We start from the raw sequence: 130,456 nt of genomic DNA, 5'->3' as shown, positions 1-130,456 counted from the left end.
CATTTTCATGTGGCCGGTTCGGGCACTGTTGGGAGGAAATGAAAGCCTCACTAGCTGGGGAGGCGGGTCCTTGGTAAAGGGCAGTACCTCCTAGGTTCCTGTAGATGCCTCACGTTTATAAAATGGCTCTACATTCCTTCCCCCTTTTGATCCTCCCTACGGCTTTACTTCTCAGCAGTGAAAATGGCTTTGGAGAGACTGTTGCTTGGCCACGGACACCCAGCTGAGTCTCCTATACTTTCCACCATGCCTGGGGAAATCAGAAATAAAAGACAGGAACAGGGGCGCTCTCTCTGTGGGCCTGACCCGACCAGCATCCAGCGCCATCTCTGGGTCTCCAGCCACATACAGAGGACAGACTGCAGTTCCAGTCCTCCCACCACACTTTCCAAACAGCTGGGCTTGGGGGATGGAAAAGCAGCAGTGGGGATTCTCATTTACTCAAGGAACTACCACACTAAAGCCTCAGGAGCTCCAAGAGAAGGAATGAGCTGGGAGGGGTTAAGAGTGCATCTCCTCGGCCCCCTTGTTGTGGGATAAACTGCACCTTCATAGTTGACATGGGCCTTCACTGATCAGGGTCTTAGAGGATCCTCATGCTATTTACTATAGGCTAGCCACTGTGCTATGCATTTTAAAGGCATTATCTCCATACACTAAAACTATGAGGTCACCCAGGCTCACAGGGATTAAAGCACTAAGTCCAGAATCACACTGCTAGAATATGGAATGACTCAAGGTTCCTGGTCTTTCCACTGTCACCCATCGGCTAACACACACCTGCCTAGCTGCCTAAGAACCAAGCACACTCGGGGTAATCTAAGATCATCCCCTTCAAATACACGTTTTGTTTGCACAGCCAAGTACAGCCAAGAGCAGATTTTCACACTGACCTAGAGCCTCCCTTTTCTTCACCCTAGAGAACCAATAGGAGCTACTTCTTCCAAAGTACCTCTGCCTTTCCTTTCTCATACTTGGATGAGTTCCCGATGTATGGTTGAATGTATGGATGAATGGTTCCTGATGTAAGAAATGCCTTTAAGGTGTTTGTAATAGAGTCGAGGAAGACAGTACGTACGCGTGCATAAATTAAAGCAATAAAGAGATGGTAACTTGCTAAATGGTAAATATCAGCAAAAGATACCGTTCAGTGGAGGCCACCAGCTTCCACTACACACATGACCCAGAAAAACCAGCCCAGTCATAGTAGCTCTGAGGCAATGACGCTCCTTACATCCCCTCCCCATCCCTAAAGCTGAGCTAGAGGGACTGGAAGCCAAGATTTGGTTTTGCGCCCCCCTCTATCGGTTCACATGAAGAAGCACCTTCCCACCACTGAGGTTTGGGGAAATCAGGTGCATAGAAAGAACGAGCTATGTTCGACTTCAAGACAGCTCTGGAGATCATCCCACTTAGTTCTTCCACTCGGACAGGTTCATGAGGTTGCCCCCAAAATCCCCACTTTCTGATGTTCACGTCTTGTGGGATCCCCTTCCCTTCAGTGTGGGTGGGACCTATGTCCTCCTTCTACCTAACAGACTGCAGTAAAGGGGATGGTGTATGTGTGATTATGTGTCCACGGTTATGTGCTTACACCACACACGATTGTAGTGTAATCCAGTTAGGGGAACCCCTACACAGCCAGGGTCCGTGGGCAGTATTCCTCGAGCTGAGGGGAGCCCGCAGCTGAAACTAACAAGAAACTGAAATCCTCAGTCCTACTTAGGGCTGCAAGGAAATGAATTCTACCAACAACCTGAGTGAGCTTGCACACGGATCTTTCCCCAGGCAGACCTCAGATGAGACTGCAACTCTAAATGACACCATGAACACAGCCCTAGGACACTTCCAGCAGAAAACCCAACTAAGCTGCTCCCGAGCTCCTGACCCATAGGAACTGTGAGATGGGAAATCTGTAATGTTTTAAGATGCTATTTGTGGGTCACCTGGGTGGCTCAGTTGGCTAAGTGTCTGCCTTCGTTCGGCTCAGGTCATGATCCCAGGGTCCTGGGGTCAAGCTCACATCAGGCTCTCTGCTCAGCAGGGAGCCTGCTTCTCCCACTCCCTCTGCCCCCTGCCTGCTGCTCACTCTCTCGTTCTTGCTCTGTCTCTCTCAAATAAATAAATACAATCTTAAAAAAATAATAATAAGATGCTATTTGTGGTAACATGTTACACAGCAATAGCTAACAGATACAACCACTATTACACAGTGAAGTCATCACTACTACTAACCCACTTATCCTCTCTTCTTCCTGTTTGTCTTATTATTGTTCATTGGTTTTACAGACATTCATAGAAGCAAACAGCACAGGGACACGATAACCTGAAAGGTTTTCATAGAAGGACCCTCCATTCCTTTTAAATCGGGAATCAACTTACCTGTCCAGCCTGCAACTTCTTTTCCTCAGCAGCCTCCTGATTTCCTCTTAAGGAATTACTAGGTGGAGCCCATTGGCTGTACCTGGGGGCCCCGCCCATATCTAGCAGGAGTGGGCGTGTCACCCAGCCTCAGCCAACCTCCCTGGGATTTGATGTTCCATTTCACCCTAGCGGGGTCCTCTCTCCTCCTGCCTTTCCGACTGCAATACTATATTGCTGGGGCTTCTGTGTCCCAGCTTCTGGAAAGGCCATGGCACCTGCTCCTGTTCAGGCCTGATTTTTAGCCATCCACTGATTCTGCAGGCCTTTGGTGTCCTTCCAATAAGTTTCCTTGGCTTAAAGTTGCCAAGCATTTCCACGCCTGGTAACTAAAGGGCTCTTGCCAAATCACAGATGGAACCCCAAAGCCAAGGCCTCCCAATTCCCAGAGCAGGCAGCTCCCTGTTCTCTGGACCTGGCCGAATCCGGCTGAGTAGTGAATAGGTAAGGTGCTTTTCTTACCAGCAAGGCAAGCAACTCACATGTTCAAGTGAAAGCAAAGTACCACTTAAAATAAGTGAAAGGGAACTAGTTGAAAGAAGAGATGCAAGGAACCCAGGAAACTGATACAATTTGATACAAAAAAAAAATTCTGTTAAACTTGGCTTTGAAACAACTTCCCTCAGCCCTGTTCTTTTCAGGCGATTAGTGTTCCTGCGGATAAAGGATAAAGAGATTTTCAGAACTTAAGCAGATAAGCTGTCTGAGCAATCCTATTAATTATATCGAGGGATGTGGGTGGACTGCAGATTCCCTACAGTGTGTATCATCGACTGGTAGTTTTCAAATCTTGTGGGCCTAAAATAAGAGATAAATTGGAAGGAAAAGGATCATCATTTTAGGTTAAAAAAAAAAAAACTATCCACTTTTTTTAAAGATTTTATTTATTTACTTGACAGAGGGAGAGCACAAGTAGGGAGAGTGGCAGGCAGGGAGAAAGGGAGAAGCAGGCTCCCCCTGAGCAGGGAGCCAGACATGGGGCTCTGATCCCAGGATCTTGGAAACATGACCTGAGCCAAAGGCAGCCGCTTTAAAACTGAGCCACCCAGGTGCCCTCAAAAAACTATCCGTTTTTAAATAAACTTTTAAATAAGTGATTTTACATCTCAATAGCCTATGAGTACACTCAGGTCAATTATTTGCTCAAACAGATCAGTAACCAAGTGAAGACCTGTCAAAACGGCCAACATTTTGTAGGAAAATACAGGTAGGGAGAATGTTATCAGTGTCCTCTGATAGTCAAGTAATTAACTGCATTTTTTAAAGGCTACAGGAGAATCTTCCATATTCCATGAGTTGGGCTCAGAGTCTGATTTGCCCTGTATAAACCGAATTCTATTTAAAAAGTATTTTTCCCAGTTTTTATCATTCGCCTAGCACTGTTACGCAAAACAGTGCCTATTGTCCTACTTTGGATAAGAAAAGATCCTCTGTGTGTGAATCTACTAGAAGTTTATCCTGAATGAAAACTTCTAGTTACTGTGGACTAAAATCTTTCTAAAATGATAACATCGCCCCCTAGATTCCTAAATAGAAGACTTGTAAATCAAATTATTCTTCATGTTTCAGAAACTCTTGAGCACTATTGTTTTGTTAAATTCAAAGTCAACCTGGGGCGCTTGGGTGGCTCAGTGGGTTAAGCCTCTGCCTTCAGCTCAGGTCATGATCTCGAGGTCCTGGGGTCTTGGGAAGGAGCCCCTAGTGGGGCTCTCTGCTCAGCGGGGACCCTGCTTCCCCCCTCTCTCTGCCTGCCTCTCTGCCTACTTGTGATCTCTGACTGTCAAATAAATAAATAAAATCTTTTTTAAAAAATTCAAAGTTAACCAACAATATAGACCAGCTATGATACAATAATCCCCTTGGGGCTATTTGACATGTAGGTCTATATGCTCCTAAAATAAATGGCTCCAGAGTATTATGCCTTTCAAGCTCTATTTTTATGGTTCTCTCTCTCCAACTTTGATATCAGCTTTCATTTGCCTCTTCCCTCTACCCTTATGATAAATCTCTTTTCTAACCCAAAGAAAACTGGAGGATTCCAGAGGAACTGAAGTCACCACACTTGCTTTTATAAACCATTCCAAGTTGATGGGTTTCTAACTACTTAAGGAAAGCTCTTCCTTTCTCCTGGAGGGGGAGGGCCATGAGCTTCATCTTGGGTGTCCCCCTTGCCAATCCATTGTCTTTCTTACTGTCCACATGAATCCAAACTTGTTGATACTGAGAATCTGGGACCATGATGGAATGCCAGGAATGTTGAATATAAATTCTACATTTTTATTCATTATCAAAATCCAGCCCTTAGACAATGAAGGCATTTCTGCATGAAGATATTCTTAAGAAATGGACATGTCCTAGATGTACTAAGGGAAAGAGCGGGACTCAAGAGTTAAAAGGAATCATTTTTATTGAGTATCTACCATTATACCTACTTCAGAATATTATCAGGTGCTCACTACTGGCCCCATTTTGCAAATGAGGAAGCTAACTGCAGAAAGCAGGAAGAACATGCCCCCAGTCACATCCTAAGGGTGCAGAGCCAGCAAGGACCTGCAGGTCCGTCTGGCAACCGTGCTGCACCGATTCCAGAACACCGCACTCCTGAGTGCCACCATACTAAAGCCACCACACACTTCCAGACTGTGGAAGATGGGCTGTTTCCAGACTATTCACCAGCAAGCAAGGACTGAACTTCAAGAGCATTACTCCTGAGGCGTCTCTATTTTTCAGCATCCACCTGTTATGCTTTACACTGTACTGAGTTACGTAAGCCAGAAGAACATTTCACAAAACCCCTTCATGTTATTACGGTTGTGCTTTTTGAGTTGGCCAACAGCGGAATGCTTGGTTCCTCGGACTGAGGGGTTGGTGACAGCTCTGATTCTCCAACTCACCCTCTCAAACCTTTACTTCCCCAGCTCCTCCTCCAACTGACCATGGTCCAGCTCCTACAAGACTTCCCTTACGTCATAACTCACCATGGTTCTGCTTCCCTGATTAAACCCTGACTCCACAGGGGCATTTTGGGGAAGAAATGGGATAGGTGATGTTCCAGAGGTGGCCAGGGGCTGTCAGCTTCCCAGTGCCCAGAGAATAGGAACCGGCCAGCAAGTTGATACTTTACAAGCTGTGGCCTTTTGGTTGCCAATATTTTCATGGCCGCAAACCTAGGAGCTAAACCATTTTTAGGTCATAGTGCCCTTTACAAATGCACTGCGTGGAACTCTGCCACTGCCCAGTACAGCTGACTGACTCAGCTCGGAGATGAGGCCAGGACATTCGCCTTCCAAGGACTCAACTGACAGCTCAGTCAGACAGAAAACTCATGGCCGAGGAGCCAAAGGCTCTGACACACCGCGCCCCCCTCCTCCCCCCCGCCAAACAAGACTTTTCACTTCTCAGGTCTGGTTTCATCTTTCACAGGTGTGAGCTCAAGGAAATAATTTCTGAGTTCTCTTAGAAATACATTTTCACGAAAAGCAAATTTAAACTCACCAGTGATTCCTGCCACATAAGAAGAAACTGCACTCGACTGAAAGAATTTTGTCAAATATATGGGAAGGAATTAATCCTAGGGAGGAAAGGAGGTGCCTAATGAAACCACTAATCCTCAGACTAGCGTATATCCTGGATTCTCCCTGGCTAACGGCAAATAAAGCAGACTTCGAATTCATTGCTGCTTTTATTCCAAGAAGTTGCCACAAAACTAGACTTACAGGTTGGGAGTCCATTTGGTCTGTTGGTTTTACTATCTTGACTTTGCCTTTTAGTTCTATTTATGTTTTTGTCTACACTGTGACATTATTTGAGATGTCCTGTATCATATAAGCTTCAGTTAAAAACTTGAGGGAAGCAAGCTGACTGGCAACTCACTTAAAAGCAGCTTCATGAATGGACTATTCTGAATATAGAACTTGGGCATCTCGGGGTTGGAAAGAAACCTGGAGATCATCTCATCAAGGGGTTCCCAAACTTCTAGCATGGACCCCCTAATCTGGTGCCAAGTGGCTATGTCAGAAACCTAGAAGCATTTTCTATAGATTCTTGGGTTCCCATCGTCAGAGATGAGTCTGGGGTAGGGCTCTGGAATCGTTGGGGTTTTTTAAGTTTCCCAGTTAATTCAAATAAATTGCTAGGTTTGAGAATAACAATCTAGAAGAATCTTCAACCAGATTTAGATTGTCATTACAGGACTTCTGGTAGGAATCAATATAGAGTAAGCCCATTACAAACTATCTCTCCCATTGATTATAAACAAAACCTCTGGACAGAATACAAAAGCAATTAGCTGAAGACTCCGAAAAGTAAAGAGTAGCAAATAAATTGAGAGGGGAAGTCAAAACTTGAAGAACAACTTGTATGGTAGTTGACTGAACTTGGTTTTTCTTTCCTTCTTTATTTCTTGGCTTTAGTCAGAGGGTGGGCTGAGCCCTGGAACTGAGCCACAGTATGACAGCAAAAAAATCTGAAAGCTACCCCCTTTTCTAGCCAGAGGATCAGGAAAAGGGATCCCTTAATCTGAAGATGGGGAGAAACCCTTTAATTTTTGGATTTTTATTCTTCTTTTTCCCCTCCCAGTCCAGTCCTAAAGTGGCACTGTCATGGTGATGGCAGCTGGGACATGGAGACCTAAAACCTTAAGACAACCATCCCTCAGTGCACAGGGATTGGAAAAAGGAGTCTCAAGGGTCCAGAGATTATGGGATTCCTATTACGTTCTTCTTTTTTCTCTTCATGGTGCCCTGGGGCACTCCAGGTGCTCAGAATTGTGTCCAAGGGCATGAGCTAAAATTCTGAGAGAAACACTGGCTTTCTAGCCAGAGGGCTAGGAAAAAGGACCCCTGGGAACCAAAGAGTGTCAGGGAAATTCCAAGGATGAGAAACTTGGAGAAGGAAATCCCTTAGGGGTGACTCTGACATAATAAGGTAGAAACTTTAGATCTTTTTTTTAAAAGATTTTATTTATCCATTTGACACAGCGAGATAGAAAGTGCACACAAGCAGGGGGAGCAGCAGAGGGAGAGGAAGAAGCAGACTCCCTGCTAAGCAGGGACCTTGACTTGATGCTTGATCCCAGGACCCCGGGATCAAAACCTGAGCCAAAGGCAGACACTTAACTAACTGACCACCCAAGCACCCCAGAAACTTTAGATCTCAAAAATATAGTTTCTGAAATAAAAAGAAATTCATTGAATGGACTCAATAGCACAAACAAGAAATGAACATTCTCCAGAGATTTTACTGAGATCAAGAATTGATAGAGAGTCCAGAAATAGACCCATGCAAATATAATCATTGGGTTTTGTTTTCTTTTGTTCATTTTGTAAAGGGACTTCAATGGAAAAGGAGCAGTCATTTCAGCAAATAGTGCTAACACAGTTGGACATCAATACCCACACAAAAGTAAACACCAACATACACCTCCACCTTACACAAAAATAAACTCAAGATGCATAGTATGCCTGAATGTAAAAAGTAAACCTATCAAACATTTTAAAGAAAAGAGGAGAAAAATCTTTGTTACTTTGAGCTAGGCAAAAAGTTCTTGGATACAACACTGAAAGCATGATTCATGAAAAACAAAATTTTTTTTTACTTTTATTTATTTAGATTTTTAAGTAATCTCTATGCCCAACATGGGGCTCAAACTCACAAACCCAAGATCAAGAGTCTCATGTTCCTCCAACTGAGTTAGCTAGGCACCGCAAAAGACAAAATTATTAAATAGTACTCTATCAAACTGAAAAATGTGTACCCTTAAACAGGTTTTAAAAATATTTCTAAAATGAAAAGACCAGCTGCAGGCTGGCAAAAGTATTTGCAAATTACACATCTAACAAAGCACTAGTATTCTAGATACATAAAGAATGCTCAAAAATCAACAATAAGAAACAACCCGGTTCTTTTTTTAGCTTTATTTCTTTTTAATTTTTATTTATGTTTTTTAGGTAATTTCTAACCCAACATGGGAGTTAAACTCATGACCCTGAGATCAAGAGTCACATGTTCCACTGACTGAGCCAGCAGGTACCCCAAAAAGATCTGATTTTTTTTAAAGTGAGCAAAAGATCGGAAAAGTTGGTTTATGATAGAAAATACATAAATGGCACACAAAAAGATTCTCAACATCACTGTTCATTGAAGAAATGCAAATTTAAACCACACTAAAATATCACTATAGGCTCAAATTTCAAAAACAAAAAATTGATCATGTTAAATGCTGGTGAGGGTGCAGAGCAACTGGAACTTTCATTCATTGCCGATGGGAATGCAAAATGATCCCACCACAGGATTCACTGGACTGGACTTTATTTATATTGTATTAAGTTACCGATATATATATATATATATATATTGACTGACACCAAAAAATTACCTTAGCACGAGTGCCAGACCTATATAGGTCAGAGGCCTGCTGCTTCTCCCAGAAGAGAGGGAACTTTTTGGTTGTCTGTGGCAATTCCTCTGTACAGATTGTAACTTTTTTTTTTTTTAATTTCTCCCCTCCCCTGTCACTTTAATATATGTTCATGGTAATTTGTAAGATATTTCTTTTCCTTATTTTGGTTGCGAAGACCCTTCTGAACACATTCCTGTATAAAGTATTTTGCACTATTTAAAGAACCCCATATGGATGAAGTCAGGTTGTGCAATATAAATGGAGAGTCACAATGTTCATCATTGTACCTGTAATGTAACTAATAATTTTAAATGTACTATTTTAAATATGTAAAATAAATTTTCACCATGAGCATGTTAAAAAAAAAAAAACTGAAACTGAATTGTTTGGAAAACAAATTGATAGTTCCTTGTAAAGTTAAATACGGACTTATCTTATGATTCACAGAGCAACTGGAACTCTCATTCATTGCCGATGGGAATGCAAAATGATCCACATGCTTTGGAAAACAAATTGATAGTTCCTTATAAAGTTAAATACGGACTTATCTTATGATTCACGCATTCCACTCTGAAGTATTTACTTCAAAAAATGAAGAGTTACGTTCACACAAAAACCTTTATATTAATATTTGTGGCATATTTATTCCTATTTACTCAAAACTAGAAACAGCCCAATTATTCTTGGCATTTATCTTTCATGGTGTTCTCTGAGCTTCCTAGATCTGTGGTTCGGTGTCTGACATTAATTTGGGAATTCTGCCATAATTCTTTCAAATATTTCTTCTGTTCCTTTCTCTCTTCTCTAGGTATTCTCATTATGTATATGTTACAGCTTTTATAGTTGTTCCGCAGTTCTTGGGTATACTGTTCCACTTTTTTCAGTGATTATTCTCTTTGCTTTTCGGTTTTGGAAATTTCTACTGACATAGCCTCATGCTTACTGATTATTTCCTCACTGTGTCCAGTCCACTAATGAACCCACTAAAGGTATTCTTTATTTCTCTACAGTATATTTGATTTCCAGCATTTCTTCTTTCTTTCTTAGAATTTCCATCTCTCAGAGGGAACCCTCTTACACTGTTGGTGGGAATGCAAACTAGTGCAGCCACTCGAAAAACAGTATGGAGGTTCCTCAAAAAGCTGAACATAGGGCATCTGGGTGTCTCAGTTGGTTAAGTGACTGCCTTCAGCTCAGTAATGATCCCGGAGTCCCGATATCAAGTCCCACATCCCCACACTGGGTTCCCTGCTCAGTGGGGAGTCTGCTTCTCCCTCTGACCCTCTTCCATCTCACACTCTCTCTCATTCATTCTCTTTCTCTCAAATAAATAAATAAAAACTTTTTAAAAAGTTGAACGTAGGGGTGCCTGAGTGGCTCAGTGGGTTAAAGCCTCTGCCTTCGGCTCAGGTCATGATTCCAGGATCCTGGGATTGAGCCTCATATGGGGCTCTCTGCTCAGCAGGGAGCCTGTTTCCCCCTCTCTCTGTCTCTGCCTGCCTCTCTGCCTACTTGTGATCTCTGTCTGTCAAATAAATAAATAAAATCTTTTAAAAAATTAAAAAAAAAAAGTTGAACATAGAGCTACCCTACCACCCTACCACTCAGCAATTACACTACTGTAATACCTAAAATTGGGTATTTACCCCAAAGATACAAATGTAGTGATCCGAAGGGGCACCTGCACCCCAGTGTTTATAGCAGCGATGTCCACAATAGCCAAACTCTGGAAAGAGCCCAGATGTCCATTGATAGATGAATGCATAAAAAAGATGTGCATCAGCAGAGGAAACAGTCAACAAAACCAAAAGACAACCGACAGAATGGGAGAGGATATTTGCAAATGACATATCAGATAAAGGGCTAGTATCCAAAATATATAAAGAACTTATCAAACTCAGCACCCAAAGAACAAATAATCCAATCAAGAAATGAGCAGAAGACATGAACAGACATTTCTGCAAAGAAGAACAGACATCCAGATGGCCAACAGACACAAGAAAAAATGCTCAACATCACTCGGCATCAGGGAAATACAAATCAAAACCACAATGTGATACCACCTCACACCAGTCAGAATGGCTCAAATTAACAACTCAGGAAATGACAGATGTTGGAGAGGATGCAGAGAAAGGGGAACCCTCCTACACTGTTGGTGGGAATGCAAGCTGGTGCAGCTACTCCGGAAAACAGCATGGAGGTTCCTCAAAAAGTTAAAAATGGAGCTATCCTATGACTCAGCAATCACACTACTGGGTATTTACCCTAAAGATACAAATGTAGTGATCCGAAGGGGCACATGAACCCAAATGTTTATAGCAGCAATGTCCAAAATAGCCAAACTATGAAAAGAACCTAGATGTCCATCAACAGATGAATGGATAAAGAAGAGGTGGTATATATACACAATGGAATACTATGCAGCCATCAAAAGAAATGAAATCTTGCCATTTGCAATGACATGGATGGAACTAGAGGGTATTATGCTGAGCGAAATAAGTCAATCAGAGAAAGACAATTATCATATGATCTCCCTGATATGAGGAATTTGAGAGGCAGAGGGAGTGTTTGGGGGGTAGGGAAGGAAAAAATGAAACAAGATGGGATCAGGAGGGAGACAAACCATAAGAGACTCTTAATCTCATGAAACAAACTGAGAGTTGCTGGGGAGAGGGTGGTTGGGTTATGGACATTGGGGAGGGTATGTGAAATGGTGAGTGCTGTGAAATGTGTAAGTCTGACCATTCACAGACCTGTACTCCTGGGGCAAATAATACATTATATGTTAATAAAAATAATTAATAAATAATTTAAAAAAGATGTGGCATATATATGATGGAAAACTACTCAGCCATCAAAAAAACAGAATGTTGTCATTTGCAATGGATGTGGATGGAACTAGAAGGTATTATGTGAAGCAAAATAAGTCAATCAAAGAAAGACAATTATATGATTTCACTCAGACATGGAACTTAAAAAACAAACAGAGGAGTGTAGGGGAAGGGAGGAAAAAATAAAACAAGATGAAATCAGAGAAACAAACCATAAGAGACTCTTTTTTTTTTTAAAGATCTTATTTATTTGACAGACAGATCACAAGTAGGCAGAGAGAGAGAGAGGGGAGGAAGCAGGCTTCCTGCTGAGCAGAGAGCCTGATGCAGGGCTCGATCCCAGGACCCTGAGATCATAACCTGAGCCGAAGGCAGAGGCTTTAACCCACTGAGCCACCCAGGTGCCTCCCATAAGAGACTCTTAATCACAGGAAACAAACTGAGGGCTACTGGAGGGGAGGGGGATGGGGTAACTGAGTGATGGATATTAAAGAGGGCACAGGACATAATGAGGATTGAATGTTACATAAGACTGACAAATCGGGGTGCCTGGGTGGCTCAGTGGGTTAAGCCTCTGCCTTTGGCTCAGGTCATGTTCTCAGGGTCCTGGGATCGAGTCCCCGCATCGGGCTCTCTGCTCAGCAGTGAGCCTGCTTCCCCCACTCTCTCTGCCTGCCTCTCTGCCTGCTCATGATATCTCTCTCTCTGTCAAATAAATAAATAAAATATTTTTTTAAAAAAGACTGATGAATCACTGAACTCTACTCTGAAACTAATAATACTCAATATGTTAATTAATTGGATTTAAATTTTAAAATAAGAATAAAAAGAATTTCCATCTCTCTGCTTACATTACCATGCATATTTTTTTTTCTTGCCTATACTTTACTTTTTCCATGAAAGCTCTTAGTATATTTACCATAGTTATTTTAAATTCCTGGACAGAGAACTCCAACTCCCTTGCCATATTTGACTCTTCAAACTCTCCTTTTTGCCTACTGATAGGTCTTCTAATTTTTTTTTGAAAGCTGGACATGATATACTGGGTAAAGGAAACCCAGTACTGGTTTACATGGATGTTTCTATTCTAGTAAATTGTGATTCTCCATATCCAACTGACTGCCTCTCCAATTTGGGGGACAGCAGTTTGTTCTGTGACCTTGAGTCTCTAGTGGATCTAAGAAAAGTTGCTGATTTTAGTTTGTTAAGCTTTTTACTTGCTGTTAGAATGAAGTGATGACTTCCAATTCCTTATGTGCTGTACTAGAAACCAGAGGTCCCTCAAATATTCTTCAACTAGTGATTGGATGGACACTATGGTAGATCTATACAATGGAATATTATTCAGCAGTAAAAAAGAAAAAAACATGGATGAGTCAACAACATAGATGAATCTCAAGTACACGCTGCAAACAAAGATACTCGACTCAAAAAGCTGGATACTGTGTAATTCTGTTTACACGACATACTCAAATAGGGCAAAACTATAGAGATAGAGAACAGTTAGGTGGTTGCCAGTGGTTAAGGATGGAGGTGGATTTGCCTAAAGGGGAAGTACAAAAGAATTGGGTGGGGGGATGGTGGAGTTCTTCTGTATCTTCACTGTGGTAGTGGTTATGGGAGTCTATGTATTTCTCAAAATCCACAAGCTATTCAATAAAAAGCATATACATTTTAAAGAACTTTTAAAAATTACCATCACAACACTCCATCTGAGCTGTGATGGTAATTTTAAAATCTACTTGAAGATTTCCTGTGCTGGGGAATTTACTCTTTTCAGAGACCACTGATGCTATTATCACAGAGCCTCCCAATCACTGTGCTGTGAAAGGCTAAGATATTAAATATCTCAGTCCTCAGGCATGCCAGAGTCTTTGGACTACTCTTATCCACAGTGGGCTGTAGAATTCTTCCATTTTCTATTATTGCCATGAAGTGAAAAAGGAAGCACTATGTTGTTAGACAACTCAGATTTTCTTATATGTTGAAACAGTATCAGTCTATCTGCAAGGTGTACCCTCATTAGTCCCAGTTTTTCCCTTTCTTGGAACAAATTTATTCCTTCCTTATATATAGGACAGGTTTTCAGGTATTTGAAGATTTGCTATCCATTGTCACATTCCCACCATCATCAACTCTTCTCTGAGTTAAATGTGTCTGGTTCTTTGAGCTGTTCCTCACATGGCATGTTTTTAAGATTCTCTATTGTCCCTGAAACATGATCTTTATGTTCAGTATTTCTTCTCAGTCTCCAGAATGGAAAATGATATTTAATTTTCAACTATCATAGGATCTACAAAGAAAACATTTTTATTGAAAACGGTCCCAAGATTTCTGCCTTCACACATCCAACAGAGAATGTATAATGCAATCTTTCTTTGAAGACTGAAAATATCACAAATATCTATTGATAACTTGATAGATATCAAGTTCTATGGTCCCACTGAATGGCCTCTATACCCTCTGAGAGTTCTTGGAGCACTTTCAAATTCTAGTGTTTGGGGACAACCCGGTAGAAGGAATTTGTAGACTTAAAATATCACCAAACGAGTCAACAATAACTACAACACAACCACGAGTACCATATCTCAGCATCTATAAAAGGATCCACATCTATAAAAAGATCTACAGTTGTCACCCTCTTGGCCCCCTCCAGCAATATGTCATTCTGTGACTAGAGATCCTTATTGCCCTGACCACATTCTCTCAAATACTCATGAGGCCAAGTCCACCCATCCTCCAGGAAATAGGAGGCATTTCTTAGGTTCCAGCAAATCTGAGGAAGTTGTTCCTCATTTACAAGGCATTTCACCCTCTCCTTTCAGGTGACAGACATTGCTACAACAGTATGTATAGTCAGTGAGAAATATATTCTATTTCCTGTGGGTTTATCACACATTAGTTGAAATCTTTTGGTCGATGACCTCAGATGTGACAAAAACTGGTTTAGGAAATTGGGTTGAAGTCAGCCAATCCCAAGACTTCCCCTCAATGGATATTTGAAACACATATGGCAAGTTATATCTCAAATTTGACCACAGATGATTTTTCTAAATTCTGTTTCTATTCATTCCTAAGTCAAGGAAATAGAAGTAAAACAAAGCCTACTTCTATAGGCTAGAAAGAAATTTCTGGTTGAGTGGTATTTCTGCTAAAACAGTTTAAAAGTAGAATTTTGTTTAAGTGTGTCTGTGAAGAATGAGAATAACAGCTCTGTGAAAGATACTGATGAGAGAATGAGAAGACAAACCAGAGACGGGGAGAAAATATTTGAAAAAGACATCTGATAAAGGACTGTTTATTATCCAAAATATACAAAGAAATCATCAAATAATAGGAAAATGAGTCTTTCAATTAATATTGTTAGATGTTCAAAAGAAATGAGCTATCAAGCTATGAAAAGAAATGGAGGAAACCTGACTGCATCTTACTAAGTGAAAGAAGCTAATCATGAAAGGCTACAAACTGTAAGATTCTAATGATATGACTTTCCAGAAAAAGCAAAACTATGAAGACAATAAGGTGGTGCCTGTGTGGTTCAGTCAGTTAAGCATCCAACTTTGACTCAGTGCATCTTGGGGTTCTGGGATCAAGGCAAGCGTTGGGCTCACCCTGCTCCATGGGAAGTCTGCTTTTCCCTCTGTTCCTACCCCTACTCATGTTCTCTCTCTCTCTCTCAAATAAATGAATAAAATCTTTAAAAAAAAATAACACAACTACGAAGACAATAAAAAGATCAGTGGTTTCCAGAGGTTAGGGGACAAGGGGGGATGAACAGACAGAGCACAGAGAATTTTTAGTACATTGACCCTATTTTGTATGACCCTTCGATGGTGGATACAGGTCATTATACATCTGTCAAAGTTCAGAGAATGTAAAACACCAACAGTGAACCCTAATGTAAACTATGGAATCCGGATGATAACGATGTGTCAGTGTAGGTTTGATTGCAACAAAGGTACCCCTCTGGTGCAGGACACTGATACTAGGTGGGGGGGGTTGTGCACCTGTAGGGGCAGGGAACTCTCTCCACCTTCTGCTCATTTCGCTGTAAACCTAAAATTGATTTTGAAAAAATAAAGCTTATTTTAAAAAATGGGTAGAACAGCATTTCAGAAAATAGGGGGCCTTTCAGGTGATGCCAAAGGAAATTGTCACATCCTCTAGCAGGAGTCAGTGACATAGCCAGACTGACCATCCTGAAGACTTCCACTCCTCTCTGTACCTGTGACATATTAAGAAATGCCTTCCCTAAAAACCTGAGTTTAAAACTCAACATCCAAGTACCTTCTCCTCCCTTTGCAAACCATCTTCATGTATGACTTGACCACTTTATTCCCTCCCTCATCTTTATGAACCCAAGATTAGATCAACTCATCTTTCTGAGGTCTTTTAGCCTGATGTATGGTCTTTCAAATTTAAAGAGGCAAAACACTGATGCTTTAGCAGTAAGGAGTTTTTTATTTGTTGTTTTTGCTTTGATTTTTTAAAAATTTTTTTAAACATTTATTTATTTATTTGAGAGAGAGTGTGTCAGTGGGGGGAGGGACAGAGGGAGAGGATCTTTAAGCCAGCACCCTGATGAGTGTGGAGACTGAGATCATGACCTGACTTGAAATCAAGAGTTGGATGCTCGACCGAATGAGGCACCCAGGTGCCCCAAGTTTGAATTATTTCTAATATCCAATTTTCATGTAATGGGGCCATAGTCAAGGAAGAGTGTTTTTATGACAATATAGAATACCTCCTCTTATTGCTAAGGGACCATCACACTCAAAGGGAAATAAAGACTTGGTTTTCCTAGCTAGAAAATAAGCATAATCAAATTTTAGAATTAGAAGACATCTTGAAAGTCATCTTGTTCAGCATGAACATTTTACAGATAAAGAAATCATAAAAGGGTACTGACCTGTCAAAGGGCACACAGCAGTTAATAGCAGAGCTGAGACTAGAAAGACACCCATATCTATCCTTTCCACCCCGTTGCTATTTCCACTTTAGGCACGGCATGAACGTTTTGGGGCAGTCAATAAAAAGCTTCCAACTATTCTAAAAATGCCTCCAATCCTTATTTTTAAATTTTAGATGGAGTGGACATAAGGGGAAATAAGTAATTTATTCTTGCTGAATTTGTGCTTTCTCTTTTGCTGCTTGTTCAGATCTGATAGAAATTTAGCCCTCGTGAGATCTCTCAAAACCACTCAGTTATATAAATAAATTCAACCCAAAATTTTCAAATGCCTACTGGGTGCCAAGACCAAGGACACAAAAATAAATAAGACACTCTCTGTCGCCTTAAGGAGTACACCAGCTAATGAGCGAAAAGGACACGTGAACAACCAGCCAAAGTTTCTTGTAATGAGAAGCGTGAAGCGTTTGGGGGGCCCGGCACAGAAGGGGGCATGTCCCTCCTGTAAAAAGGTGGGTGTGGAGGCCTGCACTCAAGAGACAGCATCTGACCTGCTTACAAAAGGATAAGGAAGATCCCCCCAGAGGGGGCAGGTTAAGGAGGCGGAGGACATTCCAGGCAGAGGACAGAACATGAGCAAAGCAGAGAGGCATGAAAGTGCTGGCTATTTTTAAAGAACAGTGATTAGATTGGAGAGGCTGGAAGATAGGATAAAAGAAAGTGGGGTGGTGGGAGAAAAAGGTGGAAAGTTAATTGGGGCAAGATGAAGAAACTTGAATGCCATGTCAAAATTGTTCAACCTGATCTCATAGTGACGGGATGCTAAGGGCAGTCTTCAGGCTCAAGTTGCCATCATCAGATGCAGTAGCAGTGTGAGAGATGGAAAAGAGGAGGAGAAGTCTGCGTGGTTGGAGGCTCCTGAAAAAGTCTAGGCAGGACCTCTGAACTTGGGCAATAAGAGGGGCAGGGATAAAAAGAAGGGCTGGATTCAAAGGCATCGTTTCAATATCTATTGTTGACGCAGGTGAACAGTCATCGACTCTGCTCAACCCGTGGAAGTCATCTACTGACAAGACCATCCCACCACTTCTGAGCCTCTGTGAGATGATCCTCAAATCTGTCAATTTGCAGGAGCTTGTACTGCTTCCGGCTTTGTACTGGCAGAATAACAAATGTAGGAACAGCAGCTACCAACCCCGAGGGACCACTGAGACAAAGCCTGACTGATCTCTCAGAGCAGGGGGAAGCGGAGGAGCTGGGACTTGGGCTCTGGAAGTCCTCAGACCTGTGGCAGTTCTCAGACCTACAGGGTCGTCTCTTCCAACAACACACAGCCAACCAGATTAGTTAAAATTTCCCTCAGAGCACGGGCTCTAGATTAGAGAACATGGTTTAGGTCCTGACTGCCATATACCATCCATGTGACCTAACCCCTCAAGCTGGGTTCTTCATCTGGGAAGCAGGATGATAATACCTATGTTCTCCCACTGCTCACAAGAGAGACAGAAACAGAGAGAGAGAGAGAGGAAAGAGATCACTCCCAAGAGAATCAAACATATGGTAGCGCTTTTAAGCTGAAAAGCATTATGTGGGGAACAGTTACTACTATAATCAGCAAGTGATAAATGACTATAAAAACAAGAAGACCAATAAAAAAAAATCTGGGTGATACAAGTAAATCAAATATTTGTTTCACTACATCTCACTTCATTTCAGTGAAGATGATAATATATTTTTTTTCCTCTCTTGGGAAAAAAAAGACACCATTTTGACACGCTCAAGTGTTGCTTTGTGCATTTCTTTGCCTTTCATGGATGGGACACATGGCCAGGAGCAGCTTTTGAATGGTAGTTTAAAATTAATTCTCTTTGAAATAAGAACCAATGACAAATGTCAGACCACTGGTGCATAGAAATAGTGAAAAGCCCTAGTTACTCCAAGAATGTGGATGACATTGAATACATTATGGTCCAATTATGTTTCTTTTCAGAGTAGTTTGGATGAAGCAGATGAAAGTGGAGACTCCCAGGCCTATAATTTCTTCCACAGTATATTCTCTCTTTGTGTGGCATGGTTCAGAGCAGGGGCTCCCGAAGTGGAAGGCAGGCCTGGGAACATGCAAAATAATACTGGAATATGAGAAAAAGAATCAGGGCTTTTATTACATTAATTATTATCTTTTTTTAGTGTGTATTCTGAGATATGTTTCATAAGTACACATTATTACAGTAATGTATTTAATAATTTATAAATACACACATGTGTACACATATGCGTATTTATTTATGAGTGTGTGTATATGCACGTGTGTGTTGCTCAAACTTGTTTACTGAGGGGCCGAGAGCAAACAGATTTGGGAATCACTATTGTAGAAGGGTTTTGGAGTTAGATCTGGGTTTAAATTTCCCTGTTACCTTAGTGATCTGTATTTCCCCATGACTTACCAGCTTTTAGTTATTCTAGAGCAAAGAAGAGCAGGAAGCAGTAGATTCTAGTCCTGACATTGCCATTGACTCATTGTTGACCCAACTGTGCAGCTTTGGAGGAGTCACTGAGCTTTCATGAGCTGCATTTACTTCATTCCTCACTCAGACAATAGGTATAATAATACCTTCTTTACAAAGCTTTTTTAATTTAATTTTATTTATTTATTTGACAGAGAGAGAGATCACAAGTAGGCAGAGAGGCAGGCAGAGAGAGAGAGGAAGGGAAGCAGCCTCCCTGCTGAGCAGAGAGCCCGATGCGGGGACTCGATTCCAGGACCCTGAGATCATGACCTGAGCTAAAGGCAGAGGTTTTAACCCACTGAGCCACCCAGGCACCCCTCTTTACAAAGTTGTTGAGAGGATTAAATAGAATAATGTTTATTCTGATTTGGGGTATAAAGGTAGTGGTTTAAGGCATGTGTTTAATATTGTCTCCATTGTCCCACCTCACTCTTGCCCGGTTGTCTTCATGTCCTAGGTTTCACAGAGGGTTACTCATCTATGGCTATTCTGGGGGAACAAGGGGGTGGGGACAGCAGGTCTTAGTCCTAATATTACTACTGAGTTAACATTCAGGTAGTATTGACCGAGCGCCCTGGTACCTGTCCAACACATGCTTCATATTATCTATTCTTCGCAGAATGCAAGAGAAATGTGCTTCATTTTTCAGATGAAGAAACTGCAGAGCACTGCTATCCAGTCAAACTTCTACAATGATGGAAACATGTTATATCTGTACCACATATGGGTATTGAGCATTAGAAACATGGATACTGTGACTGAGGAACTCAACTGCTAATTTCATCTTAATTAATTTCAATTTAGGGGTACCTGCATGGCTCAGTCAGTTAAGTATCTACCTTTGGCTTAGGTCATGATCCCAGGGTCCTGGGATCGAGCCTCATGTCCAGCTTCCTGCTCGGCAGGAGTCTGTTTCTCCCTCTCACTTTCCCCTCCCCACCCACCCCACTCAAGCTCTCTTTCTCTCAAATGAATAAATTTTTTAAAATCTTTTTAAAAAATAAAAATAATTTCAATTTAAATAGCCCCATGTGACTATGGGCTACTATATTGTACAGTACAACTCTAGAGGTTGCTGAATTAGCATTGAAGCATAAGGATGAATTATGTCTCCAAATTCCTATGTTGAAGTCCTAACCTCCAGTACTTCAGACTATGACTATATTTGAAGGTAGAGCATTTAAAAATAAAATGAGATTGTATGAGTGTGCCCTTGTCAAATATGATTGGTGTCCTTATACGAAGAGGAGATTGGGACACAGACACACACGGGGGGAGACCATGGGTACATGTGGAGAAGATGACCATTTACAACCCAAAAGGAGAGATCTCAGAAGAAAGCAACCCCGCTGACACCTTGATCTTGGACTTCAAGCCTCCAGAACTGTGAAAAAATAAATTATCTGTTGTTGAAGCCAGTGTAGAGTATTTCTTAAAGCAGTTCTAGCAATCTAATACAAAGGGCTTTTAAATTAGGTGAGAATTTACTTAATTTACAACAGATTTCCTCAATGAATTAATCAAGAATGCATTCTATCACACATATACTCATAGAATTAAAAATGGAGGATACAAAAAAATGTGCAAGAAACAGTAGTTGAATGAAGAAAGCAGCAATATTTATAACTAGGTTTAAACAACTACTGATGCATAATGATCAAAACTAATTACAACCTGGAAGTAAAATCCCAAATGATTTACACACGGGATGTGGTAGGCAGATATGTAAACACAAGACCCATGTGAAGGGAGAGGGCAAGGTGGTGATAGTGAAAGTGTGATGAGGTTCTTATAAGTTTCTCATCTCATTGGAAAAAAGCAGAATAGAGCAGAAATAAAAGTAACATTATAGAAATAAAACATAAAAGAAGATTAAGGGGATAAGTCTATATATATATATATATTCTCCAAAAATCACAATAAATGTGAATGGGCTAAAATCTCCTTTTAAAAGATGACTCAAATTAGGTAAAACGAAAAATATTGTCAGTCATTAACTCTGGGGGATAAAAAGGAGGATTGTGGGAGGACACTTTTACATTTTACCTTAAATACATCCTTCTTGTTTAGTCTTTCACAATAAACATGCATTCCTGTGTTATTTATGTAACTAAAAATATTTTATTTAAGGGTCAGAAGCATTAGCCTCGATCCCAGATTTTCTGGCTCTGGAAATAATTTGACTATATATATTACATTTCACTTTGAACAGACAGATCCCTCCTTTGGCCCTTAATATCTGTATCTATAAAATGAAAGTGGTGGGCCACACTTGTGACTTTTAAATTTTGCCCAAACAAGTATTTTATGTGTATGTATGTATGTATGTATTACGTATTTTAGATTTTATTTTTAAATAATCTCTGCACCCAACATGGGGTTCAATCTCACAACCCCAATATCAAGAGTCTCATGCTCTACTGATTGAGCCAACCAGGCATCCACAAAGAAGCATTTTATTTATTTTTTTAAAGACTTATTTATTCACTTGAGAGAGAAAGACAGAGTGAGCAGGGGAAGGGGCAGAGGGAGAGGGAAACAAGCAAACTCTCCACAAAACAGGGAGCCCATCATGGGGCTCAATCCCAGGACCCCAACATTATGACCTGAGCTGAAATCAAGAGTCAGTTGCCCGACCAACTGAACCACCCAGGCGCCCCACCAAAGAAGTATTTTAGAAGCCACCTTAGGGGATTCAGGGAAAAGTTATGTGAGTGAGACTTTAAGACCACCTACTTATTTCAAGCAAAGAAGTTCTTTTATCTGCTTTATATATTGATGTTCCATTTAAGATTATCTCTAGAAAAAGTATTATTATTCTTAAAAACCTACAAATGTTTGTAAGCTGCTATCTTAGAAGACTTCTAAAATTCCTTCTAACTTTAACATTTTGGAGTACTTGCCCTTTCCCCATTTCTATGATGAATACTTCTACACATAAATGTAGATCAAGGACATCTCATATGGGGTTGTGCTGTGTCCATATTTACAAAATTACCCCAACCTTCCTTACGGGGAAATATTCAATCACACAACCAACTGCTTTGTGAGCATGTAACCGAAGGGCTAATATGGCTGATTTGGAGGGCTGGATTTCACACACCTCTTGGTTGGATACCACCTATACCTAACCTCAACATCCAGGTCAATGCTAGAGTATCAAGTACCTTTGCCTGAGAGGTGGATGGCCTGGATTTCAATCTGGACCCCGCCAACCTGCCTAGAACCTGGCCTGGGCAAGTTAGGTGCCTCAGTTTCCTCAGGGACAATATGAAGAATAAGTTTCTTAAATCCCGAACTTCTTGTCACCTATCAAATTCTATAATTCATATGTGTCCTTGATGCTTGATCAAGCCAAAAATATGAAAAAACCAAAATTATGTACACATCAGGCAAAGAGAAATTGGGCCTCCAAAGAAAACCTGGTTTCATAGAGGCTTATTTAAGTAGAAAAAGATGATGAATGCAGCAATTCAAAACCTTTGAGAGAAGACTTTTCTTCATAGGATGGCAGGCCGTGGAGGGCCAGGACCCTGATGATTAGCTGACCTTTTTCCTCCAAGCTTCTTTGGAGAGATTATCTAAGTATCTTTTCAGACACCCATCACTCTTATTTTTAGCCCTGAGTTCTCTTCACGAGTGTCGTGACCTGTGTCTCAGAGTTCCAGAGGCCTCCCAGATATGGTTCATGATTCATCTGCAGGTACCCTGCATTGATTTCCAGGAAGGTCAAGGGAGTAGGAGCCTGGAAAAATGATTTTCAATAGAAAATCCTTCTTTGCTGTTCCGACCACTTGATCAGAAATTTACATTCCACAAATTGATCCTTTAGTGCCATGGGCAGCTGGCAATTAAAACAGAACCCAAGCAATATTGTTCTCTAAGGGCTCACAGCTGGCGTGAGGGGGACAAAACTCAGGGCTTTGGTCACAGGCTATTTTCAGCCTCTGATAGCAGTTGTGTTACTCATGTCTCATTCACCCTCTCCCCTCGGCCTCCCTCCCACCCTTCCCTCCACAGACCAATGCTGGGGACGGCCTCCATGTATTTAAAGAGGACGAGAGCCCCCATACTCAGTTGAGCCGACAGAGACCACACAGGCAGGTACGTGGAGCAACACAGACACTTGGGCTGGAGGTAGGCTGGCTGGGTGACTGGGTGGGATTCAGAAGAGTCCTGTAGAGTTAAGGGTGTGTTTTGCGTCCCAGGTGCCAGTGTCCACGCTGGTTCTGTGTGAGGAGGGCTCAAGCTGTTCTGCTGTGGACCCACAGTTGTTTAACAGAACTTCTAAAAGGGGGATGAGTATTTGGGGGTTCAAGGGAACCTCACAGAGAAATGAGTAAGGGATAATGTTTCACCTAAAACTATTTCCATGTTGGAATGTTTCCCAGTGTCTTAATCAAAACACCATACCAGTCCTAGAACTACCACATAACGACTGGACGTGGATCTCTGGAAAACTTCCTGCCTTCAGGTCTCCTCTGTGAGGGTGATATTGTCCTAAACAGTTACAAAGTGTACAGTACCGCCGAAGCCAGCTTTCCAATGCTCAGACTACAAGAGATCGTGCTATTCAGAAGGTGTGGGCGAAGGACAGGTTTCTATCATTCACCATACCTGCCTTGCGCATGGGCAATGCTCAGTGAAATTTGCTGGTTTAAAATAGATTTTATATCCCAAGAATGTACAGCAACAGGCTTGCTTCTAATAACTTAAAATTAAATCAACCCCCCCAAAAAAGGTCCCCCAAAAGACATTGCTACACTGAAAAATCCATTAAAACTCTATTTCATGGGATGAGAATTCCCTGTGGAGGGGGAGGGGTGATTCCCAACGTTTCCTCCCAGTTTCAGTCAAGCATTTGAATGACAGGCATGAGTGTGACGGAGAATGAATGAGAAGTGGTTTTAAGCAATGGTCTGAGTGGAGATGCTGACCAAAGATCAGAGCCGCCACCTCTAATTTGTTCCCATCCCTGAGCTGGGCCAGTGACAACCCCAAGAAGGAGTTGGGTGACAGGTCTGAGGAACTCTGCTTTTCTGCAGTAATTCAACCCAACTGAATGAGCTTGTGGTGACCATCTTGTGTGTTGGGGCTGGGGTTGGGGGGCGGGCAGGCAGCACCAAGGCAGGGGAGGGTGGGGAAACAGGGAGAGCCTTTGTCCTTGGTTCACTTTTGGGACCAAATCTCAGTGCTGGGTACCTCCAAGTCATCACAAAGTATAGAAAACTGCTGCGTGACCCAGAAAATGTAAGGAATTCTTCTGACCTGGTTTTGGTTCCATTCTGATCAAGCTGGTCATTAAAATGAGCCCTACTATTGTCAGAGAGGGCAGTTTACCCCCAGGGCCTAGTGCTCCCTCTGCTCGGGCAGACAGGTGCTCGGCAGCCCAAGCACACAAGTCATCCATTAGAGACAGAGGAAAGAACCCAGGGGCCAGGGGAAGGAGACAGACAGAGATACAGAGACAGAGACGGGGAGAAAGAGAGGAAAGTGAACGTGATCACTCAGCGGGCAAATCACCATAATCCTCCTAAAAGAGGTAGAGACAGAATCTTGGAAGAACACAGACTCAGGAATCTTGGGAATCTGAAGAAGGAAATGGAAGAAAATAGCATCTGTTACTGAGATGGTTCAGAACCCAGTTCTGGACATCATTTAACTTCTCTTGAGTTTCTATGTTCTGCCCAGTCAGATTAAGCTAAGGCCATCTATCTGCGAGGGATTTGTTAGCATCCAAGGAGACGGACTACAGGAAGTACTTTGTAAAGTCACGTAAGACCGTGCAAATACGCGGGCCTTTTGAGAAAAGGCCCCGGGGCCAAGGCCGGTGGGCTGTAGGAGGATTTCCTACTAAGTGCAAGTGTAATGAAGAAAGCCCAGAGGTCAGGGTGGATAACAAAGTGCCCGGGAGTTAGGAAATGATTAATTTGCTTTATAAGAGGAAGGACACAGACAGGGAATATACTACACAGGAAACACAACTCCTGTGGCAGACAGACTTCCCGGTAGAAGCACGCTGCTCAGATGTCTGGGTGTACGGTAGCCAGGGCCGGGCTTCGCGGCCAGAGAGAAGTGTGACAGCCTTGAACGTGAAAAGCTAGTTATTTGCCGCAGTGGAGAAAAGCAGGAGAGGAGGCAGGGAGGGTCACAAGGGCCACGCGCAGGAGCCTTTTCTGAGCCTCAGCATGGACCTCGTGGTGGAAAAGGATTGAGCTGATATGATTTGTGGGCTGTTTACTGCCCTGTGCAGGCATGGAACGCTATTTCACTGTCACAGAAAGTCCCATGAGAAGTCATTTTTCAGAGGAAGAAACGAAAGCTCAAGGTAGCAAAGTAATTAACTCGGGGTCACGTGGCCAGGAAATGGCAGAGCCAGGATCTAAACCAGGGCACACTGTGCTCTTTATAAACACGTGTAAGGGCCAACATAGAGCAAAGTGAGTTTCTGAAAGTCAAATTCGGCCACACGTCAGAGGTGATTTCAGAAAAGGTGCAATGTAACCCGCGTGTCGCAGCTATGGTTCGTCGCGGGCAGGTGTGTCTTCCCAGAGTTCTAAGGGACAAGAACCAACACTCGGGCTTACTTCTGTGCTGGGAATAAGCAACATCGGCTTCCCAGGCTTGGCGAAAGGGCGGCTAGAGAGGGGACTTCATTCATCTGCTCAAACCATAGGACGAAGCCAGTGAGTGACCTTGAGTATCCCACACGGGGAAGCTGAAGGGCATGGTCTCTCAGGGCCATGAGGACTCTGCCCGGGCTGGCTGCATCCCTTCCATGTCCCCATCGCCAGCGAGGTCAGCTGGTGTTAGGCACCAGGGCTGCCAAATCGAGGAAGCAGCTGTCCTGGGGCACAGGCTTAGGACTTTGCCTGGCATGCCGTGTCTGGCACCGGGCACCCGGATCCCCACCCCCCGAGGGAGCTCTCTCCCCCCCCCCCCCCGGCGGGCTGCATGTGCGCCTCGGGGCAGCACGCTCTAAAGGCTAAGAAACAGAGTGGGTTCACAGTCTGAGCCACAGGGGCCACGGAGAAGCAAGGAAAGATTTGCGTGTTTTAAGAAAATGGATTTAAAAGCTGGATATAAAATAATAATAGTAAGAATAACAATAGTAATAAGGAAAGCAACAAAATGATTAGACACCTGGCATGTATTATGCATTTGTATATGTAGTACCTTAGCTATTAGAATGATCCTCTCTAACCTGGAAACCTCTGAAGACAAGCCTTCTCGTCTGTCCTTACACGCATGAGGACAGGACAGTGGGCTCACAGATTTGGAGCATTTTGTCCAAGGTCCGGCAGACAGCTTTTTTTGAGCCCTGGTCGGGTTCTTTGCAAAGCCCGTGCCGTTCCACTATGCCATCTCATCTACCTGAATTAAGACAGTAGAGAAGAGGCAGTGATTGAGAGGGGACTGTCACTGGGCAGCATTTCTGCAAGGTGAGGCTCTAGTCGCTGTTCAGATCCCTACACCTGTCTCAGGGCCTGAAGGAGCCTTGAAGGGGCTTCACAACACTGTAGTCACGTGGGCAGCTATGCCCAGCTGGGCTAAAGTCAACAGTGAAAGGGAACTCTCCAGCCTCAAAGGAGTTCTCTCCGTGTCTGAATGGCAATGACTCTTAGAGAGGCTTTTATTTTACTGAATTAAATTCAGGTTCCCTGATACTCCCACCTAGGAGTACTCTCTGGCCCATGCAGTGACAATGGGGTCAATCAGATCCCAGTTCCCATCAGCTGGGAGGTTTGGTTCATGGAGGTGCTGACCCTATGCCCTCTCCAGTGTGTTGGAAGCAGAGACATGGGATATAGAACGAGCTTCATTCGGGTCTGAATTGCAGCCCTGCCGCTTGCTGGCTGTGTGATCTCAGATAAGTCACTCAAGTTCTCTGAGTCTCAGTTTTCTCCTCTGCAAAATGGAGATGACAAAATTTGCTCTGTGGGGCTGTTGTATTAAAGATAGTACATACAAAGCAACCAACAAGGAGGAAACAATAAAGAGTAGCTAATTTTTGTTTGTTTCCTTTTTTTAAGATTTTATTTATTCACTTGAGTGAGAGAGACAGAGGTAGAGAGAGCACAAGCAGGGGGAGAGGTAGAAGTAGGGGAGAAGCAGGCTCCCCACTGACCTGGGAGCCCAATGTGGGGCTCGATCCCAGGACCTGAAGATCATGACCCGAGCTGAAAGCAGACACTTAACCATCTGAGACACCAAGACGCCCCACTAATGTTAATATAAGAACACAGCTTTGGAGTCAGAGACCTAAATTCCTATCTCGCCATGTGACCATGGGCAACATAATCTCCCTAAGACTCCATTTCCCCAAAAGTTACAAAAGGCAACTTTTGTAATAGTGTCTACCTTGAAGACAGAGTGAGCTAATCCACAGTGCCTGGCCGAAGGGACACCACACACTTCAGCTTCAATAGTAATAGTATTAGATTGATAATTATTGCTTACATTCCAGATATACGCTTCCATGATACAAAATCTTGGCTTGAGCCAGTGTAGACAATTTAACTCCCTATGCAGAATCAAGCTTCTAAAAGGGTGACCACATGAACCCACGCTGAGCCAGAAATGGCATTGTCACTAATAGTTTCTGCTCGTAGTCATGGCCTAAGGTTCCCTTCCCTCCAACATTCTTTAGCAGACCCCTACAAAGAAGAAACAGAGTCACTCGGTGCCCATTTTGTCTCCCCCACCCACTTCTACTCTAAGGATCACTTTTCAGATCCACAGCTGATAACAGACGAACGGTGAGCGCTAGAGTAGGAAGACGGTGCCAAGACGCATAGCGCGGTTACTCGTTTAAAAGTTCAAATTGAGATGTGACGGTTCAGAGTTACTGCAAATCTAATTAGCTCACACATTTTATTTTTGATGATTTTATTTATTTATTTGAGAGAGAGAGCGCACATGAGAGGGGAGAGGGTCAGAGGGAGAAGCAGACTCCCTGCTGAGCAGGAAGCCCAATGCCAGACTCGATCCCTGGACTCTGGGAGCATGACCTGAGCTGAAGGCAGTCGCTTAACCAACTGAACCACCCAGGTGCCCTAGCTCACACATTTTAGAATACTAGGTGGTTTACAGAGGGATTTGAGGTACTTGAACTCTTTCAATTCTCCCAGCAATAGTGGAACAGATGAGACTCTCATGCCCATTTTAGAGAAAGGTTCCTGAAGTTCAGAGAGCTTTGCTGGTTTCCCCAGATCACACAGCTCTGAGGAGGTGGGATGGAGCTAGAACTCCAGCCTCCTGCATCTGATCCAGTGCTTTTCCCAGGGCACACTGTGGCATATCCCTGGTATAACAGTTCCCACAGTATTATTCGTGAAGAAACTGACACAGGTCTCACCGGGATCTGGGTAGCTAAAAGTCTGGAGCTCACCCTCTTCCTACCCAATGTAGCAAAACTTGCAATCTATCTTATCTTCAGGAACCCCAGACTGTTCCCCATTTCAATCCTGACCCTCGACTTCTTCTGTGACAGCACAGCCATCTCCGGGACTGGCCCTGGGGAGTAATGCCAGGTGATATGATGGAGATTGTGACCCAGGTGGCAGATGGGGCTGAGTGACAGGCAAGCCTATATTTAGCATCCTACCTTCAATGACCCTCGCCTGTGCCAGGCAACGCTGATAAACAAATGACCCATCCCTTGGTATCTTGCCAGTATAAACTCACATTCTGGGCCTGGTTAGCAGAGTGTTGAGACACAGGAATTCCAAAGCAATGTGGGAGGCTGAAAAGGTTACGTTTATGAGCCAGGACTTAAATGTGCTTTCAAATCACAGTGATTTAATTAGCAGATTGGTGCTATTTGAATAACCTGACGTAAAGGGGGTAATGATGCCTTGCCTCTGACTAGCTCAATACTGCTTTCAGTTCCATCATATTTCACCCAAGTTCAAGGTCACAAGGTCAAGACTAGGACCCATGTCTTCCGAGGTGCTTTACAACACCCTCTGCCTTTTGGCCTTTGAGCACTGGAAGAAGAAATCAGAGATGTCTTCTGTGCTTAATCTTCGTAGCTACATTTCCAACTTTAAAAATGGAACTCAGCACCTGTTTAGTAAAATGCTTACAGATTTCTATTCTGGGTTTCAAGTCCTAATACATGTATGTCAGATATTTTATGATCACTTAAAAAAATAACCTGTGCTAGGATCCATTACCTTCTTAAGAAGGTATTATCTGTAATCTTATCCTCACTTTGAAAAGTATTATGTGTGGGCAATTACTGAATGCGCCAGCCCACATCCTCCCAAGGGCTGTCTCTGGCTACCATGAACTTGCAGGACATGCCAATGAGATTTCCACCAAAGATTTGAGATAAGAAATGTGACCTAGGCTTGTTTTCATTGAAATTTTCCATCTCATTAATTTCACAAGTGTCACACTGTCTCATTCCCGGATATGTATTACATTTCTCTTCTATTTTATATTATGTTACAATCCAGGATCAAAATGAACATGAACAAAAAGCTGTGTGATTCTACTCTGTTCCAAAGAATGTATCATCTTTAATCAGAGAAGGGTGAATCTTAGTAAAAGAAATTAGCTAAGAAAGTACTCCCAAATGTTTATTTCTTTTGCCTTACCTGGTTTGTAAATAAGGGGGTTGGTCAACCCTTGAAGATCTATACCAACCATAGAGATCTAAATTTTTTTTTAAGATTTTATCTATTTATTTTACAGATCAGAAGTAGGCAGAGAGGCAGGCCAAGAGAGAGAGTGAGGGAAGCAGGCTCCCAGCTGAGCAGAGAGCCCGATGCAGGGCTCGATCCCAGGACCCTGAGATCATGACCTGAGCTGAAGGCAGAAGCTTTAACCCACTGAGCCACCCAAGCGCCCGAGACCTAAAATTTTTAATGGAGTAAAAAATAAGCAATTTGGGCTCTTTTAGAAGATATTAAGATATGCCTTTCTGTGTGCTCTTTTCTCTACCTGAAAGGTCCTTCCTCCTTTTCTCTATCTGGTAAACTTGTTCACCATACAAAAGGTCACATGGACTCCTCCAACAACTCATGTCCTTCATCCCCAGTCTAAACGTGGGTAGCCATATTCTCCTTTGAGTTTGCATGGTGCTCTCATAAGGTTCTTCTTTGGTATGGGGTATTCTGGTTCCTGCTTCTTCCTCTAGAATGTGGTCTTCTCATTCTAGGTGACACAAATTATTTATTTTTATACGTTTTCTTCCCCTTGATCCATCACCAAGTTCCTAGTATAGTGCCTGACACATGATAGGTAGATAGTAAATATGTGGTAAACAAAGGCATGTAGACTTGATCCCAAGACTTTCATTTCAAAATCCATTGTTCTTTTCTCCAAAAACCTGAACTACAGAAATAGATGCACTAAATGTTTCCTTTAAAAAAAAGGTATAAAGTGTATTTTCTAAAATTTTACTGAATAAAAAGAAGGGCCTGCTCCTATGAGAGGAAGGGTAGGATGTTCCTGGCTAACCTCATGCTGTTCTTTGTAGATGGGAAAGCTCTTTACAGGGACATTTAGGTAGAGATGTTCCCTTTGGTTCTGATATCAGGTTTAGTGGCCTGTTTGCTATTTACCTTCTGTTTCTTAGCAAAATCTGTCTTTGTTGTGAGGCTGGAAGGCACAATCTGGACCGTTGACCCAGGAGGGCTTAGCGTTAATCGCCAACTATTATAAGAAGGTGACTGGCTTCCCAGAAGGGAAAGAGAAGGTCAGAAGCAGCCACTTGGAAGGGCCTGATAGTGCTTGGTGTCAATGACAAGATGACATACCAGGCTTCTTAGAAACCAAAGGATCTCAGAGAAAATTCAGCCCCCCGGAGCTGGCAGGATTTCAGAAATTTCACTGACTATGGATGGCTGATTTTAGTTCTGCTCTGGGAAAACTAACAACTGGATGCATACTTATGCATAGATGCAGAAAGAAAGGGAAAGTTGTTTTTTGATGCCCTTGTCTGGTATCTCTCACTCAAATGCTATGGGGAGGAGACAATGAGGACCTGGGACTGTGACTAGCAGCCGCTCCTTGCAGCAGAATGTCCTGGAAGGGTGTGGGAGGACACGTGGCATTATCACTCAGCTCCTGGGACCACACCTGGCACCGTGAGCTCTGCCAAGTCCCTTCATTTGGTGCTATATACACACAAGGGAAAGAATGACTCTCTTCATAACACAGGTGGGGAGACAGACATAAGAGAAGCCATGCAGTTCATCTCACTGCCACGGCCACCGGCGGGAGCTCTGAGAGCAGAAGGCAGGTGTTCAGACTACTCAGCTAGTGTAGTGCTTACTGCTTGAGTCTAAGGGATAGGAGGAATAAATCTGAATGGGAGAGCTTATCTGTCATAGATTTTTATCAGCAAGATTAGCTAAGGCTTTGCTCCCCAAATGGTGGTCCCCTACAGTAGCATTAGCACTGCCTGGAGACGGTTAGGAATGCAGAATTCCCTGCCTCACCCACATCTACCAAACCAGTATCTGCAGAGTAGCAAGATCTGATGCGATCTGAGAAGCACTGAGCTAGGTAAAAAGATACGCCACTTTCATAGATTATCCCCACTTCCGCTGGAATGTTTAAAATTTCAGATACAAAAATTATATTCAGGGGGCGCCTGGGTGGCTCAGTGGGTTGAGCCGCTGCCTTCGGCTCAGGTCATGATCTCAGAGTCCTGGGATCGAGCCCCTCATCGGGCTCTCTGCTCGGCAGGGAGCCTGCTTCCTCTTCTCTCTCTGCCTGCCTCTCTGCCTACTTGTGATCTCTCTGTCAAATAAATAAATAAAATCTTTAAAAAAAATAAAATAAAATAAAATAATTATATTCAGTATTTGTTTATAATTTTATATATGCAAAATTAGCTCATCTATTCCTTCCAAGAACCTTGAGAGGTATCTAGGGGCAGGTGCTACTGAAATTTAACAGAAGAGGAAACTGAGTCCTAAAGTAGTAAAGTGACTGGCTCAGAAGCATCTGAGTGTCCGAGCTCATTCAGAGACGCACACACAGTAAGTATTTGCTCAACGCATGAATGCATGCGTGCACGAACCACCAAACACACTGGGGCTGGATCTGGTCTTTAGACCACAGTACCACCAGGCACTGGTGCACTCCTGAGGTTACCAACAATCAGGGTATATTTCCTTTATATCCTGTTAGACTTGACCTTGGTCAGAAGGTCTTCAAGATGCCAAACTGGGGCGGAGGAGCAAAGTGCGGCGCCTGCGAAAAGACAGTCTACCACGCAGAAGAAATCCAGTGCAATGGAAGGAGTTTCCACAAGACCTGCTTCCACTGCAGTGAGTCGGGTGAACAGCATGAGGGCCCCATAGCATCCAGAGGGCATTTCAAAGTTCACATTTAGCCACGGATACTGTGCATCAGTGGTCCTCAGGCTCTGGTCCGAGGACCAACAGCAGCAGCATCACCTGGGAACTTAATAGAAATATCACTTTGGGAGCATCTGGGTGGCTCAGTCAGTTAAGTGTCTGACTCTTGATCTCAGGGTCATGAGTTCGAGCCCCACATCGGGCATGGGTTTGGAGATTTACTTTTAAAAAATAGAAATATCACTTTGGGGCCCCACCTAAATGGATGGTATTCTCCTGAGCACCCTCTTGCCAACTGCTTGCCCAGCTCGGAGGCCATTTCCCTGCTGTGCAAAGTCAGAACAAGCTAGCCTGCTGCTGCCACTGCGCTGAGAACCTTGACCCAGGAGCAACATTTACAAAGTGTGACTTGGCAGAGAGAGGAAGCCGTTGCTTATCTGGAGCCAGGATGGATCTGGCTCTCGGTTGTTCCCACTGGCCAGTGTTCTGAAGCCGGCTGTGACTGGTCTTTCCAAAAGAGAGAACCTGTGTCAGGCGAGGGGCAATGCAGCCGATTCTATAACAGTCCAGAAGGGAAGAGTTTGGGGCCTGGGCACCAGTAGGCTGACAAAGGGAATCTTTACCATCATCTGAGAAGGGAATCTTTACCATCATCAGCTGGACACAGATGCACAAATGCCAAAACTGGGGGGGAATACAAATCCCAGGGTCCATCTGGAAGTCTGGCCCAGACTGACCCATGACTTTGGACAAATCACTTCTCATCTCTAAACACCCGCAGCAGAGCCTGGAGTAGAACCTGTACCTTCAGACCGTCAGTCCATTCAACATGACTTCATTCTAGAGTTTTCAATGGCTAGTTCAGTTCTAGGAGAACAGTCTTTTTTGGCCACCTACCTTCTTTGCTTTGCTCCTGTAGGTCTGGCTTAAGGGTTAGGTTTGCTGGACATTTGGCAGACCCCCCCACACACACACACATGGCTCCCCACACGACCTCCACGATCTAGCCCAGTGGCCATAAAGCATCGCATTGTCCCAAACTGTTTCACACAGAACTTTAAGGATTGGAGGCACTTTGTCCTTAAGCTGCCAGAAATAGTAATGTTTAACCTGCTGCAGGAGTTCCCATGATCTGTTATCTTCCGTGGCAAACCAAGTTCTCACTGAAGAACGGGGGATACACAGCTCTGAGTGTCTGGGTTGGTGGATTCTAGCAATTGGGTTTGGGTTCTAGCAATGGGTAATTTTTTTGAGGTGGGGAGGGGCAGAGGGAGAGGGAAAGCATAAATATTAAGCAGGCTCCATGTCCAGCATGGCAGACCCTGACACAGGGCTCAATCCCACAACCCCGAGATCATGACCTGAGCGGAAATCAAGAGTCCAAAGCTTAACTGACTGAACCACCCTGCCCAGCGCCCCAATGAGTAATTATTTTTAAGTCATCATACACACCCATCAGATTCAACATTATTATTCCAGCTACCCAGAAGTCATTGCTCAAGAGTGCCTTCTATGACCTTCTGGCTTTTGTCCAAAAACACCTAGTGCTCTTTAAGAAGAAGCGGCTTGAGGAGTAATGGAAAGACCCCTGGAATTAGAGTACAAATGACTAGGGCTTGAGTCTGGGCTGTGCCATGTAAGACGTCCGTGACCTTGAGCAAGTAATTTCACCATCGTGAGCCTCATTTTCCCCGTCTATAAAACGGAGACGACAGCACCCACCATATATATGTTGTCACAAGATGAAAACTGGTTCCCGATCAGGCCTCTGTTCTCCTCTGATCCACTTTACTAAATGAGAACAGGACATGGTAGGGAAGCTTTCCATGGTCAGGGGTGTCTTGTCTTCCTCAAGTGGTAGGAAGATGCCCTGTTCAACAGAGCGGTGATGGAAGGGATGTGAGCATTTGCTGGTACAGCCCTTCTAACGCTTTGATATTGTCCTTCGAACTCACGGATGGGATGAGGATCCGAGCAGCACACATTTCTGTGGGAGTAGACAGAAGGATCCTAGAGAGGAGCATGCTTTTCTCTTTTACCACCCCACGACGTGCCTGTCTACAGGCCAACCTGTAGTTGTCATGAGTAGGATTCCGAAAAGCAGAGCCTACCTTAGGCTTGTCCTCTGGCCGGTGTTCTCCAAACTTCTAGACAACCTTAATCCTTCTTACCAGTGTTGTCCAAAAGAAATATCATGCAAACTACACATATACATTTAATGTTTCTAGTAGGTATATTTTTAGAAAGGTATAAAGAAGTGACATTAATTTTAAAACATTTTATTTAACCCAGTATATCCAAAAATTATAATTTCTACATGTAATCAACAGATACATCATTCATGGGGTATTTTATATTCTTCTTTGTTTGTAATTAGTGATAGAAATAGGTGTGTATCTTGCACTGACCGCCCGTCACGTACACAGCAGCGAGCAGCTGCGGAGGCACCTGGGTGCAGAAGCTAGTCAGGCCCCAGGGGGCGTGGCTATAGGAAGGACGCAGGCATGATGGGGTATACACAGTCCTGGAGGGATGGACTGGAGCAGGAGTCAGAGGCCCTGAGGCCAGTCACGGCTTTGCTACTTACATGCTGAGAATCGTGGACGAGTCACTGACCATGATTCCCATGGGCCTGCGTGCATTCATCCACTCACTCACTCATTCATTCAACAAACGTTCACAGCAGACTAACTCTGGGCCGGCCCCATGCTATGTTCTGAGGATATTAAAGTAAAAGTGCTTTCCTCAAGGAACTCAGAGTCTAGAACATCAATGAATACTGGAGATGCTTTTCTGGAGACTTGCAACTGACAGTAACAAGAAGGGTAGAGATAGGCAATATATATGTTTAAATGTAAGGCATTTTTCTCCAAAAATTATTCCTCATTCCTCATAAGAAGGGTTTACCTTGTCTTCAAAGCCTTATGAAGTATCTCATGCTGTAGGATAGTCTCTCGATTTTTTGTTTTATAGGGAATTTTTAACACATACAACGTTGACATAATTGTTCAATGAATTTCCATAGACTCGTTTCTCCATCCATACAACCACCAGCCCCTCATCCACAACTTCGTGCTTCCCCACTCTCATATTCAGTTACTATGTTTTTAAATAAAATACAGTTTGGGGAAGGCGTAGTACCCTGCAACAACTTCATTCAAAGCTGGACAGCCTTTGAAGGTCACTTAAAAACTTAAAAAGGCTTAAAAACAAAAAAGGAAGTAAGTAAATGAATGCACATGTTAATTCATTCTTGGGGCTACGTCCTCACTATTACAAGCAGTGAGTATGACCATAAACAACCTTTAAGGATCACTGTTATAAAGCAATGCAGCGACTTACTAAGTTACAAAAATCCTACATTCTTTAGAAGGTTTTATTTATTTATTGAGAGGGAGAGAGTGCGCCAGTGGGGCTAGCGGCAGAGGGAGAGAGGGAATCACAAGTAGACTCCACGGCAAGCACCAAGCCTGATGCAGGGCTCGATCCCACAACCCTGAGATCATGACCTGAGCCAAAATCAAGAGTCAGACGCTTAACTGACTGAGCCACCCAGGTGCCCTCTACATGTTCTTTTAAAACTGTTCAAATGTGATGCTGATAGGGCTGATAGGAAGTTCTGGTTGAGATACAAATTCCAGGTAACAGCCTCCCACTCAAGTACAGAGTTGTCCCTGAAAGACTCAGACAGAAGCAGGGAGCTGGAGAGCTGAGTCTGCTGCCTCAAAAAGACACCAGTGATGGGCAGACCCTGATGGTGAAGGTGCAGAGAAAGAATTTGGATACACTCATTTCCTGAATTTGTGGGAGGTTTGAAAAAGGAAACTCTCCAAATCAACCTATTATTGATCAATATTATTAAATATTAGGAGGTTTTAACACTTTCATTGATATCCTTGAAAGTTTATTTTATTTTTAAAGATTTTATTTATTTATTTGACGGACAGAGATCATAAGTAGGCAGAGAGGCAGGCGGGGGTGGGGGAGGGAAGCAGGCTCCCTGCTGAGCAGAGAGCCCTATGCGGGGCTCAATCCCAGGACCCTGAGATCATGACCTGAGCCGAAGGCAGAGGCTTAACCCACTGAGCCACCCAAGTGCCCCTCTTTTTCTTTTAAATTTTAATTCAATTAGCCAACATATAGTATATCATTAGTTTTAGATGGAAAGAGTTTATTTTTTCAAATTGGCAAAAGAAAAAAGCAAACCAAAAAACTTCTCTATATATTTTCTTTTTGGAAAATGGAGGCTTGTCTTATATCCTTTCTATTATGGGGGATACTTTATATTGGGTAATATATAGTGACCCAGGGCTAAGCCAATATAAGCTGAAGGTCTACCCCTTCACCACCTCCTGCTTCCAGAACTGGATGAAAAGTAGCCTCAGTGGTAGCTTCTCCTTGCATAACAAAGGCCATGGTAAGTAGAGAAACTGCTCGACCCTGATTCTGATATAATTAAGGGAGAATAAACTCATTCCCAGTCTCAGCGCCTTATCCCCTACCCACCCCCGCACACATGCAGACACACACTTTCCTGGTGTCATCTGGGCTGAGACACTCAGGGATTCAACTTGTTGGGATTCAGGGACAATATTCTCAGCTGGTCCAAGACCACACAGCCCGTTCCAATCCTGGCCTCCCCCTCTGTCTAGCTGGTCTCCATTGAGCACATTCTGTCCCTTCTCTGCTTCCCAGTTTCCTCACCTGGGAAATCAGGGGTGCCGTGGGGTCCACAGCTCAGAATGCTCTGGGTCAGGAATCAGAGCTGTGCTCTTGGCCAGAGGGCCCCTCTCGCTGGGCCTCTTGGCCCTGAGCATGGCATCAGGGCTTCGGGAAAGGCAGGGAGGAACCATGGCCCCAGCCCCCTGACTCTCCCTTTCCCGGCAGTGGCCTGCAGGAAGGCTCTCGACAGCACCACGGTTGCAGCTCACGAGTCTGAGATCTACTGTAAGGTCTGCTATGGGCGCAGGTACGGCCCCAAGGGGATCGGGTACGGACAAGGCGCTGGCTGCCTCAGCACGGACACAGGCGAACATCTGGGCCTCCAGTTCCAACAGTGAGTTATTGCCCTGCTTCTCCCAGCCTAGTAGAGCCCCAGCTACCGGGACAGTTCATTCTGTTCCCATAGCAACATTTTCTGGAAGTGGGAGAATGGACTCGATTGTTGACTTGCCAACAATAGGAATACTCAGTCTGACCAAGTTTTAACAATGTGTCATCTCTCCTAAGACTCTCTTCAAATTATCTGCCTTTCTAAAGAGCAATTACTTTTACACCATGGCTCTTGGTTTGCATGTCAAGAGAAACCCAGAAAGTACAGCTTTTCCATTGTTTGACCTTTGCCAAAACTGCATGGAGTCTCGCTTCTTCCTCTTTGAGTGATTCGGTGTAAATCACATACATATAGCCGGGAAGCAGTGGCCATTCGCTGTGTGCTTGTTACTGAAAGATTTCTTCCCTCGGGCTGTAAGATGATTAACGTCCACATCACAGGGAGGGTGGGTCTGCAGGGAGGGCAGTGGGCCCCCCTAGCTGCCCACTGACCACACAGTGCTGACGTTCCCCCGGCATGATCAAGGGAAGCCGGGCTATCACCCTGTACAAGCTCCATCTACCAGGTTGGCCTACGATCTTGATGATGACGCTGCCTTCCAGCCTGGAGCCGAGTACAGACCGACAGACACTTGCCTACAGTGCTGTCTGGCCAGCTGGTGTCCAGGCTCAGCTCCACAGTGGGACTAGACAGAAAGGGCCACCCGAGACAGTGGCCCATGGAGGGCCTCCCCCAGAGAGCAGAGTTAGATCATCTAAACTGTTATCTGGCCCCTTCCAAAGAGGTTAGGCCATGATAGAGACTGGGAAAATAGCGCAGGGATGTATGACCAGTCATTTGGATTTTTCTCATCACTCAGTCCCAACTGAACACTGTTTAGTGAAGACAGGTACCTACTGCGTTCTTGGCCACACGTTGCTTGAAGCCTACTCTTCTCTGTTAGGGCTTCCTTGTGATGCTACACCAAGAGGGACAAGAGTCCACAGACCTGGGTTTCATCCCAGCACCACCAGTCATGAGCTGCCTGACCTTGGGCTGGTACCCCTGGAACCCTTGCTCTCCCGCAACCAGCCCTGCCTGTCTTAGAGGTTATAATGAGAAGCAAGTGGTAAATTTACAAGGAAACACCAATAGAGATGGAAATGAGGTGGGGTTTTCTGTGCTTCTTAGATGTTGCTCACACTGGGAAAGGTCACCTTTTGAGGCAGGATGACAACCTGAACCGTGACAAGGACGCATCAGTGTATTGGGCTGCGGTTTGCTTCCGATCAACCGTCAAGATCCCATCTTGCTCTGTAGTATCTTCACAGCTCACTCCATAAAGCAGACCAGCAGGCTTTGAGATGGTATAGAAAAATCTAAACATTGGCAGCAATGCTAACATGACAACAACACCACAAGCTAATGCACGTGAAACCCTTGCTAAAGGCTTTACGAGAGAAAGGAAAGATTTAAGCCAATGAGATCGAGGTTTGTTAGCCCTTACTACCTCCCAGGAGACACTCAGACTTCTAGGTGCTTCCATTATGTCCCCTCATTAACCCCTCCCAACAACCCTATGAGGAAGGCACCATGATTAGTCCCCTTTTCCAGAGAAGGAGTCTGAAGCACAGAGAAGTTAAGTAACTCTCACAAGGTCACACAGCTAAGTCCCCTTTGCCAACATGGTCTATAGGTTTCATTCATTTTTCTGTTCCCACCAGGTCCCCAAAGCCTGCACGCTCGGCCACCACCAGCAACCCTTCCAAGTTCACCGCAAAGTTTGGAGAGTCGGAGAAGTGTCCCCGATGCGGAAAGTCAGTCTATGCTGCTGAGAAGGTGATGGGAGGTGGCAAGGTAAGGACTGCCATGTGAGCCAAATGGGACTTGCTCATCTGCACAGGAGGAATGAGAGAGGAGAGTAGGAACTGTGCGCAGGTGGGAGCCAGGCCCTTTATCCTCCTTTGCTCCCAGGAGCCATGTTAGGAGCCACCCATCTGCACTCACTTTCCTGGGCTATGGCCGCCACTCGGCAGAACCCTTGGAAACTAGAACTGGTGCAATCTGATGCAACAAGTTTCAGTCCACTAGGCGGAAGGCACCTCGCTAGAAGGTTGGAGATACAAAGGTGCATGAGCCCCTTATCCTTCTGTGTCCAAAATCCTTCCAGAAAGGTGTCAGCCCTGTGAGCCCATCATCACTGTGTAACTCAGTCACCACAGATGGATAGAACAGACCCCTCATGGCAGTAAGAAGCATCTTTGTTCACAAGGGTCTTGGCAATTCGGGGAGTCACCCCATGTCTGAGACATTACCACACACTTGCCCTACAAGCTCTGGTTTCAGGGTATTCACCGAAGGGCTTAGGCCTGATGGAGGAAAACAAAAACCCATTTATACTGAAGTGGAGAGGGGTGGATGGAAACAAGGGCCCTGGAGAGTGTCTGATCTCAAATATGAGGGCAGTCTCTACCCTAAGAGTGGCTCCTTGAAGATGTATGAGAACCCAAGGCTGTGCCTGGGGGACAGGCAGGCGTGCAGAAGGAAGCCATCTTGTGAAGATCCAAGCCCTGCGACTCTCTTCCATGAGAAACACACAGAGTTCAAGCAAAGCTGAATTCCTGGTTAATTGCCTTCTTTCTTCACTTCTTTTCTTCTTTAACTTTATATTCAGTGTAAATGAACGTATTCAGTGCCTCCAAGTTCCTTTCTCTGTACTTTATACCTTGATCTTCTAGAAGGAGGAAGCCCTTTTCTATTTAGTGTGTTCTGAAGGAATACACACGGTGATCACTTTGATAAATTTATTTGTAGGGGTTCTGAGAATTGCTGGCCGAATCCATTTTCTCTGAGCCCCTTGAAAAATTATTCTGGGGTCAATGAGATGTGTGAGAGGTTAAGATAGTGGCACTCCGGGACGCCTGGGTGGCTCAGTTGGTTAAGCAGCTGCCTTCGGCTCAGGTCATGATCCCGGCGTCCTGGGATCGAGTCCCACATCGGGCTCCTTGCTCATCAGGGAGCCTGCTTCTCCCTCTGCCTCTGCCTGCCATTCTGTCTGCCTGTGCTTGCTCTCTCTCCCTCTCTCTCTCTGACAAATAAATAAATAAAATTAAAAAAAAAAAAAAAGATAGTGGCACTCCTTTATATGCTGCTGGTGAGCTCTCACACGGAAACAGAACGTGCTGCCCCCCACACTAACGTCGCTCTCCCGCTCTTCTGCGCCCCTCAGCCTTGGCACAAGACCTGTTTTCGCTGCGCCATCTGTGGGAAGAGTCTAGAGTCCACGAACGTCACTGACAAAGATGGGGAACTTTACTGCAAAGGTGAGTGGTTCCAGGGACTCTCATGAGATGTTTTCCCAAGGAGGATTCTCAGAGGATAAGTTGTGTCCAGCCCAGAGGCCTGTGTTTGCCAGGAGGCATGGTTGCTCAGCCTGGGCAGTTTGGACTCTCAGGATGGGGAGCAAAATCACCAGAGGGAAAGAATTCCACACCCCCCGACACAGCTCTGGCCCTCTCCATTGGAGCATGTGGTGGGGAGAACAGATGCTTACAGATGCTCAGTGGTTCAAAACAGCCTGCGGGGAGAGGGGACATGGAGAAACAAGGTCCTGACTCTGGTCCTGGAAGAGGCCACAGGCCTCAATAAACAGCATCACATTCCCTTCTGAAAATCAAACACCCTCTACCTACCTGAGCGGTGGTTACGGGTGACTGGGGGAGAATGAACTCTCTTTAGTTCATTAGACTAAATAACAGTTCATTAGTTTAGAGAGTCTGACCTCTCTTTAGTTCATCAAGACATACTATATCCTTCCCGCCCTCCCACTCTTGCTCTCTATCTCCTTCCTTCCTGGCGTTTCTCTTTCTAATGTTGCGTATCACTTAGTGATCGCAGGGACAGAACTGAGGAACAGGTTTTTCTTCCTGTCCTCCCTGCTCTACCCCCAGATGCCTCCAAAGGTCCCTTTGTCATGCGGAGAGGAGGAGAGGTTAGCTCTCTTCTGATGCTAAGAAAAGGGAGGGACGCATTAGGGGCAAGGCGCTGTCCCCTCAGCCCCAGAGCCGCAGTTTCTCAGTGGGGCTCCCCCACCCTTGCACAGAATAATGGTGTCCCTCGGTCTCCAAGTGCGTGTGGTGGAATGGAGTGAGAGGAGCGATGGGAAGGGGCAGAGGGAGGCCATTCCTAATCAAGACAGCAGGATGCCAAAGCTTTGCTCGTGGGGAGATGGAATTCGAAGGAACGCACAATCCCACAGGAGGTGCCTTCTCCCGACAGTGGAGGGCACAGAGGGTCCTTAGCATTCGCAGGCCAAAACCCCTAAAGTGGTGCTGCTGACCGAGTGACACGTAGACAACCGTGATGCCAAGGGAACAAAGCCCCAGTGCCATACGGTGTGGCAGCACACGGAGGCAAGTGAGCAGCTTGGGCGTTAGGGGAAGCTTCTTGGAAGACAAGCCTCCTCTGGTCTTGGAGAGTGAATGTGCGCTTTGGTGGGGGACATTCCAGGAATGGGGAGCAGTGCGTGCACCGGCACCCAAGCCAGGGCACTGCAGTTCATTCCAGGGACCCTGGGTCGTTCCGTGTGCCTGGGTGTCGGGAAGGAGGCAGAGGCAGGAGGGGACCAGGTTGGCAGGCCAGCAGGGGCCATTTTACGTTCACTCAAATGAGAAAATGCCTGAGAACGCTGAGTCCTAAGTGCCCAGAAGTATCAACAATCAGCAGATTGAAAGTCCGTGTAGTTCAACGTACTCCCAAGTTAAGTTGGGAATCCGTGTGTCACAAGGATGCCTCTCAGAGCTGGAAGGGCTGTGTCAGACCCCAGGAAGCGCGATGATGGTCTAACCAAATCTCTCTCTCTCCCTTTTACCCAACCCCCCTTCTCGTTCACAGTTTGCTATGCCAAAAATTTTGGCCCTACGGGTATTGGGTTTGGAGGCCTCACACAACAAGTGGAGAAGAAAGAGTGAAAAGTGTGTGTATTTCCACCAGTCTTTCGCACTTGCCAAGTCCTCCTGCCAGACGGGAAGCCTTGACCCCATCATCCCCTTGTTGGGGGCCGGGCAGTATTTCTCTTCAGAAGTGATCATAGTCTTGACCCAAAGTTAGAAAACACTTTTGGAAGAAGAGTATTTACAGTTTAACCCGTAACAAATGCGTTACTATTTCTGACGCCTGGGGTGGGAGAGGCAATAAATGCTTTGGCAGTACCTTGTGTCTCTCTCGATCTTTTCTCTAGAATAGAGGGAGATTTTCAGGAAAAAAGAGAGGGGTTTCCAAAAACTCACTGTAAGGATGTCATGAATCTTGGTGTCACCTGGGGACGGTGTGAGCAGGAGGAACAAGAGGCAAAGGAGAGCGGGCTTTCCAGAATTTGCCCGCGGAGCTGCTTCCTCGCTGCTGGCAGAGAAAGAAACGGGGTTCCAGAGGAAGCAGACAACATGAGACCAAATTCCGGAAGGAACATCAAAACCAAAACTGCTGAAGCGTCAGTCCTTTTGTCCTACGATGGGCTTCGCAATCTTCACACATTTCATGAAAACCCGGAAATGGCAACAAAATGTGGAGTTTGCTTCTGTGTTATAAACAACGGGAGGATGATTTTCTTTTATTCTGGGACAATTCCCTAGGGTTTAGCAATTTTCTCTAAACCTCTCCTACGTCAAATTGCCGGCCTCACCCATGAAATGCAGCCAATTAATGTCTCTGCCTCCTCAGCAAGTTCTCAGCAGCCCAGGCGTGCATATTTTCTTGGGGCTCTGCTTTTAACAACAACTGCATCTCGCCCGCCCCTGGGAGAATTCTGATTTCAGGGAGGAAATGAAAGCAAGTGAGTGTCTAGACGAAACCATGGGTTCATCTCTGCTCCAAGGCTCAAGAAGGCTTTCTTTTAAAAGGAGCACTTACTTTGGGGCTAATGACACACGTTATCATATAGACAAAGCCCCTCACTGACTTTGTTACCTACTAGTTTTTTGATGCTTAAAATGCAATTACATTTTATCATGTTCTCTATTGGATTGGTATGGATAGAATGGCAGGGGTTGTGTCCCATTCTACCTTCAAAGAGATAAGGTAGAAGTACGCTTTATTTGTCCAGAGACCCCAAGCTGGGGTAATTTGGCCATGGAGTTCTAGTAAAATGAGCCGAGGGTGGAAATACCGTACATTTTACATTCTCTGGAGAAGGCAGGGTACGGCGATTATTTTTAACTTGTAAGCTTTTGGCCAGAGTTGTCTGGGATCCCATCAATGTCAATCGAACAATTAATAACATCAGTGATAAATAAGTCAATCAAGTCCCCTTTAACCTGCATGGATTTTAAATGCAATATAGTCCCTTGGCCTTCACTAGGAAGTTCCCTACCCTAGAGACTTCCAGGCTTGCAGAGGGGTAGGATACACACACGAAATGATCACTGGATTGTGCAGTGTTCTCCTCTGCCACCACATCTCACATTTCCCAGCTCCACCATCCATCCACCTGCGAGACTGAGCCCAAAACTCAAGTCATCCTTAGCTTTGCCCTCTCCCTCACCCTCCCTTGCCTCACTCCCCAAGCCTCCTTGATTCTGAGTCCAAATGTCTCTAGAATGCATCCCTTCCATTCCTACCCTTTGGAATACGTAGCAGTCAGCTAGGGCTTCCATTACGAAGGACCAGGGACTGGGCGACTCAAACAGCAGAAATCACATTTGTGCGCTTGCAGTGGCTACACGTCGGAGATTAAGGAGTCAGCAGAGTTGGTTTCTTCTGAGGACCTCTCCCCTCATCTATGGCCACTCTTCCTGTGTCGTCACATGGCCTTCCCTCCGTGCATGTCTGTGTCCTAATTTCCTCTTCTTATAAGGACACCAGTCTTACTGCAACAGGGACCTTGAAAGGCCTCATCTTAACTTAATTACCTCTGTTGAGACCCTATCTTCAAATACAATCACATTCTGAGGTTCTGGGAGTTTGGACTCCAACATATAGATGTGGGGCCAAGCAGAGGGACAGAATTTGGCCCATATGCCATACGTCATATAAGGACTTTTACAAAGTCCATAAAGGACTTTGGACCTACCCTTCAACTTTAGGTTTAGACCTTCCAGACGAGCTCCAGCTCCAGCCAAAGACTTGACGCTTTCCAAATAGGCCAAGTATCTTCACGCCATCATGCTTCTGCTAATGCTGCTCTTTTTGCCTGAAACGTCTGGAAGATGGAGACCCCTCCATCTTTACCACCTCACCCAACTTCTCAGCCTGGCGAGCTCCTATAATCAAGTCAAGGGCCAAATGCCATCTCCTCTGCAAAAGCTTTCCTGAACTTCCCGAGCAGAATTAATCTACCTCTGTGTTTCCACAGCCAGCATGTAAGTGACACAGCACTGCTCTCTGCACATTGCAATTTTGAACTCCCATCTGCTCCTTTGTTAGAATGTGATGTGTATGTATTCATAGTGCTCTAGAACAGTAGGCACTTTGTAAACATTTGTTGAGGGAGGGGAGCAGGAGAGCCTGTAGGCTGGACTGCAAGCAAATTCTGCTAGAATGTGAAAGAAGAGATTATTATATGTGGAGTGAAGGAATTTGGAAATGGAAAAACAACAACAACAACAAAAAAGCAAAACAAAGAAAGCAGCTTATTGTGTGTTAGCCATCTTTGTGCTTCTGCTCAACTTCCTGGGCAATGTCCTACTTTTTCCAGGCTTGCCTGTCATTGGCTGGGATGTGGGACTGAGACTGGCCAATGGAGGCCGGGCCCCCAAGACCTCTAGGACAGTCTCCGTTCTCTTTCCACATCTGTGGATGCAGAAGGCCCATGGGGCACTGAGGCTCTAGGAAATGGTGGAAGCACTAACCGGGCGGGAGCGTGGGTTCCCACAGACAAGAGTGTCTGCAAACAGCTAACCAGGCCATAACAAGAGGGGGAAATTAGCCTCACATTGTGTTAAGCCAGTGAGATGTGAGGGGCGGTTACGACAGCGTGAACTCCCCACAGCTGTACTACCGAACGGTCCACGTCCAAGATGTCCCACTTCTCACTGCCCAGTGTCCAGCCCATCTGCTAAGTCACAGGAAGCATTCTCAGGAGTGTGCCTAACAGTTGTGCAAGGGATTAAATGCAGTCTCTGATGTGACTACACAGACATTTAGGGAAAGGAATGAGGTTCTGGCCTCACACTGTTAAGAGTCTCACTCCCCTGGCCCTGACAAACCAAACAAGCCCAAACCTGGCCACTTCGCCCCCAAGCTACTGCCTTCTCCCGGCTCATCTCAAGGCCATCACCGTTAAGACTCCATTCCATCTTACTGCCTGAGCATCAGGCATCCAAGTGCCCTCCCTGCTGCCCGCCCCACTCCCAGCCACCACGGCTCTCCCGAGCCGGCCGATAACCTCCTAGCCGCAGATCCCGTATCTCTTCAGCTGTCCTCTCCTCAGCTCCTGACAAGTGACTCCTTCCTCTTTGAACTCATCCTGAATTCTACACTGTCCTCCCCTCCAACCCCCTCCCTGGTCCCTCCTCCTCATCTCCAGCTCCCTAAATCCACGTTCCATAAGACTGTGTTCCTGCTCCCTCCTCCCTCACATTTTCTTTGCGTGGGTTGTCGTCTTTGGTCTCTTTCTAGGATTGATTTTCCCATTTCAGGTGGACAACTCCCCATTTCATTTGCATCTCGTTTTTCTATTTTTTTCCTGTGACAACCTCATCTGTCTATGTTCATGACTCCCATGCATGCCATGATCTCTTTACAGCTGCCTTCCAGACTTTTCTACCGCACAGCCTGTGATACCTCAAACTTAGTAACACCCCAACCACCAAACTCATCACCTGGTCTCTCCACAGTTTTCTTTACTCCTCAGAAGAGCACTGCCACCTTCTCATTCACTGGGTCCAAAGTCATCGTTGACTCTCCCTTCTCTCCCTCCACATTCAATCAACAATTCGGGCCTTCATTACTTCTTGCCTAAGACATTGTTAAAAGCTTATCTCTAGGGGTGCCTGGGTGGCTCGGTGGGATAAAGCCTCTGCCTTCAGCTCAGGTCATGATCTCAGGGTCCTGGGATCGAGCCCTGCATCGGGCTCTCTGCTTGGCAGGGAGCCTGCTTCCTCTTCTCTCTCTGCCTGCCTCTCTGCCTACTTGTGACCTCTCTGTCAGATAAATATAATCTTTAAAAAAAAAAAAAAAAAAAGCTTATCTCTAACATTCTCTGTCAGGTTCCAGTCAGAAAAACAAAAACTACACTAGGCTTTCTGGTTTTGTTTTGTTACTGTTTTTTAACAGAGAGAAAATAACAGAGGGAATTGACTAAGTAGGTGCTAATACTTTTCAAAAAGTAAAGAGGAGCACACTGATTTAGCACAGAAATGGGACCTGCAGGAAGCAGCCACGATGCCTGGGGCTGGGAAGAGATGGGAGCACCCTAATTCAGATGCCTCCGGGGGTGGGGAGTCAGACCTCCCAGCAGAGAGCCCTGTCTGTTCTTGCTGAGGCTTCTAAGGGAGGAAGAGGGAGGTGGCTTCAATGTGGGAGAAAAGCTAGACCCTGATTCCAACTGTCACCATCAGGGTGAAAGGCCACTTCACAACCACAACACTGAGAGGACGCACTGGCAAGAAGAATGGAGTTAAGTCTCTTCTCCCCTCCTCCTTCTCTACTGGCAGAACTTAATGGAAACTCAGCTGACAAGGAAAACTATAGTTTTGAGAATCCTAGTCCCCAGACACAGGGTATGGAAGAGTGAATATGGCACATTTCCTTACCTCTAGTCAATTTTCCAAAGATTTCTGAATGAATAGCATTTCTTGAGCATTTTTATGGGCCAAAGCACTTTCTATATTATTACATATTTAATCCTCATCACAACGTTTGGAGGTATCTACTATACCACATCATACAAATGAGGAAACTGGAGCATTATAGAGGTAAGTCATTTGTTTAGAGGTAAAATGCACATATAACTGGCAATTCCAGGACTCAAACCCAGGATGTCTAGTTATTAAACATCAACTCTCAAACTTTTTTTTTTTTTCCAAACTTTCCCACCAACATGAACCTGAGGAAAACACCACAATGGAATGGTGGGGACAAGAGTCCCTACATAAATGATTCTCAAACTGTATCATATATAAGAATCACTTGGGGAGATAAACCGTAAGAGACTCTTAATCTCAGGAAACAAACTGAGGGCTGCTGGAGGGGAAGGGGGTGGGAGGGATGGGGTGGCTGGGGGATGGACATTGAGGAGGGTACGTGCTATGGTGAGTGCTGTGAATTGCTGTGAATAAAAATATAAATGAATCACGGACCTATACCCCTAAAACAAATAATACATTGTATGTTTAAAAAAAAATCACTTGGGGAACCTGATAAAAACTGAGATTCCAAGACTCACTTGAGGAATCTGAATTTTATTTTATATTTTTAAGGATTTTATTTATTTGCCAGAGAGAGCGAGCGAGAGCGAGAGAGCAAGCGCACAAGCAGGGAGAATGGCAGGCAAAGGGATGGCTGAGCAAGGAGCTGGTTGTGGGACTCTATCCCAGGGTCCTGGAATCATGACCTGAGCCGAAGGCAGACGCTTAACCCACTGAGCCACCCAGGCGGTCCAGGAATTTGAATTTTAAACAAGTGATCCCCAGACACCACCCCCATCACTATCGCAGGCCTGTTATTCTGATGTAAATCGTCTATGGACCCCAATTTGAGAGTAATTACTTGGCAGGGGTTGGTGAGACCAGACAAGATGATATAAAAAGACTTTTTATTGACAAGTGAGTAAAGAAATAGCTCCTTATTGCTCACTTAAATACAGCTCATTAGCTTAACATTCAGGGCCCCCGGAGATCTAGTCCAAATCAACGAGTCCAATTTACTGACCAAACTCCCCACTTTAAACATCCTGGAGACCCAGCCTGTCATGGTTCTAACCATACTTTAAACTCTCCCATTGTCTTCACTATGTGAGAAGGCCTTTCACTTCCAACTCTGTATTTCCCAATTAAATATCACTGAAAGACCCTTTCTAATGCCATATCATCCATAAACACTTGACCACATCTACTGAGACTCTCTCCAACCTCTAAACTCTAACAATATTTTATTTGTACCCCTCTTATGGCTTTTCATATTTTCCACATTATAATATAGTCTCATTTATCTTAGCTTTCCCTCGAGACTGCAAACTCTGTGATTAGTATGCCCAATTACATGTTTTATGGTCAGAAAGACCTATCATGGTACGCAATATATATATCTATGGAATAATTTAAATTAATGAAATGTGTTTCATTATATTATATATCATTTATATTATATATCAATTATTATTATATATTATATATCAATTATATATATCAATTATATTATTATATATCAATTATATATATCAATTATAAAGGCTGGAATATAGTAGTTTGGAAGGTGTGAGGCAGGGTATTTGAATTTTAAACAAGTGAGCCCCTGCCCCATCCCTATAATTCTGATTAAATGGTGTATGGACCACAATTTGAGAATACTTTTGTTTCTCAAATGGTTTTGAGAGTTTGAAAAGAGAGAGAAAGGGAAAGGGTATAGCTTGAGAAAGTCCTTCTCTCCCCTCAGCTAAGAATCAGCCTTCAAACAATTATGATCATACCATATCCTGCTTAAAAACCATTCATTCATTCAATGAATTTAAATGTTTATTGAACACATACAATGTGTCAGACAGTATTTGAGGTGACTGGTGCTCTAGAGTGGTGACCCCATTTAGTATCTAAGTGACCCTGGAGAACACATGAACTTCTTTAGGCTTGAGTTTCCTTATTTGCAAAGGCTCTATAGAGGAAAGAACAGATCCTTGAAAAACTGAAAGGTCAATGTGGTTAGAGTATAAAGCGTGGTCCAGAGTTAAGACTGGTAAACCAAGTAAGGCTGTATTATTCAAGGCCCTGGAGGTCATGATAAGAGCCTTTATCCCAAGAGTAACAGAACCTTAAGGAATGGTTTTCAGCAGGAAGGAGCCATGCCCAAGGGCATATATATACAAACCAAGAGTTAAAGTTGAATTCATTTCTCCTCCAGAATAAGGGAAATCAGCAATTACAATCACATCAGTCCAATATTTTGAGGATAGTAAGTAAAAGCAGTAATTAATCTTTAAGACTTCCTCTGTTCAATTTTCTAAGTTTTTTAAGATGGAAAACTAAATTAGATCTTGCTTACTGGTGTTAACAGTGAGTTCAACTCATTCCTGGAACTGTGAATCAGTTTCTTTATGTCCTATATACACCTTTTCTCATTTTAAGATTCTAAAAGTGTTAAGTGTCAGAAATGAAATCTCAACTACAAAAAAAAAAATTTATTAAGTGTGAAAGCATAACAGGTACAACTATTTAAATATTTTTTACATATTTATAGATAAAACAAACAAATAATTTATCAAAAATTACAAGTTTAAAGAATAGTACTATTTTGAAACAACCAATAAAGGATTTGAAAATACCACATTTTATCCATAATTACTGAATATTATCTCCAAAAAAATGTAACTTGTGTTTTCTTGTGAAAAATATAAGTTTTTTTAGATGTCTGCCAAGATTGCTCAGGAACAGTCCATCTTGCTAAATCTAAAAGTGTAATGCCTTTATTGAGAACTTCTGTTTTTACCAAATAGCTTTAAAAAAAACACCTGCATTTTCCTTTGGACTTAGGTGAACTCTGAATCTCCACTTCACTTGCAGACCACAGGGCATCAACATAAACACAAGTAAGTCAGAGTGAGAATCTGGGGTGGCTTTTCTTAAACGGAGCGAAGGACCTTCTCCTTCGCTGGGTGGAAGACCATGGTGTATTGTGACGTCCAGTCCACGGCACAGGGCTTCACCAAGCCAAAGCAGCCACACTGAAAGAAATCTGCGAGGTTCTGCGTGAACCCAAGGCTGCCAAGGAAGGAAGAGAACACATCTTACTACATTTCCTGTTTGAATTCATTCAGACCAGAAACATTCACTGAGAATTTAACAGATAAGGTGCTTTGAAGATCCTGAAGCAGGAATCCAGAGGTGAATCAGACAGTTCCCTGGCTTAGAAGACGTTAAAACTAAAGCCCACGTCCATTTCTGGACCTCAGTCCTGATTCTGAGATTCCCTGGCTTCTGCCCAGCAACTTGATTTCCTTCTGAGTCCCCCACTCACTGGAATGGTGGGGCCATCAATAAGTGTCCTGCTTTCCATTCCCATTGCCCTGATTCGCATTTTGATGATCTCAAAGGCCAGATAGGCCAAAAGAATATAGTCAACAAACTGGTTTTTTTCCTAAACTTTTTAAGTAAAATAGGGCCCTGTCTCGATTCCTTGCAATTATTCTTTTTTTTTTTTTTTAATAGTCCAGAGGTCTTTCGTCTTTTTTTAGACCTATCATACCAACAATTCAGAGGGAATGGGTTCCAGCAGCTCAGGCTCCTTTCCATCGGTCTTAGAAAGTGCAGCACTGGCTGAAGCAGGCTAGCCCTTCAGCTGAACCCAAGTACCTCTCTCCTTGACTTCCTTCTTCTGATCAGTTTCCTCCACATGCTTCAGGAAGCCATCTCAGCTCTTTGAGTGCCTCATGAGCTCAGTACGTACATTAGTTCTCTTGCCAAGAATCTGGCCCTTGTGTGTGTACACTAACAGCTGGGGGACGCCGTAGACTCCTGCAGTTCCGCCGCGGTCACGTTTGTTGGGCATAGCTTTCTGAACGGTGCTCACTGCCTTGATGTCTACAGTAACACTTTTTTTGTAGATTTGCATGTATGTGGCCAAAGGAACACCTCTCTTTTTTCTAAAAGGTCTAGAGAACATACAGTGGGTGTTTCTCCTCTTTCCCTTGGTGCTGGTCATTTTGGCAAACTGCTAGAAGATGGTGGTTCCAGCCAAAGGGAAGGAGCTCCTTCCCAATTAATCTTACCTATTGGACACTGTCTGGTCCTCCAAAAACCTTATCAAAACCCAACCCCCGGGCACCTGGGTGGCTCAGTTGGTTGAGCAACTGCCTTCGGCTCAGGTCATGATCCTGGAGTCCTAGGATCAAGTCCCGCATCGGGATGCCTGTTCCACGGGGAGTCTGCTTCTCCCTCTGACCTTCCTCCCCTTCTCAGGCTCTCTCTCAAGTGGATAAATAAAATGTTTAAAAAAAAAAAACCTAACCCCCGATACACATTAGAACTTATTTGTGCATGAGGATGACTGGGCCATTGCTGCTGCTGGGAGAGCCGTCAGGAACGTATCGTCACCACTCCGAGAGCAGCTCCAAAGCTAGTTAGTGAGTAAAAGTAACTTGGGCAGGTTTTTGGAAGCAAGACGCAAAGTAGCTCTAAGGCTTTCCCATTAGTTCCTCCAGCGTATGTTGCCATTACTCAGTAATTCCCACACATGACCCAGTTCTCTCAACTCAGGCCCTTCATTTGGGCTCTTTAGGGCTTGAAATCCCTGTCTGTCCTTCTCCATCAGGCCCCACCCCACGTCTTTCAAGGCTCAGATGAAAATTTTACCTCAGTCACAAAAGGCTTTCATCCTCTAGTGGAGTCAATATTTATTCCTCGGGTCAACTACTGGGAAAGGGACTTTACTATCATTGCCAGTCCAATCACCACAAGCTTGGCACCACCGGCCACCCTCCATCACCTTAGCCATCTCTTCCCAATTAAGTCAATTCCTCTCCCTCTAAACACAGATCATAGTCCCTCCCAGACTCTGATCTCCTTGTCTAACAGCCTAACAGTTTCATCTTGTACCACGAGTGTGCTTTAAAATAGACTGCTCATGAGATATGCAAGTGAGCATTAAATCCCCCGAGGGCTCAGGGTGACCTCCGCAGCACTCCCAGCCTCCAAGACCCCGATATATATGACAGGAAGATAAGCTTCAAAGCCTGATCGTTCATATCGTAGGATGACAGCCTTCCTACAAACACTCATTTTCAACTGAGGACAGGTTTTATACAACCGATGCTCTGGAGAAAACACACCCCAAACCTGAAGCAGCAGCTTCCGCCTGACACAGATGGGCTCATTAAACACAAGGCTAAAAGAATTACGGATGAGAGAAAGGCAGGTGGAAAATCTTGGCAAACCTCACAACCTAATGCTTTCTGCAGAGAGCCCTGCAGCTGGAGTTCTCAGCCACATGCTTCGTTATCTCACATTGACTTCAGGCCAGCAACACGCAATCTTATGACCATGTGGCTTGACTGGAGAGATTCCCCACCTTGGCAAAACTTCAAAGTCACTTAACTATTTGTGCTGAGTCCAACAGACCAAGTCCCAAATTCTTAGCACATGGGTGCTCATGACCTTACCACAAACCTCTTGTCACTAAGACTTCCAAGAAAGAAGAGGGTCAACTCCGCCAGACAGCAAGTTAAGGGAGAGCAGCTTGCCCGAGTGGTGGCAGGAGGCTGGCAAACCAATGACTAGACTAGCATCTTCCACAGGATGCAGTGGCCAAAATAGATCTGACTTACTTGTATGGGGTCCTCCTGAGGGATAATGTCTGTTTCATATGCCTGCTTTGCTTCAGCAGGCTGGTTCTCTCGTGGGAGGTCAGGCCCAGGAAAGCAATCTGCAAAAGAAGGTTGGAAGGTACATGAAAAATACCATTATGTTGAGGTTCTGTTGCTCTTAGTGCATCTCAGGACAGCAGTAAACATTCAGTACGCCCCTGAATACAGTATAACCTAGCCTTCTAACCAAGGATCACGGTGACGACAACAACTCAACAGCTCTAAAATGAGACTAAGTAAATCTAGTAGCCGAGTTTTTTTTTTTTTTAAGTTTGTTTATTTTTCGGTAATCTCTACACCCAATGTGGGGCTTGGACTCACCACCCCGAGGTTAAGAGACCCTCACTCTTCCGACTGAGCCAGCCAGGCACCCCTGAGCCTTTATTTTTTTGAGTGTCTGTTTTTATTAAGATTCAACAAAGCACAGTCATGAAGTAATTGCTTTGGTAATTCAAGCCATGGCCTACAAGCCTGTTTAGATTCTCAGCACATGCAGCATGTAGGTTTTAGTTGAATAAAACTAAATAAGGTCAAGATTACTACAATGATCTCACCTTGTGTATGCTTCTTAGCATCTCTTTGGAAAGGGCCAACTGAAAAAGTCAATCTGAAGTGAAGGACATTCAAATCCATAATTTGGGGAAGGGTAAGAGTTGAGGTAACTTAAAAACCCCCCAAATCATTAAAACCCTACTAGTCACTGAGGTACTCCATTTAATCCTCAAAATAACACAAATATCAAAGTTCTTATCTGTGAAACAGAGATTATCACACCATCCTCCCTCATCAGGTTGTTGAAGGATTTGACATAATATATTTAAAATACCCTGTTCAAGAAGCTGCCAGAGGTGGAGTAACTGGTCCAAGGTCACACCACTTAGAAAGTAGCAGAACTGAGACAGACACCTCAGTCAGTGTGAGAATAAAGTTCACGGTCCTTACCAGAGTCTGTGCTCTGTCTTACTATAGTCAAACCCGTGACTCACTAGAGCAGTCAGCAAATGAAAGGCTTCTAACAACTAAATGGTTTTATTAAGAAAACAACTTTACCATGAATTCCTCTATTTGAAAACTATCCAAAACTTTGAGTCCATTTTCTTGCCTTAGAAACTGTAAGAAACATTAACCTTTAAAAAGAAAAAGAAAAAAAAAAAAAAAAAAAAAAAACTGGGGACGCCTGGGTGGCTCAGTGGGCTAAGCCTCTGCCTTTGGCTCAGGTCATGATCTCAGGGTCCTGGGATTGAGCCTCACATCAGGTTCTCTACTCGGCGGAGAACCTGCTTCCCCCTTTCTCTCTCTCTGCCTGCCTCTCTGCCTACTTGGGATCTCTCTCTCTCTGTAAATAAATAAATAAAATCTTTTAAAAAAACAACTAATATTATAGTCTCACATATATCTGTAGTTGTCCTCAGAGTTCAGAAAAGAAGAAAGAGAATTAGAATTGAGGTCTCAAATCTTCGGTTCTACTTCTCGTTCCCCTCTCACCAGCCACGTGGCCAAAACAAGGCACTTAACCTCTCAGGGGCTTAGTTTTCTCATCTATAAAATGGAGAAACTGCTATGGTATAGTCTAGGACTCAACTCTTTTTTTTTGGAGATTTTATTTATTTGTCAGAGAGAGCACAAGCAGGAGGAACAACGGGCAGAGGGAGAAGCAGGCTCCCCGCTGAGCAAGGAACCCGATGCAGGACTCGATCCCAGGACCCTGGAATCATGACCTGAGCTGAAGGGAGACACTTAACCGACTGAGCCACCCAGGCATCCCTAGGACTCAACTCTTTGTCAGGAAAGAGACAGGAAGTGCTTTGGAATATGGAAAGCATATATAAATATTAGGTATTATAAGGTATTAACAATCAGTGATGCTAACATTCATTCCTCCTGCCTGAGTGTGTAGATACCAGAGAGGCAGGAGATGAAGATGAACATTCAGAAGCCTCAGTTCAGTATTACCAGCTTCATTCCCTTCCTTAGCATTTCTCCCCTTTGTCTGTCTTTCTTTCTTTCTCCTTATTACTGTAGAATTAGTTCCTTCCCTGTAAAAGTGGAATGCATTGTGCTTTTGATGAGTAATGCTCGAATTATCCGAGGTCTGACAGTAATTGGCTCAGACTGATCACGGCTGTCTGTTCCACGAGGGCAGGCCATAGCAACAACAAGAATTAGGTTATGCTCAGAGGGAAGGCAGGCAGCAGGAAAAGGACAGTGAATGTGGCTGAATGTGGCTACTGCCCTGGAGCATGAACTTTCTAATGGCTGTGACCTTCCCTGGAAGTGTAATTACCACATCCACTGGTTGGTGATGGATCTTGCATTTCTCCCCGCTTCTATCCACTTAAGCACTGAGTAATGAACAGGATAACAAACAGGGTTGGATAAAATGAGGGCAGAGAATCATCTCGCAAATGTTTCAAAGTATCTCACAATGCTGTTTATATTTTATGTTTTCACACACCTTACGATTTAACTGTATGATGAAAAAAGACTTTGAAGAGGCTGTCAGAAGACCTAGGTCTCCAGTTCTGATTTCGCTACTCACTGAGTGACCCTGAGCAAGTCAATTCACCTCTCTGTAACTCTATCCATAAAATAAAAAGGTCAGATTAGATCATTCCTAGGGACAAGCTAATAACTTACTATTCTAACCTTTACGCGATCCTATGAGAGTAGCACTATCAACTCCATTTTACACACAACGAAATTGAAATTCAAGAGTTAAATGACATGGAAAATTGACATTCCAGAGTCAAATGACATGCCTACAACCAGAGAGTAAGCAACAGGGGTGGAACTAAGACCCAAAAACCTTCTGATTTAAAATTCAAGTCTTTCGACCTTATTACAGGCTACTGGAAATTTTACTCAAATGCATTATAAAAAGAGAAATAAATACCTGAAAGAGTTGATTTAATAATAAAAATGTAGACCATGAGAAATGGAAAGCTGCTAGCATGAAGATATATAAAACCCAAGGGGAACAGGCCACAATCTGATTGAGGTAGGTCCATAGTCCATCTTCTCTGAATGTTGTGGCACAATGATTTGACCAATCTGTGAATTCACAAGAAATGGAACTCATTATTTAAAAAGGCAACAAACTAGTGATCGTTCTTCAAGAAGATAAAATCACTGCACTTTTATTCAGGGAGAAGAGAAAGTAAGACATGGTAACACAGACTAGAACCCAACTTTAAAAATTTATCTTCCAAATGCCAGCTTAACTAACAAAGATGATAAAGTAATACCTCACTGCTCATGAAGACTACGACAGCATTGCATTGGTGGTTGGCAGGAAAGGAATAAAAGTAAAAAAGGTCTGTAACACCACCACTAAAACCATCGTATATTCAGCATAAAATAAACTGGCTTGAAGTTAACTGTTCAAGGACTTGATAATGGAGAACAGCTCTGTTTAATAAATATCTGCTTAGAAAACTCATTGTTTAGGATACACAGCAAGAGATGAGTCTGTAAGGGTTCAGATCCACAGGCCATTGCTGTAGGCACAAGAAATCCCGTAAGCACCCAGATACCACTGGAACACGACCTAACAGCTTGCGGTTATTGGGGGTACAGAAGTACCATGGTGCACTGGCACCATGATTCATCCTGTAGGGGGAGAAAGTTCAGGTAAGGGAATCGTGAGAGACGCCCTAGGAAAAGGCAGAACTTCACCATGGCCCTCGTGACTCCATAACCCATGCAGCTAAGGGCAGCAGTAAGGAGAATGTGGGTAGGCAGCGGCAAGAACAAGGGAACAAGTCTGCAAGATTTTGTAAAGCCAATGACTTGTGTAGGCACCAGGACTGTGTATAAAGGGCAAATCATTTTTGAAACAAGAACTCTGCAAATTTGGGGTGCCTGGGTGGCTCAGTTGGTTAAGCAACTACCTTCAGCTCAGGTCATGATCCTGGAGTCTCAGGATCAAGTCCTGCATAAGGCTCCCAGCTCCATGGGGAGTCTGCTTCTCCTTCTGACCTTCTCCCCTTTCATGCTCTCATTGGCTCTCTCTCAAATTTAAAAAAAAAAAAAAAAAATCTTAAAAAAATAAATAAATAAAAGAACTCTGCAAATTTGCACCTTGAGGTTTCATAAATGCCTCCAACAATTTGATACGTAGTTTCAGACATTTTCCCAAAGCAGCACTTAAGAGCTCCTAGGACGGAAAGAAAATGAATCCCTAACTTTACTATTACCCGTCTTAAAAATTTTAATAATTTTTTATACACACACACACACACATATAAATATATAAAAATATTTTAATCTTAAAATCTATTTTTTCCCCCTTTTGAGTCTCATTTGGTTCCTAACCATCTTTCATGACTATATGTCAGAAGCATTCTAAGGGCAATCATCACAGAGTAACGATCAAGGCAACAAGTTAAGGCAAATTATGCTCTCTTTTCGAGCTGCTCAAAGATGCGATCCATGCACCTGATATGACAAAAAAAAAAGAATGTAATTCCCAACAGCAGGTAGAGGGAATAGCTGCTGCATGGAAAAGAATACCTACTTTCTTTGAGCTTATGGATTTCTACTGCTCTCTTCTGGGAATTTTTTGAATAATACAGCATGACCTCAAACTGAAATTTTTATAGGATTGACTTTAGAATTAATGTCAAAGATATGGCTACAAATGGGACATACATTATCTTATGCACTATAAAACTTTCATATGTAATACTAATACATTCTTATCAGGTGGTCATTGGTTAATGACAGGGGACTCCTACTGTTCTAGGCTAATCATTTTCATCTTTAGATAGCTCTGACAGTTATGTTCTTTCTAACAATGATCTAAAATCTTTCAGGGTGCCTGGTGGCTCAGTTGGTTGGGCGTCTGCCTTTGGCTCAGGTCATGATCCCAGGTGCTGGAAATGAGCCCCGAGTTGGGTTCCCTGCTTAGTGGGGAGTCTGCTTCTCCCTTCACCTCCTTTTCTCTCTCTCTCTCTCTCTCTCTCTCTCTCTGTGTCTCTCATGAATAAATAAATAAAATCTTTAACATAAAATAAAATAAATTAAAAAAAACATCTTTCTCCCTGTAACATGTAGGAGGCTGACACTTCTGAGTATCCACCCTGCAAGCAGACCTCACGGAAGATGAAATAGATGCAGCTATTTCTGCAGGGAACCCAAAGCAGCTGCCGTTGGCTCACACGAGGAGGACGCACGTCAAGGCCCTAGCAACAGGAATTTTCATGGAAAACCACGAGGGTGGGATGATAGTGAGGCCTCACTAGAAAAGTGAAGCACAAGTTCATTTTTTCCATCTGTGAAATAATGATAAATACTACAATGTCCTCATTTGGTGTAAAGAAATACTGTCTGAATACCAATGGGGTAAAAGTAACCAAATACGTTCAGCTAGCCTACATGGTTGCAAGCGAATATAAAATGTGACCGTTCCTAAGAAAATATAGAAATTGGATCAGAGCCAGGGAATAAAGACAAAGTAGAGGGAAGAACCAATGCATGTAATAAGAAAGCAACCTGGAAAGAACGAAAGTGATGGAAAATTACTTCTGTCCTTATCAATACAGTCTTATGCTTGACACAGACACCAAACAAAGGTGACTATTTTTAGTGAAGAGAGAAGCAGGAGAGACAAGAGTGGTGTAAAATCTGGCTCGTGTCCCTTAGGATCAAGTCCAAGGGACAAGTTGGTCCATGGGCCAGCTTAAAAAGGTTTTCCAGGGATATGTTTTATTGTTAGGCCTTAAAAGGGCAGTTCTTTCAATAGAACTGTCAAGACATCTTTCATTTCTTATACCACAGGACATAATTTAAGAGGTTTTTGGATTCCAATCTCAGGATTACTGATGGCCTTTGACAAGAAATGAGACCAGAGGGGCGCCTGGGTGGCTCAGTGGGTTAAGCCGCTGCCTTCGGCTCAGGTCATGATCCCAGGTCCTGGGTTCGAGCCCCACATTGGGCTTTCTGCTCAGCAGGGAGCCTGCTTCCTCCTCTCTCTCTGCCTGCCTCTCTGCCTACTTGTGATTTCTCTCTGTCAAATAAATAAATAAAATCTTTAAAAAAAAAAAAAAAAAAAAAAAAAAAAAAGAAATGAGACCAGAGATCACAACCTTCTGACTATTTGCTCCATTTGAGATGGTGACGGTCACATTGAGCTACAAAAGCATTTCCTACTGATCACAGACATCCAAGGTGTCAGAGGGGAAAGGAGCCAACAAGGTAACTTGAAGCCCTCTCCATGCCTATGCTGTTGCAAAAAAGACACCATTTCACATAGATATTAAGAATCTCGAAAAATGAAACCCCAAACAAACCAAAACTTGTAATACTGGATGTTTCGGGGGAAGGGGACTGGGAGGCTTAGGGACAGAGTAGGAAGATTTCTTTTTCAAGAACGAAACAAAATTTAAAGAAAACTGGAGTAGGGGAAAGGGGAAGGTAGGGAGGGGTGGTACTTGGGATGTTAAGGAAAAAAGAAAATAAAGTAGAAAAAACATTCCTAACATCTTCCTGCATCATTCCACATTTTAGCTCAGGAAATAAACTTGTGTTCTATTGGCAAAATCTAAGACCTGAGCATGAATATAACAGGAGGGTGGGTGGAAACAGATTCGTAGTGAGGCCAGATTCTACCAAAGCCTTCAAAATAAATAAATAATAAACAATTAAGACCAAAATAAACTACGAGAGCTATGGGTTTTCCCAGTTAGGTAACCTACTCTAAGGTTTGCGAAGCATAGCCATACAATTGAGAGTTAACCCAAATCCTTGCTTCAACTTAAACCCTGTTCTTCTTGGTTAATCACCTTGGAATAGCCGGATGTCACTCCCTACATGAGCTCCCTCCATGCGTGTTCACACTGCTACTGAGAAGTTATTTTCCCTTCTCAGGGATGCAGAATAAATGGTCTAAGGTTTTCTTCCAAGTCATGATTTCCAAACTTGCAACGACTATTAGCTGTCCCATTAGCTCTGTGACTTGACATTTACCAAATGGCACGGGCAGTCAGACTTTTGTTCCTTCTCTACTGTGGTCACTTCCGCCCACCCTTAACCTCTCCGCTGCCAACCTGTTCTTTTTCCTCTTGTATTTACTTCTCACTTCCCTAGCTTTGTTCCTGAGCAGCTAATTTTTCTTCACTTCACTAGGTGATCAATCTACACTTTGCCTTAAATGAATTTGTATTGTTGACCACTTCTCAAATCCATCAAGGTCCCTTTAAGAGAGGCCCAATCTCTTGCCAAGTGCTGACAACTAATCGCTCTGAGCATTTCTTGCAGCTTCCCAATGCTGAGTCTTGGAGGCGGCCGTTTCATTTTTATTAGGGGTATGGTTTATCGTCACCCAGTCAGAATGGGATATACAAGAATTTACCAAGAAAAATGCATGTGGGTATGAGTTCATGAGCTTGTTTTAAGAAAAACTTATACTTACAGATGAAAGATTCATATATAATCCAGTCACAAACAATGGAAAGAAAAAGTAAGAAGAATATGAAATAGCGATGGTTGCCAAAACCTACATCAAAAAGAAAAAACATAGTTAATACTTTCTTACAATGATTTTCCATATCAAAACTTTATTAGCCACTTTCTTGTCAAAAGCCTTCACCAAAGTAAAAAATAAATAAGCTTATGCTTTGCTTTTAAATACCATTAAAACAAAACCAAACAGCTCTGATATGTCATGCGCAACTGTCCATGTTAACTGAACTAATATTTATTCGTTGCTTACCTAAAAGACATCGTTTTCTGGACAGAACAAGATCTACTAAACACATGTAGCACTAGGAGGGCCTAAGACTGTGCCGGAGGAAGGGGAGACAGCAGGACTTTGGGCAGACATACCCTATTCCTTCCTTCCTTCCATGTGATGAGTTAAGAAGTGCAATTTCAGAACATCAGAGATCCACTTGATCGGAAGAATAGAGAAAATTAATCTGAAGAGCAGTACATAGATATGTTGCAGGAGACTAAACACAGGAGAAGAGGGGCAACCTGCAGCCTGAGAAAGGTCTACAGAAGTGAAGTAGGGGCAACAGGGCCAAGCAACCAAGCTCCACTCTCGTGTACGTTGCTCTCTTGATGCTGCAGTTGGGAGCACGTTGATGCTAATGACACTAAATTACTACCACGTCCCCATTTCTCTGAAGGAAGCACAGTCCAGGAGGAGGAATGCCCACTGCAATGGGGAGACCTAGGTTCACAGATCAGCAGCTGTGTGAATGTAGGCAAGTCATTTAACTTCTCTGATCTAGTGTCCTTGCTTTTAATATGGAGATAAGATTTCTTCTGTCTGCTTCATAGGCCTATGGCAACCAAACAAGAGGATGCCCATGAGATCACTATGTCAAATGCGTGTAATCAAAACATATGGGCTCATGACTGTGTTTTACCACTTCCATTCAAAGCTGCTGGCTATAATGCTAGCCATCCCATCTTTACAGTGGGATGGCATCTATGAAGCTTGGGGCCCTAAGAATTACCTCTTCACCTATTCTCTAGGAATACAAGAGAACATCAAAATGCACCAAAGAAACCTGGCTGTGAAGCAGCCTTTTGTTCAGGATTTTAAAAGGATTTCCTCTGCTGGAGATAAATGACCATAGTTCCTCTGCAGTTCCTCATAATAAACCCCTGGTTTTTACAGGGGTCAGGACAAGGAACAGTCCCCATCCTCTCTGGGTCTGGGTCCTACCTGAGCTTTGAAGGAGGCAAGTGGAGGAGTAAAGGAGAGACTCAAGTCACAAAACATGCTAAGAACCTGGTAATTTGGTATAGAAGACTGGTATTCCTAAAACAATCTCAAGCAAATAATTTACCTTTAGTATTTTTTCACCTCTAAAATGGATATAGTAATACCAACTTTGGGATGTGCCCTGATGATCGAATAGGATACTATATTCAAAAGTGCTTTATAAACTCTAAAATACTATACAAACCACATTAATTCTTATCAACACTGACAGTTTTCCAAGAGTGTTACACCATGAAAGGATTCTCCATAAGAGCCCCCAAATGGACCCTTTAGATGGCCTTCCACTTTTTTCTATGAATCACACACACATAGCTAAATATATGCTTAACTTCTTAGTGTTAACTAAAAAAATTCCATCTCTCACCTATGCACCGTCCAGTCCACAGACAATGTTGATCATATCGAGCGACACAGGAGTTACACACGTGGCAATGAAGTGACCTTAAAGGCTTCCTTACCTAAGTGGGCAATTAAGACAGGTCTAAGCAAAAATATCAGTGTCTTAAAGTGGTAACAAGTCACAAGCAAAATCTTACTCCTAAATCCTAAAGACACAGGCACAGATAATCCTAAGTAGACCATTAGTTCATGTTGAGGCTCTGGAATGCCTTATTAATATTTACTTCCAGATATCTATTTTGATTAGGCCATCACTAAAAGGGATTTGACTTCCAGAGCCTTTTCACACTGATGAAAGGGAAGTGAGGCAGCACCAGGAAGCAGAATGAGCACTGGATTAAGAAAAAGGAAAAAGGAAATGCAAGTTACATTTCTAGCTCTGCCAATAATTTGGGGGAAGTTACTTCCTCCCTCTAGGCCTTGATTCCTCAACTGCAAAATGAGAGGTTTCACTAAGTGGTTTCTAGGGTCATCGTGAGCCTGTGAGTTGAAGTTAGTTCTACTATATGCTTCGTGGTAGAAAAAAGCAATCCAAATATACTACAGATCATTCAGAGAGATTTAACCACAGGCAACTTGAAGAAACTATAAACATTCCCTCATACACTCAAGGCAGAAAACTATTCTAATAGTAATACAAAATTGGAACCTGGTAAAAATGCAGATGTACAAATATACCATGAAGATTTAATGAAGGTTTACATGAGAAATGTTACCAAGAATCTGCTTGCTTACTACAGGGGGGAAAGAAAAAAAGACTCACAAGACATGATGTACAAAACGTTCTGAAGTCCAGACAGCCAGTCTCTGCAAGGGTGATGATATTCTGAAAGGCATGAAATTTGACCTTATGATTACGTGTTACTAGGGAATGTATAATGCATGTTATAGACCATTCTCCCAGCTCTCTCTCCAAACTGAGGCAGCCAGAAAAGCAATCTGGAATACCTGCCACCAAATCATCGTATACCTGAAAATAATGTGACTTTTCAAGGCTGCATTTTCAAGCACAGCCAATAAATTAGAAAGCACAAAATTATACCTCCCCATCTCTCCGTGAATGGCAAGCATCCCCTACTTATAATCTGTTAGAGAAAAAGACATACACATATATACACTTATAAAAAAGAAACAAAACTCATCAGTAGACATCAGAACTGATGGTTATAAGCACCATGGCTTATCTTTCAGGAACACTGGATAGAGGTAACACAAACAACGATACTCTCCCCGACTCCTAAGCATTCACAAGCAAAGGAAGCCATGCAGGTCAACTGACAGCTTCACATCTGAGGAAGAGAAGGGCATCTCTTGTCAGTGAGGACTCCCCCCTTGCCCCTGCCTACTTACTCTCCATGTATTAAATTGGGAGAACTTAAGCTAAATGATCATTATCTATATGTTACTGTGAAGAAACCGAGATCAGGTTTGCTGACAGAAATTACATTTGAAAAAGTCTTGGTGGGTATGACTTTAAGAGAAAATAAAAATATTTTTTAAGATTTTTACATAAATAAACAAAAGCACGACCTGGAGAAATCTCAACTTTGTTGATTTATGTCACAGCTATTACTTGCCAGCACTAGAGATGCAGCCATGACGAACACCAACATTGCTATGAACTTCTTATTTAAAAAAAAAAATTAAAAAGGGAACATTGTAAAGAAAGCTCACCGTTTTCCTTTCTTCTTCAGAAGCTTTAGTAAAGCCTGGATCAGTTGCCCAAGTCTTGTAGAAAAAGTAGAGGAAGCCTATTATGCTGAGAAGGAAAGCAAAATAGAAAGGGGTGCCTGCTTGATGTGAAAGCCACGTTAAGGAATGTATCAACTTCCACTAAGAACGGTATGATTATGACATAAGCAAATTCCATCACTGGTGCCTGAAAATCTCTCTGCATTCTATCCTCACTTTCCGTTACATATACATATCCCTGCCCCCAGACCTGGCCCCATCCTCTGTTCTACAGGAATTTGCTCATAGTTGCTAGTAATTAATCCCTCCCGATTAGTTGACACTCATGAAATATTGATAGGAATAATTGTAATGTATGAGGAATATCCTGAGGACTGAAAAACATTTCAGATCCAAATAAGTTAATCTCTCATGGTGTAACTATAGCTCTCTTGTAAGTATCAAAAAGAATATTTATTGATCATTTAAACAAAATCAAAGAAACAAACCCCTTGATTCAGAGATTCCAACTAAAAATATTTCTTTATATATTAGATAAATGCTTGCAAAAATTTCCTAATTGAAAGTTTAACAATGAATCCCTGTGATGTATTAGGTTGTATTAATTTAGAAATACACAAAAAAATTGGCTCTCTGTGCAAGGTAATTACAAATCAAATGCTATTTTGGGAAAGGAACATATTATAGACACATTAAGATAAAAAGTATTTCAAGGATAAACATTACCCATTTTGAAATGATACAAATTCCTTGTATAAAAAGCAAAATTTTGCTCTAGGGAAAGATGAATGAAGGTGCACCAAGTAATTAGCCAATACACCAGTAGTAAACCATTTCTCCTTGCCCAATTTAAATCATCATCGACATGGTAACTGTATCTGCCTTCGAAGGTATTATCAAGCTTTTTAAAAAGATTTTATTTATTTCAAGGGAGAGAGAGAGAGAGAGTGAGTAAGCACTAGTTGGGGGTGGAGGGAGGAGGGCAGAGGGAGTGGGAGAAGCAGACTCCTGGGTGAGCAGGAAGCCTGACACAGGGCTCGATCCCAGAACCCTGAGATCATGACCTGAGCTGAAGGCAGACACTTAGCCAAATGAGCCACCCAGGCACCCCTCAAGCTGTCCTGTGCCAAACTTTGGAGTGGAAAAGATGGCCATAAAATAGACTCTAACCCTTGCTATTTAAAGTGTGGTCCATAGACCCATAGCAATGGCTTTCCCTGGGAGCTTGTTAGAGAGGCACTTGAGCTTCAGACCTCAGCCCAGATTTGCAGGATCAGACTCTGGATTTTAACTAGATCCTTAAGGGGTCCACATGCACAGAACAGTTCGAGAAGCACTGCTCCAACCCACAAAAACCGCAGCAACCACATCTGGTTGAGGTAGGCAGGAACAAACCTTGGTGGTTAAACGTATCCATTTGTCTACAGAAGTGCCTGGCTTTAAAAAAGAGATAGAATCTGGAAGAGTTGTGCGAAATGGAATTCCAAAAAATAAAGTTTACTTAGAATGAATTAACAGCATTGTTTCAGAGTACGTAAGTCAAGACCTTTAGTTACAGAAACACATCCTGCTTTCTTCCCACTGAACTTTGATCGGCACACATGACACATCCTCAAAAACACATTCAGCTGAAGCGTATGATTCCGCATATGGACCTGACTGAACTCTGGGCTCCTATTCTGAATAACTTTCAGAACAAATCGCAGGAGAATCACTGGAGCCTCTCTCTCCAAGTAAAATGAATGCATTCTATCCCCTCACATAAAAGCCAAATGTTCCTTGCTTCCATGCCCTTGCTTTGTGTGGTTCATTAACCTCAAATGCTCCCCACCGTCCCCAGCTACTTCCAGAAGCACACTTTGAGGATGTCCAAGCCCTAACTGCCTTCGAGACCTAACACACTCTCCTTCCCCTTGAAGGTCTTTCTTGATCGCCTACAGAGAAGAATTCTTGCCCTTCCCTGAATCTAAAGATGCCTGTTCTGTGGTACTCAGACCTTATACACACCTCAGCCTCGTCAGTTAGCCGGTGACTCTTTGCAGTTAAAAAGTCTTTCAATATGGAAATGAAATTTGCCTTTCTGTAACTTGGGACTGTTTTTCATTCCTTAGATCTTTTAGCTCTACACTACAGATCTACACTATAGCTGTCCTTCGATCTATACCCTACAGAAGCTTACTCCTCCTTTGTTCAATACAGTTTTATTCAATGTCCATTCCATACAATGCATTGGCTTCCAAGTGATAGACTTCCGAACACGTGACACCGGATGGCAGCACTCACACCTCCAGGATAAGCAGCAACCTTGTTCCTTGTTCAGCAACAGTCTCCTGGTCATGTTCTGCTTTACGCTCCTGTTTGTCCATTTCTCTCTCAAAAGAACAGAATTCAAAACAGAGCAGACACACTTCAGGGTTGTCCTGACCAGTGCTAGGGACAGTGCGACTGCTGTTGTCCTTTGCGGGGACACTCACGTCCTTGTACTATTTATTACTGGAGAATACAGCTGCTTCCTTGGCAGCTAGATCACTCCCTACATGGGGCTTTTAGTCAAAGCTCTTACTCTTTAACCTGATCTGAAGCTGCATCACTCCTTCCGCAACAAGCCAGAGGTATAGACATAACATTTTGTACGTCACCATTTCTGGTTCTTAATCTCACCTCCAAATGCATCAGTAAGGTCCTACTTTTTCCATTTGATCCTGCTTCATAAAAGCCATATACATTAATGCTGAACATATAAAAGGCACCAAAAGGAAGTGATCTTCTGAGGAACAAACCTAGAGCTTCCCTTAAAATTAATTTCAACATGCAGCCTTCCACACAGATTTTATTCATAAGAGTAATTAATAATGACGTAAGTATTATTTAGAAAATGCCGATTACGCAATGGGGTCAGCATTTTACAGACATCACAGTACAGTAATCCTTGCAGCCATCCTATGAACTTGGTACTCTTATCCTTCAGGAATTTTTTTAATGGCAAAACTGAGACTCAGAGAAATTAAATAACGTGCCCAATGGTACATGACGAGTCAGAAAAAGAACCAAACTCAAACTCATTCTGACTGATTCAGAAGACAGTACTCCTTCCACAGCGCCCCAGACACTTTCCCATAATAGACTGTGAGAGGGGACACTCCCTCACAATCCAGACTTGGCAATCTGAGACAAGATCAGTCTAACTAGTCAGGATGGGTCTTTACAAGGTAGCACAGTCAAGTCATACCCAGAGCAGTTTCAAACAGCATTTAACATTCAGCTCTCAAAACACTGATCTGACGGCGAAGTCTGCCACCTACTGACTGACACTCACCAGTAGCAGGTTCACAGGGGCATGTGGATCAAAGGGCTTTCGGCGGCACAGGCAAGGAAAATATCCCATCCTGTCCACTCTGACATCCTAAGAATCTGTCTAGCTTTGGAAATCAATTCTTCTGATTAATGGCATCGTCACAGATGGTGACTGCTTGTAAGGAAACTCACCTGAATACTAAGTTCTGTAGTTGAGACTCTCAAAACTACAGTGGAGCCACATTCTTATTGATATTACTTCAGCAAAGTTGAAATAATTCAATATAAACAGTATCTCACTTTTTCTGCCAAAAGCGAAATACTGTGAATTGCTCAAATTTTAAAAATTCATCAAGAAACACAAGTTTAAAACTGTGTTTACTCTACCACTACTTGGGCTGTTAAGCAAAAATGCCAGCCACCCCTTAGAATGATGTCAATTATCCTTGAATATACCAGCCTTGGGATTTCTCCAAGTGATTCTGGGTGTATACTGTGCTATTGTTTAATACGCTCATTACTTATAATGTATTTTTATATTACATAATATCATCCAAGCCTCCATTAAGCAGTGGTCATGAGGCTAGTGCTTACAAAGCTGCCCCCACATTAGTAATCATGAGACAAAGGCTATATGTAATAACCTCTTTGATAAAAGCCAAATGAACTCCACGGTATGCTGTACCACTCATTTACATTAAAGGAATCTGAAGAATATTAGAGATAAGGCTCAGAAACAAAAAGCATCATTGAAGTATAAACATACTATGATGAAAGGAAACGTATGCACACTGAGAACTCATCTGCCTCTCTCGTTTCACATTGATTCCCATGGAAAAAATATTCCTCAATTGAGTATATGCATCTCTCTCATGAACACCATTCTTTCTTTTCAAAGATGCCATTACCAGAAAGAGACAACACAGAAGCTGAGGGAGTATGTTTATAGGTACATTTCTATCTACCACATTCCTTCTTCCCCTACCCTATAAAGAAAGCAAGGTTATAATGGCTTCCTAGTCTCTGCAGGGGAAATAGGAACCTGGAAAGAGGTGGGAAGATAAAAATCAGACAAAAATACCTCCCTCCTACTGGGAGCTATAAATAGCTGTAAACCAGGAAGTATGCCCTATCCCCACTTCTACGTGACTAGGCTCAGTCAACCCCAAGAGCACAACACACCTCCCAAGCTGGCCTTGGCCTGAGCCCAGTTCCTCAACAGATAAACCTATTCCTTAGAGGAGTTCTTTTGGTTTGAAAACAGCTGCCATCCGTTAGCAGGCCATGAAAGAATTAAGTGCGCTGTGACCAGCATTTTTAAAAAGGAAATAGAACATCATAAAGTAACAAAATTTCAGAGTAAAGCACATATCGGGAGTATCAATTTTCTGTTTCACGTACATTTTGGGTGGCAATGTAAATGTATTTTTAGTGTGGATTGAGAATCACGGCTATAGACAGCAACACTGTGCTGACCACAGCTGAGGAGGACACGTTTCCCCAAATACCCCTCCCGTACAGGCCATCTTGATACCCAGAAGATTTATTAATCAACTGTCACTGCCAACCAAGTTAAAAGAACCATCTGACCTTGAAGAGAGTATCTCAAGGCAATACAACAAATGTTTATGGGTCCAAGTAAAATAATAATTCATTCTACTGTTTCTTTCCTGTGAGTAATGAATTCTAGACCCCTACCGGTTCCATGGTGTGCTCTAAGATTATTTCCAGAACTGAGAAGATTTTCAACACTAAACCTCGTCAACCAGAATAATTAAAATGACTACAAATAGGAGTTGCATTCCCTGGATCTCTCCTATTATCTAAATTTCTAACTAGCATTACTACTGTTGAAAGGCAAAATGAGATAAATATTTAAATTTCAGCTTTAAGGATATGAGGAAAGAATAAGATGAACCAAGTCACAAATATCCAAAAAATGGAACTTAGCAGGAAGACCGTTGGTAAGTATATGAAGCTCTTATACCCGACCAAGAACCTAAAAGAGAAAGGGAAATACACAGAATATTAGTGAAAACAAGTATGGTCCATATTAATTTTAGTTCTACGTCCCCTTAAATAACAGTAATAGTAACAATCCCCTCAAGTAACGGCAGCAGCAACGGCTTTCAGCACCCAGCGCTTCCAGTGTGAAGCTTCCCACCCAGTAACTGAGCATTTGCCGCCACCTCACCCCATTTTCCATGAGAAAAGTAAAGCAGAGATGCACGTTCCAGTTCTTGTAACTAACTTCTACAGTATTTCATTCCCCATAACTTTCTATTTGCAATGATTCTTCCGTTCTATTGTGACGTATCATACGTGTATTTCTTTTTGGCATCAAATGTTCCAAAATGCAAAAACTGTAAATACTTGGGCAATTCACCTTCATGTTTAACATGCTTCCTTCTGGAGGACAGGAGCATATTTTTAAAAACAAAACAGATGCACACAACCCTAAGCGGTTTCATCCCACAACCAGCCTGAGAGGCAGACAGGCCACGTAAAAAGATCTATAAAGGCTAAAAGTGGCACCAGTGGTCAGAACGCAAACCCTCCTGCTTGGGTAACAGGCAACGTGGAAGGCTACATATCACTTACTCAACTGTCGCTACTGGGGTTTCAAAAGAAAAAAAAAAAATCTGTCTTTTGTGTTAAATACTCAATATACTAAATCCGTGCATGAACAGAGTTTACCTGGATCTGTTTTACAATGTTATACCAGGAAAAAACAATGGTTGATGACAGGTAGGAAAAGGACTTTTTAAAAAGCGATCAAGATCATGAGCACCATCATGATAAAATATTTCAGAAAAACTGAAGATCCCAAACTTCAGGCACATAAAATGCTGCCAGAGTAGACCAAACAGAGCCCACGGATCCTCCGCAGCCTGACCTGAGCTTCCGCAGCGCAAATGTGTTTGATGTTTGACTGAATTAAGCAGTGCAGTGAACTACCTGATTTGTAAGTCTGCGACCATGACCTGCCTTCTTATAACAGGCACCACAGAGCAGCCTGGATTGATAAGCAACTGGCCCTGGAGCCGGAATCGTAGTAGAAGTTTGCAGCTGCCTAAGCTCCATGAAACTGGGTCTCTACAGAAGGGTAAGTCGGAAATAAAAGCAGGATGGATAAAGGTGCCATATGCATTTGTCTCCCATTTGACCTGTGTCCATATGCCAAGCCTAGCTTATGAAGCCCTCGACACACTGTCAGCAGAAACAAGAGTTTCATATGATTTTTGCACACTGTTAGTTTCTACCAGAACAGATGAAATCTCAAATGCTCCTATCCTAGGTGAGTAGATACTGCCAGGTCTGGCTTTCTCTCTGAAAAAGCCAAAGCGAAAACAAAAACCCCAAAGCAATGACTGAGATGCCTGGTGATTTGGCTTAAAATGTCTTTGGCAATGGAGTCAATCTAATTAGTGGAAAATGAATAAATATCTCTAAGTTACAAGTTTTCTGAATAACAGGCAATTTTAGGCATTCTGTTATTTTTCAGAAATGTAAGTTTTTACTTTGCATTTATATTCTAATTAATTCCCCACCAATTGTCCTGCTCTTGCATGACCAAGAGTAAGCTTCCTCTAATACTTTGTTTTTTCTTATGACTCAAGTGGCTCATGCTTATTCCGGAAAACGCTGGCAAGCAAAAAAGGGCATAGGAATACTGAACACCACACTCTGAAGAGAGCAACACTGTATTTCCTTTTAGATCCTTTTCTATGGATCATCATCATTACATTTTTCTTTCATTCACTAAGTGAAAATATTGAGCAGGAGAAACAAGTTTCCTATTTATAGGGGCCTTAACACTCCAGGAAACGGTGATGAAGTGCTATGAAGGAAATCAAACAGTGATGCAGAGGGTTAGTCAGGGACAGCCTAAGGAAGTGACCCTGCTCTACAACAATATGTACTGGAACACTTCAGACAAAGACAGAAGCAAGAGCCAAGGCCCAGGGCTGGGGGGGGAGGCTGGGCATGAGCTCAACAATGTGTTCTAGAAACAGAAAGAAGGTAGAAGAGCAAAGAAGGGAAGAGAGGAAAGAGATGAAATCAGAGGGGAGATTGAATCACATAATACCTCACAGGCAAGGAGTCTGGATTTTATTTTGAAGACACAGAAAAGGAACCAGAGGGCTTTAAGCAAGGAGAAAAGGCAGAAAATAATTTATTTGCCTTTTTAAAAGACCGCACTGATTGCTAAATGGGGATGAACTATAAAGGGATAAGAGCTGAAGTAAGACCAGATAGGGACGTCGGTGTGGGGTGCCGGTCGTGGAGATGGAGAGAACAAACTGGACAAAGGGCAGGAAGGACTTGGTGATGAGCTGGTGGGAAGGGAAGAATCGAAGATGAAAGTAATCCAAGGATGACACTCATTATTCACACAGGGAACCGGGTGCCATTTTACTGAAAAATGGAAGTGAGAAAAGACTGGGGTTATTGAGTGATGTGTGTCAGCCATGGTTCTAACCACTGTATATACATTAACTGTGAAGCAAGGATTGTCACAATTATTATCCACATTTTGTAGATGAACAAAGTGAGGCGTGGAGAGGTAAAGCAACTTAATCAATGTCAGAATGTTGTGTGGTAAAGCCTGACTTGAACCCAGGCAACCTGACTCTTAACCATGACTATATATAATAATGCATAATATTTTCCTAAAAACAGAACCATACCATAGCTACTATTTTAACTATAATTTAGCTACTAATTTCCTACTATTTAATTCGGTTGTTTCAACTATAAAGCATTAAGAGCAAAAACAATGAGCTTAAAATGAGTTTAGATTAAGGAAAAAACATTTCTGGAAAAATGGGCAAAAATGTTTCAGGATATAAAAACAGTTACAAAAATCTTCTCATTATTTACCCAAATCAACAATTCAAAAAGTGAGCTAGGACCTTTATTTTCCACCAACTGCCAATTCAATCAGATTATTGGGTTGACCAATTTGCTTTTAGCTAAATAATATACTATCGAAGCCCTTCCCTCCCACCACCCCTGAAGAATTTTCTGTGTGGTAAGTAACATTCATAGCTCAATAAAAACCTATGATTCTAGCTGATCAACAAGAGAAATAAGCAATCAAATGGAAATGCAATAACCAGCCTTGCAAAGACTAATATACACACCTTGGAAGCAAAGATGTCAGAAAAAACAATGTTAATAGAAGACATCCTTTTAAAAGCCAAGAATCTGAATTGAAGTCCAGTATGTATCCAACAGCCCACATGGTAATCACAGAAAGCATCAGCAGCAGGAAGAGCTATTAAGAGATTGAGAATTTTAGAACCTTATGGATTTTACATCCTAAGTTTCTAACAATGATTAGAAAAACAAAAGAACTACTTCCTAAATGTATAACAATTAATACAATAGCAGAATACAGAGTTTTTTCTTTGAAATTGCTGATTGATAAATATGAAGTCTGAGAAACCACAAATCTTGGAAACAATCTTTTAAAAGACTTAAATGTTATAAAATATTGCTTAAACATGTTTTCTTTCGCTTTCTTCCCCTCTAAGAAATGGTGGTCTTTTAGAAAAGTGTTAATGAGAGCTGACATTTTTAAAAATAATTTCTTTCTAACAGTAACTACAGGTCAGAAAGCATAAAGCAAAACAAAGGAACCACACAAAAATCAATACACCCAAGACTCAATGAGGAGAGTACAGGAGTTCCAGCCTGGACACCAGATGGTGCCATCCCCTAATAAAGAAGGTCAGAGGGAACAAGCCTGCAGAAAAGATGATAGTTTAGGGCATGTGGAATTTCAGATGCCTGTGGGCATCTAGGAGATACCCAAGAGGCAGATAGGAAAAGCAGGTCTATCACCCAGGAGAACATTTTGTACTCATCAGTATATAGGCTGGAAAGCCAGGAATGAACAACATCCCAAGGATGTACAAGGAAAGGGGCAGAATCTTGACCAACACAAACATTTAAGGGGGAAAAAGCTAAGTTTACAGAGGTAACCAAGAAAAGAGTGACTGGTGTGACCAGAAAGGCAGGATGAAAACCAAGAGAAAGGTCCCATGAAGCCAGAGAAGAGAGTTTTAAGAAAGGAGTAGTTCTCAGTTGTCAAGTGACATACGGAGGACAAAGACTGAAATAAATCCTCAGGATGCTAATCCTTCAGGTCTATTGGTTCAGTCTATGAACCCACAGTGCAGGTGACTGTCTGTGGCACCGAAGCCGGGCATCACACTGCTGCAATACGGTCCCCTAACTGCAATACATGTGACCTTTGTAACAGCAAAGGGAGAAACTATACTCTGCCCTATTTTCTTCAATTTTTACCTCTCTAAGTATTGTGGGGATGAACAGTTTCCAATGCTATCAAATCTTTAAAATCCTAAATCTAGGAGTTCCTGGGTGGCTCAGTCATTAAGTGTCTGCCTTCAGCTCACGTCATGATCCCAGGGTCCTGGGATTGAGCCCCGCGTCAGGCTCCCTGCTCAGCAGGAAGCCTGCTTCTCCCTCTCCCACTTCCCCTGCTTATGTTCCCTCTCTCACTGTCTGTCTCTCTCTGTCAAATAAATAAATAAAATCTTTCTTAATAAATAAATAAATAAATAAAAATAAAATCTTATATCAAATTTGCATGGCAACATAAAACTAGCAAGTTTAGATTTTTTAAAACGTAGTAAACTTAGAATCTACAGGCAACATAATCTCAGAATAAAAATATGAATTAAATACGGATCTCAAATTTTAACCCCAGACATTAACACTCATAGATGAGCCACAGTATTTATTCACTCAATAACTATTCCAGTGCATACTGTATGCTGGGCACTGTTCTAGGTACTTGGGACATATCACGACTTAAGGCCTTTCTCCCATGGAGCTTAAATTCAGCAGGAGATGACAAGAAAAATGTACTAAGTGATTTAACAGTACGTAAAAGCTGGATCACATAGAGCCTTATAAGTCACGGTAAGGACTTTGGCTTTTATTCCGGGACACAGAGGGAGGTATCACAGGATTCCGAGCAGAGGAATGACAGGACCTGCCCTACATTTCAAAAGATTCATCTGCCTGCTCCGTTGACAATGGACTGCAGGTGAGTGGGGCAAGGAGATGTGAGACAACTGCAATAATCCGAATGGAAGATAATGGTGGCTGGGCCAAAATCCACCGGTGGAACGGTGAGAAGGGTCAGACTCTGGAAATACACTGAGGACAGAATTAGCCAGTATGTTTTGCTACTGGACTAGATACATGGTGTGACAGAGAAAAGGCAAAAATGGCTGGGAGGCCGGAGTTGCCACCTACTAAGAAGGGAAAGGCTGTGGATGGAATACTTAGGGAGGAGTGGGGCAAAGATCAGGAGTTCAGTTTTGGATATGTTATGCTGGAGCTGCCTATCAGACACTGAACTGGGTCATTCAAGTAGGTAATTTGATAGAGGAGTCTGGAAAGATCTGAACTAGAGATAACTTTGGAAGCGGTCAACATATACATGGCATTTAAAGCCATGGAAGTGCACTGGGGGTGCCTGGGTGGCTCAGTTGGGGAGTCTGTTTCTCCCTCTTTTTCTGCCCCTTCTTCTCATTCATGCTCTTTTTCTCCCTCTCTCAAATAAATAAATAAAACCTTAAAAAAAAAAAAAGGAATAAAGCCATGGAAGTGTATGAAATCACCAAGGGAATGAATGGATTAAAAAAGAGGTCCAAGAACAAAATCCTGGGGCACCCTACCAATACCGGGTAGGAGAGAAGCAGAGGGGCTGGCAAAGGATACTGAGGAGTGACAGTTACTCTCGCCCTCCATACATCTGAATGCAAAATTGGTGCGGTATTTGTGATGACCCTCTGCATAGAAATCTGGTGCCCGTGAATTTAGAATCGATATGAGGGTATAATTACTAATCATTATTAGATAAGATGATGCCATCTGTCTTATTTGAAAACATTAAAAAAGTAGAATCAACTCAATATCTCATTTTAACAATTTGAATTATATTCACTAATATGACTTAGATTTTGGGGGCCATTCACAAGAACAAGCTGAACTTCCTAATTTTCTCTATCAATTAAGTTTAGAAGAACATCACTCAGAACTGCCAACTTACACCAAGAGTAAACTCGGGGCACATCTGTAGAAATTCCAGATGTTTTCATTTTGTGAGGAGCCATCATATGCTTGAAGTCTGCAACACTTATTTTTAAAGTCTAACTCCTCTGTGTTGAATGCTACTATTTCCTATTGAAAAAAACTTCAATAAAAATAAGTTCTATAAGAAAATTTTCTATAGGAGCGCCTGGGTGGCTCAGTGGGTTAAAGCCTCTGCTTTCAGTTCAGGTCATGATCTCAGGGTCCTGGGATCAAGCCCTGCATCGGGCTCTCTGCTCAGAGGGAGCCTGCTTCCCCCTCTGTCTCTGCCTGCCTCTCTGCCTACTTGTGACCTCTATCAAATAAATAAATAAAATCTTTAAAAAAAGAAAAAGAAAAAGAAAAATTTTCTCTCAACAAGGTAATTCTCCTTTTGTTTCTTTAAACATCAGTCTGTTCTCCATTCATTCATTAAATGTGGAAGTATGCTATGACATTCACAAGATAACACACAGCTTTAGAGCCATCTAGCTGAGGATCACCAGTAAACTGCTAACAAAATGCCAAATTTCCAACTCTGGGCCATGAGATGTGTGGGAAAGATGGGATTAGCAGATGTAATGTAGCACTAAGCTAATTTCCTGGTTTCGCCCTGGTTTCCTCCCTAATTTACCTTCAAAAACAAACACAAATGAACAAAACAGTCCTTTTTATGGCCCATAGAACAGAACCCATATGAAAATACCTCACATTTCTGCAGCCACCTCCAAAGTCTGAACTTCTTGTTGGCTCTCATTTTTGCCTCTGTTTTTAGCATGTGAATAATGAGGCGATTTTTATTCTGTAAAGCCATGTCAAGAGGTGTTTCACCCTTAATAAGAGAGAGAATATTCAGTCATATTTTCTACAGAGTATGGTTGCTAAACATTTGATAAGAAATCAGCAGAATCATAGACTCAAATGTATTCATTCTGAAAGTAGCCAACTACAGTTCGTCGTTATTTAATCCTGTGGTTAATTGAAAATATATGCATAGCTTATGTTTATGTTGATGTACTAATTTTCTAACTGAAGACATAATAAACTAAGGGAGATAAATACCTGGTCATACCTTAACATTTCGGATATCCAGGCTAGAACCAGCTTCCAAAAGTTTATCGACCGCATTAACATTTCCTGCTGCAACTGCCCAGTGGAGGGGAGTGTTCTGGTGTATTTTATCAACCACAGTGAGAGAAGGATTAAACTTTAAAAGAAATCCAGTTGGTTCTGGTCTGTCTCAAAATAAAATACCCAGGAGTTTTAGAGAGATGAATGATTTCCAGGGTAAATGCAAAATTATGAATCTTTTAAGCTAATATATAAATTCACCAATCAGTTAAGTATTCTGAAAACCAAGAAACTTCTTTCTGCAGAGTTCTATTCCAGGGGCTAATAGGAGAGATGCACCTTTCAAAAAGACATCCAGAAAGTGACAGTCTGCTACACAGATAATATAATTTCAACGTCAATACAATGAAATAACTTCTTTTGTTTTTAACCTTTTATTTTCATGTTGTTGTTCTCTTGGTTAACATTTTTTCTTAAATTGTGAATTTAACTTCGGCCAATGTTATGTTATTTACCTAATTAAAACTAAATGTACAACATTATATCTGAGGCAATAAACCAAAAGCTAACTTTCCATGTTCCCTTTAACCAATTATTAAATAAAACAGGTATAAATAATGTCCTAAAGTATTTATTTATCTTAGAAACCTATGGACTAGCAGGCAGCATTCAATATTTTTACCTTTACCATCAATATCTTCCCTTCTTTCATGACTACTCAAGAGATTCTTTTAATAAAGCAGTATTCTACTTACTTATTCTATCACCATCTTTAAACACTATTATCTGACTTTAGTGTTATCACCAGAAAAGAAGAAATGCTTTTTAATAAAACTCAGCCCCCAGCCCCCAGCACTCCATGAATAAAATGTAATGGCATCACAACTAACTCAGTTCCTAGGAGAGAGGTCCTAAGTAAAAGCAGAATCAGAAATTAAGTACAACACTGGAAACAAATTCATAAAGGTAAAATTGTAGCAAGTATTTGGACAGAAAGAATACCAGACGTTGACTATCTGGTGGTCATTAATCACATGTGTTTATATAATAGATAGAAAAACTGAAATATGTAAATACTTGATATAAACACATCAATACACTATATTCGTAGATCAGTTACAATTAATATTTTCAGAGCAGTCAACAATGTCAGAGAGCCTCAAAATGTATTGTTTTCTGAAAAGATTTTATCATCTAGATTTCAAATTATGAGAACATTTAAATTTGAAGCCATTTTTTAAAAAATGCAAACTCAAATATAAGTCATATTAGTAAGTTATGCTATGGAATCTCTACCTGTTCTATAAGGAAATTTTTTTTCTTATTAGTAGCTTTCAAACTATCGGGAAAAAGCTATCAGGAAAAAGAAAATTTATTTCAGTGGTGCCTAACCACAACTACATTAAAAGTTCCTAGAGTCACAGGGTGGAAAATCTTTCTTTCCTCTTCAGAAAGTATTATCATCTCAACATAGACTAAGATATTTAAAATTACATACAGAGAAATTAGAACCAAGAATCAAAAATGAGGCAATTCAATTAAATGTACTTACCCAAGTACTTTGTGAGCTGATAACATCAGAGGTGTCTGCCCATTTAAATCTGTCATATTCACACTCTGTCCAAAAGGAAGAGTCAATCAGACTTACTGTAAACGCAGTCAAAATTCTCTCTTCTCTTAATGGAAGTAGCTCTCTAATACATTCAACATTACAAGAAGGGTTTACAAGAAGGGTTGTGTTTACAAGAAGGGTTCAAATATCATTTGAACAAAAGAATGTTCTGCTTCAAATCCACAGGATAAAAATTCACCGTTTTCTACAAAATATTCTTAAAGGGAAAATGTGAATATATAGTTTAAAGTATATGATGTGAATGGAAGAGAGCTAAGGGGAGGGGGAGAACGCTAATAATCACCATCAAATATAAGAGACTCAGAGACCTTAGGAATCATCTAGGTTACAACTTAACTGACACAGTATTTCAAACCATCGTGTCTTATGTAACAGCACCCAGTCTTTATGTAAACATACTTCAAGGGATGGTGAAATGTCCATCTTTTCTGAGGCAACTCACCATATTTTTGGACTTACGTTTCAAAGAGCAAAGCATGAAAAATTATTTTCTATTTTCCAGGATATAGGGGGGAAAAAAGGAAACCCTATCTTCACGAGGATATGCTCCTTTTAATAAAATGGCCCAGGTTTGAGGCACACAATAATGATTCCATCCAAGTCAAAGAAAGAGTTTCAGTTACCAAAGAGTCTCTTGGGCCTTGGAGGAATACAACTCAGGAAAGAGCCAAAAGAGAGGCAGACAGGGCTCCTCCTCATAAGTCTTCCCAAAATGAGACCCAAGAGGTTATAATTATTCTACTTCAGTTGGCTAAGTCTGAGAGAAAGTGCTTATTTAAAAAGAACACAATCATTCCAAGAGCATTTGTGCAAACATGTTTCCACGCCTGTTATAGGCAAGTCTGCTGATACATAAACTACTTCACTACCAGAAAGCACATCCCAGACAAGAACAGTGAAACTCCCACCACCAATACCCTATAATTTAACCTGTGCCATAAATGGATACCTCTTAAGGCAAGTCATTTTTCATGGAATTACTTTAGAGAACAATAAGAAGCACACATTCAAATTGGTCTCCCATTTGGACTCAAATAATGAAAGCAAATGATGGGTTAATTTAGTGATCTGACTACCATTCCTACATTCAACCAGAAGAAAAATATTCAGGCTTTTGAAGTCATGTTTTTGAAAAACTCTGCAAATTACTGGGATCATAAGGAAAACTATTATAGGCTTACACGTTTCAAAAATATCTATTATATGTTACTGTGCTAAATGATCTGTCCTTTTTGCTCCAATGAAGCTAGAAAACCAGCACAGCTACACTTACTGAGGCTAATATTGACTATCCGGATATCTTTAACTTCTACTTTAAAAATGAGGACAGAGTATTACTAATCATCCTTCCAATCGCTTCAGCTTCACAACAGCTAGAGTATAAGATAGGTTTCAAAACATACCTGTCCTTTGGAGATGAGATATGCTATAATGGGCATGTGTTGAAATAATACTGCCAGGTGGATGCTGCTGAAGCCCTCCCCATCAATGAGAGTGGGGTCTGCTCCATACTGTAGTAGTAATATGACCATAGGCAAATGCCCTTGTCTGTAAAGAGAGGATAAAAATTATACCGTTTTCTGTAGCATGTAGAAAAACTTCAGGGAAAAACTGATATCACTAAGACATGAGAGATTTTGGTTCAATATAAACAGTATTTCCTAATAGACTTTTAAAACACTGGAGATTCTCTAGACATATTTCACTTTAAGGCTCCAAACTTAGAGCTATCTATAAAGTCTTCTTGAGTGCTGGTAATACACTTAATAACCTCCCAATCTACTATAAATCTTATGTTGCTACCACATATAAGTAATAACTTTACATGACTAATGCCCAAAATGAAAACTTTAAAACCACTTAAACTGCATTGTTGCTATTTTAAAAAAACAAGAAATAATCATGAGTCAGATACAATGAAGTACAACATTCACAGACAACAGGAATACTGTGATAATATTATTTATTCTTAGAAACTACATACTTTTACACTTGATTGTGGCTCATTTTCCATGTAAAGCACTGTATCTTGCTAGCTTAAAAGGGATGAGTTAACCTAGATTCTTCAAAATTCTTGAATATGGAAAAAAGATTTCACTCCTTTTCTTAAATGTACAATTATTCATTTTAGTTTTGGGTTCATGCCAACCCCACCAACCAGAGACTGGGATTAAAGTGACAGATGAAGAAATTATTAAGTATCAAGACATAGCGTCTGGGTGGCTCAGTCGTTAAGCATCTGACATCATGATCCATGGGTCCTGGGATCGAGCCCTGCATCGGGCTCCCTCCTCAGCAGGAAGCCTGCTTCTTCCTCTCCCACTCCCTCTGCTTGTGTTCTCTCTCTCACGGTCTCTCCGTCTCTCTCAAATAAATAAATAAAATCTTAAAAAAAAAAAAAGAAAGAAAGAAAGAAAGAAACCTCCCTTAAAAAAAAAAAAAGGTATCAAGATAGGCACATATCAACTACAGCTTCAAAAGCCAATATATAGCAGAGAAAAGAACTGACTGAAATGGGTATTAAGGAGGGTACTTGTTATGATGAGCCCGGGGTGTTGTATGTAAGTGATGAATCACTGAATTCTACACCTGAAACCATATTACACTGCATGTTAACTAACTGGAATTTAAATAAAAATTGGTGGGGGGGGAGAACTGAGTTTACAGTTCTCTGAACTATAGCTTTATCCACGTGATCAGATATAAAGATACTTATTTTGATTATAAGGAAATATAACACACATACTTGAGTTTAAGCATCACAGTAGAAACCTAAATTAAACACAAAAACACACTATCTCTGGAAACTCTTTGAAACTATAATTTTTTTTTTTTTAATGAAGAAAGGGAAAAAAGGGAAAGAAAGCCTTTCAAATGGTCTATAACAGCAGTTTCCAATATGGTAGTTACTAGCCACATGTGGCTATTTAAATTAGTTAAAATTAAATAAAATTAAAAATTCATTTCCCTACTTGCATTAGCCACACTGGCCAGCACAAAACAAAACACTTCCATTATCACAGAAAAGTCACTTTGATTCTGAATAGCACTTTCAGTATTCAAAAAAATCTTTACCTGATGGCCCAGTGAAGAGGAGTCGAATTTAAATCTCCACCCAACTGATCTACTACAGCACCTTTTGAAATATAAAACCTATTAAGAGCAGACATAAATGAAAATAAGACTTAAAACTAAAAATTCATGATGAGAAATAAAACATTAGTTTTTCCTTGTAATAAATACACGAAAACAGAAATTATAATAACCCTCTCTAGAAGCACTCAGACCTACATGAGATTCAAGGGATTCACATACAGCATCAAACAATCCCTGGTGAAATATTCTCAGCATTTCAATAATGATTCCTGCTGTCAGGAACATTCCATTAGAACTGACACACCAAATGCACGATAACTACTCACTACATACTCTAATTACCCAGAACTCTTAAAATGGTTTATATTCAAAACATTTAGGATCACACATTCTACTTAACTTGCAAGAAGAAAGGTGAAATTATGTCACTTTTAACAGTTTAGAATTAGAATTACTAGGTGGGACTGAATTCTAAAAATAAGTAGTAAAAAATTAATTCAAAATCCTTTCAGAAAAGTTAGACATTTTGAGTACTTGGCTTTCTATTTTGGGGTCACAGGTGTGATACAGTGTATCAAGTAAACCTAGAAGGTAAAGAGACTTATTTTCTTTTGTGGTTTACAGGAATTATAATATTTATAATTATTATCATTATATTTTATAATATTTATATTTTATTTTATATCCATATTGTATATAAAATATATAATATATAATTTTATATATTTTTCTACATATAATATTCTATAAATATTATATATTTTTCTATATATAATTTTATATATTTTTTCTATATATTTGATTTTATATATTTTATATTTATTATATTTTATAATATAGCAGCAGATAAAAATATACAGCAGATAAAAATAATTTTATTATATTTTATATAAAATATATATTTTATTCATATATTTTATATATTATTTTATATATTATATAATGTATAATATATTTATTATGATATTTTTATGATATAATTATAATATTTATAATTATTGTAATTATAATATTTAAAAGTTGTGCTTCATATATCATATTATCCAAATAGTATTCTAGTTTATTTCCACAGAAAAGGTATTTGCCTGTGAGTATAAAGTATGTTTATTTTAGTATATTTTAAATGTTAGTCCATTTTTATTTTCTTAAACGCCAGGGTTTTTAAATATTATATAATACAAAAATACACACACACATTCACATGCACACATATATTTTACATGCTAAAGTATAAAATAAAGAAACAAACCAAAAAACCCTGGGTAGGCAGCACCACTCTATGAAGGGGAAATACTTTATACAACTTAATACATGTCTACTTAAAAATGTATTCTGTATGTAGTTTAAAAACGGTTAAATCATTCCCCTACCGATCGACTCCTACTGGGATTATGGCAAAGTGCAATATGTTAATGTTTCTTCTAAACTAGATGAAACTTTCTGTTCTAGTCTGAGACAGTTTGTTATGCTTTTCCCTTTCAAAAAATGATGGAGGTGGGGCACCTGGATGGCTTGCTCAATTGAACACCCAACTCTTGGTTTGGGCAAAGGTCGTGATCTCAGGATCATGAGACTGAGACCCGCATCAGGCTCTGAGCTCAGCGTGGGGTCCGCTTGAGACTCTCTCTCCCTCTGTCCCTCCCTCTCCCTCTATAATAAATAAATCCTAACCAAAAAAAGAAAAAAATTTTTTTTGGGGGGTGCCTGGCTGGTTCAGTCAAGGGCACACAATCCCTGATCTTGGGGTTGTGAGTTCAAGCCCCACGCTGGGTCTAGAGCTGACTTAGAAAAGAAAAACAAACACAGAAAAATGTTAAATTTCACTGCCTGAACTTTATCTTTACAATGGGCCCCCTTGGCTTTATCTTCAATTTTTCTTTTAGGGTCCAGTGAGAGTCCTGGAATGGATGATCACTAAGGTTCTTTTCAACACTATGATAACCGATGTGTGGGGCACAAAGTTTCAGGATTTCATTCACAATAAAAGATGACAGATGGCACAACATTCATACTTGTACTTGAAGAAAAAGACAAATGAGGAGAGATCTAGAATAACAAATACACACTTAATTAACACACATATATCCCATCTTACCTTACAAGATCCAGCCTGTTGTTAATAGCAGCCCAATGAAGAAGTGACACATTTTCTTTGTCCAGTTGCCTGACATCATATCCTGCTTCTACCAATTCTTTACAACGTTCAAAAATCCCGTATCTCAAATTTTTTAAAAAAGCATAATTAATACCATTAAAATAATTTCAAATACCAAAACCTCTTCCTTTTACCATGTCTTTAACCTTTCAGTTGACACAGAAGTACAGTAATTAACAAAGACATACACAGAGGGCATACTGTTAAGCCAAACAACAAAAGTAAACCTTACTTACTAACTGACCAGATCAACCTACTTGGGAGTTGAACTTGATTTTCCTAATTAAACTTCAACATCCACATTTCCCCTCCCTTCAGTAAATTTCACATTATCCTGTACTATATGCTAGAAATGTATAGTGCTGATCCCTGACTACAATTCTCTCCCTTAATAAGGGAGAGAGACTAACAGCAAACTTGGAATGGGATAAATTTAACAATACAATGTAGATATGGTATAGTTACAGCAAAGAAAGGAAAGACTAGCCCTTCCTGGAGATGAAGCATGATATATGTGAACTGTTTCACAGGTTGAAGGAAGGCATCTGAGGCCAAGGAAACAGACTGGACAAAAATCAGAGATGAGAAATTCCATGATGTTCAGAGAAATATAAGCGAGTTAGCACAGCAGAAACATAAAGCATTAAAAAAAGGGAATGGTAAGAGACAAGGCTAGAAGAGGTATGCAGAGACTGCGTGGGCCTTCTAGGCCATGCTATGCAGTTTAGACTGCTTAGCTTAAAGGGAAGCCACTGAAGATTTTAAAGAGGAAAGCACACACACTTTGAGTTTTAAGAAGATCGCATTAGTGGTAGAATGGAAGCTAATTAGAAGAGAGTGACTCAGGGCGCCTGGGTGGCTCAGTCCTTAAGCATATGCCTTTGGGTCAGGTCATGATCCCAGGGTGCTGGGATTGAGCCCCACACTGGGCTCCCTGCTCAGCGGAAAGCCTGCTTCTCCCTCTCCCACTTCCGTGCTTGTGTTCCCTCTCTCACTGCCTCTCTCTCTCTCTCTCTCTCTCTCTAATAAATAAATAAATAATCTTTTAAAAAAGAAGAAGAAGGTGACTCTTGTACAGAAATACAGGTGAGAGCCAAAGAGAACCTAAACTAAGAGATGGAAAAGGAGGGATGGACTTGAGGAATATTTAAGACTGTTACTAAATTATCAGAATGAGAAATGTCTCTTCTTAATGTTATAGTAATTTTTAAAATCATTCATTAGCTTTATTTCTTTCTAATGGTAACTATTAAGTCTCCAACAGACCATTTAGCCTTTCTTTCAGACTTCTTTCCATTTAGAAGGACCCGAATGTTTCAATAGGCCCTCAAGGGTCAAAATCACATTTTAGATTAAATAATTTCTGCCTTACCAAAATGTGTAGGCTTATCAGTCTGTCTTTATGGCACTTTCTAAAAGACAGAGATACCTGTTTGACAATGCTAAGTGAAAAGAGGAGTTAAGAGAGTGAACTGTTGACAATGATACATTTATTCATATTCTCCAAGTTTTAAATGTCAACTTTAACATTTTACTGAAAAAGAAATACTTCCCTTATGTGAGAAATATAAGAGTACACACTAATGAGGATTTTAGTGATTTAGACAATGTACATATCCTAGTTCTCTTTGGTCCTTTCCAAATACTACCTAATTATATTCCCACAACCATTTAAGAAGGTCCAAGACCTGGAGGAAATTTCAGGAAAGATATAAAATGCGAGTTTTTACTGAGATTACCTGTGAATGTTGCCTAATTTCTTACATTCATCATAACAGAGCTTTACTGACAGCAGATAAACATTTAAATGCTTCTATGCTAATTAAAGAAATATTTACCTTAAGAACATTCTTACCGTCATATAAAAATAAGAATAGCAGAGGGGAGGAGTCAAGATGGCGGAGAAGTAGCAGGCTGAGACTACTTCGGGTAGCGGGAGATCAGCTAAATAGCTTATCTAAAGATTGCAAACACCTACAAATCCAACGGGAGATTGAAGAGAAGAACAGCAATTCTAGAAACAGAAAATCAACCACTATCTGAAAGGTAGGACTGGCGGAGAAGTGAATCCAAAGCCACAGGAAGATAGACCGCGGGGGGAGGGGCCGGCTCCCGGCGAGCAGCGGAGCAACGGAGCAAAATCAGGACTTTTAAAAGTCTGTTCCGCTGAGGGACATCGCTCCAGAGGCTTAACTGGGGTGAAGCCCAGGCGGGGTCAGCGCAGCCTCAGGTCCCGCAGGGTCGCAGAAGGATCAGGGGTGTCTGAGTGTTGCAGAGCTTACCGGTATTAGAACGGGGAAGCCGGCTACAGAGACAGAGCCAAGGAGTGACTCTCAGCTCGGGGTTGCCTTGAACCGGTCGCAGGCTCGGTCAGCTCGGAGCCCGGCCGGAGGCCAGGGTGACGGGAGTCATTGGGCGCTGTTCTCTGAGGGCGCACTGAGGAGTGGGGCCCCGGGCTCTCGGCTCCTCCGGGCCGGAGACCGGGAGGCCGCCATCTTCATTCCCGTCCTCCGGAACTCTACGGAGAGCGCTCAGGGAACAAAAGCTCCCGAAAGCAAACCCGAGCGGATTACTCAGCTACTCAGCACGGCCCCGGGTAAGGGCGGTGCAATTCCGCCTGGGGCAAAGACGCTTGAGAATCACTACAACAGGCCCCTCCCCCAGAAGATCAACGGGAAACCCAGCCAGGACCAAGTTCACCTACCCAGGAGTGCTGTTTCAATACCAAGGAGAGCGGCAGAATTCCAGAGGAGAAGAAAGCAAAGCACGGAACTCATGGCTTTCTCCCCATGATTTTTTAGCCTTGCAGTTAATTTAATTTTCTTTTTTCTTTTTCAATTTTTTTTTCTTTTTCTCTTCTTCTGCTAAATTTTTTTAACTTTTACCGTTTTCTTTTTTAACGTTTTTTTAAATAGTTTATCTAATATATATATATTTTTTCCTCTTTTTATATTTTTTCTTTATCAGCTTTCTTTTTTTAAATAGTTTCTTTTTTTTTTTTCTTTTTGAACCCCTTTTTATCCCCTTTATCCCCCCTCACGATTTGGGATCTCTTCTGATTTGGCTAAAGCATATTTTCCTGGGGTTGTTGCCACCCTTTTAGTATTTTACTTGCTCCTTCATAAACTCTTATCTGGACAAAATGACAAGGCGGAAAAATTCACAACAAAAAAAAGAACAAGAGGCAGTACCAAAGGCTAGGGACCTAATCAATACAGACATTGGTAATATGTCAGATATAGAGTTCAGAATGACGATTCTCAAGGTTCTAGCCGGGCTTGAAAAAGGCATGGAAGATATTAAAGCAACCCTCTCGGGAGATATAAAATCCCTTTCTGGAGAAATAAAAGAACTAAAATCGAACCAAGTTGAAATCAAAAAAGCTATTAATGAGGTGCAATCAAAAATGGAGGCTCTCACTGCTAGGATAAATGAGGCAGAAGAAAGAATTAGCGATATAGAAGACCAAATGACAGAGAATAAAGAAGCTGAGCAAAAGAGGGACAAACAGCTACTGGACCACGAGGGGAGAATTCGAGAGATAAGTGACACCATAAGACGAAACAACATTAGAATAATTGGGATTCCAGAAGAAGAGGAAACAGAGAGGGGAGCAGAAGGTATATTGGAGAGAATTATTGGAGAGAATTTCCCCAATATGGCAAAGGGAACAAGCATCAAAATTCAGGAGGTTCAGAGAACCCCCCTCAAAATCAATAAGAATAGGTCCACACCCCGTCACCTAATAGTAAAATTGACAAGTCTTAGTGACAAAGAAAAGATCCTGAAAGCAGCCCGGGAAAAGAAGTCTGTAACGTACAATGGTAAAAATATTAGATTGGCAGCAGACTTATCCACAGAGACCTGGCAGGCCAGAAAGAGCTGGCATGATATATTCAGAGTACTAAATGAGAAAAACATGCAGCCAAGAATACTATATCCAGCTAGGCTATCATTGAAAATAGAAGGAGAGATTAAAAGCTTCCCGGACAAACAAAAACTGAAAGAATTTGCAAATACCAAACCAGGTCTACAGGAAATATTGAAAGGGGTCCTCTAAGCAAAGAGAGACCCTCAAAGTAGTAGATCAGAAAGAAACAGAGACAATATACAATAACAGTCACCTTACAGGCAATACAATGGCACTAAATTCATATCTCTCAATACTTACCCTGAATGTTAATGGGCTAAATGCCCCAATCAAAAGACACAGGGTATCAGAATGGATAAAAAAACAAAACCCATCTATATGCTGCCTACAAGAAACTCATCTTAAACCCGAAGACACCTCCAGGTTTAAAGTGAGGGGGTGGAAAAGAATTTACCATGCTAATGGACATCAGAAGAAAGCAGGAGTGGCAATCCTTATATCAGATCAATTAGATTTTAAGCCAAAGACTATAATAAGAGATGAGGAAGGACACTATATCATACTCAAAGGAACTGTCCAACAAGAAGATCTAACAATTTTAAATATCTATGCCCCTAATGTGGGAGCAGCCAACTATATAAACCAATTAATAACAAAATCAAAGAAACACATCGACAAGAATACAATAATAATAGGGGATTTTAACACTCCCCTCACTGAAATGGACAGATCATCCAAGCAAAAGATCAACAAGGAAATTAAGGCCTTAAATGACACACTGGACCAGATGGACATCACAGATATATTCAGAACATTTCATCCCAAAGCAACAGAATACACATTCTTCTCTAGTGCACATGGAACATTCTCCAGAATAGATCACATTCTTGGTCCTAAATCAAGTCTCAACCGGTATCAAAAGATTGGAATCATTCCCTGCATATTTTCAGACCACAATGCTCTAAAGCTAGAACTCAATAACAAGAGGAAATTTGGAAAGAACCCAAATACATGGAGACTAAACAGCATCCTTCTAAAGAATGAATGGGTCAACGAGGAAATTAAAGAAGAATTGAAAAAATTTATGGAAACAAATGATAATGAAAACACAACGGTTCAGAATCTGTGGGACACAACAAAGGCAGTCCTGAGAGGAAAATATATAGCGGTACAAGCCTTTCTCAAGAAACAAGAAAGGTCTCAGGTACACAACCTAACCCTACACCTAAAGGAGCTGGAGAAAGAACAAGAAAGAAACCCTAAACCCAGCAGGAGAAGAGAAATCATAAAGATTAGAGCAGAAATCAATGAAATAGAAACCAAAAAAACAATAGAACAAATCAACGAAACTAGGAGTTGGTTCTTTGAAAGAATTAATAAGATTGATAAACCCCTGGCCAGACTTATCAAAAAGAAAAGAGAAAGGACCCAAATAAATAAAATCATGAATGAAAGAGGAGAGATCACAACGAACACCAAAGAAATACAGACAATTATAAGAACATACTATGAGCAACTCTATGCCAACAAATTTGACAATCTGGAAGAAATGGATGCATTCCTAGAGACATATAAACTACCACAACTGAACCAGGAAGAAATAGAAAGCCTGAACAGACCCATAACCAGTAAGGAGATTGAAACAGTCATCAAAAATCTCCAAACAAACAAAAGCCCAGGGCCAGATGGCTTCCCGGGGGAATTCTACCAAACATTTAAAGAAGAACTAATTCCTATTCTCCTGAAACTGTTCCAAAAAATAGAAATAGAAGGAAAACTTCCAAACTCATTTTATGAGGCCAGCATCACCTTGATCCCAAAACCAGACAAGGATCCCAACAAAAAAGAGAACTACAGACCCATATCCTTGATGAACACAGATGCAAAAATTCTCACCAAAATACTAGCCAATAGGATTCAACAGTACATTAAAAGGATTATTCACCACGACCAAGTGGGATTTATTCCAGGGCTTCAAGGTTGGTTCAACATCCGCAAATCAATCAATGTGATACAACACATTAATAAAAGAAAGAACAAGAACCATATGATACTCTCCATAGATGCTGAAAAAGCATTTGACAAAGTACAGCATCCCTTCCTGATCAAAACTCTTCAAAGTGTAGGGATAGAGGGCACATACCTCAATATTATCAAAGCCATCTATGAAAAACCCACCGCAAATATCATTCTCAATGGAGAAAAACTGAAAGCTTTTCCGCTAAGGTCAGGAACACGGCAGGGATGTCCGTTATCACCACTGCTATTCAACATAGTACTAGAAGTCCTAGCCTCAGCAATCAGACAACAAAAGGAAATTAAAGGCATCCAAATCGGCAAAGAAGAAGTCAAACTATCACTCTTTGCAGATGATATGATACTATATGTGGAAAACTCAAAAGACTCCACTCCAAAACTGCTAGAACTTATACAGGAATTCAGTAAAGTGTCAGGATATAAAATCAATGCACAGAAATCAGTTGCATTTCTCTACACCAACAACAAGACAGAAGAAAGAGAAATTAAGGAGTCCATCCCATTTACAATTGCACCCAAAACTATAAGATACCTAGGAATAAACCTAACCAAAGAGACTAAGAATCTATACTCAGAAAACTATAAAGTACTCATGAAAGTAATTGAGGAAGACACAAAGAAATGGAAAAATGTTCCATGCTCCTGGATTGGAAGAATAAATATTGTGAAAATGTCTATGCTACCTAAAGCAATCTACACATTTAATGCAATTCCTATCAAAGTACCATCCATTTTTTTCAAAGAAATGGAACAAATAATCCTAAAATTTATATGGAACCAGAAAAGACCTCGAATAGCCAAAGGAATATTGAAAAAGAAAGCCAAAGTTGGTGGCATCACAATTCCGGACTTCAAGCTCTATTACAAAGCTGTCATCATCAAGACAGCATGGTACTGGCACAAAAACAGACACATAGATCAATGGAACAGAATAGAGAGCCCAGAAATGGACCCTCAACTCTATGGTCAACTCATCTTCGACAAAGCAGGAAAGAATGTCCAATGGAAAAAAGACAGCCTCTTCAATAAATGGTGTTGGGAAAATGGGACAGCCACATGCAGAAAAATGAAATTGGATCATTTCCTTACACCACACACGAAAATAGACTCAAAATGGATGAAGGATCTCAATGTGAGAAAGGAATCCATCAAAATCCTCGAGGAGAACACAGGCAGCAACCTCTTCGACCTCAGCCGCAGCAACATCTTCCTAGGAACATCACCAAAGGCAAGGGAAGCAAGGGCAAAAATGAACTTTTGGGATTTTATCAAGATCAAAAGCTTTTGCACAGCAAAGGAAACAGTTAACAAAACCAAAAGACAACTGACAGAATGGGAGAAGATATTTGCAAATGACATATCCGATAAAGGGCTAGTGTCCAAAATCTATAAAGAACTTAGCAAACTCAACACCCAAAGAACAAATAATCCAATCAAGAAATGGGCAGAGGACATGAACAGACATTTCTGCAAAGAAGACATCCAGATGGCCAACAGACACATGAAAAAGTGCTCCATATCACTCGGTATCAGGGAAATACAAATCAAAACCACCATGAGATATCACCTCACACCAGTCAGAATGGCTAAAATTAACAAGTCAGGAAATGACAGATGCTGGCGAGGATGCGGAGAAAGGGGAACCCTCCTACACTCTTGGTGGGAATGCAAGCTGGTGCAACCACTCTGGAAAACAGCATGGAGGTTCCTCAAAATGTTGAAAATAGAACTACCCTATGACCCTGCAATTGCACTGCTGGGTATTTACCCTAAAGATACAAACGTAGGGATCCGAAGGGGCACGTGCACCCGAATGTTTATAGCAGCAATGTCTACAATAGCCAAACTATGGAAAGAACCTAGATGTCCATCTACAGACGAATGGATAAAGAAGATGTGGTATATATACACAATGGAATACTATGCAGCCATCAAAAGAAATGAAATCTTGCCATTTGCGACGACGTGGATGGAACTAGAGGGTATCATGCTTAGCGAAATAAGTCAATCGGAGAAAGACAACTATCATATGATCTCCCTGATATGAGGGAGAGGAGATGCAACATGGGGGGTCGAGGGGGTAGGAGAAGAGTAAATGAAACAAGATGGGATTGGGAGGGAGACAAACCATAAGTGACTCTTAATCTCACAAAACAAACTGAGGGTTGATGGGGGGAGGGGGTTGGGAGAGGGGGGTGGGGTTATGGATATTGGGGAGGGTATGTGCTATGGTGAGTGCTGTGAAATGTGTAAACCTGGCGATTCGCAGACCTGTACCCCTGGGGATAAAAATATATGTTTATAAAGCTGTAAAAAAAAAAAAAGAAAGAAAAAGAAAAAGAAAAAAGAAAGGATGAATACCCAAGTTTTGTAGCAACATGGACAGGACTGGAACAGATTATGCTGAGTGAAATAAGTCAAGCAGAGAGAGTCAATTATCATATGGTTTCACTTATTTGTGGAGCATAACAAATAGCATGGAGGACAAGGGGAGATGGAGAGGAGAAGGGAGTTGAGGGAAATTGGAAGGGGAGGTGAACCATGAGAGACTATGGACTCTGAAAAACGATCTGAGAATTTTGAAGGGGTGGGGGGTGGGAGGTTGGGGGCACCAGGTGGTGGGTATTGTAGAGGGCACGGATTGCATGGAGCACTGGGTGTGGTACAAAAATAATGAATACTGTTATGCTGAAAAAATAAAAAATTAATTAAAAAAAAATAAGAATAGCAAATAATATTCACCTAAAGGAGCAGTTCCAAGGGCCTCTAGAGTTCATATAAATTAGTAATCAGAATACTAAAATAATCATCAATTGTTTGTTTTTTTTTTTAAAGATTTTATTTATTTATTTGACAGAGAGAGATCACAAGTAGACAGAGAGGCAGGCAGAGAGAGAGAGGGAAGCAGGCTTCTTGCTGAGCAGAGAGCCCGATGCGGGACTCGATCCCAGGACCCTGAGATCATGACCTGAGCCGAAGGCAGCGGCTTAACCCACTGAGCCACCCAGGCGCCCCTCATCGATTGTTTTTAAACATAAATAACACATTAGTCTTTGTTAAGGCTTAACGGGCTAATTAATCACGAAACATCTTTGCTTTTAATAGAAATTATATCAAGTTAATGTGATAACATTAGTTCCTTAATGTTGATTGAAAGCTCTGATGGACAGATTTGTATTTGATTACAGTAGTCAATTAATGAAGCCTGACAGACAAAATATTTCAAAATATGTTCAATGGCAAGAGGCGGGTTGGCTGTTAATGAACAGTGAGATCCATGAGGGTAAAAATGTTAGAAATGAAAAAAAATGTTAGAAATGATTTAATGCAAATACCCACATATGGAAATCTTAAGGGGAAACTTTCAAAACATACTTTCCATTTTCAGTGCAAGCAAATAACCTGCTGTATGTTTCAGGTGGTCAGAAAACCTATTTTACTTTACTGACATTCTTCCAGTGCCTCTAATACAATAGGTGCATAGAAAGTACTCAATAAATAACTGTTTAAAATATCCATAAATGTGTGAGCTGATATTTCTCCCATCCCACTGACCTATTTAGGTTGTAGTACATTTTTAAACACTCAGATTTGTGTTTCAAATTTATACATTTAATATCATTTATAATCATTCATTCATTCAACAAAGATTTATCCAGCACCTGATACAAGACAAGAACTATGCAAAAGCACTGGGACAACAAGGATGAAAACGACATGCTTTTGCTAAGAAGCTACTCTTGACTTAATGGGAGAGACGGGTAATCAAGAGTGAATCAGGTGCACTGCATCAAATGCTCTGACGCTGGCAGGACAAACATGTTAATGTTGAAGTATGAAGTGAGGAAGGTATATACTGGGCTGCCATGAAATGCACAAACATTATTATGATTCAACAGAACACAGGACAAAAGGAAACACTGGGGAGACTTACTGGGTAGCTTTTACAATGTCACAGTTACTAGAGTCCTCTATAAGAGGAAGAGCTTCTCTCGCTTTAGCAAGTTCTTTGCTTTCAGATGCACAGATTCCATGTCGACCAAATCCTGGACGGTGGGGGCCATGGCTGTGATTCCTGCACTGAAGAATAAGAGTAATTTGACATAGCATAGTAGGAGAATTAATATCACATTCAATTACATAATGAAGCATCTGCTACTGTCAATAGTATCTATTTACGTTCTTAAATGAGAATTTCTTCCAGTCTTACAGGTATATCCTAGGAAAGATTTTCATCTTAATTCTATTCACTAAGATGAGATGCTCATTATGAGAAAATTCCAAATTATATATTTTGTCATAAAACAAATGTCATTTGCAAAGGCACAAATATACAAAGATAAGAATGAATTCAGACTTCTCACCCGTAAGTGCAGGCCAGAACACAAAACACAGTTTTTTTGGGTTCTTTTTTTTGGTTTTTTTTTTTGTTTTTTTTTTTTTTAAGATTTTATTTATTTGACAGAGAGAGAGAGAGATCACAAGTAGGCAGAGAGGCAGGCAGAGAGAGAGAGGGAAGCAGGCTCCCAGCTGAGCAGAGAGCCTGATGTGGGGCTCAATCCCAGGACCCTGAGATCATGACCTGAGCCGAAGGCAGAGGCTTTAACCCACTGAGCCACCCGGGCGCCCCACAAAACACAGTTTTAAAGAGCTGAGAGAACCGCAAACCTGAAACACCAGCAAAACTATTCTTCAAAAATGGGAGTGAAATACATACTTTTTGAGACAAACAAAAGGTGAGAAAGTTGCCAGCAAACTTATACAAAAAGAAATGATAAAAGATGTTCTTCAGGCTTAAATGAAAATAATACCATATGGCAATCTAAAACAATACAAAGGAACAGAGTACCAGACCACACGAGTAACTATGTATAATTATGTGGGTAAACATAACAGACATTTTCTCATTTTTTAATTTCTTGATAATTGTAGAAAAGTGGAAGTATACTTGCCAGTATACTTGTAAAAGATGCTGAAACAGTTACAAGAGATACTATAATAGTATTTACAGGTATGCAGTGATAAGGAGTATAATGGTAACCCAAGGGTAACCTCTAAATAAAAAGGTATAATAAGGGGCACCTGGGTGGCTCAGTGGGTTAAAGCCTCTGCCTTCGGCTCAGGTCATGATCATAGGGTCCTCGGATCGAGCCCTGCATTGGGCTCTCTGCTCAGGGGGAGCCTGCTTCCCCCTCTCTCGGCCTGCCTCTCTGAGTACTTGTGATCTCTGTCAAGTGAATAAATGAAATCTTAAAAAAAAAAAAAAAAGGTATAATAAGCCAAGAGCAGAGACAAAATAAAATATATTAAAGACACCCAATTAATATTTTTTTAAAAGGCAAGAAAAGGGGTTCCTGGGGGGGGCTCAGTCAGTTAAGCATCTGACTTCCGCTCAGGTCATGATCCCAGGGTCCTGGGATGGAGCCCAACATTGGGCTCCCTGCTCAGCGGAGAGTCTGTTTCTCCTCCCTCCTACCCCATTTGTGCTCTCTCAAATAAATAAATAAAATCTTTAAAATAAATAAAAAGGCAAGAAAAGTAGGAAAAAATGAACAAAGAACAGAGAAGAAAAAAGAAAAACATACAAGATGATATATTTTCACCTAACCACCATATTGAAACTCCACTGGGATACTGCTTTGTGGTCACACCCTCCCCCTACCTCAACTTCTGCCAATCACCGATACATTCTTCATCACTAGTTTCATCTTTTCCAGAATGTCATGTAATGGAATTCTAAAGCATATAATCTTCTAAGATTGGCTTCTTTCACTCAACATAATGCTTTCTGAGACTCAATCCAGTGGTTCTGTCTTATTAATAGTTCTTTCCCTGCTGTATAATATTCCATTACATGAATGTATCACAGTTTATCCATTCAAACAATCCAGGCAAGTTGTTTCCAGCTTTGGGCAATTTTAAGTAGAGCTGCCATAAACATTCATGTACAAAGCTTTTGTATGAACATACATTTTTGCTTCTGTAAGAGTGAGATTGCTTGGCCATCCGGTGATCTATGTTGAATTTACAAGAAATCGCCAAACTATTCTCCAGAGTGGCCGTACCAGTTTGCATTGCCACTAGCAATGTATGAGAGTTCCAACTGCTCTACATGCTCACTGGCACCTGGTATGGTCAGTGTAACAGATAGGTAGCAGTATAGCATCATGATCTTAATTTGCATATCCCTAATGGCTGAAGTTGAGTATCTTCTCATGTGTTTATTTGCCATCTGTATATCTTCTTTGGAGAATTGTCTTTTACCCATTTTTTAATTGGGCTGTTTGTTTTCTCACTGTTAAGTTTTGAGAGTTCTTAACATTCCAGACACAAGTCCTTTGTGTCTCGATTTGCAAATATTTTCTCCCAGCCTGTAGCTTATTTTCCCATTTCTTAGAAGTCTCTTTCATATGGCAAACATTTTAATTTTGATGAAGTCCAATTTATCAATTATTTTCTTTTATGTATCATGCTTTGGGTGTCACTTCTAAGAACAGCTATCTTGGCACCACAACTCCACTGTTCAAATAGGAAGTTCTCCTCCCCCGGAGTTTCAGGCACCTGTGCTGCCAGGAGACCTCCCTCTTGTTCCTTGAACTTGAACTAGAGGGTTTCTCCTGGAGCGCTCTCAGCTCTCACTAATCCTTACTTCCATGGTTCAAGTTTAGGCATGGCAGGGAACAGGGAAGGAGACCCAGTGGGGGGCGGGGGATGTAAATTAGCTCCTGGTTCAGTGGTTTTTTGAATTCTGGTCTTTCCTCCCCATCTACCTGTTACGATTTACTTCTCAGAATCCTTAAATAGCTGCTACTTACATTCTGCCTAGTGCCTTCAGCGGGACAGGCAAATGCTCACTCCATCTTACTGAGAACCAGAACCACAAATGCTCTTTTGAATAGTGAGTTCTGCTTTATCTGGTGAATTCAACCTCCCTACTTCACACTCTTATAAGCAAGCATACTCGCACACAGCTAAAAATAAACATATAGGTAGTTAGATTAAAACAGAAATAAGAACATTACTTTAGGATTCTTTTCATCATGTCACAGCAATTATAATTATATCCGATTGGAAGAAGACAAGCTGTTAAGGAACTACAGTCAGAATTACTACAGTCAGAATTACTACAGTTTAGTTATTCCCCCCACCTCTTGTGACAATTCAACTTTTCTTTTTATTAAATTCTTAAATTTCTACCTTGAGGATGAAGGACAACCTATTTTTTAATAAAGGTCTGGGTAGTCCTGAACTTAAATCAGGACACTGACATTAATGTGTCAGTAAACAGCAGATTAGTTAAAATTGACAGAGTGGTCAGTCTACCTTTCACATCAACATTATTTTTTTTTTTTAATTATAAACTGAATCACATTCATTTTAAAGATCTGGCAATATAAAACTGAACAAAGGATAAGCAAACCTGGACTATTTTCTTTCCAATCTTGTAGCAACAGAGATACTATTATTAGGAGTTTGGAGTATCCCTACCTCACTGTGTATATAGTTGACCCTTGAACAACAATTACACGGTTTGAATTACACGGGCCTGCGTACATACAGATGTTTGTTGATAAATCCAAGTATAGTACTGAAATGTATTTCCTCTTCCTTATGATTTTCTTAACATTTGCTTTTCTCTAGCTTACTTTTTGGTAAGAATACAGAACATAACACATATACAAAATATGTGTTAATCAACTGTTCTCGTTATCAGTAAGGCTTCTAGTCAAAAGCAGGCTATTAGTAGTTGAGTTTTTAGGGAGCAAAAGTAACATATGAATTTTTTAAGTGTGGGGGGGTCAGCGCCCCTAAACCTGGTGGTGTTGCAGAGATGTAGGCTGATTTCAGCCTTCACTTCTATAAAGAATGTTACAATGAAGAGCATTTGTTTTTCCAGCAATAAATTATTGTGTATATATGGCATACAAAGTGTTATGCTAGAGGCATGAAAACCATCAGTGTCTATCTTCCAGGAGTTTAAGTCTAATAGAATCTAATAGAGACAAACAGAGTAAAATGATAATGGAAGGCAACATGAGATTAAGTGGCAAAATTGGGTGGTAAAGACTAAGGGATAGGAGGTACCTCCTGTTCACATCATCACTTTTTGCCGAAATCCAAAGCAGAGTAAAACCTAAGAAATGATTATATAAACTCAAAGCCTGTTTTTGAAGTCAGTGGTCTCCAAAGCCAGGCAAGGCCACTCAAGGCCATATATGCAGTGATCCACTGGGCAATGGGAGAATATGGTAAAGCTTCTATTATAATGACTTTTATCTTTTTTTTAAAAAGAGCACATCACAAGTATTTACAAATCTGGTTCTTTAAGCTTTACTAATTTTAGCACTGCCAGCCTCTTTTGATTTGTACATCAAGCAAGTCATCCTTATGGTCTGTTTACAAGGTGACTTGGAAGTGGAGTAAAAGTTCCACCACCCAGAGGGCTTGACAGGGGTGAAGTGATGCGGGAAGAAATGGCACTGGACAGAAAGTGCACGGCTTCTAACACTGTCCCAGATGACTGCAGCCTGTTCGGGGGGTTGTGAAAGCAAGGGAAAGTTCCGTGTAGTGCAGAGAGTACCCTGGTCAGCTGTGTGGGGGGAGTCTAAGGTACATGCCATATACCTGTCCCAAACGACAACACAGTGGAGGAACTGTCCTTCACTCCCACCTGTGCTCCCCGTTCCTTAGAAGGTCAAAGGCGCAGAGGGTGTGGCAGGGGTGGAGGGGCAGACCTTCAGCATACTGCAGTATACATCAGGTTAAGTTAATTTTCAAGTAAAATCATCTAATTTTAACTAAGTTACCCCTCCCAAAATAAGCATGTGGCTTACAATGAAGGCCAGAAAGTTGGACAACAATAATAGCGTAAGTCCAAGCAAACAAGAAAAGGCAAAGCTGACACTTCTATGCATATCTTCAGTATCACCTGAAGTAACAACAAAGACAATCTAACATGATTTAACAAAAAGCCAGCCTCCCTCCAAAACAAAAAAATCAAAATTATCAAAGAGACTAATTTGAAACAGGTTTCATTTTTTTTTTAAAGATTTTATTTATTTATTTGACAGAAAGAGAGAGAGAGAGATCACAAGTAGGCAGAGAGCTCGGCAGAGAGAGGGGGGGAAACAGGCTCCCTGCTGAGAAGACAGCCGATGTGGGTGGGGCTTGATCCCAGGACCTTGAGATCATGACCTCAGCCGAAGGCAGAGTCTTAACCCACTAAGCCACCCAGGTACCCCGAAACAGGTTTCTATTTATTATCTTTAATTCAAAACCTTACCACGAGTATATACTGAGCTATCAATCAATGAATAGAATTCAGAAACATATTGTCAAATCTTACAATAACATGCCCCGGGACGATACAAATTCAGCAAGGAGCTCCTGCCCCAGCCCCCATGTACCTCGAACAGACGGAAGCAGGACTTGTAAAGTCCCAGCCGACCACACAACACAAAGTCAGCCCATCAGTGGAGCGATCAGAGTGATCAAGTACCAACATGTGAGGACAAACTGCAGTCAGTACCTGGGTGATTTGGACTGTGCGTCCGGAGCCAAGCTCCCGGCCAGCTTGGAGCGCAGCTTCATTTATCATTCCACTAATCTCACCATACATGATGCTTTACAAAAAGGGTGCAAGCTCAAAACTGTCACTGATTGGAACGCATGATCAAAACAGCTTAGAGACCACAGCTCCTTTGCTCTAGACATCACACTTCCCAAAATTTTACAAGAGCTACAGGTGAGGAAAGGAATGTCCTGCTTTCAGGGAGGTCAACTTTGGAGATAGTCACTTAAAGTTGTTTAAGGAAAACAACCATATATTCCTACTGCCAAGACTGAAGCAAAGTTTATGTCAAGATACTAAATCCTTTTTAGAAATTAAGTGTCCAGTTACCAAAAAAATTTTTTTATTTTTTATTTATTTTTTATTTATTTTATTTTATTTTATTTTATTTTATTTATTTTTTATTTATTTTTTTATTTTTTATTTTTTTTTTCTTAGTATTCTCTAGTTGTTTCATTTTTACCACATTGAAATGAGAACCCCTTGAGAATAAGGCCAAAGTCTCAGATTTCATGCGGGCTGAATGATGGTGGCTGATCATCTACCCTATTTTTGGCTTCGGTTTTTATATTTGTAAAATGGAAGGAGCAGGTCAATATGGCTACGAAGTTCCTTCCACGTTAATGCTGTAGGGGTCGAAGAGGAGCTGTTACAACAGTCATTATTAAAATGTGCACTGACAGAGCCTTCACATAAACAAACACCCTTTATGGTGGTGGAAGCTCAACTGCCACATGGCTGCCTGCAATGTTAAGGTAACAGAAGAGGGGGGGCGCCTGGGTGGCTCAGTGGGTTAAGCCTCTGACTTCAGCGCAGGTCATGATCTCAGGGTCCTGCGATGGAGCTCCATGTCAGGGTCCCCATTCAGCAGGTAGGGGAAGCAAAGTCTGCTTCCTGTCTCCCTCTTTTTCTGCCACTCCCCCCACACATCTTCTCTGTCTCTCAAGCGAATGGATTTTAAAAAAAAGGTAACAGAAGAGACTAAGCAAATTCTCAAATTCTCATGATACTAGCAAACTGATAAGAGTTTTCATTACACATTCATTCAGGGAAATGTAAAGAACACCTGCTGTATACCAATCACAATACAATCCCCAACTTACAATAATTCAACTTGGGGTTTTTCAATTTTATGATGGTGTGGAAAAAATATGCATTCAATAAAAACCGTACTTTGAATTTTGGTCTTTTCCAGGTCAAGTGATATGTTGTAGGACACTTGTGGTGCTAGGCAGCTGAACTGAGCTCCCACTCAGCCATGCACTCACAAGGGGTGAATAAGCAATACGCTTTCAAGCATTGTACACACAATACAACCATTCTATCGCTTTCAGTACTATATTCAATAAATTACATGAGATGCTCAACACTTTAGTAACAGGCTTTGTGTTAGATGGATTTGCCTAACTGTAGGCTCATGTAAGTGTTCTGAACACATTTAAATAGCTAGGCCAAGCTATGATGTTCAGTAGGTTGGGTGTATTAAATGTATTCTCAATTTATGATGGATTTATTGGATGTAACTCGCTTTATAACTCGATGAAGATCTGTACGAGGTAATTAGGGAATAAGATACAATTCCTGCTGCAATCCATCCATCCATCCATCCATCTGGTATTTACTGAATGCCCTCTATATGCCAGGCACTGCTCTTGACACAGGGATATGACAGTGAACAGAACAGGCAAGATTCAAAAAAAAGTAAAAAGGATACCAAGAAAGAAACATGTAGCTAGCTTAATACCCTCCTTCAAAGGGGAGTACAAGATACTATGAAAATTATGTAAGAGATATGTGGATACATCTGGGGTGATTTTTACAACAGAGTCCCTAAATTCTTTGATACTTCTCCATTAAGAGGAGAGGTTCTGTGTCCCTTCCTCTCAAATCTGAGCTCTGTGACTGCCTCACTAATAAAATCCCACCAAAGTGACGTTCCACCAGTTTGCAGGCCCAAGCCTGAGAAACTGGCAGCCTGAGATGTTCTGTCTCTTGAGATGCTCACCCTTGGAACCCAGCCACCATGCTGTGCAGAGGCCCAGGCCACATGTAGGTGTCCCTGCTAAAAGTCAACATCAACTACCAGATAGTTGAGTGAAGACATCACTAGATGATACCAAACCCAGATGTTAAGTACCCCAGTTTATGAGTCTTTCTAGCAAAGGCTCCAAACACAGTGGAACAGAAACAAACCATCCCTGCTATGCCCTGTCCAAATTCCTGACACAGTCCATGAACATGACAATGGCTGTTTTACACCTCTACATTTTGGGGTGGTTTTTACACAGCAATAGAAAACCAGAACAATTTAAGAAAAAAGAAAAGAAAAGAGAAGAAAACAAAACAAAACTGTAACAATTTTAAGATATAAGGGGTCATACAATACTTTTCACATGGAGATATCACGAATCATATGATTTTTCTAAACAGTAAATAAGTACCATTAAAGTTACAGTGGGCATTAACTAAAGAGAAACTCCAGATCTAGAAATCATATATTCAAACTCTGATAAGGGTCACTATCATGCCAGATTATCAAATAGAACAAAGAGACAATGGATAACCATTAAAATTTCTCATGACATTAACAGAAGTACCAGAGTTCAGTTTCCGAGTTCACTCACTGGACAATTGTTTGCAGAGTACCCACCAATGCTAGGCACTGTTCTAGATGCCAGGCACACAGCAGTCAACAAAACTGATAATTGCTGCCCTCATAGAACTTACGTTCAGTGGAAGGAAGGAGACAACAAACAAAACAAAGTATGTTAAATGGTATTAAATGCTGAGGAGAAATTTAAAAGAAAGGAGACTAGGGAATGTTGCTAGTAGGGGTAACGATGAGGACGGGTTGCGCACTGAGCTGACATTTACATCAAAACCTTCAAGTGGTGGGGAATTAAGCCACGTGGGTATTTGAGGAAAGAGCACTCTAGACAGAGTGAAGAGTAAGTACAAAGGTCCTGAGACGAATGTGGTTTGGCAAGCAAGAAAGTAGCTAAAAAATGAGGTGAGAGAAGAAACTCGTGGCCAGATGGCATAAGCAAATGCCCACAAAACCCAACAACACTGAAACTGGAATCAGGAGAACCAAATTCAACCACAGCAGGAATGTTTTTGTCTGTTTTATTCACTGATTTATCTCCAGCACCTGTAACAGGGCCTAAGACCTAGTAAAATGAATGAAGTCTTAGCTCCATCACTTAGCAGCTATTTGACTTTTAGCAAATGATGCCGACTTTTTGAGCCTCAGTTCTAATCTTTAAAACTAGAATAACAATCCCTCCCCACCTCACAGGGTCACAGTGATCAAGAATGGGGAAATATTTTGTAAACTGCAGAGCACCATATACAGATGAAGTCTTTACTACGGAAAAACAATTATTATCATTATGCTATTATTATTAAACAACAATTATTATGAACAATGACTACTCTACCTTGCCCCATTAATTTCAACTTCTGAATCATTCTCTTCCTCCATCTGTCATGAAATTGGGGCAGGGCTATCTTCCCTTCAGCACGAGGGAGTGGACTTCAAGTACTTGAAGGCTTTTGTAAATAAGTGGCAGTAATTAAGATATAAGAGTTTCTCCTATCAACTTTTCCTTGAGAGTCTCTGAGAAAAAAAAAAAAAAAAGAGACATAGTTTCCATGAGAAGATTCTACACCTTTTGTAAAATCCAGTCAGCTTGCAAAATTTTTTTTTCTGTCAAAGTGCAAGGATACCTAATATGAAAAGAACAACTTAAATTCTCCACATGTTTTATTCTTTCTCTTAAACCTACACCAGACTGTTGAGGACAGGAAGGCGGAGCATGAAAAACACTCTAAGGATTGGAAAGAGGTTTTTTTTTAAGAACCCAACTCCTCTAGTCATCTCAAACGGCTTGGCTCCCATTAGGGACAGAAAATCTAGTACCGAACTCACTCCAACTGAAGACAGCTTCAGTTTGCCCATCAGTAAAAAGGAGATCATATCATCTTCTTAAGGATGCTTCAATTCCAAAATAAAATAATGCATATAAAAGCATCTGGCGTAAGCTAAGCACTCACTACATGTTGGCAGAATCTGGATATTCTTCATTTATTCAACAAATATTAAGTGAACAGCTACAACATGCCTGTCAGCAGTCTACGAACTGGAAAGGGGGCATAAGGAAAAAGGACAAAAATCTTTTTCTCTTGGAACATCCTCCTGTTATCTGCTGTAACGTCCCCCACTGGCCCGTTCGGTCCTCTGGAACTACAACTGGCTTCTGGTAGTATCCCCTCCACAGAACAGCGTCCTTTGAGGTTCTGCCGAGAGCTGTCACGCACCTCTTTTCACCCACCTTTCCCCAGCCTAAACTAACAGCCTCAGTTCTTTGAAGGAGTACGCAAGGATGTGGGAACAAGAACCAGAATAGGGCTGGGTGGGGCCAAGGCAGGTGTCCAGGCAACTCCACCGAAGAAAGAAATCAAGAGAAGCGCACGGATTCCAGGCCAAGGTCAAGACAGGCTGGCCCAACTCAGGTGTGTCACCTGACACCTCTCCCAGGAACGGCCACACTCCCTTCCCAGGCCCCTCAGCGGTCCCCGCCAGGCACCGGGGTACCGGCCCCAGGGGGCGCCCTGGGCCACCGTGGAGGATGGCGGGCCCGTAGGGCATCCGCCCGTACGTCCTTGCCTTTTCTTTCCGGTCGTCTCGGAGAGAATTCCCAGCATCATTCTCGGTGTCTCCATGTTTCCTCCTCCCCAACCCAGGCCCCTCAGTCCCCGGAGGCCCCTCCTGGGAGCCGCCTCACACCTACGCCCTCCCTCTCTCTACGGCCGCCGCCGCCGCTCTCCCCCGCCCCAAGACTGTCAGCGCCCGGCCGCACTCACCTGCGAACCCAGCCCCGGCCCCTCCATCTCGCCACTGGCGGCCGCGACACGGCAAAGTGGCCGCAGCAACCCGCGAGCCCGCTCGCCTCGAGCCGCCTTTACACCCACTTCCTGCTTGAGGCTCCGCCTCCGCCGCGGCCCTGGTCGAACCCCGTGCTGCCAATCGCCCTCGGGAAAGCCAATCCCTGAGCTCCCTTAGGCTGAGGGCGGGACTTTTCTGCTGAAGCTAATGGAAAACCGCGAGTCGCAGGCCCCGCCCCTGGCCCAACCCCGTCCCCGCCGGGTGCTTCCAGCGCCAGGCCGAGATCGTGCTGGGCTCGCCGGGGTTGGCGACACAGGGCTAGGATCAGGCTGTTATTCCAAAGTCACCCCACCACCTACTGAGAGCAAATGCAGACTTGGCTACTAAATAGCTAGATAACCTTGTGAAAGTTTCTTATTTTACTTCATTTCCTCATCTGTGAATGGGGGAAAATAAGGGTACTTAACATGATTGTCAGGAGGATTAAATGAGAGAAAACGTGCAAAGCTTCTCACTGAATGTTTGACATACAGTAAGGCGTCAATAAATGTTAACTATTAAGGCATTTGCCACTCTCCACTTCTGTGATCTTGAGTGAGCCACTGCCACCATCTGGGCCTGTTTTCTTCATACAAAAGAGAAAATACTTGAGTTTCACAGCTCAGACTAGGGAAAGATTAAGCAAGAACCCCCACTTGCATTCTCCACATCCTTTTGTGGACTGAAGGCGCTGGCATCTAAACTGTTCAGCTTCCAGCCCTTGGGTAGTTCCAGCGGGACAGTGGGGCTCTCCTACCTCAGGCCCCGTAAAACACTGGAGTTTTCTAGCCCAGCACTTACTACAATCTTTGTAATTATTCCTTAATGTGTCTGTTGCCAAACCAAAGCGGATTAAGACCTCTAAAAGCTAAACTGCAAAGGAACGGAAAACATTATGACTCCCTTATTCTATAAAAATAGTGTTAATCATAAGTGTCTAGAAATCCAACAAAGTGCTGGGTTTTCCCAGAATAAATACCATGATACAATATAATTGTAAAAATGTTTTAAACTCTGTCATTATCATTATTATTATTATGTCCTTCCTATTGGGCACAGCAGTCCTGAGTCACCCCAAAAGCCCAACCTCTCTGAGGCCATAAACAAAACAGACAAAAACCTTATTCTCTTGGAACATCCTCCTGTTATCTTCACTAATGTGCCCCACTGGCCTGTTCCGTCCTCTGGAACTACATCCCTCTTTTGGTAGTATGTACTCCACAGAGTAGTGTCCTTTGGGATTTTGCAGAGAGCTATCACGTATCTCTCTTTCACCCACCTTTCCCCACCCTAAACTAGAGCCTCAGTTCTTTGAAGGAGTGAGAAGGATGAGGTAACAAGAGCCAAAACAGGGTTGGTTAGGGCAAAAGTGGGTGCCCAGACATCCATCTCTGAACTCTCAATGCCCAGCACAGCACTGGGACATGGACAGTGGTTAGTATAATTTTACTGAGTGAATGGACAGATGGATAGGTACGTCATCAACTTCTATGATACAAGGAAGGACAAAAAGAAGTGTAAGCAACTTCCCGTGAGAGTCAGAGCAGTGAGCAATTAATTTGGACAGGCCAGGATGAGACACTGGGCTAGGCTTACACAGGAGAAAGCCTTTGGGTATGGTCAACTTTGTTTAACTAATAAGAGCTGTGTTTATTGATCACTTACTATGTATTGGCACCCTGTAACAGTGTTTTTGCATTTATTATGTCTAATCCATGAAAGGAGTGTTAGTTTCCTCATCTCCCAGAAGAAAAAACTGAGCTTCCAACTGAGTATATAAACCGCAAGTCACACAGCCGGTAAGTGTTCGAGAGGGGACTCAAAACCAGGTCTCTTACTGAAAAGTACTTTCACTGAGGCAGTTTGGTTGTTTCACTTTCAAAGACTGAATTAGGAGATATTTTTTAAACTTGTGGGATGGTTGAAGTCTGCTATTTCAGTGCTTCTGCATCAATAACCTAGTACAGGAAGATTCTGGAACAAATAAATGCTAACACTGTACTCTTTAGTAAGGTTCCTGCTCCACTCTGCTCATTTGTTTGATGCCTGCACTGAACCACTTCAGACTGGGATCAGGATAGCCACCACTGATGGCTCTATGAGAGCCAACCCAACAAGGCCCACAGGGCCACCATCACCTCCCATCTTTGAAAACATCTTTAGTGTGGAGACGTACCACAGTAGAACATCATGATGGGTAGGAGCAGGGTATGGAGCAGCCTGCCTGAGTAGATATCTGCTCTTGGGCCAGGTGCTCAATCTTTTCATGCTTCAGTTTCCTCGTCTGTACAAGTGGGACAATAATCATACTTACTTGCCAGCAGTGTTGAGTGAATTAAATGAGCCAATGTATGTGAAGTACACAGAAGCGTGCCTGGTACATGTCTTCACAAGGTCTCCCCTCTCTATATATCTGTGTTCTAACCCTCTCTTCCCACAAGGACACTTGTCGTATAGATTAAGGCCAACCCACATGACTGCATTTTAATTTACTTGCCTCTTTAAAGACCTTACTTGCAAATGCTGTCACATTCTGAAGTACTGGATGTTAAGACTTCAACATATGAATGGGAAGGAAGACAACTATATGACCCTGGGCAAATCATTTTCTCTCTCCGTTGACACTTTGTTTATTTGTAAAATGGGGCTGGGATGCTGCAGGAAACACTAACCTCAATGGTCCCTCTCAGTTTTGCTCAGGTAATTTCCCCTGCTGAGACTAAGCTCTACCTCTCCAATCCCATAGCATTTTTGGGATCTCTTTTAGAGGACGCTATTTCCCTCATTCTGCAACTATATACTGAGTTCCTACTAGGTACCAAGCACCATCAACTATTGAGCAAGATCCCCCGCCCAAAAATTAGTCTCTGATTTCCTGGGGCTTAGTAGTTTAGTAGCAAGAGACAGACTTTAATCAAATGGGCTCACACATACTGACCTCTTAGATCAGCCTTGCAGTTATTGGGTGGATGTTCTTCCCTCTACTTGGCCATGGACTCCTGGCACATATCCATCTTTATGCCCCTCACCATGTTCTGCTCAAGGTCTGGCACACAGAGCCTAAAAAGAAGTGCTGTCCAAACAAATGAACAAATGAATGAATACAGCAAAGATCATGGTTTACACAAGGAAATCAAAGATGGTTCAGCTCCATAAATCACTGTAAGGAGTGCTGATTTCACAATGTTTAACAACTCTTGGCTTTGAAGAAAAATTCCACATTAGAGTTTGCTGTTCTCCACTGTCACACGATGGGTGGCAACTGACTTCATTCTGACTGAACTTTTGACTCTGGTCTCATTTCTGTCGTGGCCTTAGAAAGGAGAGGAGCATTTTTTTGGATCAGGGGCTTGGATTTGTAATTATTTCAAAGGCACTGTCATGATCCTTTGGAATGTCACAAAGCTCCACACATCTGTCAGCACACAGGTTTTCCCGGACACCAGTTAGAAAACCCAAGTGCTCACTGGTGTCGAGTCAGCAGGGCTGGGGTGGGGATGAGTGCTTCCTGTGAACATTCAGGCAACAAATGTTTATTGAGCTCCTACTGTGTGCCAGGTACAGGCTAAAACATATGGAGTGCGGTGGCGACAGCAGAGTCTCTGCTCTCCTGAAGGTCAAGTCTTTGGGCAAACACTGATAGAGATACATAATTATATATATATTTTTTTAAGAGGAAAAAGTAGAGACAAGAATAAGTGCTAACAAGGAAATATAACATAGGGACCTACATTAGCCTGGGGAGATAAAGAGTCCTTTTCATAAATTCATAAAACTAGGTCAAAAGGACTTTCCCAACTTCCTCTATTTATAGATGGGGAAACTGAGGCTTGGGGAGGGAAGTGACTTGCTCAGGACCATTCTACAAGTTAGTGGAGAAGATAGGGTTAGGGCAGCTCTTCTGGTCCTGCTCCCAAGGCTATCTCGCCAACTCTCAAAGAGCCTCAGTTTCTAACTGTAACCAACCGCACAGATTCTCGGGGCTGGGAGTTGCGGGAAGGACCAGGGATTACTTAGAAGCCTGGCTCTGTCTCTTGCCTTCTATGCATGAAAAGCTTCACGGTTAAAAAGTGAAAGCGACTTTTTCCCTTTATTTTGTATATAATTCGTCAAGATCTGGTAATGAGATCTTCTAAGTAACTGGGTTAGGACCATGGTGTACATCTTATATTTTACTTGCCAGATTAACCAGATGTGTGTGTGTGTGTGAGAGAGAGAGAGAAAGAGAGAGAGAGGGGAGGTAAAACAGGAAGTATTCCTACTATTTTTTGGTTGGTTGCTATTTTGAGGCTTAGTCACCTACTTACAGTCACATATTTAAATATCTATTCCTATGGAAATTTTTCTGGATGTTTCCAAACTGTGACAGCAACACTCAGGATTGGGTAATAAATCCACCTTGACTTTAATACAGGTAAGACTCGCTGCTCTACCTTCTCTAGCCATCTATCATAGCTCTGTATTTATAGATTTATATACCCACGCGCCCCCCCCCCCCTTAGTCTCTGTGCTCCTACAGGACACTTATATATGACTTCCTCGGGGAGGGTGGAGTCCTAGATCAGGTTCGGACTCCCCTTTGAATGCTCCCATAGCACCTATAGTTCTCCTAACAGAACTCAAGGAACATTAATTTTTTTTAAGATTTTATTTATTTATTTGACAGAAAGAAATCACACATAGGCAGAGAGCCAGGCAGAGAGAGGAGGAAGCAGGCTCCCTGCCAAGCAGAGAGCCGGATGCGGGACTCGATCCCAGGACCCTGAGATCATGACCTGAGCCTAAGGCAGAGGTTTAACCCACTGAGCCACCCAGACACCCCCCATAGGAATATTATTAAATTCATGTTTTGAACAGCTATCTTCTCTGCACACCATGAGTGGTTCTTTGAACATAGAACCTGGCCTTGATTCAGACACAGATGTGTTCCCAACGCATAGCACGGTACCTAGCCCATGGGAACTCAGCTTAATAATCAGTTGTTGAGTAACAAATAATCCTGTATTAATTCATTTTTATTTATATCCCTGGCATCTAGCACATTTCCCAACCCAGGCTATACGTTCAGAAAATGATGCCTTGAGTTGAAGAATCCCATCTATGGCTTTATACAGTTTGCAAAAACACTTTTGCTTTTACTTATATTGCAACTCATAACATCCCTGTGAAGTGAGCAGAGCGGGGATTAGCACTCCTCTTGATAGCCTGTGATCCAGGAAGCTTCCGAGGTTTCCCCAGGGTGTCAGCCTAGAGACTGTGGAAGAGCCCAGACTCAGGGCTTCGGGTGACGAGGGTAGGGCTGTCTCCTGTGTGACAAGGCTGTGACCTTGGCAATACAATCACTGACAAGAAATAAGTTTGGGGGGGGGCGCGCCTGGGTGGCTCAGTGGGTTAAAGCCTCTGCCTTCAGCTTGGGTCATGATCCCAGGGTCCCAGGATGGAGCCCTGAGTCAGGCTCTCTGCTCAGCAGGGAGCCTGCTTCCTCCTCTCTCTCTCTTTGCCTGATTCTCTGCCTACTTGTGATCTCTATCTGTCAAATAAATAAATAAAAATCTTTAAAAATAAAAAGAAATAAGTTCAGGGCCTAGGGACTATCTACTGGTTCAGAAACTTTCAAAACTTCATACAGGATTTTTTTCAAAAGTATTTCCAAACTTCCCACCTACCTGGAGGGATCAAGGTGGGACATGAGTTTAAGAGGTTTACTCTTTGTGTGCTCTTAGCAAGAGGCCTTACCTCTTTGAGCCTACATGCTCTCGTCTATGAAATGGCAATGGTAAAAGAACCTACTTCATAGAGTAGTTGTCTGGATTGAATGAAAGAATGTATGTCATGTACATACAAGAAGTGGTTTGTAAATGTGGGTCATTACTAGATACTCAAGACTACTGAGAAAAGCTGAGATCTTCGGGAAATTCAGCCTTAACACTGATTACAATGCAACTCTGAAATATTCATGACTTCATAGCAAATACAATGACCACAGTTCCCCTGGTCAAAATCCATTCCTTGTTTCGACAAGGACATTAGTTTGTGACATTTTAAAGGAGTAATCATTCTTCTTTTTCCACCATCACTCTGCCCTGCACACTAAACTATTTGCGGTAATGAGAGGAGCTGCATTCCCACCAGCTCTGCCTTCACTAGAAGACAAGAAACTGGTTAAATCTGCTGTTCACTGCTGCCCAGCGGGCTCCAATTAGAGCGACAGTGGTGTCCATGGTAACTGGCCAAGCTGGCTTGCTGTGGTCTAAGTTGTTCAAGAATATAGAAGGGACGAGAGGAGACCTAATTGGTTAACTATCATCTCAGTTTCTAAATGAAAGAATTCCACACTGTGCTTTGGAGAGATGCTGAATCTAGACAAAAATCTGAATTTCCCAAGCGGAAGGCACTGAGGTCATTCCCAACGCCACTCACTGAGTTCCCGATGAATCTGACCACTGGAAATATGGTTTATCAGCAAGGGCAGTAGGTGAGATGGCAGGAGAGGCAGAACATGAGATAAAATGATTACATGAAATTCTGCCATTCCCTTGAACCTTCTGTGGCTCCCTTTTTCCTGTGGCCAAGTCCATTGTAGAACTGGAGTTGAACAGTGAGGCACCCTCAAGAACCAAGGTCGCCATGGTCATTAGTTTCTCTCTCATCTCTGTGCCTCTGGACATCTGTCCTGCTCTATAGATAGGGGCCCTCTGTGTACTCTGTACTCACAACTCCTGCTTTCCCACAATTTCTGCTTATGTGGGACATTGACTCCAGCCCTGACTCTACAAGATCTTATAGGCCCGGCAAAAGCTACCTACTCGTCACTGACCAGGAAGCGTTCTCAAGGCTAGAATATACCCAGGGTGGGAAGGGGGTACAGATCAGAAAGGAGAATCAAGATGGGTGAGTTGAGTACAGGGCGCCAGAAGCCAGGGCTCCAGCTGTGATCAGAGCTGGGTCACAGACCCACAGAAATCCTGAAGCAAGAGCCAGGCCTTTCTCTAGCTTAGCTTTGCCCTCCATCAGCCATGCGCTTGAACAGCCCGTGAAGGAGATGTTGGGGCAGGGGGAGGAGCCAGGCCAGCAGTGAAGAGGGCTAGCTTTCAAGTGACCAATTATTGGCTGCATGTTCTCTGGTGAGACATCGAATCCCTATGGGTTTCCTCCCCTGCAAATGGAACTTTGGCCACAGCATGACTGAACAGCACTTGCAAGTATGTGTTGTGGAAACATATGCAGAACTTGTCCTATGCCATAGACAGGAAGGAAGGAAGGGAGTCCTGAGCTCCAAGACCAGGTTAGTTTGATTCCAGTCCCTTGGGACTGTGGACACTTACAGGTGATTCTCCTTGCAGTGAAGGACAAGCCAGACACCTGTCTCGGGAAGGGAGAAACAGTACCACATCATTATTTTAGTGCAGAGCTGGGTTAATGGAACCAGGAGCCAAGGGACACAGAAGGAAGTGTGTTGAGATGCCTCTCAGACAAGACACAGACCAGACACCTCTCACTCTTGTCAGCCCCCTGTCTCAACGTCTCAGCCCCATTGGGTCCTGTTCTCAGGCAATTCACGTAGAGTCTGAGATAGAGTATTAAAATCAGTAAAATTTTTGCAAACAAGCCTTCTAGCCTTAACTGGATAAGCCCAGACTACTTTTTAAATGATAAAATGAAACTAAAAAGTCTGGAGACGTCTCAGGCAGACTAAAATGCTTAAAGTTGCATGAAAATTTGCAAAAATCCCTATGGTGTGTCTATATTATCAATACATGGTTTCGTGGTTTTGTTTTGTTTTGTTTTGTTTTTTAAACAACGAGTTTGTCCTTTTTCCTTTTGAGTTACTTGGGGTTTTGTTGTTTTTTTTTTTTCATCAATTTACCATCTGGAGTCAACCCAGAATCTTGAGGGTAGCCTTGCAAGAATTGTGACTTCAGGAAATGGAGTGATCAGAAAGCAAGGAGTGGTTTCATGGTTGTAGGACTTTTAAAAACACTCCACCCAATCTGCTCCCTGAGTCAGGATTTTCTCACTCTTCCACATCTCTCAAAAGCTGCCCCATCACTGTCTCCTTGGATACCCACACTGCCTTCTACCATTTGGGTTATGCGGAGCAGAGCTTTATCTCACTCTAACTTACCTCGTGGGCACTGTTTCTGGCTCTTGGAACACAAAAATTCCAATAAACTCTCTCTTCTACCTCGTAGCCCATTGGATATTTGGGTGAATAATGCCACGCCAGTGTGTGTTGTCCTGCTGGTTAAATATCCCCAGCTCTTTCGCCATTCCTCCATGGGCATGAAGACAACATAGAGGAAATGTTGTTTTTGGAGGAGCCAGACTGTGGCTATGACAAGGTAACCACATACCTGGGCCAAGTCACACAATCTTTCCAGGACATCAATGCTATATTTTAAGGTCGTAAAGTAGAGTAAATGAGAGAATGTGTGTAAAACATCTGGTATGGTGTCTGCCTCACGGTGGACGCTTTGTGCGTGCATGGTTGTTATGAGACTTGCTTGTAATCACTCCAACTTCAGGAGGATTTTGCATCAAAAAGGAATGGAGCTGAGATATTTAGAAGTAGAAAGAAATCAAGGGCTGTGGCCAAGGGAGCTGGGCAGATGAGGCTTTGAGCTAAAAAGGAAAGAACAGACCAGCCACAGGAGGCCAAAGAAGATTCCATAACGTGAAGATGAAAATACCTATTTCGCAGTGGTTGGCATCATCAGGAACAAATTATAGAGTGTTTGTGAATGTGTTTTGTAGAATAAATCCTCCCCTGTGCTCCTAGAACACGGGTGCTTCACCTCATCGTATGATAATCGCTTGTCAATATGTTTATTTCCCCCTGAAGATTGTAAAGTTATCATAGTGGGAATATGTTGGTGTTCTTTTTCTGCCCAGCTCCCTCTTTCATTGGAGAAGCACATCTCCCTTACTCCAAGTGGTTCAGATGGGACAGCCCATGTCAGTACCCTGCCTGCTGTGAGCTACAGGGCTGAGTTCGTGAGCCAGGCCAGACCCATTAGGGTCTGGAGAGATTGGTCCAAGGCATGGAGGCACATGCAGCCCAACCAGAGCCCACCAGAGTCCTTCCATGTAATTTGATCTTTGGGTGCTGGAAAAGATGTTTCTTTCTTTAGAATTATGAGCTCTAAGAACATTAGCTTGGCAATAGAATTTATTCATTCAACAAGTATTTATTCAGGACCAAAATATCAGTCCAAGTTGAGAGGATCCAGTCATGAGACATATGCCTCTCTGGATTTTTTTTTTAAGATTCTATATATTTATTTTAGAGAGAGAGCATGAGCGGTGGGACCAGAGGGTAGGGGCAAAGGGAGAGGGAGAAGCAAGCTCCTCACTGAGCAGGGAGCCCAATGCGGGGCTTAATCCCAGGATCCTGGGATCATGACCTGAGCTGAAGGCAGACGCCTAACAACTGAGCCACCCAGGAGCCCTCTCTGGATATTTTAAACAGAGGGAATTTAATATAGGAAAGTGACTACATAGTGTTGGAAGGGCTGAGGATGAAAAAAAAAAAAGAGGGATTTTCTTTTTTTTAAGATTTTACTTATTTATTTGTCTCAGAGAGAGAGAGAGAGCACAAGCAGGGGGAACAGCAGGCAGAGGGAGAAGCAGGCTCCCTGCTGAGCAAGGATCCTGATGCAGGACTCCATCCCAGGACCCTGAAATCAAGACCTGAGCTGCAGGCAGATGCTTAATAGACTGAACAACCCAGGAGTCCCAAAAAGAGGGATTTTGAGTTAACCCAAATCATAGTGATGCAGGAAGAAGCCGCCATCCTTAATAGTGGGAGAACTGTAGGGTAAAGGCAGCACCACCAGAGTCCAGCACCTGGGAAGAGGGTAGGCTGGGCTGGTGCTTTGAGCCATAGAGGTTTCCCGAAGGTGGCCAGAGCTGAGACCATGATGGGGTACACAGCAGGTGGTGCCAGGCCATGTTGGAGAGCTACTCAGGCTCTGAGGAAGAAACTTCACAGGCAGGAACTAGAAGTGCCAGAAACTCCCTGTTGCTATCCATGCCTGCCGGGGAGACGCTAACCCAAGTCCAAAGCAGGAAAAGAGCCTCCCCTGTCTCCTCCTTTCTGCTAACTCCTCACCATTGCCTAATTGATAGAGCCTATCTGAAAACCTCTTGGCGAGAACTCTGGAAAACACAGCTACGGAGCCCAAGCCTCCCTGGGATACACAGCAGAACAAAGCAGAGTAGAAATAGAGGCTGAGAACAACCAGGCAAAACACTGGCCAAGGTGCTCTATGCTAGGTCTTGTTCTAGGGACTGGGGTTAGAGCTGTAAGCAAGACAGAAAATACCCTGCTCTCCAGGAACTTAATTCTGGAGGGGGAGGATAGACAATACAATGGCAAACCCCAGACAAACAAGGGAGTGCAATAGGACACACATTCAGTTGGACTTAGTGCAGGTTCCTTAGAAGCTGAGTATGAGATGAGGATTAATATAAAAGTGATGTATTAAGCGTGTGTTCTCAGGAACACCTCTAAGGGGAGGGGACGTAATGCTTAATTTCATATGTCCCCTTGGCTACACTATGGTGACCAGTTGTTTGGTCAAGCACTAGTCTAGATGTTTCTATAAAGGTCTATGTTTAGCTGTGATAAACATTTATGCTCTGTTGACTTTTAAGTAAAGCAGATGATCCTATATAGTGTGGGTGGGCCTCACCTAATCAGTGGAAGGACTTAAGAGCAAAGACTGAGTTTTCCTGAAGAAGAAGGAAATCTGCCTCCAGATTGAAACAGAGAAATTCTGACTCTTGGACACAAGACTGCAACCTCAACTCTTACCTGAATCTCCAACCTGCTGGCTTACCCTACAGATGTCAGAGTGCCAACCCTAACAATCATAAGCCAATCCCTTAAAATCTCTCTCTCTCTATCTCTCTCTCTCTCTCTCTCTCTCTCTCACTCTCTCTCAGATTTGTTTCTCTGAAGAACTCTGATTATTATGGCAGGGGAGATGAGGAGAAGCAGAGCAAGGATGTGGTCTCAGTCCGATGCCATGGGGAGCTCTGGAGTGTAAACCACAGAGTTTGCCCTGCCTCAAGGCAAAGGAGTTGGGTTTTGTGCACCTGCATCAGTCAATTCCCAGGCAACCCTTCAGAGAAGGTTGCGGGTGTCAGTTATACACATACTTCAGCTCTTGGGAGTTTCTTTTCTCTATTTGTTAAGGTCATAGTATTTTAATTCCAGAGGGTAACAAAGACTCCTGGGAGGAATACTATACTATTTCTCTATTGTCAAACTAAAAGGGATTTCTTTAATTAGGAAACTACCTTTGGGTTTCGTGGGATGTAGGGCTTAGCTTAAGGACCTAGAAAGTCTGGTTTCAGGTTCCAGCTTGGCAAACTCACTGTATGATCTTAAAAAGAAAAAAAAAAAAGTGGTGGGGCACCTGGGTGGCTCAGTCGGTTAAGCATCTGCCTTTGGCTTCCCTTGTGATCTCAGGATCCTGGGAAGGGTCTTAGAATTGAGCCTTGCATCGGGCTCCCGGCTCAGCAGGGAATCTGCTTCTCCCTCTCCCTTCCACCTCATTCTCTCTCTCGCTCTTCTTTGAACTTTACCAGAGAGCTAGCCAAGACAACAAAAATCTCTACTCACACCCTCCATATCTCTACCCTCTGCCACTACCAGATAAACAGCACTTCTAGAAGCTTCCCTGATCTCTCCAGGAGGGCAGCTCAAGCAGGGTTCCTTTAGGGTTTCTGTGTATAAATACAGCACTGATTTGAGGTTACATAAGGCAGAAGAAGATTTGGTTCAGTGAAAGGGCTACTGAAGTCCTGCTCATTCCCAGTTGGCCAGATGTCCCCACACTATTTGAACCTTGTTTCCCAAGGGTAACGGGGGCAGGCCCCCAATGGACCAGATCAGCACACTCGAAATGGTATTCTTTTCTTTTCGGATCAAATATAAAGTGACCGGTTTCTTCATCGTGCCCAACCAATGCCTGTTACAGATTAACCCAATTCCATAGGTGTATGAGGAAGGCAGGAGCTGGGGTCCACCTTGGCTTTAACAAGGCAAGCAGAGTGTGTGTCCGGGGAGGCAATGTGGTCGGCAGGGAGGGGCGTAGGCCTAGGAGGATGGTTTCTATCGCACCCTGTAACTCACTGTAGACCACTGAACTTGGGTTCTCTAAGCCTCAGGCTCCTCATCTGTGAAATGGGTCGGGGGAGGGCTGGGTCAAATATGTTCAGCCCAGGAGAGCACCCAGAACTATGGCCCAGCCCCCAGGATGTCCAGCCTGGTGAAAAGCTTCACTGAGGCCCTTTTGATAACAATTTTCCTGATGGCTTTTCTGTGTTTTCTAGCAGCAGGTGTTTTCTCCTAAGTGTGGTGTGTGTAGAATATTAAAAAAAAAAAAAAGTGGCACGGGGGGCGAATCACATTTTAATATTTGCATTGTGATTATTTGTGACAGCCATCTTCTGAATCCTCAGATATTACCATTCTGAACCTCTCCCGAGTCAGATTTCATAACCTCCCCAACACAGATCCATCCGTGAATAAGATTTCATTATTAAGAATTTCATTCCTCAGAATGGATTTTTTTTTTTTCCTTATTTGGGCACCGTGGGCAAGGCACCGAGATGACATGATTTATTGCTTCTGGTTCGTTGGCCTTGGTTACTGACTCTGCCTGCGTACTAATTTTATGGCAGGCTGAACTTCTGCTTCTTTGTCAGCTTCATCCCAAAGGAGGAAAAACCGCAGCCCCTAATACCTTCCAAACAAACAAACCAAAATCACCCCCAGAAGGTAGCGGTGCACCTTTCCCTTGGAACAAAGGCTCCCGTTTGCTCAGAAGGCTATTCTCCCACCCATGGACCCTTGAAGATGGATTGAAAAAAACAGCAGACAAGTAACTGTTCTGGTAGGAAATAGAACAGACTGATTACTTCTTAATGAGTATCCATGCAGAGTAAACATCCTTGCACAGGAAACATCTAAGCACGGTCCTCATCGCCATTAGATTCTGCCTTGAACAAGTTTACTCATAATGGAGGTCTTTCTTCCTGCCAATGAAATATATATGGAAATACACGTTACTTATTAGATCATACACGTGCATGTGTGTTTTCCAGAGCTCAGAAAGACTTTGAAGAGAAGGAAAATTCATACTTACTGAGTATATTAGTTTCCCGGGGCTGCTGTAACAAATCAACACAAACTTTGCGGCTTAAGATGACAGAAATGTATTCTCCCGACCGTTCTAGAGGCCAGACATTCTAAATCAGTGTCATCAGCCCAAACTGAGGTGTTGGCAGGGCTGCACACCCTCCAGAGCCTCTAGGTTCCTGGTTGCCTCCAGCTGCTGGTGGCTGTCTGTGTTCCTTGGTTTGTGGACTCATTCAAATTTCCTAAGCTCTATCTTCACATCACCCTCTCCTCAGTGTGTGAACTCTCTCTTTCTGCCTCCCTCTTATAAGTACATACATGATTGCATTTAGGACCCACTTGGATAACACAGAATAATCCCCTCACCTCAAAATACTTAACTTAATCACATCAGCAGAGACTACACCTTCCCGCATTTTTGTTGTTGTTGTTTGTTTTTTGGTTGTGGGTTTTTTGTTTGTTTGTTTGTTTTTGCCACATAAGGTAACACTCACAGGTTCTAGGGATTAGGGCATGGAAATCTTTCGGAAGGCCGTTTCCGGCCTACCAGCTGAGCATTTACTCTGTCATTTCCTACCTGTGTCTGGATACTTGCATCTGCTTCCACAAGCCCTCTGTAGGAACGTGCCGCAGGGAAAGAACCTGGGGCTGGGAACCAGGAAACCTGAGTTTGTTTGTTTTTTTTAGTTTGTTTTGGGGGCTCTGCTTTTGTTTTGTTTTTGTTGTTTAGAGAGGGAAAGGGAGAGGGCTCAAGTACATGCTTGCGCGTGCAAGCAGAGGCAGAGGCAGAGAGCAGAACAGAAAAGGGGCAGAGGGAGAGGGAGGGAGAGAATCTTAAGCAGATTCTATGCCCAGCATTGGGCCTGTCATGGGGCTCGATCTCACCGCCCTGAGATCATGACTTGAGCTGAAATCAAGAGTCAGACACTTAACCAACTAAGCCACCCAGGCACCCAGGAAATCTCAGTTCTGTCACTCACCAGCACAGGTGCCATCACCTTCCTTTTCAGTGGCCAGGGCAGACATTACTAGTTGATCACAACACTAGTTTTTGCCAAACCCTTGGACTTTTTCTTTTTTTTAAGATTTTATTTACTCAACAGAGAGAGACACAGTGGGAGAGGGAACACAAGCAGGGGGAGTGGGAGAGGTAGAAAAGTAGGCTTCCCGCCGAGCAGGGAGCCCGATGCAGGGCTCGAGCCCAGGACCCCGGGACCATCACCTGAGCCAAAAGCAGACATTCAGGGACTGAGCCATCCAGGCACCCAGCTTTTTTTTTTTTTTTTTTTAAGATTTTGTTTATTTGTCAGAGAGAGAGAGAGAGAAACAGAGCACAAGCAGGGGGAGCTACAGGCAGAGGGAGAGGAAGAAGCAGGCTCCTCGCTGAGCAAGGAGCTGGATGCAGAACTCAATCCCCGGACCCGGGGATCATGACCCGAGCCAAAGGCAGACATTTAACCAACTGAGCCACCCAGGCGTCTCCAAACCTTTGGATTAATTTCAGAATCTGTAATACAATGTTGCAGAAAGTCAAAGTGAATTGAAACCTCTTTGCCATCCCTATCTTGAACCCTCAGTTTCCTCATGTGTGAAATTAAAATATTCTCTGCACATCTACTTTCTAAGGACAGTGTAAGGATCAAATGACATAATAGATGAGAAAGCACTTATAAATGTTTAGAGTGGGTGACTAAAAAAGATATGTCCCCAAGAGGAACTCATGGGGAGACTGTAGAGGACAGCCTTGCCTAGAAAGATAGAGAGCTCTCAGTGCAAGGAGATTATGAAGGTCAGTTTCAGGGGGTGAGGATAGATGATCATTCTTTTTCAGCCAATAAAATAACATAAGCAAAGAGAGCCCATGCATTCAGTAAGGATAGCTTTGAAATAACATCAAGCATATAAATCTTACACTAATGTTTGCTTGGCTCACTCACCATAACCATCTGGTATGTGTCAGCCTGAACCCAGGACGATACACTTGCTAGGCATCCAGCACCACAAACTCTGTTCAAATCATATGAACCCTTCAGAGACTATTAAGAATGCACTCCTCCAGGGAGTCTTCCCTGATAGGGCAGAAGGGGCTCTCTCCCAACTCCATATGCATTTTTGTCGCTTTGCGTGTGCATTTCAAGGTTCCCTTGGTTGGAGAAAGAGACAACTAACGCTTGTCTGCATAGATGTTTCATGGGCTCTTGTCAAAAAGCTTTATGTGAATATCCTAAATCCCCAGCCAAGATATCAAAGTGCTTCTCCTTCCTTTCCATTTTTGGAGTCAGAAAACGACCTCTAAACATTTTCGTGACCCCTTTGGATGCTGGTTCCAGCTTGACTGTTTTCCCTGGGATCTGGTTCTAGGCTTCATTCTGCTACAGACGAGCTGTGTGATCTTGATAAGTTCTGAGCCTCAGCTAGATCCTCTGTAAAATGAGAAGGGTGTTGGACACTGCCCTCCCTGCCTCTCAGGATTGTCAGCAATGACTAAGAACCTAAGCTTTGTTGCAGACAGACTAGTTCAAATCCCAGCTCATTTACATTCTAGTTGTGTGACCTTGGGAAAGTTGCTAAACCTCCAGGAGCCAGTTTTTCACCTATAAAATGGGAATGCCTACTTTCTAGGATCATTAGCAAGGATAATATCTGTTCAATGCTTAGTATAGCACTTGACATCTATGAAGTGCTCAATGCATGTTAGCAAGCCTTGTTAATTTAAAGAAACTGCTTTAGTTGGAAGAAGTGGTATTGTCAAACTAGAGGTACAGTTAGGCAGAACAGAGGTATCTGGGACTAAACAGGGAGCTCAGGATCAGGCAGGTCTAGGAAGGGGGATCTTGAGTCTGAGGCTCAAGATCAGGCATGTTGTGTTGAAGTCATCGTAATGGTAACAATCGACACACATGATGGAATTGTCCTAGGCTCTGGCAACTCTCTTTCCGGTCCACTTACCCTCCACTCAAGACTCCAGGTGTTTCTGGACCCAGCCCGATAGGAACTGAGAATATGCGTAGCATGTTTTCAAGTACAAGGTGAAGACCCTAACTGTGATAGTCAGCAAGGACTTGTTCTTAGGAGCTAAAAAGAACCCTGGTTATACTCCTGGAAGTCCAAGTTCAGCCCTTCCTTGCATTAAGGCAGCAATCCCCTGGTGAAAGTCAGGCATGTTATAACACGTTTACCTGGATGTGTCTTAGAGATAACTGTTCTAACAGAAGATGAATCTATTTTACAGATGAAGAAATTGAGACTAAAAAATTGAGGTTAAGTGATTTCCTGAAGGTCACATAACCTTTAAGCGGCAGATGGCCAGGTCTTTTGGGAGTCTCACCCATGGCTCTCTCTGCTACGTGATGCTATTCTGAGATTCCAGGAAAGAAAGGGGTAGACCCACTCCACTTTCTCCCCTCCCCTAGCATTTTCTGTCTCTATTGGATTGACTGCATTGGTATCACTGGTCACTAGTATCTCTGTGGGGGAGCCTCACCTCCCCATGAGAGTCCTCTCGGCTCACCTGGAAGCTGAGTGAGGAGGGGAGCAGTTTGGGGGCCAGTAGGAAAATTGAGGGTTACATTACTGGAGGTGTATAAATTGGTACATGTTTTCTGGAGAGTTGGTAGCAATAGTCATCAAAAGTCTTAGTATGGGTATGCTTTGATGCAGCAATTCCACTCTTCAAATTTATCCCAAGGAAATAATCCAAAAAATATATAAAAATTGTATAAAAATACAAGCAAAGTGCAAAAAAAAGAAAAACAAAACAAAGTCTAAAAGGTCTTAGTTAGGGATTAGGCAAAGGTAATATATCCGTACAGTGAAATACTATGCAATCATTCAAAGGGATGATGTTGGACTGTATTGTTATGTAAATAAACATTATAAATGAAAAAATAGGTCGTATGTGTAGTGTGATCTCATCTTCTGTAAATGAATTATATTCATACCTATATACTGTGTGATCTTTCCTAACTGGCATCCAACAACTTAGCTGACTCCCAGTTGAGTCAACCCTCCCTTTCCACCTAAAAACCGAGAGAAATGACTCTCATATCCACAGAAGGCTCTGGAGGGAAGGCTGTGCCTTTTTAATACCCCACTTCTTTTTTTTTTTTAAGATTTTATTTATTTATTTGACAGAGAGAGAGAGAGAGATCACAAGCAGGCATGGAGGCAGGCAGAGGGAAGAAGGATCCCCGCCAAGCAGAGAGCCCAACGCTGGGCTTGATCCCAAGACACCAAGATCACGATCTGAACTGCAGGCAGAGGCTCAACCCGCTGAGGCACCGAGGTGCCCCTAATGCCCCACTTCTGTTCCCACCAGACAGCTCACGTGGTCAGCCGGCATCCGTTTAAAACTTCTCCAGCCTCTTTATCCCAATGTCCTTGTTAGTATAATTTCATAGTTAAATATTATATGAACTGAAAAAAATGAGTGAAAACAGTAAAAAAGCTCCTTTAAAAAAACTAAATTGAGGGGCACCTGGGTGGCTCAGTGGGTTAAAGCCTCTGCCTTCGGCTCAGGTCATGATCTCAGGGTCCTGGGATCGAGTCCCGCGTCGGGCTCTCTGCTCAGCAGGGAGTCTGCTTCCCCCTCTCTCTCTGCCTGCCTCTCTGCCTGCTTGTGATCTCTGTCTGTCAAATAAATAAATAAAAAATCTTAAAAAAAAAACTAAATTGAATATTTTGAAGAATTCAACTGCTATTGTAGTAACGTAGTTACAATGGATTGGCAAGGGGGAGTGTGGTTCGGAAAAATTCAAGATTCTGCCCTCAGAATGCTTTTTTCTTCAAAGAATAAAAACAGGAATTTGGAGACAAACTATCATGGTATCTATAAAAAAAAAAAAAGATGGACTCCTTTCAGCAGAGTGATAGTAACATAAAAGGTTATATTAAAATATTGATACATTTTAAGTTAAAAATAAAAGGTTTAGGGGCGCCTGGGTGGCTCAGTGGGTTAAGCCGCTGCCTTCGGCTCAGGTCATGATCTCAGGGTCCTGGGATCGAGCCCCGCATCGGGCTCTCTGCTCAGCAGGGAGTCTGCTTCCCCCTCTCTCTCTGCCTGCCTCTCTGCCTGCTTGTGATCTCTCTGTCAAATAAATAAATAAAATCTTTAAAAAAAAATAAAAAAAATAAAAATAAAAGGTTTAAAGTGTGTATGGATTTTATGGTTGTTATCATTTATTATTTTAACTAACTTTTTTGCTTAACCCACTAAACACCGTCCCAATAATATTCAATAAAAAGGCTTCTGCTCCACAGGTCTAGAAAAAGCAAGGATATAATGATATATCTGGAAGATTATAGTGAGATTATAGTTATTTTTACTCTCTGTGCCTTTCTATGCTTTAAAAAAAGAAAAGCATCTCTTGTTTTAAAATCAGAAAAGAGGGGCGCCTGGGTGGCTCAGTGGGTTAGGCTGCTGCCTTCGGCTCAGGTCATGATCTCAGGGTCCTGGGATCGAGCCCCGCATCGGGCTCTCTGCTCAGCAGGGAGTCTGCTTCCCCCTCTCTCTCTGCCTGCCTCTCTGCCTACTTGTGATCTCTCTCTGTCAAATAAATAAAAATAAAATCTTTTAAAAAAATAATAAATAAAATCAGAAAAGACCATAAAGCCATCACTATTCTGAGAAAGGAAAACAGAAAGAGAAACTTCAAGATGTGGGAAAAACGTGCTGATGCTTGCAAGGTGCCCTGGAGAGACCCCGTCTGTCTTCTTCGGAAGACTGGAACTGGTAGGATTATTTTCTTGTAAATCATAATAGTGATCATGAGTTTAACTCCTTGGTTTCACCCTGTCCTGAGGGTCAGGTTGACATCAGCACTCAGACATCTCAATATACTTAATTGCCACGGGAAAGGGGCACAGGAACTCAGGCAGAACAGGTCTGGGGAGGAGAGATGGACATCCCCAGTTGACACAAGCGGGGTGGGGGGGCGGGGGCAAGGGTGGCAGGAGGCAGGACATGAATAAGAGATCAGAATCAGGCTGCAAAATGGAGGGCAACAGTTCTGAGCATGCTGGGGTTATTGTCATTCACAGAGGTTACACCAAGTTGCTTAAGGTCACCCACCAGCAGATATAGCCTTGCACAAGGATGGGTGCAATTTCCACATATATATATTTAAAAGCACAATCTTCATTTTTTTACAAATATAAAGTTCTTTCCACAAAACTTTTTAAATAATTCTTCATTCTTATTGAATTATTTGTTGGAAATCAACTACTTTTTTAAAAAGATTTTATTTATTTATTTGAGAGAGAAAGCACAAAAGGGAGAGGAAGAAAAACTTCTGGCTATCATACTATTAAAAAGGAAATCATAGGGGCACCTGGGTGGCTCGGTGGGTTCATCCTCTGCCTTCAGCTCAGGTCATGATCCCAGGGTCCTAGGATCGAGCCCCGCATCGGGCTCTCTGCTCAGCGGGGAGCCTGCTTCCCTCTCTCTCTGCCTGCCTCTCTGCCTACTTGTGATCTCTCTCTGTCAAATAAATAAATAAAATAAAAATTAAAAAAAAAAAAAAGGAAATCATAGGCCCCAAAATGGCATTACTTGGGCCAAGTCACCAAACCGGGGCTTAAGACCTAAACTAATTGTACTTTTAAGCTTCCACAGAAATGTAGTCTTAACCGGTCCATCAGGAACTTTCTGGCAAGCACCAACACGGTAATCTGTCACATGGGCCCTCTCTGTCCCCAAAAGGAAAATGAGATAATCCCACCTATGAAGACCCTTTGGTCCCCAGATGAAGGTGACATCACCTGAAATACTCCATTTTCTGTTTATGACGTCCTTGTCCTGCTCTAGGAAACCTTTTCCTTTCTGTAGCTCTTTGGAGTTCCCCTCTATGTGCTGGAAGGGACATCTCCCAGTTCATCAACTGTTTCATAAAGCCAACAGATCTTCAAGTTTACTCCGTTGAACTTTGTTTTTAGCAATGACTGATTTTAAAATTATAATAAAGTTGTTCAAAGTCTTGCATTTTGAAAAAAATGCCAACAACCAAATGGAAATAAAAATTTGTTCTCAGGGCGCCTGGGTGGCTCAGTGGTTAGGCCTCTGCCTTCAGCTCACGTCATGATCTCAGGGTCCTGAGATCGAGCCCCACATCGGGCTCTCTACTCGGCAGGAAGCGTGCTTCCCCCTCTCTCTCTGCCTGCCTCTCTGCCTACTTGTGATCTCTCTCCTCTGTCAAATAAACAAATAAAAATCTTTTTAAAAAAATACACTGTGCTCGTCCTGGCAAGGCCGGGACCATGGGGGCAGACAAAAGAAAATCTGACAGATTTGCCTTCCTGCCCTTGGCAATAGGATTCTCAATTGTGCAAGGACATTCTGGGGAGATGGAACTCAGTAGCAGCTCAAAGAGAAAAGATTCAGGGCTCTTCTTGGAATGGATGGTCAAGGCAGAGGTCCCATACAAAAGCACATGACAATCATTCTTTTTTTTTTTTTAAGATTTTTTTATTTATTCATTTGACAGATAGAGATCACAAGTATGTAGAGAGACAGGCAGAGAGAGAGAGGAGGAAGCAGGCTCCCCGCTGAGCAGAGAGCCCGATGCGGGGCTCGATCCCAGGACCCTGGGATCATGACCTGAGCCGAAGGCAGAGGCTTTAACCCACTGAGCCACCCAGGCGCCCCCATGACAATCATTCTGGCATGCAGTCTAGCTGTAATGGGCACAGGCACACGCAGAGTAGAGGTGAGGCTGGAGATCACCCGCCCTTCCAGTCCGCTGTTAGGAGAAGCAGTGTCTCTCAGTTTGGGATCAGAGCCCCCAACTGCAATCCCATTCCAGGCACTGTTGGGTGAGTTAACTTAACTCTAATGCTGAGCAGTGGGCTTTGGGGTCAGCCAGACCTGGATTCACATCCTGACTCTACCACATACGACTTCTTTAACACAGTTTTTAAACCAATTCAAAATAGAGGGCGTGTTGGAGAGCGCTTTGTGCTAAAATTCAGTCAATATGTCTGCCATCTTATGTAATTGACACATCCCTGCACAGTGACACACAGACCAAGGGCTGAGTTAAATGCATGACATGCACACCCGCCTTCTCTCATATTCACACACACACACACACACACACACACACACACACACAATCAACGCAACCCATAAGGCTCAAATAGAAGCATCACTTTTTCAACTCTTTCAATCAACTCAACTCTTGTTCAGCTCCCAGCTGCCTGGTTGGCAGAGCCAGGAGATTTAATCATGGTCATTTGGAAGCTTGTGCCCAGGAATTCTGAGGAGGCACCAAGATTCTCATACAGCCAGGCGGACGCTGACGACCAACCCCCTGTGTGTGGTCTGTTTCAGGGTGGTGGCCCCACTGGTGGCCATCCACATGGCACTGGGCCTTCATGTAGCTCCAAAGGCATAGTGCTTTGTGATTAGTACTCAGGCAGCCCTCCTTGCCTGACAGAAATCCTGCTACCTCCAGGGATGTGAGAAGAAAGGGCTCGGGGGCTTCTCTCAGCCCTCCATTATGCCGATTCTGTCGTCCCAGCTCCCCCAGGCTGGGCCACCCTCCTCTTACTTTTGCTCCCTCAAAACCTCTAGCCCCTCTCTTATGGACTCCACATCTTGGGGTTGAAACAGAAAAGCCATCACCTCCCCACAACCAGGTCAGTAGAGTGAAAAGAGTACCTGAGGTAACTTCCTGGGGGGAGAAAAGGCCTTTCTTTTTTTTTTTTTTTTTTCCAGTTTCCAGGTACCTTTTTATTTTTTTTTTTTTAAATTTCATTTTTTATAAACATATAATATATTTTTATCCCCAGGGGTACAGGTCTGTGAATCACCAGGTTTACACACTTCACAGCACTCACCATAGCACATACCCTCCCCAGTGTCCATAATCCCACCCCCCCAACCCCCTTCCCCCCATCAACCCTCAGTTTGTTTTGTGAGATTAAGAGTCACTTATGATTTGTCTCCCTCCCAATTCCATCTTGTTTCATTTACTCTTCTCCTACCCCCTTAAGCTCACAGGTATTAGAACGGGGAAGCCGGCTACAGAGACAGAGCCGAGGAGTGACTCTCAGCTCGGGGTTACCTTGAACCAGTCGCAGGCTCGGTCAGCTGGGATAGGAGAAAAGGCCTTTCTTTTTCAAGCTTCCTTTCTTTCTTACTGTCGAGTTCAGAAAGACCTTTACTCTGAAAACTAATCTTTTGTCAGACAAGTAATTTGTAGATATTTTCTCCCAGTTGATACTTAGCATCTCGTCTCTCAACTAAGTCTTTCCCAGAGCAAACGTTTTTCATTTTAATCAAGTCCAGCTAGTTGATGCTTTTCTTTTATGGATTGTGGTTTTTGTACCGTATCTTGGAGCTCTTCTTGGAGCTCATTTTTTAGAAGATTTTATTTGTTTATTTGACAGGGAGAGAGAGATCACAAGTAGGCAGAAAGGCAGCCAGAGAGAGGAGGGCAGGGAGCAGGCTCCCTGCTGAGCAGAGAGCCCAACGTGGGGCTCGATCCCAGGACCCTGAGATCATGACCTGAGTCAAAGGCAGAGGCTTAACCCACTGACCCACCCAGGCTTCCTATGTTCTCTTCTAGAAGTGTTATAGTGTTACATTTTACATTTAGATCTATGATCCATTCTGAGTTTATTTTGTGTAAGGTGTGAGGTGTAGGCTAAGGTTCATGTTATCGGCTACTGATGTTCTATTTGTTTCTACCAAGTGAGATAACAGCACCAGGTTCTGCAGGAGTCACAGGAGTAAGATGATACCCAGGGAGGTGGGCTGTCTGGACACAAACCCTTCAGGAATTAATCACCCTCCCACGTGCGTCTAGAATGAGCTTGGTGCTATGGAAGCCAAACACTTCACTCATGAGTCTTCGGAAACCTTGGTGTTGTGCAACCAAATACCATTCATACTGGATCCCCGAGGAGAATCCTGCTGTGCCTTGCATCCCAGCCTAGAGCATATTCCTGTTTTGTTTTGTTTTGTTAAGATTTTATTTATTATTTGACAGAGAGAGATACAGTGAGCGAGAGAGGGAACACAAGCAGGGGGAGTGGGAGAGGAGGAAGCAGGCTTCCCACTGAGCAGAGAGCCCAATGTGGGGCTTGATCCCAGGACCCTGGGATCATGACCCGAACTGAAGGCAGATGCTTAACAAGTGAGCCACCCAGGTGCCCCGAGCATATTCCTGTTTGAAGCAGGAAGTAAACATTCCTGTTTGCAAATTACTGTTGCACCTGATAACATCACGTGTCAGGACAGGAAAGGGCATGTCTTACAGAAGCATGGTCCCAGAGGTGGGAAGGGCCGGAAGTAGTAGAAGTAGTAGAAGTCTTTCCAAGACCTCTTGGAGAGGACAATCTTTCACTCAACAAATATACATGGAGCAGCTACTATGTGAGCAGCTACGCAGTAACGATGCAGAGTGAACAAAACAGATACGGTCCCCGCCCTCTGGTGGGGAACAGGAGGGGAGGGGAGTGTAAGTAATTATGTATACATACACAGTCCTGCATGCCAAAAACCAGTGAAAGGATGCAGAAGTTATCAGTGGCAGGGGCATCTAACCTAGACTTGGGGAGCCCAATGATGCTTCTTGGCAGAAGTGACATTGAACTTAAGACCTCATAAATGAATAGCAGGTAGAATGGAATTGGTGGGGAGGTGGGTGGTTGTGAGAAAGAAGAGTCTTCCTGGTGAGGGAGAGCAGCACATGCAAAGGTACGGATGTGGGAGTGAGTGTGGTGGGCGTGGATCCAAAGCATGCGGTATTGCTGGTGTATAAGGTGCAAGGGGAAGGCTGCCTGTGTCAGACTACAGAGCACCTTGAAGGTCACAGTAAGAGATCCAGCCATTTCAGGAGGATACCAGGAATCCGCTGGAAGGAGTGTAACAGGCGTGTAATAGATTCACATCTGTAATTTAGAAGTCTCACTCCGGCAACACGGAGGCAGGAGGCCAGCTGGGGCATTAGTTAGGAGACCATTGCAAGAGATAATGAGACCAGAATGGGGGCAGTGAAGAATGTTCCATACATTTACATCAGAGTAGGATCTGAAGATTAAGGACCAAAGATGAAGTTTTAAAGACCACTTTGAGAAATGAGGGTTAAGAGTTGTTCGGAGAAACAGGAGTGGCTGAGTTGAGAATCGGTCGAGGAGGAAATTTGGCATGAAGGCTCCTAGCCAGGAAAGCCAACGGATTATTCCCTCCCTGTTTGAGACCCTTCCATGTTGAACAGTCCTGCTTGAGCAGAACTCTGCTTCCCTGTCACTTCCCTGTCCTGGTCCAACTTCAGCCCTGAGGGGCCACACAGAATGAGTGTATCTCCACTAGTCCATGTCAGTCCTTTGACCATTTTAGACGTGAGTCACATTCTCTCAAGTTTTCTTTTCTCCCACTCATGCCTAGTTCTTCCAACTGCTTCCCATTTGGCATGGGTTCTCACCCCTCCTCTTCCTGGATATCCTTCTACCTCCTGCCTTTTATTTAATCATGTGGTGTTCAAACTCTTTTTTTTTTTTAAGATTTTATTTATTTATTTCACAGAGAGATATCACAAGTAGGCAGAGAGGCAGGCAGAGAGAGAGATAGAGGAGGAAGCAGGTTCTCCGCTGAGCAGAGAGCCCGATGTGGGGCTCAATCCCAGGACCCTGAGATCATGACCTGAGCCAAAGGCAGAGGCTTAACCCACTGAGCCACCCAGGTGCCCTGTGGTGTTCAAACTCTTGGTAGAGTCTGGTCAGCCAGAAAACAATAATCATTGCCTTCTGGAGCCTGGACACTCTCCCCCTGGCATCCCACACACTTCTGTCCTTACTGGGAAAGTTGCCTCCCTTTCTTGGACATTTGATCCAATATCCCCCAGTGAGATCTGTGGTCACCATAGGCACAGGGCTCAGGCCTGAATCCAGAGCCTCAGCTGGAGAAGTAGGTTTAATTAGGCCCTCACTGGCTCACCTCCAAGAGCAGGCAAATTGGGTCTGGGAGCATGTGACCCAGCCTCACCTGGAAATGGATTTCCTGCCTTTTCTCCTCTACCGAGAATCAAGGCACCAGCAACAATTCACTGACCATTTTTTGGTGTGTGGCTTGGTGAGGAAAACAGATGTGGGATAACAGCTCTGGCTTCCGGAACCATGCAGCTTTGTTGGGAGAGAGGATATAGCATGGGCAGTCAGAGAAGACCTTTTAGAGAGGAGATGGGACCACGGATAGACCTTGAAGGACAGGCGAAAATCTGCTGCTGGGGAAAAAGGGGCAGTACACTAGGATGGGAAGGAGAAATGCAGAGGTCAAAGTGTCTAAGATGGATCTGGGGGGAAATAAGATACTGTGGTCTGAGCAGAGACTCTATGTATGTGAACACTGAGAGAAAGTACTGCAAAGTAAGTTGGAACCATACTGGGATGCCAGCTAGAGAGGCTGAGGCTGGTCTCTCCTCCAGGCAGGGAGCTGCCAAGGACTTTTGAACCAGAGAAGGAGATGATTGAAAGGGCTGGTGGTTTGGTTTCTGATCTGGCGAAGCTGGATAGATAAATCCACACTCTGCTGTGACCCAGGAGGACAGAGCTTCATGATGTCTGAGGCGGATAAAACCCTTCCAGGAAGTGGTCTGGAGAATGCAGAGAAGCACCTAGCTGGCCTAGTTTTAGTTTGCCTTCAGGTAATCTTTCCAATGGCCCTTCCTGGGGAGGTAAGGACAGAGAGAACAGTGGACTATTCATATGAGTGAGACCCATATGTGGCACACCTTTGCTTACAAATTACTAAGAACTTCAAAAAATGGCAACAATTAAACCAAATGTGGGGTCCTTCTAAGCATAGAGTTCTGTGCAACTTTGCAGGTTGGATGCCTATGATGTCCGATCTCTGTCTGAGATAAAGATATGGGCAGGTTCTTACCCAAATGCATGCAGTGGGTTTACAAGGGGTTCCCATAGTCAGAAGGCCCACAGCCAGTCATTTCCCTCTCTTTCCTGGGCAGGTAATAGCCCAGCATTCTAGCTCAGGCAGTCAACTTATGGCTGTTAGTTTCATGAAAAGAACAATAGACACGGGACACGAAATCTGAGTTCTAATCCTGATTTTGCTTCAAAATTGATGTGAGTCACTTTTGGACCTTAGTTTTTTAGCTTATATTAAGTGTTCAGTAAGTATTGTTTTTCTTTCTTTCCATAAAGAAATCTCAATTGTGGGATCTCTACCATAGAGCTTCTTTCTGGAGTATTTGAAAGAAGATGCGGGCTCCAAAGATGGGTCTTGGGTTGCAGAAAAATCTCAGTGAAATGCATTTGTATCTCAGAGCAAACTCCAGATACCTTTCGGTATCCTAGTACCTTCCTACCTCACTAGAAAAGGCACCCTTGGCCATTCTCTGACAAGGATATAATTTAAGAGACTTCAAGTCTACCCTTAACTATTGTGCCAACTCTCTGTGGAACCACAGACAACTGATTTCTTCTCCTTATGTCTTAGTTTCCCCTTCTCTAAACGGTGAGGATTGACAAGGTGGTCTCCAAGATCCTTTTCTTCTCTCAGTGTTCTATTTCCTTGAAACTGTGAAGTAACTAGTCCAGCATTTGTCATCGCCTGGTGTTGAGATGAATTTATCTGTCCCCATCAATAGAAAGTAGGCTCACTGAGGTCAGGAATGATTACAGTCCATCTTTGAATCTCCATTTCCTGGCACAGCACCTTACACTACAATTATGTATTGAATGAACAGAGATATCAGTGGACGGATAAGGTGGGCCAAAGGGAAACTTAAAACAAATGAGCCAAGGAAGTGAAACCAGAGATATAATCA

General features: G+C 42.5%; 2 protein-coding genes across 3 annotated transcripts; one reads left to right on the top strand and one right to left on the bottom strand.

The window, feature by feature from the left end:
• Window positions 1–23,041: 23,041 nt before the first annotated feature.
• On the top strand, window positions 23,042–42,629 carry CSRP3 (cysteine and glycine rich protein 3). Its single transcript, XM_047693108.1, has 6 exons — window positions 23,042–23,172; window positions 32,218–32,357; window positions 37,275–37,443; window positions 39,144–39,276; window positions 40,649–40,742; window positions 42,313–42,629. Exons 2-6 carry the CDS (start codon window positions 32,246–32,248, stop codon window positions 42,387–42,389), a joined length of 585 nt encoding a protein of 194 aa, XP_047549064.1. The 5' UTR covers window positions 23,042–23,172; window positions 32,218–32,245; the 3' UTR covers window positions 42,390–42,629.
• Window positions 42,630–49,116: 6,487 nt separating this feature from the next.
• Window positions 49,117–103,566, bottom strand: ZDHHC13 (zinc finger DHHC-type palmitoyltransferase 13). Of its 2 annotated transcripts, none has more exons than XM_047692611.1 (17): window positions 103,459–103,566; window positions 92,956–93,101; window positions 83,054–83,176; window positions 80,938–81,015; window positions 79,266–79,410; window positions 77,782–77,846; window positions 76,231–76,393; window positions 75,865–75,990; window positions 72,194–72,327; window positions 68,945–69,045; window positions 63,735–63,859; window positions 62,824–62,886; window positions 62,026–62,119; window positions 60,339–60,422; window positions 55,821–55,978; window positions 52,889–52,986; window positions 49,117–50,327 (listed from the first exon to the last, which is right to left on the bottom strand). In XM_047692611.1, exons 1-17 carry the CDS (start codon window positions 103,483–103,485, stop codon window positions 50,189–50,191), a joined length of 1,869 nt encoding a protein of 622 aa, XP_047548567.1. In that variant the 5' UTR covers window positions 103,486–103,566; the 3' UTR covers window positions 49,117–50,188. The 2 variants fall into 2 exon arrangements, with proteins under 2 accessions (XP_047548567.1, XP_047548568.1); XM_047692612.1 differs by having other exon boundaries at window positions 92,956–93,096; window positions 103,459–103,549.
• Between the last annotated feature and the right edge of the window lie 26,890 nt (window positions 103,567–130,456).

The sequence above is a fragment of the Lutra lutra genome, chromosome 10 (genome assembly GCF_902655055.1).
Source record: "Lutra lutra chromosome 10, mLutLut1.2, whole genome shotgun sequence".
NCBI classification, from domain to species: Eukaryota; Metazoa; Chordata; class Mammalia; order Carnivora; family Mustelidae; genus Lutra; species Lutra lutra.
Note: the sequence above shows the minus strand (reverse complement) of the source record. Positions and strands in the feature narration are given on the sequence as shown.

What these genes read in the sequence shown, in the direction of transcription:
- CSRP3 (XM_047693108.1), top strand. Translation starts at nt 32,246, where the DNA reads ATGCCAAACTGGGGCGGAGGAGCAAAGTGCGGCGCCTGCGAAAAGACA. An exon ending in CTGGGCCTCCAGTTCCAACA is followed by an intron (nt 37,444 to 39,143) that starts GTGAGTTATTGC and finishes TGTTCCCACCAG; the next exon opens with GTCCCCAAAGCCTGCACGCT. An exon ending in TGGGGAACTTTACTGCAAAG is followed by an intron (nt 40,743 to 42,312) that starts GTGAGTGGTTCC and finishes TCTCGTTCACAG; the next exon opens with TTTGCTATGCCAAAAATTTT.
- ZDHHC13 (XM_047692611.1), bottom strand. Translation starts at nt 103,485, where the DNA reads ATGGAGGGGCCGGGGCTGGGTTCGCAG. An exon ending in GGTGGCTGCAGAAATGTGAG is followed by an intron (nt 72,328 to 75,864) that starts GTATTTTCATAT and finishes ATCTCTTAATAG; the next exon opens with CTCTTCCTGCTGCTGATGCT. An exon ending in CTCAGGAGGACCCCATACAA is followed by an intron (nt 50,328 to 52,888) that starts GTAAGTCAGATC and finishes CTTCCTTGGCAG; the next exon opens with CCTTGGGTTCACGCAGAACC.